Source organism: Typopeltis vanoorti, chromosome 21 (genome assembly GCF_054136105.1).
Source record: "Typopeltis vanoorti isolate ZY-2024b chromosome 21, IOZ_Tvanoo_1.0, whole genome shotgun sequence".
Taxonomy (NCBI): Eukaryota; Metazoa; Arthropoda; class Arachnida; order Uropygi; family Thelyphonidae; genus Typopeltis; species Typopeltis vanoorti.
In genome coordinates this window covers 41983176-42127354 of record NC_143569.1, presented here as the reverse complement: position 1 = coordinate 42127354, position 144179 = coordinate 41983176, and the positions used below count along the sequence as shown (strand labels likewise).

Here is a 144179-nt window from a genome sequence, read left to right as displayed (position 1 = left end):
AGGAGAGAGATTCCTGACACAGGTGTGGAAGTGACGGTTTCGGGTAATTTCGTTCTACACCCTTACAGATGTTTTTTGACTAGGGAACTGCCCTTTTGTGGGGACTTTCGATGCAAATATTACCAGAGAACATCTTCATCTCTCTCAATGGATATTTGTCAACGATAGATAGAAGAGATTAGCATTAACTTCCTACATCGCTTGTTAAAGTGTTCCGACACTTCTAGTAGAGTTTGTGAATGTTTTTTTTTAACACCTGGATGTACCAATTCTCGCACTTAACATGATAATAGGAGCAAAAAACTTGGAACTTCCGTGTTCGTTGAGATTCAACTATGAAAAACATTACGAACGACCACATGACCTACAAAGTGGGGGGGGGGAGGGTTCAAACTGTTCCTTATCTCTTGATGTTTACGGTAGGACAGTCGTTTTTTTTTTTTTTTTAATTCGAAAACCACCGAGAATTTTGAATCCTCTAACACAGTGTTTCTCAAACTTCAGATATCGCGGACCCCTTCTTAAATTTTCATTATTATCAAATACCCCCTAATTAATTAATTAAAAAATAAATAAATTAATTAAAAATAATTGAATTTAAACGAATAAATTAATTTAAAATATTAAAAAATTAAATATCTATTTTATTTGAATTTATATGTTCATGTAAACAAAAAATATGATTTATTTTTAATAGAACAAACTTCATAAAGATACGCAAAGTTTTACTTGAAATAATTTATCATCAATGAGAGGAGTGAAATTGCTTATGGTGAGATAAAATTTCAGCAAAATTTGGCTCTATAGTTGTTAACTTCAATCTCAGATGCGGTGCGACATCTATAATGCGATTCCTCTTCTTCGTCTTAATATCTACAAAGGCCGAAAATCCAACTTCGCACAGATATGAACTTGGAAATAGAAAAATGAACCTTAGAGCTTTATCTGTTAATTCAGGAAATCCATTCTGTATTTGTAGCCAAAATGATGATAATGTATTCTCGCTGTATTTATTTTTTAGGAAACCCTCAGAAGCTAGTTCTAAAAGTTGTTCTTCTTCTATTGACGATAGACCCTTTGACATAAATTTGTTTTTATTCAAAGGGTGTCTTATCCACTCAATATTAATGTCCAATTCTGGTAAATACTTTTCTAGATTCATCTGTAAGCTTTTTAAATGCTGCATGATAGTAATTTTCACATCATCATCAAAATTGTTCATTTGAACTTGCGAGCAATTCATGAAGCGATGGAAACGGTCAAATTCTCCATTACCAACCTGCTTTTGCCATAACTTCATTTTTGCCAACGTGGCGTTCACTTTATCTTGGACATGAAATATAGAAATTTCCTTGCCTTGTAAAGATAAATTAAGACTATTTAATACAGTCAGTTAGCATATCTGCCAGGTATGCTAATTGACTGAGCCATTTCCAATTATGTAAATGCTTTTTCAATTCAAACTTTTCATCAAGAAAAACTTGTAGTTCATTCCGAAGTTCAAATAAAAGTTAGGACTTTTCCACGAGAAAACCAACGAACATCGGTATGGAAAAGAAGTTGTTTATAGTTGCTTCCCATTTCTTTGCAAAGTTGAAAGAAAAGTCTGGCGTTTAGAGAACGGCCTTTAATATAATTTATGATTTTTACAGCTTCATCAAGAACTTTTCTTAGGTCTGTAGACATCATATGTGTAGCCAAAGCCTCCCTGTGTATGCAGCAGTGTATCGACTTTGCATTTGGTGCGACAGCTTGAATCCTTGAAACAAGCCATTTTTTAGATCCGACCATGGATTTCGCTCTGTCCGTGCTTATTCCAACACAACTTTTCCAATCAAGCTTGTTTTGATGCATAAAGGTATTTATACTGTTGAATATTTCTTCTCCTGTTGTATGTTCTGGCAAGGGTTGGCAATATAAAAGGTCGTCATGAATTTTTGATTTTTTTCGTACCTAACGAACACTAGAAGATTTGCAAAATTTTAATGTCGGTGGATTCATCTACCCGCAACGCATAATAGGGACTCTTACGTATACCGGATAACAATGTTTGTTTTATATTTTCAGCCATTTCAGTGATTCTTCTATGAACGGTACTATTTGAAAGGCAAATCCGATCAAAAGATCTTTTTGCATTATCTCCGATCATAATTTCTGCTAGTATTTTTGCTGCAGGCTTAACCAAAGTTTCACCAATTGTTTCCGCTGCACCACTTTTTGCTATTAATAGCGACACACGATATGAAGCTTCTAAAGCCTTCATGTTTTCACCTCCTGACACGATCGACATCACTCTTTGAGATTCTTTTAAATTTTTTAGTTTATTTTGAAAAAATTCGACAGGTTTGTCCTTGCATTCATTATGTTTCAATTCAAAATGGCGATTGAAATTCATGGTTTCATGCTTTCATTTTTTAAAGTTTCACCGCAAATTACACATAATGGAATAGGTTCCTCTTCATTTCCCTTCCATGAAAATCCACATTTCAAGTAATTTATATCGTACTTACGAAGTTTTCTCATCTTCTTCCTAGTTGGTTCTTTAGAGATGTCAGACGACACACACTTATCAATTTTACTTGATCCAGATACAATATCAACATTTTCTTGTTGCTGACAGCTACTTGTATCTACTATGTTCCTCTTTTGCGCATTTTAAAAATCCAGTCTTTAACCAGTGATCCATACTTAAGAATTTGAAAGCTAAAAAAATTACCGTATTTAACGAACAGTCCTTCAACAAATGGCTAGTGAAAGCAGAACTGGAAACAGACAGCAATGATAGGCCAGTAGAAATAAAGCAGCTACGAAGACGTTCATATGATTGGTGCGGTATTAAGAAAAGATCGCACTACTAATTGACAAAGGCAAGCCGACAGTTCAGTTGAAATGCTAATTCTCTTCAATCGAATTCCTTATATAGTATAATATCTGAAACACATTCACTATATATTTCTTAGTTTTAACACGTTCACTCAAACAAAACCATATGCTGCCGGTGCACCATATGGTTTTGATTATCTACTATACAGCATTTTATGTGGGAGGGGTCATGCATTCATTAGTTAGTGCCGTTTTTACGCAGTTGTCTCTAATTGCACTATTTGTTGAGTGGCCTAGAGATCGTCCGAATTTTTTTGAGTTCACCTTTACTTAAACAGTCGGTGATTAATACCCTTGGAGGGTAATGGATGGCAATACTGTAGCCACAGCATTGCCTGCAGATGTCTCTGTACCTTATTCAGTGATACAATAGGAACGTTTTACGATCTCAAACTTAAATTTTATTCCATGCGTTAATGATGCATAGCCGAAAATTGCCACGGACCCCATAAAGACCTTTCGCGGACCTCCAGGGGGTCCGCGTACCACACTTTGAGAAACACTGCTCTAACAGAACGTTTTTGTTAACTTAAAGCTATCTGGATTGCATCAACCTGACAGAGCAGGCTCCATTCTTTCCAACGCGGTCCATTTCAAATCCTCATTTAAAATCACTTGTGGAATATTTTTAACAACCCTTATTAATAACAGTAATACCAGCATAGTGACGATATATACTTACATTGAAAAAGAGTATATTGTTTAGATAATTGGAGGTAATGTAATGTCATAAGTACTCTCATTAAGTGGTTGGCCTGTGAGATTTAACTAACTACGATATATATTTACCAGTTTAAAAATTGTTTAAAAATTATTCAAAAACATGTTTAAAAATTTTAATTAATAAAATTTTTAAACAATATTTGAAACAATATAAAATATTTTCAAAAATTCTAAAAATACGAAGTACACCTTTATATTGTTCACATCATAATACTACAATCATTTCATGCAGAGTGTTTCAATTTGCAGTTGATGATGGAAAGAAGGAGAATCGACCGTGAGATGCGGTGATTAATACCTTTGGAGGGTAATAATGAATGGCAATGCTGTATACCAATGAAGTTCAACTGAGTTTCGGCTGTTACCCCCCTTGGGCGCTGAGATTCGAGAGTTTTGAGTTTTCTTTCTTAAGGTTTTTGCCTTAAGAAAGAGAAATTTGAGTCTCCGGGGAAAGTGTTCTCCGGCACGGCCTGCTGAGGGGCTTTGTCGGTGAATGATTTTCTTCCGAATTTGAGCGGTTCTGCTCGGTGGTGGGGGAGCCCGTCACTGAGTGGAACCAACGCTGAGATAGGGACGGTCCTTCGCCCACTATGGAGTGGCCTAGAGATCGTCCGAATTTTTTTGAGTTCACCTTTACTTAAACAGTCGGTGATTAATACCCTTGGAGAGTAATAGATGGCAATGCTGTAGCCAATGAAGTTCTAACTGAGGCTCGGCTATTGCTGTTACCCTCCTGCCATGATCAGAACTTTAATAGCTCAATAACACTTTATCCCTACACTGTCCCCTACAGATAATGGGGAAGATGAAAAGCATTCTTGCTTCGCCCCTTTAAGCCAGCCCTTATAAGAAATTTCATTTGCGGTCGAGGGCGATTAGACTTTGACCGATTGACTTGTATGCGGACTTGCTTATTTTCTACTGCTAGTCACTGCACTTTTTTAGGCTGTAGTTCAGACTTACGGAGATATTCCGTGAATTTTGCATTGCACTGGCTCTAGCCTTGCCCGAATTCCTACTATCTCCTCCCCCCCTTGCACGAAACGTGCATGAGGTCTACGGCCACGTAGGCCCCACCCGATATGAGGACCAGTGGTGGATGTATGGTTCTTAGGGAAGCCAAGCAACTTCACGGCATCTTCCCACAACACTACAGCAACCATTAACTTTTTCTCACAATAGTTCTGTATCTCAGTCTACAGAACTATTGCTAGCAGGTCCCTAGACTTGCAGGATTTTTACTTGCGTTTATACGCAACTAAATCAGGATGAACGTCAATGTCGGATATTGATGCCATCATAGATTCGCTCGATGAAGAGAAGACACTTATCGTCATAAATAAGCTTCAAAAAAAAGTTCAAGCTTAAATGGCCTGCAAGTATGATCGATCCTGACATCATCATTGATTCGCTCGATAAAGGGCGCATTCAGCTGCATAAAAAAAATTCGAGATTGAATGGCCCGGTTTCCTAAATTTCTATTCCTTACCCGGGACTGACGAAGATGAAAATGAAGACACTCCTCAAATGGAGGAAAAACTTTATCTAATGATCTCTGCCACTTCTCCCTCTGATCAAGAAGAGACGCACGCGCGCAAGAAGGGCAAAACTCGCCTCGGAGCCAACAAATGATATTGGCATGGATGAAGATGCTCCCAATACAGACTCGTCTGCCTCCCCCAATGAAAAGGTGCCCTCAGTCATTCTAAGGGAAAAGCAGAGATGGACAGTCTTAAGATCCATTATGGACAACCTGCGGATGAACTATTCCACTTCCAGAAACATAGACGAGGGCATCAAAATTCAACCCGCTACGGTGACAGACTACAGAAATTTAACTAAAGAGATGGACGTCAAAGGTATTCAGTATCATACCTTCTTACTTACCTCGGGAAAAAAAATTTGAAAGTGGTGCTCCGAGGTGTATCCGAAGACACGAAGACATTGACCCAGATGAAATAGCTGCTGATCTCAAATTGCAGGATCTGCCACCTATAAAGGTCAGCAGAATGTATAGATCAAATAAGACCATATGCCTCTTGTTCTTGTGGAGATCTATAATATTTATAAAAACATATACAACTTGAAGTTAATCTGTGTGCTTAAAATCTCGTCGGAACCACTGAGGAAAAGAGCTTCTTCTGGGCAGTGCCACAGATGCCAAAAATTTGGCATTGCCCAGAAGTTGTGCAAAGCTCAGTATAGATGCTTAAAATGTGGTGCGACACACCCCCACACATACCTGTGCCAAGCCAAAAACCACCCTGGCTAAGTGCGCTAATTGCGGCGGCCCTCACCCTGCTAAGTATAGAGGTGTATTCACCACCCCCAAAAACAGGCAGACTGAGTCAATCTATCTCACTATCTAAAACGAGAACTACAGAAACTCAAGCTCATCATTCTCCCACCAGTTCGAGCAGGGCGACAGGTGTTCACCCACCATTAACTGAGTCCAAGAAGATGAACCTTCAACAACAAACAAGGACATATGCAGACGTGGCCTGCTCCAAAAAGACAATCCATGACCAGAATCTGCCAAATCCACATTCAAAAATAATGGCTGTCATCATCTCCTCTCTTGCAAATATGCTGCAGGATTTCATTAACTCAAATCCATCACTAAGCACAACAAAAAGGTTTTTACTGCAAACCAAGTCCATCTTATCAGTACTCGCTGATGTATAAGAAAACACTCACCCTTGATTCTCTAAAGATTATTGCTTGGGACTCAAATGGTCTCAAAAATAAAATACTAGAAATACAAGAATTTACTGACAGATACAATCCGGATATATTATTAATTAATGAAACTCACCTGAGACCTGCTGACAACCCCAAAATCAAAGGATTCCAGCTTTATAGGAATGACACACTCGAATATAGAGGTAGTGGTACAGTCATCCTCATCAAAAATTACAGCAACCATCATTCTGTAGCCAACCCTACAACCACTAATCTCGAAATCACAGGTTAATGTCATCACTAACTTCGTCGGAAACCTAAAATCTACGCTGCTTATTCGACTGCATCCCACCATCAAAAACATTGCTGACCTCAGATCTAGATGCCATCCTCGGAGTTCAAGTGCCGGTCATTATCGCCGGAGACAAACGCAAAATATCATGCCTGGAGCAGTAAGTCTATAAATAGGAATGGCCGCATCCTATTTAACTACTCAAGTTCTTGCACAGCTGTGGCTGGCCCCTCAGTACCAACTCACCGGGTGACACACAGTCCGATTGGTTCCTCCGACGTCTTGGATATAGTTGTCCTCCAGAATATTAAATTACAGTACAACCTGGAATCACTGAACGAATTATCCTCAGACCACAACCCTATCCTGCTCCAACTGGGTAATCAGAAGGGACTTCCCCCCTTCAGGAAAAAATTATCCAAAATGTCCCAAACTATATTGGCCCTGTTCCTCATATTAATTCCAAGGAAGAAGTCGAATCTGCAGTCAATAAACTTACTCATCAAATCAAAGCAGCGTTATCATCTATCACCTCAAATTTAACTGCTTCTAAGCCTAAACGACTACCAGAAGATATCATGAACTTAATCAGGGAAAAAAATAAGGCAAGAAAGAGATACCATAACACCAGGCACCCCAAGACAAAACGTTTCTCAACAAACTGAATAGTGCAATTAAAGAGATGCACTTAAAGCCCACAGAAACAAATTATGGGAAAACAAATTAGCCTCCATATCACCAGGTGATCAAACCATCTGGAAGCTGCTGAGACATATCAAAAACAAAAATAAATCTCTTCCCCCCCCCTCTCAAATGTGATCTAGGCATTATTCACATAGATGCAGAAAAAGCCGAAACTATAGTTAAAAATTTAGAAAAACAGTGCAGCCCTTCATACGATAACCTAAACTTCAATCATATTTTTAAAATTCACCGCCACGTCAGATACGTGCTAAAACGGTTGGATACCTGTACCAAACAACTCACACCTACTTCTCCAGCTGAAATTTATGACATTATATAGAATTTAAAGAATAAAAAAGCTCCTGGGCCTGACGGCATTCCTAATAAAGTTATTAAACTGCTGCCCCGAAAGGCCATTGCACATCGTACAACAATAATAAATGCCATGTTCAGCTTCAAATACTTTCCCTCAGCATGGAAGCTGGCAGACGTGGTCCCTATTTATAAGCCTGGCAAGGATTCACAGCTGCCTCAAAGTTATCGTCCTATCAGTCTGATTTCTAATTTGAGCAAAATTGCAGAAAAAGTTATCCTTTCCAGAATTCAAGTCTTTGTAAACAGGTCAAATATCCTTCCCAAAGAATAGTTTGGCTTCCTTCAGCTTCACAGTACCACTCAACAAATTCACAGACTAATTGAGTTCATTACCACAAGCTACAATTGGCGCCAATACACCGGAGCAGTTTTTCTTGATTTAGAAAAGGCATTCGACAAATTATGGCACTTTGGACTATTATAAAAGCTAATTTTAGCCGGCATTCCATTGGATCTGATCCACCTTATAAAGTCATTTTTTAAGGCCGACGAATGCAAGTCAAATTAAACGGTGCATTATCTACCCAGCGACGTATCTTGGCAGAAGTGCCTCAAGGGTCCCTCTTGGCACCGATACTTTTCTCGATTTACATGGCGGACATACCGCACAATCCAATGTCATCCATCATTGCCCTATACGCAGACGACACAGCAATACTAGCCAGATCTCTTAAACCGCATCTGGTCACCAAGAAACTGCAAGAAAACCTGCTGAAACTAGAGCACTGGTTCTCCAATTGGAGATTGCAAGTAAACTCTCAAAAGAGCATCGCCACTTTTCACTAAAAGCTCAATATCTCCTAAAGAAGACATCTTCCTATTTAATATCAAAATTCCCTGGAAAGCAGAAGCCAAATATCTCGGTGTACTGCTGGACAGAAAACTAACCTTCCGTCCACATACAAAAGCCTCATGGACAAAGGCATCAAAAACCATAGCACAGCTCTACCCTCTTATCAATAGGAATAGTAAGCTAGATACCAAAATCAAATTGCTCCTCTATCAGTTCATGACTCGTCCCATTATTACTTATGCGTCCCCCGCCGGGAGCCACACTTCAAGCACAAATATCCTTAAACTGCAGAGAGTACGAAACAAATGCTTATGCATGATTTTAAATGCGCCATGGTATATCAGAAATGTTCAACTTCATCTGCTCACAAATATCCCAAATTATTCTTTCCTGCAATCTTTAGCAGTAAAGTTCTTCTCAACATCGTCTTCACATCCAAATGAACTAGTACAACAAGCAGCAAACTATGATGAATCGGACTTCTCCAAATATAGGAGCCCTAAGGCCATCTTAATTCCTAATGAAGATTTTTAACTCGCACCCACTCGGGCAGAGCACTTAAGCTCATAAACTTTTCCCTACACAGCAACCTTATCAGATAGCAGGGATTATTAAAGCATTTTGCTTCACACTTAGACAGTAACGTTTTGCATTTTTGCATTCATTTGTGGTGGCCGGGATAAAACTAACCCCACTGTAACCCATGCACGTCGTAAGAGGCGACTAAAACGGGACGCAGAGTTTCGGGAGTTTCGCTCTCTTTGATTTCTTCCGAAACTTTGCTCCCAGTGAGGGAGAGGGTTTAGATTTCGGGAGGTTTGTCCTGAGAGAGCATATTGAGTCTCTGGGGAGGGTGTTCTCCGGCGTAGCCCATGAGGGGCCTTATCAGTTGATGCTTTATCCTGGAATATGAGCGGCCCGTCACTGAGTGGAACCATCGCTGAGTTGGACGGTCTTTCGACAACTTGTAAGGAGTGGTCCAGGGGATCGTCTTAATTTTTAGAAAGGGCTTTACTTACATACCAGCCCATGCATGTCGTACGAGGCGACTAAAATGGGTACCCCTGGAGGATAATGGATGGCAATGCTGTAGCCAATGAAGTTTTAACGGAGGCTCGGCTATTGCTGTTACCCTCCTGCCATGATCAGAGCTTATAGCCCTATATTACTCCATTCGTACATTTTCTTTTACGGGGGAATATGAAAAGCATTCTTGTTTCACCCATCTAGCCAATAAAAAACAAAACAAAACGAATTCATTTAATGATACATTAGCAACACTGTTTGACAGTGTAGTTATTTCTTGTTGGATATTGGATACAAATCGTAAAACTGATTTTCTGGAGAGAGAGAGAGAGAGAGAGAGAGAGAAACGGCGCTATAACAAAGGTCGTTATAACGATCGTATCCTAGAACGGAGTTATATTTCACGTCGGCCAATCCCTTATCATACGTCATCAGACAAGAGATCTCTGAACCCATCGCGAGATGCTCGCCCGTGCTGTTACCATTGTTGCAATGCCATAAGCCCGTTGTTGTGGCAACGGGGTAGAAAAGACAGGTGAAATGACGTGGGGTGTGTCCCGCTGCAGGTGTGGACGTTGATGGAATCGAGTCGCTCTAACCCCGAGATTATGTGAGCATCTGTCGATCGTTCCGAGCAAGCTCGAGCGGGAATGGAGGCCTCGCGCGTGAGTGTCCGACTCGCGGGGCAGTGATTGATGATCGAGCCACAGTAAAACCTCGCAGGCTGTCCATAACGAAAGAACTTGTTGCCTACAACATGGATAGATAGCCTCATAAATCTTAGCCTCTATCAGCTGCGCAAAGTTCGGCCGTGGATCGTTTAACGCTATAGACAAGTAAAGATATAGGTATGGTCGCCCTGACAACCAGTTGCATTCTTTTCGAGCACTTAAAATGGGCCTATTATTGAATATATTCGAGGCCTTGACAACTTACAATTAAACATCAGTATATGCACTCATTAGTCACTAGATGGCGTCCCTAAACGATTATTAGAAAATGTGTATTTACTTCGATAAACAGCGCTATATTACTCTGATTGACTGAGTGATACACTAGGTGGCACTGCAGTTGGCTTCACACTAGTTTCTGTATTCTTTCTCATTTAATTAAAAAAAATTGATTGAATTGCGCACCTCTGTCATTCTTTCTTCAAAGAGCTGTTGCTGTCTTTGAAATAGCGTTTCTTTCCCAGTAGGGTGCTTATCGCTCCCCTCCCCCAACCCCAAAGGGGCCCGATTCTCATACTTTATGCTTACATAATAGCACTAAATAAAAACATACCTCTACTAATGTAAAAAGTCGTCATAAAATTTTCTAATATAGAACTGAACACCAGAACCTGTATACTCACACACATCAACATACTGCAGAAAAGGAATATAAAAAAATCTATTAACAACAGCGAAAAGCAACAAAGAAAAAAAAAAGAGGGTGAGGAGAGACGAACTATTATCTTTAGCAGATATTAAGTGGTAATCCTTACTTCCAAGGTCGCTGTATCAGCATGGAGCCACTGAAATCAGTGGTAGCATGGTTCCACATAATGTGATGTCATAGAACATTGTGACGTAAGTATAAAAAAAGGAAATCAACCACCCGCCTGCATGTGCTGTCGCGAGACAGTGATAACGCATTGTTATATCACCTAATAATGTTATACATGGAAGGCTTTTCAGTTTCACTGTTAGGCTTAATAGCATGTCGAAATTAGGGTTGCCGGTACATAAAAAAAAAAAAAAGAAAAATGAGGAGAAGCAAAAAAAAGCGTAGCTGATCGCTCACAAGGTGTAGGAAATAATAAAACAACACACACGTTAGCAAAAAAAATTTAAACAGCTTTTGGGAACGCATTTGTCAACGTCAGTAGAAGTGGGAGCTTCTTTTGGTTTTTTTTTTAAATACAAGTTTTGCGATGTCACCCATTTTTTTTTTTTTTTTTTTTAGCTAAAGATTTCGAATATTCCTTTGCATTTACCTAAAACAAAACATTTTTTTTTAGGGAGCTTCCCGTGTCGTACCAAGATGATAAAGCAGTTGCAGCTGTCTGGTTGGGTCATTACTAGCATAAATCAACACGGTTCTTTGAACTCTGGATGCCGAGATGTGTTGGCTAAATATAAAATGTGGGTTTACCTTATCGTAAATCACACATCGACAAGTAGGCTTCTGCTGTGTGTATATAGTACCGTAATGGATCTACCTTTTTTTTTGTATCTCTATCTCTTTTTTGTATACAGTGCGTTGCCACAATAAAAGCAGCCTCCTCAAGACAACAGAGATTTGATTATTATACCAAAACTACGGGATCATTTGTCTGTTAGTAAGAATGATTTCAATATGAGTTCCACCCTACGAAAATTCATCCTCTCTCTCTCTCTCTCTCTCTCTCTCTCTCTGAATTTCTCTGCTCTGTCCTGTTCGTTCATTTAAATGAAAAAAAAAAAAGAAAAAAGTTCCTGAGTCAGCCTATGCTGCGCTATTAAACTGTGCTGCATAGTCCTTATAAGGACTGGCTTAAAGGGGCGAAGCAAGAATGCTTTTCATCTTCCCCGTTATCTGTAGAGGACAATGTAGGGATAAGGTGTTATTGAGCTATTAAAGCTCTGATCATGGCAGGAGGGTAACAGCAATAGCCGAGCCTCAGTTAGAACTTCATTGGCTACAGCACTGCCATCCATTACCCTCCAAGGGTTTTACTCACCGCATCTCACGGTCGATTAATTCATAAATAAAAATATTTATGTATATTTATTTTATATAGATTTATATTCTATAAAAATAGTGGTGAATAGGATCAATACATATTCTGTATTGTTATTATTATTTTAGTTAGTTGTGCAAAGTTGCTAACTACAAATAAATTAACTTTATTGTTTTACTATATTTCCATGAAATATTTAAACAAACTGCGTCATAAAAAAACAAAATAAGTTATTTATAATCACATTTTCGGAATTGTCATGTTTATTCTTGATGAAGCAATTGCTTAAAAGTCTACTTTTATTTCTCTTCAGTTCTTGTTCAAATTTTGTTTCTTCATATAATTAACTATTGAAACAATACATTTTTGTCTTATTTACTATCATAATTATTATATCGTCGTCATTATAATAACTTTTTTTATCATTATTAATAAAGGTTTCGCCGTCTTTATAATAACATCGCTATAAATTAATAAGTTAATTTGGTAACTATTTATTTTACCACAAAAACAACGACAAATTTCATTATTTGCTTGTTCTTCATTAGCGATCAGTTCCCATACGTTCTAAACGCCAAACATAAAAAAAAAAAAAAATCGATTTCCCTATTACTAACTCCAACACTACATCGGAATAGCTCTAAAGATGAGTCGTCTTGTCCATTGTAGATAAATGAACAATTTCGTTATTAACTTATTCCAAGAGATTTCACCGGTCCTTCCATGTGATTAACTCATGACTTGATTCCTACAGACTACCCAATCTCAGATCAGTAATTGTATTTTTTTCCCCTTTCTCCTCCTCTTTTGCTAATCACGAAGCCGGGCTTTCATAATCCAATAACAACCCATGTCATGAAGATCGCTTGCGTTACGTACCATAGGGATATTGGTGGTCGCGTGCCCCGATCCATCGCCCATCGTTATTTAAAGGATAATATATTTTCCTTAGCGGTTTTTTTCTTTATTTAATTATCCGTCCATTTTTCCCCCCTTAATCTAGAATACCACGGGGGTGTAGATTTACAGATGAACCGCTGTCAATATTACGGAGATAAAAGACGCGTAATTATATCGGTTCCCCTTGGCCACCAGGAGCGTACACGTTTTCGGGAGGGTAGCGAAGACATTTTGTTCACCAAAGTGTAAGCATGGATTTAATACTACGACCGTAAAAAGGTCCTCAGGGAATTGGGAGCGCTTTTAATTTCAGCGGATTCACGTACGGGATAGGTGGAGCCACTGTTCCCATGTCAGGGAAGCCATACGTTACTTTGCCTACAAAAAGTAACAGACAGTGAGCGGATAATTTAAAACAAATAATTAGATGTTCCTTCTTTTTTTCTACCCCCCCCCCCTCATAAATATATAAAAATGTTATCTATGTATTGAGGGGAGATTAATGTCGTCCGTCGGTACATCCTCTAACTAGGGTCGGATTTAAGTTTTGTACATCATACATATCATTTTTGATTCCATTTTCTACTTAGTTCAATTTATTATAAACTTATAATCTTAAAATTATAATTTTTTTATTATATAAAAAATATAAAACTTATAAGAAAATAAAGCAAATATATTAGGGTCCTTGTCCTGCAATATATGCATTTTATGTGTGTAGACATGCATCTTCGGCTTGCCGTTTTGTCAGATGAAAGACACGAGTTTTGGGGAGAAAACCCTTCCAACTCTCAAGAATCAAACGAAATTTACTAACAATACCTTTTCCTCACATTACAAGACTTTTGACTACCCCAAATGCATCTTGATTTAAAATTTTTTGTTACGTTAGGATTTCTCGGAATTTTCTTATGAAAACCTAAAAGGTCCGATAAGCCCTGATAATAATATAACATGCCTTAGTAATTTATTAACTTTTTTTTTTTATAATAGAGTAACAGCTGAATTGGATAAAGGAAATGGCTACACAATGATTTTGCTGGATTTTGCAAAGGCATTTGGCAGAATGCCACATGGAGCTCTGTTCCACAAATTAGGGATGGATACGACACTGGTTAAGTGGATAAGAGGTTGGCTGCTGGACAGATATCAAAAACCGATGATATGTGGAAGGGCAGAAGCGAGGCGAAAACAGGTGACCAGTGGTGTGCCACAAGGTTCAGTGCTGGGACCATTGCTGTTTAATTTATACAAATATAGGAAATGACTTGAAAGGAATTATTCAGTTGTTTGCTGATGATGCGAAATTAGGTAGAGTAATAGTTAATCAAGGCGATGTGGAGAGCTTGAATAGACTCTCATTATGGACAAAGTTTAATGGGCGTCAGTTGTATCAAGGAATGTAAAGTTATGCACTTTTGGATAAATAGATTACAAGCTATGTATCACCTTGATGGCACTGCTCCAGGAAATAGATGAAGCTAGAGATTTAGGGGAGGTGGTAGACAGAAAGTTAAAGTTTTGAGGACATATTGCTAAGGTTGCTTGGCTATTGAAAAACACATTAACAAATAGAGATAGGGAAGTTATTCCTCTTTGTAAGGCCTTGATATGCCCACATGTGAATTACTGCTCAAGCTGGTTCCCTAGGTTTCTTGGAGATGTGGAAGGAGTGGAGAGGATTCAGATGCGAGTGACCAAGATGGTGAATGGCCTGCGGAATGTGCCCTCTGAGGATAGATTGAAGGTGTGTGGATTGCAGAAGTTGGTTGATAGGAGAAAAAGGGAAGATATGATTAAAACTCTTTAAGCAACTATCCCGTGCATCTATCCTATAAATAGGATAGATGCACGGGAAATATTTCAGCACTTCGCTAGAGGAACCAGAACGAGGGATCATCATGGAAGTTGAATAAAGGTGTGGTTATTTGGGGTCGTGCGTGAGGACTAGATTTTTTGCTTGGAGAGTTGTGAATGAGTGGAATGGGTTGCCAGGGTCAATTTTGAGTGGTTGGTCTGTAAATGAATAGATTGAGTATCCCGCGATGAGTTCTCGGACTCCATGGAGGTGTGTCCATATAATAATAATAGAACTAATTCAATGAAAATATTGGCTAACGTATGTATGTGTGTGTGTGTGTTTATTTGTGCATTTTGGTTTGTTTGTTTTATTAGGCAATTTGTTGAATTTTATTAATTTTTGTTGATAACAATACGAATGAAAAGCTGTAATAGCAAAGTACTGTCAATATTTTATTTCAATTAAATAAAATACTATTTCAATCTCAAATAATTTATGGACTTCATCTATCATTTCTGTTATTTTATTGTCATATAGTTTGATAAATTATATCAAGACGAATTTGAATGTATGCCATCTTAGCAAAAAAGTGGTCATCATAATTATGAATAGATGAAATAAAGCTTTTATATACATTTCATGCAGGATAATGTTGTACCTATATTACATTAGTAAATGGGTGAGCAAATTAATTTTTTATGCAATATTTTTGAATTTTATATATATATATATATATATATATATATATATATATATATATATATATATATATATATATATTTTATATATATATATATATATATATATAATTATATTTTATATATATATATATATATATATATATATAATTTTATTTTATATATATATATATATATATATATTAAATTATATATACTGTATTTGTATTATATTATTTTTTGCATTATTCGCAAACCATCCGAATTATATATATATATATATATATATATACGTAAATTCATCTATATATATTCGCAAACCATCCGAATTATATATATATATATACAGTATATATATATATATATATATATATATACGTAAATTCGTCTAAGGCCTACCTAATGACTTCGACAAATCCATCGCTTACAGCGAATTTCAAACTGGGAGAGTAGGAAAAAAGATATTGTAATCCCAAGATATGAGTATAACCATGAATTATTACCGTTTGTCAAAATTATAAATATGATGATATTTAAAATTAAAAGGTGTACTTAGTATTTAAAGAATTTTCGAAAGATCTTTAGGATTATTTTTTAATATTAATGAAATTCAGGAGGAAATATAAGTTACATTATTATTTCCAAGAAAAATAAAATAAATTTTATAATATTTTAAATGAATACCACTTTTATACAACAAACTGAGTGCTACTACAACATATTACTTTGTATGTAAGACTACTTTTTGTCATAAACAACATAGAAAAAATTTTGTATATGAAAAGAAAGAAAGAGCGAGACAGAGAGAAAAAATACATTTCAAAAAAAAAAAAAAATATATATATATATATATATATATATATATGAATTCGTGTTTTTCATATTGCTTACGCTGTCACCTGGTGTCAATCTAATGAAACAGTGTGGGATTTCATTATTATTTTATTTATTTATTTATCATTTTTAACTTTATCGATACTATTTCTATAAAACTATTTCTTTTGCCGCATCTTCTACAAGAAATAACGAACTCTCCCCCACAAAAGAATGGCGCTGGAAATGGGTGGTGTGGGACGTTTTTGCTTGTGGTGCTAAATATATTTAATGCTTGCCTACCTGCCTACAAAAAGGGATTCCAACGTATCAAATAAAAGGTGTTTTTGTTTCCACCTTCCCCTTCAACTTCACGCACGTGTTTTCCCTCACCAGCGGGTGTCCACAGCGTTCACGACCTTTGAGACAAAGGACCCGAATACCGGACACCCCTAGCCATGTTAGAAAACACAAAAGCAAGCGATTGGAAAAAGCCTCGTAGGCAAAGTCTGTCACTACAACCACACTTAATAGTTCTTCGTTCTCTTATGACCGCCATTTTTAGGAGTCCAAAGCCTGCAGACATAGTAACCGCATGCTTTGCATGATTCTCACACCGCTCGAGGCTGGTGTGAAGGGCAGAGAAAGGGGGGGAGGAGGATGTTTCATTAAGATTCTCGGTGGGGACGCTTGAGTTCCCCTTCAAGACATCAGAAACGCCACGCTGTCTGCCGTTCCCGCCAAGAGCGCTAACTGTGAAAAGGAAGGACGGAATTAAAAAGAGAAAAATAAAATAAAATAAAAAATAACAGTGAAGGGTTGCTCTCTTGTGACAGCACAAAGAACTTCGTGGTCACTCAATTAACACATAATTTGCACCTTTTTTTTTTCTAGTTAGTATTGCGTGGTTTGTTGGTATGTAGACATTCCTATGACCTGCTTTAAAGAGAATTTTAGATAGCTGTTTAAATTACTTAAATATAAAGAGCCAATAGGCTTCGTTTCCGCGATATAAACATTATTTAAATTAAGGGGATATTAAATCCCACATTGTTTTAAAACCGAAAAAGAAACTGTTTAAATGGTTGCGAAAATATACTAGCATGATACCCAATAACACAGTAGAATAATAGACATAATAATAGATGGTTCCATTGTTTACGTCATAATGCTATAACACGCATGCTCAAATGAACGAATGTGTTTTTCTGCTCTTGCTTTAGCACTCAACAATGCATTTTGTTTTGATTTAACTGATCGGTATTAGAAGTTTTACATAAAGGGACCAGAAATGATTAACTATTGAAAAAAAAAAAAAAGAAGCGGAGACTAGGACACAAAAGACCTTAACAATGCATCATTGGGCAGTCTGTTTTAATCTCTGCTATTTCTATTCAACCATTCATTTAAACATCCTTATATATTTAAGCTACTTGTCAATTCATTTTCAATATAGATATTTCTTTGGCTCTACTCAGATCACTATTTTAATTCAAATGAGGTTTTTCTAACTTTATAATAACGTTCTATGTCTGTCAACAATTATTCAACAATACTGAATGCTAGTTGTCTATCAATGCATTCTTTTAACCTGGTTAGTGAATTGTTATCGAATATTAATTCTCAATTATACAATAATTAGTGTTTCTAACAAACAATGTTTGGCAAATCTCTAAATTGTAATGTGTTATTTTTATTCATCTTTGATACCAATTGGCGTCATAATTATTATTCATAATTTTATTCATCTTGACGCCAATTGGCGTCAAGATGGATAGTGAATAAAATGACTAATGGATGATGATGAATAAAATGACGTTAAGATAGATGCCTATTTTATTGACATCCATCTTGACGCCAATACGCTTATATGCGTGTATTCTCTTAAAAGAAAAATGGAAATTTCAACAGATAAATTCTGTACTCAACCATAACGAGACCTAGAAAAGGCAATTAAAATTAATTCGGGTTGTTTAGAATAAGTTTTTATTCTCCAACCATCAATTTCTTGACAAGCGATGCTCAAGTCTTGACAGCTTTAGACCACAATGACAGACAGACCCATTACACTAAACCCAGCCAAGGTCAACTATCTAATTACATCCTGTGTACCTTGAATCCGCTACGGAAAGGATGGTCAAGGCGTGAGAATGTGGGGGTTCCGTTTGACCTGTGCTGACCGCAGGCCAGCCCTTTGGGTGGTTCAGGTTGCTCTGTACACACAAGTGGATTGAGAAAGCGTGCTAGGAAAAACTTTTAATATCCTTTATCCCCAGTATGCCCCCCCCTAGTTCTTCCAAGCTAGTCTGTTGATCCAAGCTCCGCCTTAATTATACACTAGCTCCTCGTTGTGGTTTAAAACAGCTATTTCCTGCTGGACCCAACTGTTAAGCGTCTGGGTGAAGGTGGAATGGGGGCGTCTTTCAATTCTATAGGAAAGGCTATTTTACGGTATAATTTCTGAAACGAAATTGTGAGATTTCCCCTTTTTTATTCTCCTGTTACAAAGTCACTGTTTTTATCCCCCAAGCGCCCTCATTGGCTGAGAAAAGCTGGAAGAGTCAGGGTGGTCTTACAAGCATTTGATTAGGAAGACCAGGATGTAATGTTTCCCTAGAGAGAGATTATTTCAGAGTTGGGGACATTGTAGCATGGTATTAAGGGAGTGGATGGCCCCTTTCGTTCTTTCTGTCTTACGCCTTTTTCTCAATAGGCTTCCGTTTTTGAGTGGTATTAGCGTGACGAAGTTCTTTTACACTCAAGTGGTGGTGGGGTTGATTTCTTGATGGGTTAACCTGAAATTGCACAAACCGTGGTGAACAAGAGTCGAGATATTTACATATTTACAGCAATCAAACGAAAAAGTCTTTTTACCCTCCTCAAACAGAAGTCGGGTGTTATTAATGTGTAATTTGAATACTGTATAGTTGATCTTATTCTGCTTTCTCTTTTTCTGTCTCATTTAAATAATGTGGTGCTGTTTTTAGACCTTCAAAAAGCACCCGAACAGATGTTTGCTATGAGTGGTACATGCGTTACATGGTTTCGTTTTCCTTAGCAGCTATTATGCTGTTTATCCATACAGCTTGTGCATAACACTATTTAAAAAAAAAAAAAACTGAGTAATAATTATAATTATCCCATACAATATGGGGAGAAAAAAAAAACGAATCTGGTTAGCCTACTATGCAGCTGGAATCACAGAAAATAATAAAATGATTTTAATATTTATTATTTTATTATGTATATTCTGGCCATAATCAAGTGGATCGACTGCTTCAGGTACTGCATTTTTGCACGTTATTATTTTTTTTAAATATTTTTTTAAACTTAGTTTATGTCATAAAACGAGTTTTCACTAATGTTGTATCTGCATTATTACATTCGCTCTCCCAATAACTGGATTGAAGTAATAAGAATTACTCTAATTGAAAAAATATATAAAAAAAAAACATTCCATTCAAGATCATGTGGAGTTGCACTGATCGTTATGGATGTTTTAGTTATTTTAATTAAGGTATTTATTTGTGCATACGGGTGAGCCTCAATTTTACTCACGAGCCATCGTAGCCTAGTCGGTAATCACGATGCCCTTAGAAAGATCTAAGAAAGATCTGAGTTTGAATCCCATTTAGGAGGCAAAGAATTTGGATAAAAGGTCTTTTCAACTGAAGATGAGTTAGCCGGTCTCATACGGGGATCAAGAGGTGTTTCTCTCTGTCTCTCTCGGAAACTACGGTTTTTCATCCCGCAAACCAGGAACGGACCAGAAGAACACACGCAATTTACAGACATAATACACTGGCCTCATAGCCTTAGTTGCTTCGGCTGTAAATCCAAAACAACCAACAAATTCACTCAGAGATATTTACGCCGAAATAAAAATTCCTTTTTAGAAAGAAAAAAATAGAAAAAACATTACACCACCCTACAGTAAGTAAGCCATGTTGCGAAAAAACAGACTAGGCGGAATGCTTCAAAAACATTATTTCTTTGTTTTATGGTAATCCAACCCACGAAAGGCACATAAACTTTATAACATATTTAGTACGGGAAAGTGGTCTCGAGGAGCCTGGCAGTTGGCGATGAAATTCATGCATCAACAAAAAATGATATCCATGCTTAAAGCAGGATTCGAACCCACAGCTTTGGTAAGAGTGTGACTACATATCTACTCAGCCTGCACATTAAAGATATCCGTTTGGCAACGATTGTACTCTTTTGAGTAGTTCTTTCTTTTAAGGTTACACGGTGATCAGCACTCATATTTGTAAATTTAGGGACACAAAAACACACGTGTTGAACAGATTATTTTATTAATTACTAATAAAATAAAACTTGACGTTTTGACCCCTGTATCGAGGTCATCATCGGAAGAATACAAGTGTATACGGAACCAAGCTACATGCTCATGCCCTGTATACCGGTAAACTAAATCTACGTAGTTAGTTAATCCTTTTCTCCAGCCTGACCTCTAGTGATTTAAATAAATAAATAAATAAAATAAAATAATAAATCTTTAGAGTAGAATTTCTACTGAATGACGATAACTGGATGCAAATATGGTATTTTGCTTCACTCCGTAACTAAATTGGCGATCACTTTCCAAAGCGAAGTTTCATGTGTTGGTTCACCTTCACATTCTCTTTGCGAAGATGCTATCCAGCGAGTGTCAAGAACTGTTTTTCGTATCGGTCCTTGTTAGGATGGGGGAAGGAAATATATATATATATATAGTAGGCTAAACAGATTCGTTTTTTTTTTTTTTTTCCATGTTGTATGGGATAGTTATAATTATTACTCGTTTTTTTTAATAGTGTTATGCACAAGCTATATATATATATATATATATATATAACTGGATGGAATATATATGTATATTTGCTTTAAGTGTTACCACACCTGAAGAAGAAGTCGTTTTGACGAAACATGTTGCGTGTTCCATTAAATTAATTTATCTATTTTCTTGGATTTCAGACAATCAAAAAAAGATGAAATTATTAGACACCTCCAGGGAATCCAAAGATTCATCGAGGGAGGGCACCTAATCTACAACTCTGTCTCCACCACTCAACCAACGCCATTACTAGTATTTCCATAGACAATCACAAACATCCATGCCCACGGCGGGATTCGAACTCGTAGCCTTTCGGCTGGAAGGAGTTTCAGCCTTTTACAGCCTTCTTCAGGTATCCACTAAAGGTAGAACACAGTAATAAAAATTGAAGATACAAAAGAACTGAGAATTACAGGCAAAAAATGCAATACATAATTGACACAAAAACACAAGCTGCAGAAATTTTCAAGACTAAAATAATTATTTTATATATAAATAAAATAATTTTTTGTGTCAATTTTGTATTGCATTTTTTGCCTGCAATTCTCCGTTTTTTGTATCTTCAATTTTTATTACTGTGTTCCCTTTAGTGGATACCTGAAGAAGGCTGTAAAAGGCTGAAACTAGTTGTATCATTAGCATTAAATTTATCTCGGTTTAAAGTCATTTAAAATTTATTCTTTAAAAAAAATATATATATATATATTTTTTTTTCATCTTTTTTCGACTGCTATATTTATATATTTATTCTTCATATATTTAGTTTTATATTTATATTTATTTACTGTTATATATTTACTTTTATATTTATTCTTCAACAAATTTCGAAGATATGTATCGGCTAAAATCAACATTTTTTTTTTTTGTTTGTTTGTTTGTTAAGGACTCACATTATTCATGACTGGATCATTCTTCGATTGGCTTATATACGACCAAAATTTTAAAATATCATTCATCAAAAGCTGCAGAAATTTTCAAGACTAAAATAATTATTTTATATATAAATACCACATTGCCAGAACCCTTGTATTGTGACGTAGTGCGTCATCATATTCGTACTCAACTGTTATTTCCATAGAATCGATGCAGCGTATGCTACATAGAAATGTAAAGAATTTAAAAATTATATTTTGGTTTATAGGAAAAATTTCCAATGAACAGTACTTCTCTGGACATCGTTTTTAAGACTTTAGAATGTCCATCGGAAACTTTGGCTTGCTGATAATGAGATCGCCATTATTTGATTTGATATTTGATGGCCATTACGCTGCTAAATATACTGGTACCACCAAGAAGAGTTTTGTCAAAATATTCGGTACATTCTTGGCCAATAATTTTAAATGATTGGCTTTGCTATTCTAATTAATGTGCTTCTTGTTCGTTATCTTCCTATGCAAAGAACAACTTTCAATGCGCAATCATACTAATTGTTTTCTTGATTGTTTTAATCATCTTGATCAGGTTTTTAAATAAATCTAATAAGGAAGAATGATTTCCTTTATAACAATAGCATTTCACTGTAAATAAACAATACAAGTTAAACTTACAACTTTTATGAGAACAATTAACAGATAACAATGAAAAGCTTTTTGTTTATTACAAGAACAACAATTACATCTTTTGCTACATGCCAACAATATAAATATAACATTTCATTTCTCTTTAATTCATTTACTTCTGCTTTATATATAGTTTGGTGTCATAATTTGTGTATTTCTCCTACTGTTAAGTCGATTAACATATTTTAATTTTCATTTATATCAAAAATGATCTCTCTGGACACATGCAACAAGACACCCACGTGAATCCTTACCCTAACAATTTTTCAGTGTCACTTGTGATGGTTTCTACAAACCGCCACGCCACTCCCCTGTCTAAACCATCACCGCTTGTCAAGGATCCTTTTGACGGCTAATTACGCAGGGTATTACCGTGATCTTTCAAGGTCAGGTCACTGGTAGGTGTTAAAGGATTGAATGTTCTCGGGTATAACTGCCGAAGATAGCTGAAGATTTCGAAGCAATGTTTATGGATTGATAGATAGAATAATTTTCATAATATGGTGTTATCGATCTTGCATTGCACTTTCTAGGGAAAGAAAAAAAAAAAAAAAAAAGACAACTTCCTGGAAAAAATAACCGATCGCTGCTATTCTTCTAAGCGATGAGCCAGACCTCAAAGCGTGTGGTTCTTGTCATCGGCTCACTTGAGCATGTTGACACTCGAACAAAATACATCCAGTTGCCCGTCGAAGCCTGTCCGTTGTCAAGCCCAGCGAGACGATAATGTCAACCTTCCCCCTTCCCGTTATTGGTTGCTTCGTCGATAGCTGTGTGTTCTCCAGGAAGACTCCCCTGTTAGGAGTCATTAGTGACGGGAACAGGTGACACTTTTCGCTAATTGGCGGAGGACAAAGTAGGGAGTTGCGAGCGGTATGACGATCCCACTGCTATGGAAAGCGCACCGATAACTAAGTTGTAATGACGCAAAAATCACTGCTCACGAATTGATGCAATAATTAGAAATATTTTTTATTATTGTTAGTATCACAATTCCAATTAAATAAGGGAATTAAAAAAAATTTTTTTTTCTAAGTTTCAATTCTATTTTCAACGAAGAATTAATCGTCTTCTTTTGGTTCTTGCGAACTTCAAAGAAATTGTTCTATTGCAGCACCCCCATGGCTGTTTGATATACGGGGGTGGTTGGCGAATAGTGGGGGATCTATGAGTAATTTGTGGCGAACTAATTTGTCTTCCTCGCGCTCCATGAGGTCGGTTAAGATGACAGGGGACCTAATTAATGATTTATTGACATTCCGCTCACATCCCTCTACGGTCCAGCTGGATCTGCGAGAGTGTGCCACTTGAAGCTGAGGTGTGTGTGTGTGTGTGTGTGTGTGTGTGTGTGTGTGTTGCATTCGCCTGGACACTTCTTTTCGGTAGTTTGTCGGTGCCTTGTACATCCCCATGTTGGGCAGAATATCCAATAATGCGTATCTGTAGGGGTGCTTAATCTCGTGAGTTCAGATGGGGTCGCTTGTTATTTGAATTAGGGATGATGACGTCATGCAGAAGTTGACAAACGTAGTCCAACAGTTTTACTGGACCTTAATTCGATTATCGGGATGGTATAACAGATTATGCTATGGATAGTTTCTGCCATCAGCTCTGTCATCCCAGCATCTGCAAATGAAAAAAAAAAAAATTCTAAAATAATAACTGACAAAAATATATAAAATGAGAGAGAAAATGAATGATTGTGCTAATAATATTTTGATAGAAATTATTTTAATTAAATATTTATAACTGTTTCATACTACATTTCGAAACAAATTTTCAAATTCGTAGTTTAAATCAACGTACATGTTGAAACCATTATCTTTGAATTATAATAAAAAAAAAAAGTATTTAAATAGTTGAAGTTGACAAATTTTGCTTTGTCGCTAGTTACACGAACTTCATAACAATGGTCATGGGTTTGCCGACGCAAACACCACATCAGTTTTCATTGTTACCACTAACAGCATTTTGCCATCTCCTACAACAATAGTCGCGTATTTTAGCATATATGACATGCATATTATGTAAAAGAATGACTTTCCAGGTGCTTATTTCATCAACAACAATCGCGAATACATATTTCATCAAAAATATTCTGAAGAGTGTATATTTCTTTCAAAATATTTGAGAATGTATATTTCATCAAAAATATTCTGGAAAGTGTATATTTCATCAAAAATATTCTGGAGAATGTCTATTTCATCAAAAATATTCTGGAAAGTGTATATTTCATCAAAAATATTCTGGAGAATGTCTATTTCATCAAAAATATTCTGGAAAGTGTATATTTCATCAAAAATATTCTGGAGAATGTCTATTTCATCAAAAATATTCTGGAAAGTGTATATTTCATCAAAAATATTCTGGAGAATGTCTATTTCATCAAAAATATTCTGGAGAATGTTTATTTCACCAACATAATATTTCATGAAATATACATTCTCGAGAATTAGTTAAATTAAACAAATATTTATGACCAGATTAGTTTCTTTGCCAGCTTTTAGGAGGAAGAAGGTTAAAAAAGATTGGAACTATCGAGAATACTACATGTCAACTAGCCAGCATATTTATCTCCTTTGCCTAACAAAATGGCTACCACTGCAACTGCCAAAACAACCTGCTCTCCTGATTTAAAAGGGCAGTACACATAGGGAAGACGCGTGGCCCGAGTCACAATGATCGACCTTTTGTCCACATATCTGAGGTCCGGAAATAGAGTTCTTTTCTCTTGTGCGTTCCACTTTTATTCGTTGAATTGCTTCTCTCTACGCGCTTGTATACCTAAGCCCTTCTGCCTATTGAAATAGCATCTCCCCCACGGAGTGTTTTTATAGGGCGCGTGGTAGAGAACCATCACAGATCGAGTTTCTATAGGTTAGACAATTCTTTTTGGGCTTAGAATGCTTGCGTAAATACGAAAAAGCATTTTTACTGTTTTCTTGTGCTTGTGGTACGTGTATTTGTATGTAGAGATATATTATCGGAGAGTAATAGGGGAAAAAAAAAAGGAGATATAGAACTCGAGAAGCGGACAAGCCCGTATAGTCATCTGACGAATTTCCTACAGTCTGTTGTCATGTAAATGCTGACCTATAACTGCGGTCTGCTTCTGCACATAAATCTAATTTATCGTCGACCAATAAGGAATCCACTCGACTATTTCACTAACCTCTTAATATCGTCAACATGCATATGTTGTTAAATAAATCTATTTATATTTGTTTTATGAGGAATTTCTTAGCCGTACAGGTTTATTCGACACATACAAGAGAGCTGAACGATTTATTGAACGTTTTTGTGGTCGTGTAATGAGAACACAAATATAATAGATTCGCTGTTACTATGTGGATGGAGATCATATTTTATGATGCAAAATATCAAGCCATGCTAGTCACGTGGAATATGAAATCATGCATAGTAAACACGATCATACCAAGTAGTATACAATGTCGTAGAAGAAAAAAATCATGCAAAATAGAAATCATGCAAAGGAACGAATCTTATAAAATAGAAAATTATTGAAGAAACGGATCTTATAAAATATTGAATCATGCAAGAAACGGATTCTATAACATATTAAATCATGCCGAAGAAATGGATCTAATAAAATATTAAACCGTGCACAAGGAAAAAAAAACAATCACGCAAAATAGTAAATCATGCACAAGAAAAAAACAATCGTGTAAAATTAGTCGCTCATGCGCAAGAAACAGTTATACAAAACAGCAAATCATGCACAACAAGAAACTTGTGAAGAAAACGAAACAGTTATGCAAAGTAGTAAATCATGCACATGAAACAATCATGAAAATATCACATCATGCAGAGAAAGAAACATCATGTAAATTAGTAAATATTTTTCAAAATCTGCATGTTTAGAAATTATTGTTCCCATTTCATTTGATTTTCTTTTTTTTTTTTTTTTTTTAGTGGTCCTGTTTTACAATGTTTTTAGTTTTTTTCACCTATATATTTTAATCATATTTTTTATTATTTGATATTTAATGAATATTAAGAAATTTGGTGCCTATTACAAACCGTAAATGCACATACAAAAACTACACGCTCTCGAATTAATGTTTCTATTTGTTTTGGTGTTCCTTCCTCTTTTAATTCTCTTTTACATCCATGAATAGAAAATTTCTTCCAGTTTCCTGCAGGCAGAAGAAAAAGCTAACACCATTAATAATTTATTTTTTACCAAGGATGTACTAAAAGGGAAAAAACCGTAAAAATCTGTTTGTGGGATCCCTTAAAATTCAATATTATTGAAAATATATTTGGTGTCCTATTGGTGAAGACGATTCCTAATTTCCTCGAGTCTTTCTCTTACACAAGTCATTAAAACTTCTATGAAATTTTTTAATTTTTTTTTAATTTTAAAAATTAAAGTTTTAAAAAAAGTTTTAAAAGTTTTAAAGTTTTCATTTATTTGATTTCATTTGTTTATTTTTTCTGTTTCCTTACTTTTCTAAATTAATAATTAATTAAAAACAAGTTAAATATTTTAAGCATTTTCCATTTCGGTTTATGAATCTGATTTAATCTTTTAATGCATTTCGGTATTTTTCCTTCCATCTCTCTCTCTCTCTCTCTCTCTCTTATAATCTCAAAATCGAACAGACGATTTTCCTTATCGGTTGTTTTCCTAACACTTTCCTACTTTGTTTCCAATCACTAATGTTAAAAATATGAAGTTCTTCCAAACCTTTATTTATAATTTTTTATCATATTAAGAAATTTGCATAACCCTGTAATTTTGTTATAATTTTTGACCTTCAGCTTTTTTGTATCTAATTTTGTCCTTCAGTTTTTCATATTGCCAATTTTGTTATGATTTCCTCGCATTCCTATTTTTGCCTCTGATTCCTAACATTTCGAGTTTTTTCTTCCAGTTTCCCCACATTCGTAATTTTGTCCTTCAGTTTTTATCATTTGTGTTTCACCATCAGTTTTCCCAAATTGTCTTATAGTTTTCCTCACATTTCTAATTTTGTCCTCTAGTTTCCTCTACATTCATAATTTTTGCACTTTAATTTTTACCTTACTAATGTTGTCTTATAGTTTCCCCACATTCCTATTTTACTCCTCCAACTCTCCCTCACACATTGAATTTTAGTCCTCCAGTTTCCCCACGTTCGTAATTTTGTCCTTCAGTTCTTATCATTTGTGTTTCACCATCAGTTTTCCCAAATTGTCTTATAGTTTTCCTCACATTTCTAATTTTTTCCTCTAGTTTCCTCTACATTCATAATTTTTGCACTTTAATTTTTTCCTTACTAATGATGTCTTATAGTTTCCCCACATTCCTATTTTACCCCTCCAATTCTCCCTCACACACATTGAATTTTAGTCCTCCAGTTTCCCCACATTCGTAATTTTCTCCATCAGTTTTTCCCCTTACTCATTTTGTCTTCACTTTCCCCATCTTCCTAATTTTGGCCTTTAGTTTGTAGTATGAAGTGTGACACCTCCCGATTTCTGTACTGTCACCCTGACCCTTGTAAATAGCAGACACACAGAGAGACTGGTGTCTCAGGGTTAGTTGCAACTCTGCTGTAGTGTCTACTCCCTTGACATTTTCCCCCATCACTTCACGCTTGGGATAATTATTGGCTCAGACACTCATGTCTTCTAATCTGCTATCACCAACGTTCTCTTAGCAGTACACGTGTTCTTTAACGACCACTCAACAGGTCATTAATGGCTTGGATTTATGTTTATTCTGCTTTATGAAACACCGACATCCTGGCATATACGTTTTTACAGCAAACTAAATATAGCGATCACCGAGAATTTCGAGAATCGCGTCACTTCAACACGAAACTTTACTAACTTAAATGCAATATAAACGCATTTAACAGCCGAGAGCTGTTGGTCAGATATTTATCCAGTGTTTTGCGTGGACAAACACGAAGTCTTAAGACAAAATCCGTTGAAACGACTTTAAATAACGGAACTGGAAAGTGTGAATAAGCCACTTACCTCTTCACAAATTCTTGTGATTTTGGTCCTTCACCAAAAATGGGAAAATCCCACTAGGATCACTTTGCAGAAATGGAACCCAAGGATACTGTGAGGTTTTATGCAAGCCTTGCAGAAATTCACATAAAATGTATATATCTCAGTTACTGAATACATAGGAAATGGTTATCCAGATCTGATGATTATAGGGAAAAATACTAGCCCAAACAATATGAAAATGAAAACAAAATCTTATTAACAAAAATAGTGTTTTTTTTTTTTTTTTTTTTTTTTTGTTAACATTCTTGTTTCAGTTTTGTTTACGTTCTACTGGTTGTTTTGTGTGTAAGATACCATGCGTTATCTCAAATCTTACCTAATTTTTGTCTAAGATTTAATTTCTGTCCAGCGGACAAAATTTTTCTGTATAAATAAGATTAAATTTTTGTTCCACGAAACAAAATACAAAATTTTCTGTTGAACTAAGATTTATTTTTTGTTCGAACGGAACAATTTTTTTTTGAACAAAAATCATTGTTTTGACCCACGTTACAGTTTGTTTTCTCTAACATAACATCCTTATTTTCATTTCTTCCACGTTAACTTAGAATTAATTTCAATCTGTTGGATACGAAAATTAAGTTGGACAAAAATTAATTCTAATTTCATAGCATTTCTTAAGTGTCGCATCTTTTCTTTTAATTATACAATTTTTACAGTCTTATCTGAATAAATGTTTTTAACATGCAACTCGCATTCCTAATCAACCTTCCCCACCCCACCCTCGCTCAATTTCTTGTTGGTTTCGGTCTTCCTTATTTATCAACCTCTCTCACCCCTTCTTTTTCACGGTAACAGATGTCAATGTAAATATTTACCTTGTGTGAACCCAGTGGGGTGGATTTCTTCGTCCTACCAAACTAGTGTTGCTAATGCAAGTATCCCCCTTCAAGCAGATGTTGTCTTTCACATTTTCCTGACTCGCTCATATTGTCATATACGTCAAACAGATGACGGAGACACGATACGCTCTCGTCGCTTCTGTCATCGCCAGACAAGAGGGAGCACTTTGTAGGGCCAAAAGGGGAGACCGAGCGAGTTACTGAATTTATCGCAGCTTCTCTTTTTAGCAACGTCACCCTTGGGAAAGCTTAAATAGTCGCAGATGCAAATGGATGTGGAGCCGTTTACGAATTTAGAACAAGAACTGTCATGCGGTATGTCAACTCTTTTAATACACTTGATTCTTGGAAGAGAGAGAGAGAGAGAGAGAGAGAGAGAGAGAGAAAGAGAGAGAGAGAGAGAGATGTCTAGTAGGAGAATGCACGTCCTTGAAAAAAGAATCTAAAGTTATTAATGCATGAAATAAGTATTTTCTCTCTCTCTCTCTCTCTCTTTCGAGCGCGCGCTATCTATCTATCTATCTCTGTTTTCTCACAAGAAATAACACACAGGAAACCAGCAGCCATCCATCACTGAATCGGCACAAACCCTCATGTATAGCCTCCGTCGGAAACTACAAAGCAGGCTTTCATTGGAACTTGATTACTACAAAGAAACAAGAACTGTCGCGAAATTCATAGAGGAGTGGAATCCAACGGGTACCCTGTTCTGGATTGTCGACGACAATACACTTCATCTGAACGATAACTCAGACTGAAACTGAACTGTAATGTTGATTCATTTATTGCATTCTCTATTGTATATCCGAAAGGAAAATCTTTCTTTCTATGTAATATATATACTTATAATATGTAAATAGTCATTTTGTTACCTATCTCCTAATGTATATTTTAACAAGTTAAATTTTAAAAAAATCTTTGTTTTCTCTCTCTCTCTTTATCTCTATCTATCTATCTATCTGGAAAAAATGTATTACCCACTCCAACTATTACAAAAATTTCACTCAGATGTCTCAGATAACTGCCTGTTCTGCTAACCAATCAGGAACAGTCCGGCATATCCGATTGGAATGCTCAGTCAACACTAAATTAATCAGTTTGTCTCGGGAAACGGCAGCTCTTACCTGTGGTAGTCTCCATACAGAAGAGGAGTATTTCAATCTCGTCCATGCAGAGTCAAATAATCATTCATTCTGCAATTACCTCTACATCACTGCTAAAGGAGTAGTATACAGCATCTGCCTCAAACATACAAGACCAGACAGCTCAGTAACTTCACAGAGAGAGGCAGCTGACCAACTCCTTGCAGCCTTCAAACAAAAGGTGAGAATTCGAATCCTACACGAGCATCACCACCATAGGCAAAATAACACCTGAGAGCTTTTCCACCAAGACTGGAATCCACATAATAAACTCCTGGCTGAGCAGGGCGACTGCATCATAGTCCACTTTCCAGCATAGAAGTGACACCATCCCCCCCAAAAGAAAGGGGGAAGAAATGTTTTTTGTGCTTAACAGTGCGAATATTAATCAGCTGTCACTCTCATGTAAATAGATAATATTTTCCTATAGTAACTATTATCTTCTTCCAGGTGCATGTCAGATCTTATGTTCTTATAGAGTATCATGTCAAAATAACTGTTAATGGCTCTTATTTAAAAAAAAAAAAAAAAAAAAACGTAATTCACCTTATAACTGATATTTCGATGTAACATCCCTCAACAAGAGTATGAGCATGTAACCGCTCTGCCTGACTGCAGAGAACCAAAAACCGGTTAATCCTGTATATAAGATTGTTATGTTTACAATAAAAAAATAAAATAAAATAAAAAATATATCTATCTGGAAAAACACAGGACTTCATCACAACACACTTACAGGATCAACAGAGTCAGCTGTACTTACAGAACCACTATTTTCGAACAGAAACATCACAAGTCTCATAATTGGCCAGCCTTTTCTTTTCCCTACATGGAACTGGGCAGGAATAAGAGTCATAGGAGACCTCCTAACCTACACTCTAAAGTGGAAAGCATTCGCAAGTCTACCAATGAAGAATCCAAAAACTGAAAAGCAATATCAATAGCTGCAAGCCTCCATTATTAAAGCCTATCCAGATATCGCTACACCTCAGGAAATCCGTATTCCTTCTAGAAACTGCTCGGGGCCGATATTTCATCTTGTACAATCTGAAGCCTCACTTCCAATTCTTCCCTCCAACTACAAGAAAATATACCACTTCCTCATGTCAGTGTCTCCATCCTCGCCCTTCTTATATTCATCCTTAACACTCGCATCTACAAGGCTGCACATGCCACTCAGTTTTCAGTGGGATCTGCCATATAAATCGAAGTGTGCCAAACCAGATTCCGACATACAGTGGAGACTATGGCATAACATCTTGCCAACTCCTTCTAAGCTCTACAAATTTCAGCTAAGAGAAACGGATCTGTGTCTATTCTGTGATGTTTCAGGTACCTTGGAACACACATATCTAACCTGTCCCGCAAACAAAGTGATGATCACCTATGCCCTGAATACTGCCTCTAGCACCTGTAACTACGCACACAGCTAAGAAGACTACTGGAATTTAGTCCACACAGAAGAAAACAGACACAGAACATGCAATTTCCTCTTCATCTGCGCTAAGGCCGTCATCTACAGCTTCTACCTAAAACAGACAGGAAATAACCAGCACCCATCCATCACTGAAACTGCACAAACCCTCATGTATATCCTCCGTCGGAAACTACAAAGCAGGCTTTTTATTGGAACTTGAGTACTTCAAAGAAACAGGAACTGTCGCGAAATTCATAGAGGAGTGGAATCCAACTGGTACCCTCTTCTGGATTGACGACGACAATACGCTTCATCTGAACGATAACTCAGACTGAAACTGAACTGTAAATTTTGAATTCATTTATTGCATTCTCCATTGTATACCCGAAAGGAAAATGTTTTCTTTCTCTGAAATATATATACTTATATACTTATAATATGTAAATAGTCCTTGTTACCTATGTCTAATGTATATTTTAACAAGCTAAATAAAAAAAAATATATATATATATATACATCTATCTGTTTTCTTCATTTTCTCTCTCTCTCTCTCTCTCTCTCTCGCGCGCGCGCGCGCAATCTACCTATCTATCTCTGTTTTGTTCATCTCTCTCTCTCTCTCTCTCTCTCTCTCTATTTTGATCTCTTATTCTCTTTCTCTGACTATTTTCTCTTTCGCTCTCTGTCTCTTCCCCACCTCTCTAATATTATTCTTTCCGTAGTTGTTCTCTGGCCGTCAATTATTACTCTCTCTCTCTCTCTCTCACACACACACACACACGTTTTTAAACGTCTACAGTTGCAATGACGTAGCGTCATTTTTATTTTGCTTAGAAAGACCAGGGTTCGAATACCGTCTAGGATGCAAAGAACCTTTCTGTGCACTTTTCAACTGAAGGTGAGTAGTCGGTCCTTATATTCTAAGTTGCTTCGATAGTAATTCCTACCAGCAACATCTTTCTTTCTTACACATTATCTGGAATCTCTCATTCTTCCTCTTTCCCCATTTCCCACTTGCGACACAAACACACACACACACGTAAATACGCGCGCGTGTGTGTGTGTGTGTGTGTGTGTGTGTGTGTGTGTGTGTGTGTGTGTGTGTGTGTGTGTGTGTGTGTGTGTGTGTGTGTGTGTGTGTGTGTTTCCTCATCAGTATTTCTTAACAGCAGGCAACCTGCTAAACTGTCAACATCATCATCATTCTATGTGTTCAATATGAAACTAAAAGAATTATAAAAACAGCTGCCAACTGTCACCAGCTAACAAAACTCATCTTGGATAGGGAGATATTTACTTCCGTATATCTCGAGCTATGCTATACACCCCCCGGTTTAAAAAAAAGGGGAGGGTGTATATTCAATAGTTACAGTACTGCTGCTAAGCAGTGCCCTGTAAACTTGAATTTAGAACCAGTAACAGATATATCAAAGAATTATCAATACATTGGACAATGAAATTCACCAGAATGTTGAATATTAACAGGGAAATGTGCAGATTTCAATTTGAGTTGAATCTTCTTATTCGCTACTCAAACATATCGTCCAGAAAAAAAGGAAGAAGAAGAAAACATGATGACAGATGGAATACTTCATGATCTCTTAGATCAGCATGATGTCTCCAACACTTTTGCTTCTTTTCTTTTCCCTCTCCTCCCACCTCCGAAATGATCGGTGCGGTCGTAATGCGTTTGGAAACAAAAATATAAAAACAACAGATTTTCGAGATGTCTTTGGTAATCCGGTCCGTCAAAGCGGGCGCCCCTTTTTCCCGGACACATGACGAACTTAAAGGGGGAAGACCAATGAAGGGCATTTGGGCATTTATAGTCACACCGCGGAGTTACTTACGACAAGTGCAAGACAGAAACGCGGATAAGATGAACCTTCATTTCGTGTAATCTGCCTCCTAAAGACGACTTCTACAAACAGGGTTGCCAAGAACGTGGGAGGGAAAAACCCCTAAAGCTGTCCAAATGGTCAATAAAGCGAGCTCTAAAGGTGCTGCATCAAGCCGACGGGCACACTGAAATCTGGTCCCAGATAGGATATCGGTGATAAAAACGGACGGCTACGAGTTTATGGACGCACTTCAGACGCTAAAGAAAAAAAAAAGAGGAGAACGCAGACTTGTCCGCAGTCATTTCCGGTTCGTCACGTTCTTTCCTTGTGGACAAAGATTTTCTTAGGTTTCTCTCTCTTAGCATCTTTATGAAAACGAATGTCGAATGCCTCATTTGAAATGAAAAATTCACAAACGTTTGCAGGATTTGATGTATAGTCGATAGATGGCGCTACTAACCTTGTTACTGTGAAGTCAGCGTTGTCAGAGTTAAGATGCTGGCCTTTTTGATCAAAGCTATTATGGACTTCGATTCTTTCAGATGAATTTTCAATAAATGAAATTCCTCTCTCTCTCTCTCTCTCATCTACTTTGCCGATCTTTATTGAACTAATACCACAATTCACTCACCACAAGAAATTTCAAACTATTAATGCAACTTGTATTTTTTTGTTTGTTTGTTTTTGTTTTTTGATGTTTTTAACTATTCTATATATTCAGAGTTTCTTAAACTGTGGATCGCGACACCAAATGGGGTCGCGTCGAGAAAAATTTGGCAACTAAAAGATTTCTGAACGCGCACGACCAAAAATTAATTCAGATTCGAGGCTATTGTTTGTAATTCTTTATGTAAATAGTAAACTTATATGTATACCAAAGAATTCTTTTAAGATATGATTTATTATTCTATGTAGTTTATTCTATGTATTATCGAGCTATTAAAGCTCTGATCATGGCAGGAGGGTAACAGTAATAGCGGAGCCTCAGTTAGACCTTCATTGGCTACAACATTGCCATCTATTACCCTCCAAGGATATTAATCACCGCCTTCTGTGTGTTAAGAGTAGTTTCTGATCCTATTAGGAATCACATACAATAACATAAAGGGTGTTTTCGATTACTTTCAAAATTCTAGTTTTCTATGCAATTATAAACCAGTTTTTTTTCTTATATTTAGTTACTGTTAAAGTCTAATATTAATTTTTAAGTAATTTATTTGTGCAAGATCTGACAATTAGAAATATTCTTTCACTTCGATATATTCTTTCACTCACCAGTTACATACCTCTCAATTTTATATATATACTGTATATAGATTGTTACCCGATAAAGTTAACATGCTTTCTTCTCAATCGCTTCAGTTTTTGGAATTATTCACCTACAAATGTTCAACTGAATGTATGATATGTCTACGTTCTGTGTCTATTTGCACCAACTCTATAGTTACAAACATCATTTTTATATAAGTGTACCATCCTTTTTTTTTTTCTTTCATTTAGGAATCATATTCGAACTCTAAAATGTTTTAAATTTAACGACCAGTCCTTAAAAACTATTAAATTAATAACCAATTTTCATTATTGCTTGTGCCTCTTTTTAGACTATTTAAAAAAAAAAAGATTCTGTAAAGAGTTAATAAATATATAGGTTGTTTAAAAGAAAAGCACTTTTTATGTGGATAATAAATTAAAAGTCTTAGGAAGTTTGATAGAAGTCAACTATTGTTATTAGCAGTATGATATTGTAGAGCTCAATCAAAGAATGGAGGAAAAAATTGTAAAGAAATACGATGATTTTTATATAAGGTTGATATTATTTAAGAATTTTATTTAAAAAATAGTATATTTATTTATTATCAATAAGAATACAGAATATATTTTATTATACTTTTATTAAAAATAAGAGAAACTTTGAGTAATAGAAAGACACCATTAAAATATATTTAGAAGATTAATATATTTTATTTCTGGATACATAACAACGAATATTACAAACGGATAAAATTTAATTTCCCAGTCAGACTAATAAAGGTAATACATTCTTATCTGAAACACAGATACATACAGGTCAGGGTAGGCGAAACAGTTTCGACCAGACGCAGGATCTCGGCAGGCGTACCTCAAGGATCTCTTCTGGCACCTCTACTGTTTTCAATCTATGTAGCAGACATCCCTCTGAACCCAAGAACAACATTCACTGCATTATATGCTGATGATACTGCACTGATGTCAAGTTCACTGAGCCCAAAACTGGCAACTAAAAGACTACAAAATAGCATACACACTTTAGAAAAGTGGATGGCAGACTGGAGGATCCAAGTTAACCCCCAGAAAAGCTCAGCCATACTGTTTACTAGAAAGAAAATCCGTACCATGGAGGATATTTATTTATTGAGAGTAAAGATTCCATGGCAGACTGAAGTTAAATATCTTGGAGTGATTCTTGATAGTAAACTCCTATTCAGCAAACATATTAGTTACATTTCCTCAAAGACATCCAACGTCTTAGCACAGCTCTACCCTATGATCAACAGACAAAGTAAACTGGACACGCAAACAAAATTAACAATTTACAAGATGGTAATTCTACCGGTTATCACTTACGCATCCCCAGCTTGGAGCCACACCGCAAATTCTAACATTCTAAAACTTCAGAGATTACAGAATAAGTGCCTGAGGATGATTCTGGATGTTCCCTGGTTCATAAGAAACACCCAGACCCATAGAGAAGTTAATATCCCTCATATCTCTTCCTTTCTCATAAATCTAGCTGAAAAGTTCTTTACCAAGACAAGTAACCATCCAAACCCGTTAATCAAGGAAGGCTCGGAATATAATGAAGAAGAAATCTACAAATTTAAAAGACCAAAATCTATTTTAAGTTCAGCTGAACGCAACTAACTTCACTGCCCTCAATGGGCGAGCATATAGCTCACAAACACTCCATTCAAAGTTCTTCCATTACAAGACAAAGGGGAATATGAAAAGCAATTTTGCTTCACCCATCTAGCCAGAAATGTTAATGTAATGTAATGTTAAAAATGAATATTAATAAATAAACATTAACAATAAATCAGTTGTATCTGTGGGAATTTAAAAATCTTTTACTATATGATTAACTTAAAATGAAAAAAAAAAGTTTCGTGTCGGTTAAAACTAATTGCTTCTATTTTTATGTATATCGTCTACTCACACCCTTCAAATGAGGCAGATGCACCTCATATATTTCGGAAACCGGGTTAGAGCGTGATTAGCGAGAAGAGAGAGAGAGAGAGAAAAAGATAAGATCAAAAGTAATACACCTGCTACTGTAGGGTCATTGGGTATGGACTGGCCTGACAGGGTGTCAAACGCAGACAGTGATACTCAAGAGGGATGACAACGCGATTAAAGTTAAATACAGTCCACCTGGGACATCTAACAAGACTACATGCTGGGGCTGTCGTCTTATTGATTTTAAAAAGTGAGTTGAATTAGGAAGATTCCGACACCAGGGGCGACAGCCTACTACGATATACAAACACAAGGTAGCCTTGATTGGAACACGCACAACCCCCCCACGAAGATACGTCTTCCATGAATGTTCTGAGCAACTCGCCGCAGTTATAATGCGAATCCGGCTTCGCGTTTATCGTAAAATAAATTGGCAGACACTAATAAATCCTGAGACTTGTTTCATCGTTTTCGGGTCAAAGGTCAAAAGCAAGTTGACATAGAATTGCGTGCTTTCTATGGAACAGCATCCATCCCCTATTCGTTAACCTTCATAAAAGAGTTTGGGATTGGCGAAAGTCCACAGAAAACTTGCGAAAATTATCTTTACAGGTATATCAATATAAATGTTGATATGATCCCGATTAAATGATTACATAGGCGTAATCCTTGTAAATCATTACTAAAGTAATAGCTGTAGATCATTCCATGTTAGGCCTAATGTTATCTTTCGAGAGCAGTACTCAAGGAATGAATAAAATAGTTACGGATAAAAGAATAAAAACAATAGTTAATAGATAAATACGTTTTATTCTAATTTAAGGAAACACACAAATTGAATTAATTTTAAACTGAATGAAAGTAATGGTAGCTTTCTTTTTAAAAAATCACAAATCCAGGAGAAATTTTGTTTATGCTTTAAAAATATACTTACTAAATTACTAGATAATAGACGATTTTCGGGGTTCCTTGAGGGATCATTATCTAACTTATTGGAGGTCTGAGGTAACTTGAAAATGTTCCGTAGTTGGACTCCAGAGCAGACCATTTTATTTTAACGTAAGATTTATTTTGTTATTCGTTCAATCTATACATGTGATTACTTTGGTTAATTCATTATTGTTACGATGCTGTACTAATTGATTATGTTTCTTAATATATTATAAAAAAAATAGAAGGAAATTAGTACAGTTCTGCGGTTAAAGTAGTAAACTTCATCAACATTAGTTTTGGTAAAGTAGAAATAAAAAAAAAAGTCCAAAGAGCAGGTGGCATAGATTTTTTATTTTATAGTTGTTGCCTGAGATGAATTATAAATTAATATAAAAAAGCTATTTAATAATAATAATATTTAGAAAAATATTAAATTTGTTTGAAATTATTAAGCCAAAAACTAAAATGAAAGAAACTCAGACACCTTCCATGCTAGACTTTAATATCTCTACAAGAAAAATGGCAACAAAAGCAGATTGTAGTCTAGGTCTCTTCGTATATTTTTCTGTTGGATAGACAGATAGATATCGTAGTCTAGATATAAGGGTCTCTTCGTATTTTCTGTTTGATATGATATATATATACATATACATTCGTACGTATTGCTATGACATAAGCCATACATCGTTTTAATAAGTCTACATTATACTGAAATTAAAATCCTTCAACCATAATGAATATCAACTGTAGTTTCATTTTTTAAATTATTATATTATTCAAAATGTAAAATGACATTTTAACTTAATTTTTTTAAGTATTTAGTAGGATCTAACATATTTCAATATTAAAATTCCCAAATGGGGTAGAATAAAAAAGTTCAATTTTTTCCGCAATGTCAAAGGTCATATTTGTCGATCGTGACAGTGTAAAATTACGTTGTATTTTTTTAAAAATTTATGACATTTTGAAGGTTTCGCTATTAATACCAGGTACAGTACACCAGAATGTATATTTATTAAACATTCGTGGCAGGTTTGGAACGGAGTGATTTTGAAATAATTTGACTTCAAACAAGGTTGTTTCATCCATCACGTAAATGTCCTTGGTGACAAGTACATTGATGTTGCAAGTGACTATTGTTATTTCCGGTTATGTTTCTGACATCGTTATTGATTGTCGTACATGATAACCAACCCAGGTTCAACTCATCTTTTTTTATTTGTTTGTTTTTGCTCATCACTATTTCTTCTCCATCGCTTTTACCAAAAACACAGAACGTTGTTGTAACTAAGCAACAGTATCAACACAATAAACATGTCAATTGCAGTGGACGTTTTCTTGTCATCAGTTTTTTCCTATGCAAGAGTACGTGCACAACACAGGAATTGCAAAAATAGAACGTCATTCGCTTGGAATAAGTAACTCGATGCGACATTCCATTAGGAACTCCTGTTTGTAAGTTCAGGGAACTATAGTACACTTACACTGCATTCCTATGCATTAAGTTCAATGCGAAGTAGAAGGCTTTACTGTTTCGTTGTTGATATGGAGATTAAGAAGTATTTCTGTCAGATAGATTTTGCCACATGTGAAAAGCATGTAAGGCTATGAGGCCAATGCATTATGCCTGTATCTGCTCTTCAACCGACAGAGTGTCAGTTCAAATTATACTTCATCTAAGTGAATAGCTAAAATAAAATAAAAATTATTCATTTGCGAAGAAATTACAGGAAAGTTGTTGCCTACGAGCAGCTAGCATCATAAATAGGCTTAGCTTTGACTGAAGCTATTAGCTTCTGAATGGCTTCAATTGTTACCCTATTGAAATTTCGTTTCGGCTTCATCTTAAGTGTCATTTTTCTTATTGCTAAGTCCTTAAGTAGGCTAACGAAGACAATGAAAAAAAAAAAATCTTTGTTTACAGTGTTCGGTGTCAAACCGCTGTCGCATTTTACTCATCATTACACGAGGTCTGGCTAAATTTAGCGTCTCCAAATTCTCCGCCTAGCGGTCCGTAGAGGGCGGCAATCGCTCACTCAACGGTACCAATAGAGCACAACAACATAACAGTGACTCCTCCCCCTAGTGCCGCTGTACCACTTTGGGGTTATGTTTGCGGGACGCTGAGTACGGGTCTTGATCTGCACGTTGGTCAACTGAAGGTCGAGCCATTCATATGCTTATGAATAACTAAATCGTGGCAGTGCGCGAAGTCTACGCTATAGTTGAATCACAGCAGGCTTCAGCATGCCTTTCGGTTGATTGTTCAGTTTCAAACGTGCTGGTAGCAGAGTCATATATCAGGCTAAGATGCTCAAGTTTATATAACAGTGTGTTTATAGTGTTTATAATTAGGGGTGTAATGTCAGCTTCGGTACATATTATGTGCTCATTACTCATCATTATTTATACCCTCACCCCCCATCATAACTTGGAATATTCCAAATTATAATCAGTCAACCTAACGTTTGAATTTTGAATCGATCGCGTTTGCTTATGCGTTTTGTATATTACCTGGTTATGATAAACAGAAATTATCATAACTAAATATTATAATTAATATAATTACGAAAATCATAACCAAACATAATTACGTATCTGTTATGACTTTTATAATCATATTAATTATGTTTTGTTTGTTTTTTTTCTGTTATGTGAGTCCCACCCATGAAAGTTTTTAAACCTATAGTAGTACATTGACAACGTGAAACTAAGGTTTTGTGTTTTTATTTTATTTAATTTATTTACATACTCCTTTTTACTTTTCCATACTTTTTACTTACATATTTTTACCCTTCTCTAGAGACCAAACATGGAGCATTTTCAAAGCCATTTCAGGCCTTCAAGCAGGGCAATGGTCTCTGATACACCGGACGGTAAAATTCATCTCCTATAAAAAGACAATCACAAACGCCCATAGTGGGATTTAGGATTCGAACCCATGACCAATTGATTGTAGAGCAGATACGCCATGTACTGGCCAAGAAGGTCAGTAGTTAGTTATGAACATTAGTGATTTTAATGTTTAAAAATCTGTGGATAGATTTTTAAACATTAAAAAAGTGCATAGACAGTCAACAGAGTGGTGGATCCGAAGTAAATAGCTTGGAAAAAGGTCCACGAAGTAGCTTGAAAAATTTGGTCTATATTATAGGATTTAATTATGTAATCCTTAGCGTAGTTACGGTCCTAATATTAATATACGATAGGTTTACAGCCTTTTGTGAGTGGAGTTCACATAAAAAAAAAGCACTCAAGAACTGTTATATTTCTTTATACTGTGTCATCATGCTTATAATTATGTCTATGAAAGGTATTTGTTAATAATTATTGTTGTATTTTATAGGACAGATGCAATCTGCATTGACAGGAATGGTTATGAAAGAACACTCACTAACTTCAAAGAGTTGTCGGATCTGCAGTTTCTTTTTTAATATGTTTACCTGTCCCTAAATAGATTCCCAAGACTAGACAATCAGATTTTTAAATAATTTACCGCCTTAAGATATATACTTTAGGAAAGTTGGATACCAGTAGCTGTATGAGATTTAAGGCTGTTGAATTTACTTGTGAAACATAAATATGAAAGGTTGTGTGTGTGTGGGGGGGGGGTTACGTAGAAACGAACAAGGCGATGTCAAATCATTTCGCGTAAGACTCTACCCACTTTTACGATCCACTACGATGCTCTGAGAATTCCTCCAACCCCTCGTGAATTCTCAGCGTGGTGCACACATAAGCGTGCAAATTCGGTGAGTACGCAGGTGTTTTCTGTGACCCTCTACTGGGTACAGCAAGGGGCAGACATACCTCCTACCTACCTATGACCCAGGGAAAGGGTTGTTACAAGGCACGTTCCACTAGGTACGTAAAGATATCAGCAGGAGACTTCGAAATAGTCTACAGGAAGTAACAAAGTTGTATGTGTTTGAACTTCTCCTATTGGCTCCCGCTAGACACCCATGGCTGAGATTTCAATTGTACTCATTGCCTGAGTTGCAAAAATCTAATTTAAATACCCCACGGCAAACCAGGGCACGTAACTCCCAGACTCCGCCAACTATGTGGCCAGATAAAGAAGGCATAAACACATAAAGTCAATCTTCCAAAATCACATCCCCAGCAGGACAGCTTGATTTCCAATTCCGTCGGCTCCTCTACTTAATTATTTATCCCCATATGGACGTCCTTACAGACGCCAATTACAGACTTCATCTCCATACGACTTCTATTTATCCAATGCGTTTCCCCGCTCATTTTTTTGCTTTCCCTCCATGCCATCATTAATTGGAATGTTTAAAGCGGCAAATAGTTTGGAAAGCTGATTAATAATTAGAGAGACAACAATTTCAATATTGTTGCGTGTTAATTAAACATCAGCCCATTGTTATATGTAACTTTCAGCCAAAGAAAATTTTGATATTGTTGCGTATTAATCAAATCTCAGTCGAAGACAATTTTCATATTGTTGCATGTTAATGAAACATGAGCTCACTGTTGCATATTAATCAACTTCAGCCAAAGATAATTTTGATATTGTTACTTGTTAATCAAATCTCAGCCAAAGACAATTTTGATATTGTTGCATGATAATCAAATTGGCCAAAGATAATTTACTCGATAGTGTTGCATATTATGGAACCTCAACCAAAATCCTTAACGTTCATTGTACTCGAACGGTTCGTAAACACAAAAGAAACAAAGGAGTATAAATCATAAAGGAATAAATAACGAAACACTTCGTTATCACAAATTAATCATGACACAATGAGAGTATCCATAATAAATAAAGCAAATTCAAAGCTCAAAGAAATAATAGAAATATGCATTTTGAGTTGGCAGCACGTGTATAAGAAAAGCGATGACTACTGCAGAAGTGATTGCAAAAGAGGCATATGTTTAATATATTCCATATCCATTTCAATGTAACTGATCTGAGTGTTTGTCCCGTGTTATCCCATAAATATTGATTAATTCTGATCATGCCACTAAGGAACACATTAAGAAGTTAAAAGCCATTTCTGTTATGACTCGTGGCTTATCATCTTGGTTAAAATAACTCTACTAAGAACGAATAAACTTGCAGCATGAATATAAATCATCCATTTTGCAATAATAGCATTTAAATGAACGGATCTCATTGAAATAAAATAACAATCACAGAAAAAACACTGAACAAGTTAATACAGTTCATTGTTATTAACAGTCATTTTAAAAGTTTTGCAATAATAGCATTTAAATGAACGGATCTCATTGAAATAAAATAACAATCACAGAAAAAACACTGAACAAGTTAATACAGTTCATTGTTATTAACAGTCATTTTAAAAGTTCTGCACGATGTGCTTCCATTGTTAAATCAAATGTTTATTTAGCAAAATACATGTACAGGACTTCAATAAAATTTTCATTCTGCTGCTGACTTAACTTGTATTCCTATTTTAGCAAATTAGCAAACCGTTTTTGCTAAGAATTACCTAATCCAGGAATCATACTGTTGGGGGAGACCATGGTAGTCCGAGCCTTTTCGAGCCTTTCTCATAATTACTATAAAAGTTATACGAATAAAAAATAGGTGTATCTATAAATCTCTCTCTAGCGATTTATAAATTATTTAAATTATATAAACATTTTATACAACGATTTTTTTTTATATGAGCAACTTTTTTTAATAATTTATATATGTGCTTCTCAATCTCATATACCAGATGTTTCTGAGTTTTAACTGAGGCTCGGCTATTGCTGTTACCCTCCTGCCATGATCAGAGCTTTAATAGCTCAATAACACCTTATCCCTACACTGTCTTCTACAGATAACGGGGAAGATGAAAAGCATTCTTGCTTCGCACCTTTAAGTCAGTCCTTATAAGGATAAGATAAATGCAAATGCTAGTAAAAGGGATTGTCTTAGCTTGTCACGGTCTTTCTTTTCTTCTTTAATAAGCATACTTTTGGAAATTTTTATTGGGGATGGAAAAAAAATCCTGTTTGTTTGACTATTTGAAAAGGTTATTAGCGCCTGTTCTTAGCCACCTTCGGTACTAATGTAGTACATGTATATGTTTTCAATTCTTCGTGGGCGTCGTTATTATTAAGAGAAAAAAAAAAAGACTGCTCTATATCTAGTTGGCTTCTTACTAAGGTATAGCTATCTTTTGATTATCATCCTTATAATTTTTTTTTCTCTATTTGACAACTCAAATAACACTTCTCCGCCAAAACCTAGCCGATCTTGTCTTTTTGCCAAGCACGCGTCACTCTAATAGTATTAAGTTAACAACAGGATATGATGAACTGCATACAGGACATAATATATAAATGGACAGTTGACCCCCACTGGTACTGTAGGCTACACCCACAGCAAAAATCTCAACTAGCTGAGCGTGAAGACCGATTTAAATATCCTAGCAATAAACCAAAGCACGTACCTTCAGACCACCCTAGCTATCTCCATCTGTGTTATAAATGCGGAGAAAAAAAACGGGGGATAAACACATATAGTCGATCTTCCGAAATCAGAACTCAGCATGGCCTCCTTATTTTTTATTCCGCCCACTTCTCTCTTGAATCATTCATCCCGAATGTGGAAATGTGACAATTAGGGATTCCTCACCCAACGAACATTAACTCATTTCGTTGAACGTAGAATTGAAATAATTTCCGTACCAATTCTTGTAATTATTTTCTTAAAAAATTGATGACTTTTTTGCCTGCTGAGCCAACAATCAAAGAATGCACCTCTGTCAATTATAAAAAGCCTATTTATCATATAATATACACTACCTATGAAAAAAATACAGACGTTGTTTTTTGATTTACCTGTTAGCTCACAGAATTGTGATTCATTTAGAAACCAACCAGTCGATCACAGCGCCATTCGGTGGCCATAACAAACAACGATTTGCTTACGAAGATAAACACAATAATCCACAGACTTTTTTTTTTTTTTTCTGCACAATAGTTACAAACAGGTCAAATTGGGGAGATGAAAAACATGTCAAAAGAATTACGGCTATCATCACCGCCATATCTCAGGAGGTCAAGGTATATCTTGAAGGTCATGACCGCAATGGGGGAGGTCTCTAGTATGGACTTTTCTTCTGCATTCTGACAGGAGGGTAGTCGGATGTCTGTGACAAGCAGTGGCCCATGCAATCCCACAGGAAAGTTCTGTTGTTACCATCAAACCGTAGTGTCAGTTCAATGACGGTCCGTCTTTCAGGGGGGGGGGGGATGAGGGACGCTAGGGTTGTCAGTTGAGAGAAACCAGGAATCGGGTTGTATGTTTTTTTTTTTTTTTTTTTTTTTTTTTTTTTTGACGTGGTCAGCGATTAAATGGCAACAATAGTTGACCTTTGAAATAAGAGAAAAACTTATCAGTTCGCAGTTTATGAAAAAGAAGAAAAACAGCCTTTTTTCCATCACTAGCTCCATCTTGCGTTGAATTCCATTATAGTTCAAGGCCTGAAGATAACTTTGATGGTATTTCCCACTGTATTCAAAGGTGAAGCTTGGGGGAAGGAAAGTCTAGTTTGTCGTGTGAAATTCTCCATTGGAACTACGAAATATCCCAGAAGATGAGACTGAACCAGCTCTGAGGTCTAAACGAAACCGTACTCGCTACTGATCAGATTCTCCTCTTTTCTATCCGATGAGTGCATATTATTGACCACTGAGGTTTGGACATCACAATTTAGAACTCCCTCATCAGATATTCTACGATAAAATTTGATTTTATGTGTGGGGAATAATTATAGTTATATTTGCAATCAACAGATAGACACATCTCTACACCAGGTGTCGCCATGAATCACCATCAAATGAACTAACGCTTTGAAACAAATACATACGAAGAAAGACATTTGTAAAATAATGGAAGTCAAAATTTTCTTAATAGAAACAAAAAGTATGAACTTCTGGTAATTCATTAAGAAATTATTCCTGTTTCTCTAAATATACATAAATATGATTAACGTTCTCTCAATCAAATCATCTTAAAAGAAATGTAGATTTGTTTATACAAGTACCTGTAATAAAATCTATGTTCTTATACCTGCATAAAATCAGTATTGCAATTAAATTTACGTTGGCCACTTGCCATTAAAATATCATGCATTTGTTTTCTATGTGATATATGTTACATCATGTAACATATATCACATAGAAACACACAGATTATAAAGCAGGTTTTATACCTCCATTAAAATGTGCGTGGGATTATGTCTTTATAATATTATAAAGTCAGTTTTTAATTAAGCATGTATGACAACTCTTTACACACCTGTACTGTATATATTGTTGTACAGAACAATTTAGTTGGAAAAGTTCACCTCCAGGGAATTCACCTCTTTTTTTTTTTTTTTTTTTTACGCTCAGGCTAAACATTTTTTTAGGTGTATTCAATTTTTAAGCTCAGGTTAAACTTTTTTTTTTTTTAGGTGTACCAATTTCGAAAAAAGTACCTACATATATAAGAATAATTTTTTTCTTAAAAGAACTGGGAGATGGACTGAGTCCTTGACTCTTTATCCCGTCATCTGAAGTAAATCCGTGTGGATGGAGTGTTGTTGAGCTAAAAAGCTCTAGTCATGGCTGGGTAACGACAAGCCGAGCCTCAGTTAAAACTTCATTGGCTACAGCATTGCCATTCGTTACCCTGGAAAGTCCTGAAAAGGACTCTTAGACCTGATCTCTGGCCAAAATTATAAGAATAATTCCTTATAAGGACTGGCTTAAAGGGGCGAAGCAAGAATGCTTTTCATCTTCCCCGCTATCTGTAGAGGACAGTGTATGGTAAGGTATTATTGAGCAATTAAAGCTCTGATCATGGCAGGAGGGTAACAGCAATAGCCGTGCCTCAGTAAGAACCTCATTGGCTACAGCATTGCCATCCATTACTCTCCAAGGGTATTGGATTGAATGAATCAATCACCGTATCTCACGATCGATTGATTCCCATAAGAAAACTATGGAAATATTATAAATCATTTTATTATTAATAAAATTAGGTGTATAAGAAATCCGATTAATAAATCTTAAAAACTCTTTAGATTTCATATATTCAATTAAAAATAGAGTATATATTAAGAATAATAATTTATTATAGATTGAAATGTTTTTAACCAGAGATATCTTCAATATAGTGTTAGTTGTTACAAAATACAGTATTTGTTGCATATTCATATAATGTATAATTTTGACTATAACCAACCTATTTGATTGAGTGGACTGGTTCGAATCTCACTTTTAGCATGATACTTTTCCATGTTAGCTGATCTTATACGAAAGGGGCAGGGTTTTTTCCACCTAAAAACTCTGGGTTACCGTTTCGCTAAATAATCAAATCTTTCGCTGGGATTTTTAAGCCACTTTTTCACTTTAGGCCTTCAATAAGTGAGATGTTGATCTCACATTAGGAGCTAGAAATCATCTACCACTTAAAAGCTTTCATAAACATTCATGGTTTGAGAGCGAAGACACTACCCACCCGGCCAAACCTCAACAAAAGTGCCCGATGGACTGGAGCCGACTCCGAGGCATTGAGTGGATTTCAGGTGGAGCGGAATCTGAAGTTCAAAAACATTCTAAAAGTGATAAATATAAATAAATCTGATTGGTTTCTCATTTCTATTTTTTTTTTAATATAAATTTCGCGTATTTTCTTCTTTAGAGTAAGTTACTAAGTCACATGGGTCCTTAAACATTTTTTTCAGTCTTGATTCATGTTAAGAAATACGAGAATCGTATATGTAAATCCTAGAAAAGTCTTCTTAATTTAGGTGAGTCGTAAAAATTGTTATTATTATTATTACTGTATTATTTATTTGTTTTTGTGATTTAGACGTGCATATTCATGGAAGATTCTATCAACTCCTTTTTCAAGAAACCTGAGTAAAATCATATGATGGATTTTGAATTAAACGACACAAGAAAAATCTTTGTTTTTCTTTAATAAAAATAAATGTTAAGTGAAAGAATGAAGTAAATGATATAAATCAAACAAAAAAGAAAATCTATTCAAGATTTTTCATTCACTCTTAGAACTGAAATCTAGATCCGTATGTCAGTATAAAAAGTTAGAGATAATATCTAAGCCTGCTTCGATCTACTGTATAATTTTGCATATAATTACAACGAAGTGAATGATGATGCTAAACATTGTATTAATAACAGCATATTTCCCCAACCATCGGTCATGTCAGATAAATTAACATGAGTGGAGCTGCTAGTGCTACAACGATCTTATGGGTTTGAAGAATCAACGAAATATAATTGATCGTGATTTAATATTCATGCATTCATTCTCACCTACTGTTGTGAGTTCTATAGCAAGAAAGACTATCGTATTTCTCAGTTTTACACACCTTTTATTACTATCTTACTTTATTGATGCATCTAACTTTCACGATTGGGTCAACTGTCGACTTATGATTCATCCAAACACGCTGGCACTTTTTTTTTTTTTTTTTTTTAAAGTCATCTAACTTAAATTTAAGCTACTAAAACATCAAATGAGCAGCTTTTCAGACTTGTTAGATTCTTGTCCCGACCTTGCATCGAACCATCTGCGGCACCTGGTGAGCAGATGAGCTTTTTAGTTGGTGGCTCATACGGCAGCAAGTGAAACGTGATTTCACGCTACCTCCTTGTAACTGAAGGACAACTAACTGACTGGAGATTTACTGTCGGTCTCCACTTGGTAAAAGTTTTTGTCGGATTCGATACGCCATCTTGACCCTAGCTTTGCACGAGCGTCCTCTTTTTCCCCCTCCTCACTCTCTCTCTGAACCAAAAAAAAAAAAAAAAAGCAAGGGGACACTTAGTCTCTGAAGCGCGCACGCACGCACACACACACACATATACAAAAGGCAAAAGAATCTCGCGTCACCTTGGGGCGACTTTATCCCCCAAAGCTTGTCGACTCCCCAAGCGTTCTTGTTTTCCTACCCCCTTTTTCTTCTTCGTCTTCTGTTCCCTCCCTCTATAGACACTCCACTGCTATACACAAAGAAGGATTTCATATTTCTCGACTTACTTGCGACAACTCACATTCATCATTCTGATCTCTAAGTATAAACAGACGGATTGGGGACGAAACACCACGCCCTTATTGTCGACCCCCACCTTCTCAAGTTTTTAAATCCCTAGACGTGAAATGTAAAAATTTTAAAGAGAGGAGGAGGAAGACAAAGATCAAACCCAAAATGACTTATGGTGTTTGGTGAACAGTGACATACAAGTGTCCATATTGTGTCATAAAAGTTCCTTCGGTCGCTTTACAAAAACATTAGAAATCCCGCTTGGCATACATCTATATTCAAATTTCCAAGAAGATACTCGGAAGCGCCATCTACCGGCGAGTATGAGTCGATGCTTGAGTTTAGTAGTTGAAGCAGATTTTCACATCTCTCTCTCTCTCTCTCTCTCTCTTTTGTGTTTCATTCTGTTTCTTCCTGAAGAGAAGCCAGAGGGCTTCTAAACATCAGCGGAGAGCCTATTATGCAGGGCACACTGCTTTCCATTGGCGCATTCTTCAGGGTCGACGGAGCCTGAAAAATCGCCCTAAATTTAAATGGAGTGGAAATGGTGGTCCCATTGGAAACTTTTCCCTCACCCCCCCCCGTACTTCTATTTTGGTGAGGCGATTGTTTACACACGTACACCAAGAGTCTGTTTCTACTCTTGGCTGGAACACTACAACAGGTTGCAACACGTCTTTGGTCAAAACTTCCAAAAATTTCTTGAATCGTATAGTTCGTAGCGTAGAAAACTTAATGTATCTTCCTTTGCATCTCCCCCCCTCCCCCAAGTTACTTTCGCTTAGTATACCACCCCTAAATGAACCGAACCTCTCCGTTCATCCTGCCTATTGCTTCCAACGACTGGGTTGTGACCCGCGACTTTCAGCTTTCACTGGAGTCTCCCCCATCCACTTTTTTCCCCTACCCCCCCAATTCCTATCCCCTCCCTACTTTCAATGTTTGTCCACCTCCATTGGCAGAGTGAGGCAACTGTTGATTTAGCCTTCGATTCAATGAACTGGGGGCTTTTCATACTCACGGACGCGGCAAGCTGCGACGAACAAGGCGTTGCCGTTCCGGGGTCTCGATGGTCGAAACCTTTGGCGACAGGTCGTGCTTTGACGACACTAGAGGTTTGCTTTTGACGATGCTAAAGCTTATATGCACACATGAAAGTGTTTAGCTGTTGGAGTCAATTACTATTGAAATACGAGAGTTTGTCTTCTCTTCCCTCCAAATAAATCCCTACTTGTATCTGGGGGAAAAGACCAAAGGGGGAATTTTAAGACATCAAGACAAACATGTGAATCAAAATCTGTGAGTTGATCCCGATGGAATGGCTACCTTCATGTCATCATTGATGTATTTATTTAAATTGCTCTCATTCATTTGATATTTATCATAAATAATATATAAATAATGTAATGTTTTTCCATTTAAAGAATAATCGTTTTCTAAATTTCCTAAAAATAACATATACCTATTAATATTCCATATCATAATATTACAATTATTAGCACACTGTAATTGATGTTACTGTGATAAGTAACTGACTGAAAAGCACACATAATTTTTTGAAAAGATGACCAATGTGTTTCAAGTCATTTTAAGAACGGATTAGTCTTCAGAGCATTTTTTCAAATAAATTTTTAGAATGACCATAGTATTTTTCAACAACTGAATGAAAAAAAAAATATAAAAATATAAATATTTAATTTGGATGTTTAAATAAATGCGTCAAAGACAAATATGGTGGAAGACACCGAGATACGGATCAAACTGTCGCATTTTAAGAGTAATGATTCCATTAGCTATATGTGCATACTTAGTATCGTGAAGAAAGATGATTCCTAATCTACGTGTTAATCTTATCCACACACACATGTATGACATCACATAGTAAGAAGGGAAAAAATGCGATGTGATTAACACGAGCTTTCAAAATAATTTATTAATTTTTCTTAGAAATAAATAATATACCTTATGTATTACTTAAATTATCCTATTTTTTATAAATAAATAAAAAAAAAGAATTTTTTTTTCTACAATTCTCAAAAATAGTGTACCCCTATTGTTATTTCACATAATAAAATTATATGTACCGTTTAGTTATCAGTGAGAAGATACTGATAATACAGCATGATACTAAACACTACTGCAAACCAATTTAATGCTGTCATTTTGAATAGCCAGGATTTCGTCCCAGATGTTATTAAATGTTCGGCTGGGTCTTCAAAATCATCAGTATAGTCAAAGAGACCATAACCATATGTAAAATGGACATTAGTTAGGGGTTTATGCATCTGATACAATCTACAATCATTTCAACATGTTGGATTTCATGTCTGCCGACACCTAGTTAGAATGCCTAAAGATGAGACAGTTCCTCACGTTAAAATAAACAACAATCTTAACATTAAGATTACTTAAATCTCAAGAATACAAACGGGAATTTTCTTCTTTTTCTTTCTTTCTTTTAATACCTGCAATTTTATGCTTAACTGACTACAGCTATCTTGCTTTTCATTGTCAACTGAATCGGCAAGAAGACAATCTCCCCCTAACGAACAATTCGTGCAAGTCGGTGTTCCTGCTTGCTATCAGTCGATAAATCTCTCGTTATATGTGGTCTGCGTTTCGCCGAAAGAAACAAACAAAAACACGGCGCTCGAAAGACATTGTCGCTGACACTTCGACGTACCGAACCAGCTGTGTGCCCGTGCTTCGTCATTGTCGGAACGGGGGAAGAGGATGAAAAGGGGAGGAGGGGGGGAAGAAAAAAGAGAGGCCAAGGTGTGGGGGGGGAGAAGATTCTAAAGGATCCTTGCTCTGACGTTCCCACTACTGTCCGACATAACGGAGAGAGAGAGCCCAGCGTCCGTCCCTGTAAGGGTGGCTTCGGGGATGACAATAAACCACAGTTGCCATACCTCCAAAACGCGCCACATCGAAAGCAACTGTCTCGGCCGGTTAAGTACCGCACTGTACGGACCCCCTTATCCCCCCCCCCCCATCACTCCTGAACGTTCTCTTCAGGATTTATCAGATTGGCTTTCTCTTCTTCCCCCGGTCTCTCCATCCCAGTACGGTTCGTCCGTCGTCTCCGGAGGGTAGTTGTCGTTTATCGACTGGCGTATCAGAGGAATAATTGAAAGAAGGGAAGAATCCATTTAGTGCCTTTGTAATCGCCCGTTAACTAGCTCGGTCATAAATATTACTGTACAAGAACTTGACCGATACCCATCACCCCTAAATAGTACAGTAACGGAAAGTATTGTTTTCCTCCCCAATCTCGGTATGATGTGCGTAAGCCACACTCGTAATGTAGCCCCAAAACAGATACGCACGATGAGACCGTTTTTTTTTTCATTTTGCACTAAATCATGAAAATTAGGCCTAACAGGTTTCCTGTTTCATTTGGTTGTAAGCAGATGCGCGTTTTGATGTTTTAGATGGCGGTTGCTGTTGACAGGCGTACGTACAAATGCGAATTCGTAGCTTTATTGAATTTGCTCCGCATTTGTGTGCAAAGAGACCTACTACTCCTTTGGGAGATTATAATCATGACTGTTATTGGATGAGGGTTAAGTCCGCTGTATACCAAGAAAAGCTTAAGTTTCGGAATAGATAGATAATCAGAGAACATGCGTCGCTCTCTCGCATCATTCTGCCTATCTTTCCGTTGCATTGCTTTTTTTTTTTTAATGCAAGTGGATATCTCTTCTCTTTCTCACTGTTTCTTTCTTTTATTCTATTTCTTTATTCTTTCTTTCAGAGCCTCCGTGAACTCAGTCGGTATAGACGAAGCCTTTGGTCCGAAAGACCTGGATTCGATTCCCGTCAGTGAGGTGAGGAACCTTTATCTGGTCTCTTTCGACTAAAGGTGAGTTAGTCTGTCTCATACGGAGGTAGGGGATTTTTTCCACCCCTAAACTCGGGTTTTTCTTACCCCAGAACAGGCAAACCAGCCCCATGAACACAGGAATACTTAAGACCCAGCCATAGGCCTGATTTGTCAGCTATGCCGTTCCCGAATAAAATAGAATGGGGATGGAGATGGTACCGTACCTCTTCGTAAAAGGTGCTCGAGGCCGTTGTATCATCGTAAGAAATATAAATAAATAAATTGTTTCTTTCTAGCAACTCCGTAGACAATCGCGAGAATGACTGGTCCTTATGCAATTTCTCGCAATGGATGAGAGGAATTTCATGACTGAAGGTGAGTTAGCCAATATCACGAGGACCGTGCAAGGCCATTCTTCAGAAAAATGTCGAGTTTTTAGTTCCACAAAACAGGCAAAATGTTTCCGAAGAACGTACGCAAATAATAAACAGAATACTTCATAATCATAGCTGCTCCGGCTATAATTCCGCATAGCGAAGGTTAAGGGAATGAAATAACAAAAGCTGTCCTAGAAACGATTCGTTACAGAGACAGAAAACAAGGAAAACGAACCCAGTGTGGTGAAGATAGCGTAAGGGGTAGGATGAGGAAAGACAATTCAGCAAACTTCTAATCCAGCTCACTCTGAATTTTCATTGATAGTTGTCAAGCCGCTGACACTGTGATGGAAACCGAGTTGGATTTTAGGATGCGGAGTCTCCACCAGGTGGAGTAACATTCGAACTTCAGGATGTGGGAGTGTGGTTTGAATACTGATAATCGAACACACTGAAATAACAGACCTAATGAAGGCGGCAAAGTTTGTTCCTCACCATCATCACAGCACGATTTGTGGGTGTTACATGACTCGCAATAACCTAAAACGCGTTTACAAGGCACGCGAGCGCCCCAGCATAGACACCCGTATGTGGAATAAAAAGTTCTCAATAGCATTAACAATTAACGAAAGTCTGGACAAGGAGTTTTGGACACTCTGCTACGGGCATGGCTGTATTACGTTACCAACCCTTTCCTCCGCACTACGGGGATATTAAATAGACCCGTTCGAGGTTCATTACATAAACAGCATCCGCTCACCACTTAACCGGATAAACAGAAGCTGAAAGATGAGAGCATTTCTCTACTTTATGCATTCAATCGATGTTGCTGTTGTTGTTTTTTTCCGTTCCCATGGAGACGTGGTTTTAAACCGAGATTTCTTTGGCTGAGCGTATTTCAAAGAACGACTCGAAGTCATAAATTGATGGAAAGATTACAAAACGTAATCCACTTTCTGACGGACGATCTTCTATCAATTTCGATGGGCATCAACGAAAACCAACATCAAGAAACTTTGCGATATCCAAATAAACGTGTCTGGGGTGGAGCTATCGGAGCCTCTAATTTACGGGTAGGCTGCATATTCCTATATGAACGTATCGGGAGAGATGACTGCCGACTCTCTTCCGCTATACCCCCGTGGATCGTTATCCATAAGCATCACCAGAGAGACGGCGTTGAAGGGGCTTATTAAATTTGAATCTCGACCGCATTATTCTGGTCCGTTAATCGGCGGATGAACTGCGTCCGCTTTGCCGTAACAACATTGGCTCTCCGTGATTTGTGGCACGATTAACCACACACACGCATTCTCCGGCTGCCCTCGTTTACGTGCCGTCAGCCTCTTTTATAAGCTCTATCCCTTCGCTTACGGGTTACCAAGCTCGCGAAACGTTCGCTCGCTTTCTCCTCTCTCTCTCTCTCTCGCGCGCGCACGTAAGCGAACACACACACACACACACACACACACACACACACACACACACACACACACACTCACCGCGATTTGATCACCCAGCGTCCGCCCGATATGTCGGTCTACGTTCGTCCCAAGACTCGGTTGTTGGGTAGGATTTTCATGGATTACTTGCCAGGCATAATATGGAGTCCACCCGAACTCGCTAACGGCGACAGCCGCCGACGATATTGTTGCGGTCGTATGCAAATGACGATCTCCGCTTTTATGCTTGGCGACGCCTAAATGGACGACATGTCACTTTCGGTGAGTTGTGGATGAACTCTGGCACACGGTAGGTTTGGTAAGATGCGAACAATAAGGGACGCTCAGGGGAAATTGAGGGGTGGGAATCTTATTAGGGATACCGCCTACATGCACTTCAATAGATGTACGTTAGACTAGAATATAACGTATTACTTGGGGATCTCAGTTCCAAACTCCTTTCCCATCCCCCATCGTTTGTCCTCCCCCTTACGACAGAGGGGGAAGCAGGCATACATCCGCTTGATGGATTGTCCGTCCTCATAACGAATTCATTATAGAAATATGCGTGGCTAAGTTCGGAACCTCGAAAGTTGGGAGGAGGACGGTTGATATCCATGGGACATCGCGTATTGCACTCATTAGAAACTTCAGTTCCGCCGGAGATTACATCAGAGCATTTGAAGATATATATATATATATATATATATATATATATGAAAAAAAAAAAAAAACTACCAGAAGAGAGAGAATGCTACAGTAGTAATTGAAAAGATTGATCATTCGTATTAAATAGAATTAAAGGACATGAAAATCCAAGGCGGTGACTACTACGATCCGACCTGTATTGTAAAGAACACAACAGAGCTCGCAGTCTTTGAATAGCTTCGTAGGAAAATGGAGCAAAGTATGCAGAACTTGCTCATTGAAAGGCAGGACGCTAATTATCACGAACATAAGAGAAAGTTAATTATCACAAACATAAGAGAAAGTGTGTTACGCCACACTTTTCTAAGTGTTGACTCCACCTCCAGAAATCTCTTGCCAAATCAACGCACGTATCCTTTATAAGAAAACCAGTTGGACATTCTTGTCAACAATCTTTCAGCCACTCAACCACGGAGGACATTTGTTTTCCCAGCAGAAACAAAATAAGATTTCCTTCTTGAAACATTGCAACACACACACACACACACACACACACACACACACACACACACACACACACACATACACACACCAGGAAGACAATTTATATCCATTTTCCCTCTTTATAACTGCGATGGCCAGTCTATATTACTAATACTTCACACGCTAGTTATATGAACAGCATTGGGTGGAGCCGATTCGAGAAAATGCACCGCCTTGCTCAAGCTCCATCATCATAAAGAAAGAGGAAGTCTCTCACTTGCTTTTAATAAAGAGTGGAACCCAACAGGACGTCTATTCATAATTAATAAAGAGTGTAAGATGAACTATTAAAGAAACTACGTGACATCATCTGTCACGTAGTTTAATATGATAATTTTGAATTCTTTTTCTTAAACTTACGCGAGATCAGGTGCATCGCTACAAATGTACTCCTATATGAATCGCATGAATAATAATAAAGACAAGCAGAATGCGATAAATTATGTCTGGGAAAAAAAAGAAGGGAAATTGAGGGGTGGGAATCTTATTAGGGATACTACATACATGCGTTTCAATAGATGTACGTTGGACTAGAATATAATCTATTACGAGGGTGGTCTGAAAAGTTCTCGGCCCAATAATGAAAAAAACGAATTCATAATTTCAAAATTATTTTTAATTTTCAACATAATCTCCCTTACGACTAATGCATTTCTTCCAGCGATGCTCCAGCGCCATTATCCCATCCCTGGTTCTCAGTAAGATCTGCAAAATACCAATCTACAGCTGCAATCACCTCTTGATTCGAAGAAAAACGTTCACCAGGAAGAGTTTTAGTTTTGGGAAGAGAGAGAAGCCAGAGGGAGCCAAATCTGGGGAATAGGGTGGATGTTCCAACAATTCATATTGCAGACACCTTAATTTTCCATTGCCAAAACTTTTTGTGGGCAGGTGCATTGTCCTGATGAAAGATGGTTTTTTACTTCTGCAAACCAGATCTTTTCTCACGAATTTGTTCGCCTAGTCTGGTTAAAAGATCTGAATAATATTCTCCGGTTATTGTTTTATCCTTTTCAAGATAATTAATAAACAAAATGCCTTTAGCATCCCAAAACACCGATGGCATGACCTTTCCTGCTGATGGAACCGACTTGGTCTTCTTTGGCGCTGAACAACCGGCTTCTGTCCACTGTTTTGACTGCTGTTTGGATTCTGGTGTGTAATGGTGAATCCAAGTCTCATCCAGTAATAAATCGACGTACAAAATCAGTTTTATTCTTGTTAAAATGCTCCGAGCACTGTTCAGAGATTTTCAAGCGAGTGCGTTTTTGATCTGCTGTGAGCAAGCGCGGCACCCATCTTGAGCAAAGCTTTTTCATTTGCAATTATTCATGCCAAATATATCCTACCGGTTCTTTTGAAATGCCTATAGTCTCAGAAATTTCACGCACTTTGACTTGCCGGCCATCCAATACCATATCGTGCACTTGATCAATGATGATTTCTGGTGTTGTTACACTGTTTGGACATCCTTCATGTGGATCATCTTCAAGACTGGTACGGCCACGTTTAAACTCGGCAGTCCATTTCTTAATTGTCGAAAACAAAGGAGAAGAGTGCCCATAAACTTTTATGAACTTCGAATGAATTTCTTTTGGCGTTATACCTTCTTTTACAAAGAATTTTATAACCGCACGATACTCAATTTTATCTATTTCAAGGGATACAGACAACACTTTTGCTTCAGACAATTTCAAATGGATGCTTATGACAGATGTACCAAAAAAAAAAAAAATAGTGCCGATAGTATTGCCATCTATGGTCGAAGCCGAGAACTTTTCAGATCACCCTCGTATTTGGGGATGTCAGTTCCAAACTCCTTTCGCAATATAAATATACAGGTACTGTACATAGGTTTTAAGAAATAACTGTGCTGTAGGCCTAACTCTTTTTAGTTTTAACTCAGATAACTTAACCGAAATATTGTAAAACCTAGAAGAAAGAAACCAATTGCAAAGGCAAAGAATTGTGTCTAAACTGTACAGTCCTCGTTTCCCATTGGCGTGTTTTTATTACAGTTAGATTTATTACAGTTAGATTTTTATTTTAATTAGCTTTTAATCCGACCTACTTAATTGAAAGAATCTGTATTGGAAATGGACCGTTCGATCCGCTTTTAATATAGAAACGTTTGCCTTTAACGGATGCATTATTCCTTCTTTCTATTTCGCATAAATCACCACCTTGAATCAAATTCGTTTTCAAAACAGAAGGGGGAAAAAAAAAGTGTTGAAAATTTCAAACCAAGAGCACACTGACAAGTTAATATACATCGTCTGACACTTTTTGGTTAGAATGTATAATCTGGCGCACCTGTTACTATAACAACCAGAAGGTATTGTTGCCCGTCCTATTGTTAGCAAGGAGACGAATGACTAAGTGTAAATGTAGCTGACAGGTGAACCTCATAAACCTTCCACTTAATGAACATCCTTCAAGGGTCGAACGTCGAATTCAGGTGGAACTATCGCACGTACTTTCAAGCACGTGCGTAGGTGGATCTTTTGCTCGCGACGTTCTAAGACCTACTAGGGTGAATGCTGGGTCAGCAGAAACTTGTAGCGCAGCTGCAGTTATAGGGAGCCTATCATAATTATTGGCAGGTCGTCTTCTGATTGGTCGATAATAACACGGGGGGGAGAGTAGCGCACAACAAGAATTTCCCAGGAGGTCGCAGTCGAATGCCTTTCCGAGAAGGGGAGGTATATTGAGCGGAGGAATAAGACAGCAGCTACACTCCGCTAATAAATTATATCCATCCCCTGTACGGATTTTTCCCATACTTCAGATCAATTGGTGGCTATCAAATGCAGTTCACCTCATGTCCGATAGGAGCTCGATGAGATCTCGGATTTAAAATAAAAAAAATTGGAAGAACATCAGATAAACCTGATGAATAAAAATAAATACATCGAGTCTTAAGAAAAATATCCAGACATCCTATTTAAGATCTACTGGATTATCCATGAAAAGACATCTAATTCATCACTTTAGGCTTTATCCATCGAGGGTTAATTTTATTTATTTATTATTATGCCTTTTTTATTATTTGATATACTATATACATATCTGATATTCAATGGAAAGATGCGTTTCAATTTTAATCTCATCTCATCTTCCTTATCCTCCTTTTACCTTGCGGTGTCGAGGGTTTTTATTAATCGGACCTCAAACCGTTCGCAGGATAAGGTAGTCAGCCGCGGTGTATCCTATGTCCGCAGTGTTGAGTTCTCATGGCCGGTTTGCCTGCTTTACGGGAGGAAAACCCCAGGATAAACTGGGGAAAAACCCTGCTGTCCACGCCCAAGACAGGCTAACTTGGCTATGGCTGAGGAAGATCCTTCAGCTCCTCACATCGTCGACTGGAATCGAACCTAGGACACTCCTTCCCCAGGCATATGGTTGCGAAGCGCATAGCCACTAGGTTAACCCTCGCGGACTCGATTTTTAATTGCAACAGTTATTCAGTCAAGCGCCAATTTCTCTCTCAAATGCATTTTGTATGCTAACATTACCTTTTATAGGGATTTAAGGTAATAAAGAATATGAAATCCTTTATCTTATCCTTAGTTACCTATAGATAAGGATTAGGATTAGATAATCTCATAATAATGTGCTACAGATTTATGACTTTTCATGGGTGGGATTGCTATTAAAATATTTCGGGGTGCGGGGGTTATTACCTGAATTTGACCTTTCAACTTTAATCAATACATAAAATAGCAATTAAATACTGGAGTACAGTGTGCACTAGTATTTTACTGCTGTTTCAATCTTTTATTACACTTTAAAAAAATGTCTAAAATTACATATTTTTAACGACAAAATTCTATTTGGCTACGTTTTATTTATACGAGACTGAAAAGTAGCATTCTTGCCGATTTAATTTTTCGATAAAAGTCGAATGCCTAACATCTTTTATCCCAAACAGTCCAATGTTGTCAACTCTGAATATCCTATCCTGTGAGTACGTTTCGTTCAAACCAGACTGTTATCCTTTCCTAGACTTTATTCATCAAGTAGGTATTTTTTTTTTATCGCTGAAAACAAACGGATTATTTTTCCGTTAAGCATTTATAGTATTTGTAATGCGATTCGATCAAAAAATGGACTGTTTTCCCATCGTCTTTGTTTCGATACAAAAGAAACAACACAAAAGCGAGAGCTCTTATGATACAGATCGCTTCTAGAATCGAGTCAATCTCACACTAATCCTCCTAAGAACGGAAACACACAAAGTAGTGATGACGACAAGTTGGACTACAAAAGTGAAGAAAAAGAAGGAACTGCTAAACAACAGACAAGACATGAGAATGAGGAGCTCCTTACCAGAGGACACGCAGTGCCAGAGCACGAAAGAAAAACGAAATCACACACACACATACTACTCTCCTCTCCCTAACTTATATAATTACGTCCGTCTTATAAAATAACAGAATTTTTTTTTATATATATATATATCATCGCAGATGAAACGCAGCTGCTGGTCGGAATCCTGCTGTTACCAGCCACAGCAGACGACAGCCTTGTCGCGCGTGACATTGTCTATCGGTCGTTAAGTGACACAAGAACAGCACTTGTATTGTCTGCTAGTGCTGAGACAGTCTCGCGAAAACTGTGCTGGGACAGGGAGAAAATTCGTCCCTTCCCCCCTTCTTTTCATCGTGTATGTGTGTGTGTATGTGTGTAAGAGAGCGGTATAAGAGTTTACAACCAATTGGCGAACCGTTCAGTTGCAGAACTTCGCCATAAAGATGAAGACAAACAAGGCTTAACACGTACTGATTTGCGATACGATCTAACATCCTCTAAAACAGTGGACCATGAATTAATGATGGGCGGAATTGGTGTGTTAATAAGTCTCAGTAACTACTTTAATATTGCGTGAGGGATTGCAATAAAAGATAATCCCCGAAACTTAGTATGCTCCGTAATCATGGATTAGTAGAATATCTAAGGTTGAGTTTAATCAAATATGTAATTAACACTTAATTTATTTCATTTAGTGGTGCGCAATCGCACCACTAAATGAAACAATCCGACACGACCCAAGAATTGTAATGTTCATGAAACTGTCTTCGATATTATTATTGTTTCTAACAATACGAAAATGAAGCCAAGGAAAATCATTTAACATTCAAAAAAATATTCATTATCATCGAATCCAGTTTTTTACTAATGCTTTAGGATTTACGCTTAACATATACATTGATAGCTTGCGTTAATATTAAGATAAACAAAACAAAAATACGTGTAGAAATATAGCACATGGTTTACACAATTATAATTCACACAAAAAAGTTGTTAGAAACGTGATAATAAACTATGTTAAACTATACTTTTAATCAATGAATTGGAACTTCTTTGGGAGATGGACCAAGTTCTTGACTCTGTATCCCTTCATCTGAATTTAACTTGAGTGTGAGGGAATTATTGTGGGTGATTTACCCGCTCATTGTGAGCCTTGTAAGCTGTATTAGCTTTCTCTAGCGATGGCGGATTTCGGTTTTTTATATTTGAAAAGATCTGAGGGTTTGTAGTCCGCTGCTTGTCTAATTAGTTGATTATCTGTGATTGTGAGGACTTTTTCTGCAATGCCTGTAGGTCTTGATATCTGGAAGGTTGGCTTCTTGGTTGAATTGCAGGGTTCTAATGAACCAAGGGGCATTAAATGCCATTTGTTCTGTATTGTTTGCAATCTGAGAATATTCTGTTTAGATGCGTGTCCCCAAGTTGGTGAGGCGTAAGTTATCTGAGATCTTATCACTGATTTGTAGAGGAGAATTTTGTTGTTTATGTTTAGGAAGCTGTTCCTATTCAAAAGTGGATATAGCTGTGCAATAGTCTGACTTGCTATTTATGTGTGTTTGTGTGTTGAAATTTAGGCGTTTATGCAGATGAACTCTTAGATACTTGGTAGAGTTGTGCCAAGGGATGACTTTTCCAAACATTTGTATGCTTGTGTTCGGTTGGTTAAAATAATTAATAGAAATTAAATATAATTTAATTTTGCAGTTTTATAATAAAGAAATCAGTTTTTTTTTACTATATACAGTTTATGTCGTGAAGTTTTGTTGTATTAAAATAATTTTAGAACATTTACAATTCAACCGTATTTAAATTATTGAAGAAACTGTTGCTAATCCAGCTATTTATTGAAAATTATCGTTAAATAACAGCTTTCATAGGCATTGCATACAAATGGGGAAGGAGAAATTAGATTAGCTTGTGATGCCATACAACTGTTTCAGTCAAACTTCATTCCTTTACACTCAAGCGCGCTGTGATTATCCCTCAAAATTTGTAATAACGTTAAATTATTAATATGCAACACTCAGCTGTATATCATAAAAACCGTTAAGTATATTATATATAACAGAAGTGACAGCAGAAATCTTCCCTCAAGTGGTAAGTTGGAATTTCCTTCAAATAAAGATGGAGTCGAAGGAGATGGATAATTTTTACGTTAACTAATTCGACTGTGAACTTTTTTTTTAAATTTATGTTGATAACTAATGATGCATTATACTTATAAATATATTTCTACATTATGTCTAAATAATACGCATCATAATGATCACATAAATAAACCAGGAATTTTTAAGCATAATTTAATTTTATTTGTTTATTTTTTGAGGGGTGAGAAATAGTAGCTATGGATGTTTTAGGTAATAACCACTCATCTTTGACTGGTTATAGGCTGATATACTAATAATAAATGGAGTTATAATATTAATAACATTATTATGACTGCGTTATTTTCTTATATCAAGAAGCATTCTTGTTAATCACAATTTGTCATGACAACTTAGATTATCGCTTAAATACTGTTATGGCCAACGCTAAATTTTGAAGCAAATATTAGTTCGAATGCTTTGGAGTAAAATTCCACGCCTGGAGTAAAATTCCTACTTGCCAATCCCTCATATCGGCCTTGGAAATCGTCAAGACTTTAGAAATACTTTGGATGCATGAACGAGTTTGTCATAAATATACTTCTATTGTTTACAGTTGTCATTCTTAAGAATAAGATAATAAATTGGTTTCCGTAATCATGATTTTAGGATAAGATGGTTAAAGTCTTATGTCTAAATATATACGATATCTTTGTGTGTGTAGATTGCGTGTGTTTTCCTGGTCGGTTTGCTTCGTTACAGGTTTCTGAAGAAAATACCCTCCACCTTCGTATGACACAGGACAACAAAGCCCTGCTAAAGATCCTTCTTTGTTTCCTAGACAGGATTCGAACCTAGATCTTTCCGACCAAAAGATTTCGTCAAAACTGACTGCGGTACGGAGGCTCGGATTGGTTACTCTTATGGTCCATATATAGGCCAGTTTGCCTCTTTTGGAGTGTTAAAAACAACTTGAGTCCTGGAGTTAGCCAGTCTCCAAATCCTTAGGAGACTGGCTAACTCATTCTGCTAAAAAAATCAACTAAATGAAAAACAGACTCTTCATGATAATACAATATTAGTTTAAGTATTCTAAAAACATTATATTGCAGTACTTGAAGTGTTCTAAAACTCGAATCGTTCAGGAAAATCGCGAATTTTCGTGATTATATATATATATATATATATATATATATATATAATTAATTTTTTTATATATATATGTAATTAATTTTTTATATATATATACAGGGTGTTCGGGATAAATTTGACAGTTTCGTAAGGAAAAAGAAAATCTTCTTTGTATCTATTAAATTTAATGAATTGACAAAAAAACATTACAGGCAGAGTTAATTACAATACTATCAACAAGATTTACTCAAAATAACCACCATTAGCATCGATCACAGCTTCAATTCTGCTTCGGAACCTCGAACAAGCTGATGCTACAGTCTCCCTGGGAAGGGCCGCAAAAACTGTTTTAATTTTATCCATTAACTGGGCTTTTGTATTACTGGAAGTGCGATTGGTGTCTTTTTCAACTGCGCCCCATACAAAATAATCCATGGGGTTAAGGTCTGGGGAGTTTGGAGGCCAAACATTTGGACTGGTGAAGTCGTAGAAATTTTCAGACAACCATTTTTGACTTTTCCCAGAGGTGTGGCAAGGGGCCGAATCCTGCTGCCATACATACGGCCTACCATTGGCTACCCTTGTTATCCAGGGCTTGACTACAGTTAGCAACTCCACGAACAAAGCCCGAATTCCAATGCCAGGGTTCTTCAACACCTGTTCCTGCAGATTTGCGAGGAATTCTGCTGTACGAACGCAATCAGATCGTCTGCTAGGGATCTTTCTTCTTGCTACATCCTCGTAGTCACCATTGCAAGTCTCTAGTTCAAGCCTGATTGTTTTTACTGTATTCAGGGAGCATTGGGCAGCAGTCGTAATATCCTTATTTTGATGGCGGGCACGAATCATCATGATACAAGTTATTCTCTTCCATGATTCAGGTGGGTTCCAGCTATCCATCCTTTCTGATATCTTGTATGTGAATGAAGAAGGGTCCAAACTTTTAAATGAAGAGAAGTGTGTGTTAATACATGTAACTTACGGAAAAATATAATTAATTATAAATATGTCAAATTTATCCCGAACACCCTGTATATGTAATTAATTTTTTATATATATATATATGTAATTAATTTTTTAACTTGGGGATACTGTATATTAGGGTTACCAAGTAATTATATAAGCTTGTTTATTTAACTCCTAATCCCAAGTATGCAAACAATTAAGTTTGCGCCTGAAACATAGTTCAAGTCTAAAGATGGTACAACACCAGGGCAACTCATTGTAAAGGTGGGTAAAGCTCTGATCACTATTCTTAGTATTTTCCTTGGTATTTAGGGTCTAGCTACTCACTAAGGAGACCTCAAAAAACGTTGAAACCGGTCTGGGTAGTGACCCCACCCATAATGCATTGCAGTATACATCTTTTAGTGAGATGTGCTTTATATTATGGGAAAATACTAAGAATAGTGATCAGAGCTTTTATCACCTTTACAATGAGTTGCCCTGGTGTTGTACTATCTTTAGTCTTGAACTATGTTTCAGGCGCAAACTTAATTGTTTGCATACTTGGGATTAGGAGTTAAATAACCAAGCTTATATAATTACTTGGTAACCCTAATATATATATATATATATATATATATAAAATGAAGAAAAAGTGTAGAAGTAATTATTTACATACATCTTTTAATATATATATATATATATTTATTTATTTATGTACATACTATTTTATTTAATAGCATATGTATACATGCACGTCTATTATCAAAATAACTCCAGGTACCCCGTATGTTGGTAGGGATAAGAATAGCCCCAATGTAGTCCATGCATGTCGTACGAGGCGATTAAAATGGGTATCCGGGGTGGGTAATGAATGGCAATGCTGTAGCCAATGAAGTTTTAACTGAGGCTCGACTATTGCTGTCACCCTCCTGCCATGATCAGAGCTTATAGCTCTATATTACCCTATCCATACATTTTCTTTACAGATAAAGGGGAATATGAAAAGCATTTTTGCTTCACGCATCTAGCCAAAAAAAATAATAAACAAAATAAATAAATAAATAAATAATAACTCCAAGTAACTCCCCTTTAATAAAATGTAAACAAATATGTACTAATCTATAATTAAATGGCCTCTTCTATATATGAGTTATTTAGTAAAGAAAAAAAAAAGGTGTTTTAAAATTTATAAGAAATTTTATGTAACGTTCTTCTCTATTTTTAAGAAACTTTAAAAATATTATATTCAATATTTTTATTTATTTTGTATTTTTAATTTGTAAAGAAATAATCTATTTAATAAATAGTTTTTTGAAGCAATAGTCAAACACAAACACTAAATTCGATTTTTTTTAAAATTTCATTGAAATGCAAACTATTTAAAAAAAAAAATGATGATGATCACATTCGTGGAAATAAGTAATGTTAAATTATTATTATTATTTCAAAGTCTATAAAATCCATTTTAGCACTATTCTGTAACACCACGCGAAAATACTTAAAACAAAAAAAAGTTAAGTTTTTTAATATTTCACAAATATTTCTATGTTTGTTTAAATTAATTTCCTTTTTTTTTTTTAAATATTGACATTCAAATTTTCGTTCAAGTATTTCTAGGCTAATTCCCTGATCCTGTTAATGACTTTAGAGTCTGTCTTCTTCTTTAAAATATACAAGTTTCACGCTGATATCCTTAGATTATTTTTGATAATTTATACCCTCACACCCCTTTGAATACAACTTTTAGAGATGGCAATCACTGGTGAGTTTCAGTTTACCAGAGCGGTTATGTGGAAAAATGGAAAAAGTTTTACATCGACCAATAGTCATTTGTTAATATGTGCGTAATGAACTCAGCAGATGTTAGTTTTCAATATACTCGTATTGTGAATAAAATGTCTAAGAGAAATAGAATTTCAATATTATAAAATGACTTACCCCCCCCCCTTCAAATATAGAAGATCACAACGACAATTGATTACCATAGCTCACTATTCGATACTTCATGCAATAATTTCTTATGTGATAAAAAGTGAAACTTAGGTAATGTCTTCCTGGTATGCATGTTTGTGAAGCATATTAGGTAGAAGATGAACTTCATCCTCAGGTGTGAGACACCATCCTTGAAAAAGTACCAATGGCGGATTAGTTCTCGGATTATTTAATTTTAGCCTACGCTCCGTATTAAACATGTTATAAATGTAAATCCTTTCTTGATGGGATTCACATAAAAAAATATTAAAATAAAATCATAAATAAGGACAACTGAAATCAGCATGTTTAAACTTTAGTACACTAGAGTGTACTAATGATTAAAGTACACTACTTTAATCATTAGTACACTAATAAGAATTGAAATTTCTGGCCCAGAGAAAATTCATCTGAGAGCTGGGTATTGATCACAGACAGCTAACCTCAGGGTAGCATAGTCACTTAAACAGAATGGGAGAGGAAAGATTAGCAAAACTGGAACTCTTTGCCACGTTGATAGGAAAAGACACCCAGAGGAAGACCAAGATGTAGGTGAACTGATACAGTAAAAAACGCCTTAAAAGACAGAAATATAAGATGTGATAATATTGGTGTCCTGACAGATTGATTCAGAGTAAAATTGTTGATAGGAAGTTGGTAGTGATGTAACCTTTTCACAGAGTAGGATTATAATATCCATCATAATAGCAAATAAGAAAAAATGGTTTACGAACTATAAATGTTCCCGTAAGTGGCCAGCCTGGCTGGTCGAGTGGTTAGCGTATCCGTTCTCCAGCCAAAAGGCTGCGGGTTCGAATCCTGCCGTGGGCATGGATGTTTGTGATTGTCCTTGGGAATACTAGTGGTGGTGAGCGGCGGTAGATGGCGTTGGTGTGGTTGCGGTCAAGTTGGTGGATTGAATGCCGGAGAGAGAGTGGGTGCCCTCCCTCGATGTATTTTTGGACTTCCGGGAAAGTCCATTAACTATTTATAATAATAATAAATAGCTAATGGTGTTTATTGCTTTTTAGGAGTTTTTGAAAAGCGTTAAGTTAGGATACCGATCAGCAGCTATTTATTTATTTATTTTGCTTGAATCCTACCCATTAAAATATTGTAGACTTATAGTACATCAGAATTAGTATGGCTGCTGGACTCAGGATTAGAACAGGAAACCCTACTCCGGAGAAAACCAAAGATTGAACTTTTTTTTCAATCCCCTTCAAGTTTTCATTAAGCAGATGATGGCCACGCATTGAACTATGAAATTCATTTAACACTTAAAATCTTTCACAAACTTATATAACCACGGTGGGATTTGAATCCACGACTTGTTGGAAAGCGGCACACTGGTCAATCAGGCTAACAACTCTTGTGTGAATTTTACGTGTGTGTGTGTGTGTGTGTGTGTGTGTGAGTGAGAGAGAGAGAGAGAGAGAGAGAGAGAGACAGGCGGCGTAATTTAACAGATACTTGTAAGTTGCGTTACTCTTGGAGGTTCAATGCGTCACTGAGTTTAATTTAGCTAATACGAGACTTCATTACGAAATTTTAGCTATAAAAATATATGATGGAAAACTTCAGATTTTTACTATTTATTCATTTTCATCATCTGTTTGGATGTCATCCCTGTAATCATCAACCGTAGGTAGCCGACTTCGCAAAACCTTCAGTGTCGATAAGTAAGTAATCTGTCTTGTTCATTTTGTACTAGTTTATTATTATAAACTTAAAAGTTGTCGTTTTTTTATTTTACATTTATTAATATTTATACTGTGTATGTGTTTTTCCTCAACCCAATGGTGGAAGAAACTTTACTAGGGAATTATTACGGAATAATGTGGTTTATTTATCGTTGCTTTCCGTATCCATAGTATTCTATGTCTGTAGATGTGTGTTCAGAGCCGGTTTGCCTCTTTTGAGGGACTAAATACCAGAGTTTCTGACAGAAAAAAGTGCTACCACCACCACCATATGAAACCGGATAACTCAGCTTTGATTGCAAACCATGATAACAGTTCTTTGCATCGCAAAAGGGATTCGAACCCAGGTCTTTCCAATGGAAGCGCTCATTCTAAATCAACTGAGCTACAGAGGCTCTATTAATAATAGAGCCACAGTATATATTATAACTTAAAACAGGATTTTAATTTTAACTTATTATTATTATTGTTATTTAAAAAAATACAAAAAAAAAAAAAAACACGATATTCCAAGAACTAACTTGACTTAAAAATGTGTGAACTAGGGTATACATCCTGTCCGATATAATTCGCACATTAATCTTCAATTAATTTGTGTTGTTGTGAGCTACTAAGATTACGAGACCAGCCGATTTTGTCGTAACTGTGTATGTATGCTCTTCTGACCGATTTGCTTGTTTTGTGGGTTGAAAAGTACCGCCATCCCCGGATTCGAACCCACTTCTTTTCAACTTAAGGCCATCGTCATTGCCGACTGAGCTGCGGCGACTCCTACTTTATTTGCAAGTGATACATCCAAATGGATCTTGGAAATCAACAGTTTGTTGATTATTGGCTGTACTTGAATGGTTTCTTTCAGAACAAAATCAATTAATTTATGAAAAAGGGAGGGAAGGAAAGTATTTCACGTAATAAACATTTTGTTACATCCCATATTTGATTCGGTTTTAACTTCCGTAGAGACTTTCAAACACACTTGAACAAAAAGGTTTGGATCTCAAGGCATGATTGCATATATATATATATATAAGCCGAAATTTGAAACGTTTTTATGTCAAGTCTTTTGTCTTACCAGCCCGGAACTCGGGGGGATTGGGCGCCGTAGGCACTAAGGGGGTCCCCCCAGTGTATATATATATATATATATATATAATAATGCTGAACATTATTTGCATCGAAAGGACATTCACTTTCCGAACTTGGATAATAAAACAAAGAACTACAGCACTATTGATTACATGTATCAAAACTCCTTTATTCTTTCATAGATGAAACGAATCTCATTAGTAGTAATAACAACAACTTTTTATGCAAAAACATGAAGCTTTGTTATTGAAGGATGTTACTTTGTACCGTGGTATAGCAGGCTCTAATTCCTGGTAGGAAAGGATCACTATATCCGTGGTACTGAGAAAGATAAAAAAAGAGTTAGAATGTTTTTTTTTTTTCACTTGTTTACCAACTAAATTATAGTTTTCAAAAAATTATATTATTGTTTTAAGCTTTTAACCAAGTGGATGCAAAGAAAGGGTTGCACTTGAAGCATCTTCACGACTGGGCTACTTGTATAATAGAGGCTGATGAGTTCTTCACATTAATTGTCTTAATATCGCATAATGCAAAACACACATTATTTCGGATGTACATAATGCTATGCATTATGGGAAGGGCACTGCCCAGACTCGTTTCGACCTTTATTGACGTGTCATCAGTGGAAACTACATTCAAGAAGATACCAAGGTTGAATTTCTGTATAAGTCATATATTTCACAACTATACCATAATACATCTGTTTACTACTTGTATATGGAAAATATATGACTTCTGCAATACTTCAACCTTGATGAGACTTCAATAAAGGTCGAAACCTATCTGGCGAGTGATCCTCCCCATAATACACGGCATTATACATACACAGTCCAAAAGGATGTATGTGTACTTTGCATTATGGATACTAAGGTAATTGATGTGAAGTCAATAGCCTTGTGTATAAACACAAGTGGCCTAGTCGTTCACGCACAAACTTTGTTTGCCTTGGATAAAGGATTAAACAAGTTTAATTGATAAAGAAGAGGTCATGATAGACCTGATGAAATGCTTTACTTTAATATTAATCTAGACCATTGGTTCACAAACTTTTTCTGGCCACCGCCCACTTTGCAAGACATAAATTTTGTAACGCCCCCATTATATAAAATTGGGTTTATTTTTGTACAAATCAATTAGAGAAGTGGTTTTATATATTTTCTATATATTTTGAAATGAAATATAACGCATATATTTGCTACTGTAAACATAACCTATTATACACACATATATACATGCTCTATTTTCTCATTGACATCGAAAATTGACATCTATTTCTATCTGACATGGTAAATAATTGAAATAGAAAATTGATAAAAAAATTGATCGTGTAAGATGGGCATAAGACGAATTAAAATGCAATATTTAAATTTTAAATGATTATCTAATCGTAAAATCACGAAAATAATTAATTTTTAAATATATATTATTAATTTCTTCTATAAAGAGCCACCTTACCCCTAGACCACCTGAACGTCCCCAAATGCTTCTGATCCCACTATAGTCCCCCTAGAAGGCTTCAGCGCCCACTTTGGGGATCTATGATCTAGACCTAAAACTAAATCTTTCTGTAGTTTATACAATGATTAATTGTATTATGTTTCAAGAGTAGTGAAAAATATGTTTAGGTTAATTTAAAAAAATAATAATAACATCTAAAAATACACATTTATTTCACAAGAAAGTATATAACTAAGTTTTTAAAAGAACTGGGCGATCCAGAAAAGGACTTTAGGTTGTGAAGAGTCTTCTCATTCCGAACCTTAAAGTTCTTAAAAGAACTGGGCGATGGACTGAGTCCTTGACTCTTTATCCCGTCATCTGAATGAAGAAAATCTGTGTGGATGGAGTGTTACTGAGCTAAAAAAGCTCTAGTCATGGCTGGGTAACGGCAATAGCCGAGCCTCAGTTAAAACTTCATTGGCTACAGCATTGCCATTTGTTACCCTGAAAGTCCTAAAAAGGACTTTTGTCTAATACCTACTGCCACTCTCCTTTAAGCTCTCCGAACCTTAAAGTATATATATATATATATATATATATAACTAAACCTTAGAACTTAAATACCTAACAGTACAATATGAGAAACAAAAAGAGGTGTTTGAGGAATTCTAATTAAATTTTTTTGTTTTTCTTTAAAAATAATAAATATTTATTAAAATAATTAGATTATATAAAGTTTAAAATTAAATTTAATAATTATTATGAAAAACTTAAAATTTGATATCTACTTTAAGTAGTTTATGGCTCTTGAGAATGTGTATATGTTGTTTAGTCCAGGATCAAGGTAGCAATTTCATACCAATCCAGGATTCTCTGAATATACTGTCAAGTTATTCTCAACCTGCAAGGCATGTTCTAGTGGTCATCGTCTTACAGAAGAATGCATTTTAATTTGAGATTATCTTAAACACACACATAGCCATTTTCAGTATTTAGGTATATAAAATATATACCTAAATAATATTTTATATTATATAAAAATATGCAAAAAAAAAAAAAAGTTTAAGTAAGATTTATGAGAGGATAAACATTGCAATAATGACTTGCAAGCAGCTCCACCGTTGTCACTAAGATTGTTTCAAGGATACGAACTCGAATTCTTTAAATCAATGCTTTTTTCTGCACCTTTTTTATTACTTTTTATGTTTCTCTCTCTCTCTCTCTCTCTTTCGATCATAAATCCAAGCTAGCAATTTCTATCTGTTGTTGTACAATAGCTTTTGTTTGTCATATTTAAATCCTTAAAATAATTAGGATTAAAAAAAAACGATATAACGGGCAATTTTATTGACTTTAAAAGGACTTTGTGTCAGTTTCTATATATCATCTGACGGAATGGACTCTCCCCCCCCCTCCATTGTTGAGGAATATTATATTATATTATATTATAGTGGCGTTTAGAATACTGCTCTAAGATAAATGCCTTTCTATAGGATTACGAGCAAACACAATTAAGACAAATGAGTTATGTCTCTTAATCGCATGAATTCTTGCGGCTGTCTGCATAACGCAAAACCCTTATTTTCAGTAGGAAAAACCTTGCTAATCCAGTAAAGAATATTTTGTTTCTCTTTCTCTCTCTTGAAATAAATAATAACGCAACATAAATCTTAAATCTTAAATCAAAATCAAACATAAAAGCATTCCAATACTTCTCAGCACAACTTAAAATTTTCTTAAAAGAAATGGGCGATGGACTCCTTGACTCTTTATCCCGTCATCTGAATGAAGAAAATCTGTGTGGATGGTGTGTTATTGAGCTAAACGCTCTTGTCTTGGCTGGGTAACGGCAATAGCCGAGCCTCAGTTAAAACTTTATTGGCTACAGCAATGCCATTCGTTACCCTGGAAGTCCTAAAAAGGACTAATCATGATCGTCCTATTCAAAAAAATCGCTGAGCACGCGTATATCTCAAAAACTTTTAAACAAAATAAGTTAAAATAAAAATTAAAAGGTGTCTTAATATTTCTATCTATATTGCAAATTTGTTTTTGATAAAAAAAGTAATTTTAATTTAATATTAATTATAATTTAAATTACAAATTAGTTGTATAGTTATTATTTTATAATAATAGGATAAATTATAATTAATTTAAGTTCCCTTATGTTGTTGGTTATCTAGATGTTTTTTGTGCGTGCCATAATATGTGTATTTCATGGCAGAAACACACAAACAGTTGCAATAAATGTAATTATAAAATTCTTTAAAGAATTGGATTTCTTTTTTTTTTTTTGTTCGTTTGTTTTTGAGGTGAAATCTGGTTAATTTAAAATCCAGCCATAATGACATGCACGTGTGATAAAAATTGAATTATCCAATAGAAATGCTTCAGCCTTATCTGTAGATAGATAGAGAGAGAGCAATACAAAAAGTGGAGTGTCACTTTTTGCATTGAATTCAGAAAATATAAAACTAAAAAATGATCCAATCACTATTTTGAACAATACCGATTCAGAAACTCTCATCAGAAAATCCAATAGTATTGGATTGAATGAATCCAATTATGAAGAACGATATTACAGAAGTTTTTAATATTATTATTTATATAATAAACAAAAAGGTATATTACATATTCCAAGAATTTAATCATTTTTATTATTATTTTAAAATTCTGAATTAAGTTTTAAAAGAAATATTAAAGTTAAAAGTAAGTTTTTATAATTTTTCTTGTTTTAATTAATAATTATTAAAAAAGACAAGAATCTTATCGATGGAAAAAATAAAATTTTTATCGATATCTCTTCCTCTCTGTAAAAATCATTTAGTAAAGAACTAAATGATAATCTCAAGAACTTTTTAGGATATATCGGAAATTAAATTCTTCTAATTAAATTTCTGAAAGTCGCAATTCAAAGAGTGAATAGAAAGAGATCATTGTGAAATAAAAACGAATCGAAAACCTTAACTTTCAGCTAATCTTAAGCAATATACACTATTTATTGCTTTTGTATTCGTAAATTCTATTTCTACACTTTTATCTAGTATTAATTATAGTAATACATCGGCAAATAAACAAACAGCGAGGGGTAAAAAGGGACACTGCTCGTGGCGTTGGATGTTGCAAAATGTTTGACAGATAACCTATTTATTGATAGTCCGTCACAGAACTCGAAATTTCCATTTAAGTCAGCACGTTTTGCAATTCTTTTACTTTCACATTTTTGCTTACATTTCCCTATTTCGAAAACGTAAACACAAATTTAAATTAATAGTAATAATAAATATATACAAACCTAACATTCTTTAATACTCTCTCTCTCTCTCTCCATCAAGAGTTATTTGAACATCACTTTACAGGATTTATGTGGTAATAATAATAATTAAAAAAAAAAAAAAAAAAAAACACACACACACAGGAAGCAAATATAAGGAATATCTAACTACGTCATGTCATACTTAATAATGTAAATTTTATCGTATTGTGCTGCATTTATTACACCCTTTTGTCATTTTATTAGACAACAGGTAAACGTGCAGGATATTCCCCAACAGAGTGCGAAAGGGTACAACTTTCTTTAAATTCTCACCCAGACATAACAAATGCGGGTCCCCTAATTTAAGATAATTGGGTATCAAGGATATATGCCATTAAATAATATTAAAAATCAATAATATATTTACTGATTATACTTTTACAAAAAAAAATGGACTAATTATGAAGAAATTTTTTCTTGCTTTTTGTTCCGTAAAATTTTCAAAAATTTGATCAGATCTTAAATTTCTTCCTTCGGAAAACTCGGACTGAACCCGATCGACTTAAAGTCAGTACTGTTTACATTTTTTATTCATTTAGTTTAATTTTATGGTCTGTATGCGATTATCTATTGACACAGATTCATTCACCATAATGTCGAAATTCGCAGATACGGAAGCAATAAATGACATTTTGGTGTACTAATTTCCTACACGGAGACATTTCCTTATGATAAAGGAGCGATTCAAACTCCTCTGCATAAATCATAACTCCTCTGCATAAATCTGCACACATATATATATATATATATATATATATATATATATATATTTATTCATTTATTTAACACGCGCGCGCGGGCACACACACAACATAGTTTCCGCAGAAGAGCTACTGTACATAAGTAAACATCACACAATCTTGAGTTTGACTTCAGTGGTGTAAAAATAATTGTGATTGAACTATAGATTATTGGAATCACGCTCTTCAAATAGGATGGACGTATGATTTATTAGAGTGCGTTGAATGCAGAGACATAGCGATGTCTTATGGTGTAGGGGGCATGTTTTCGCAGTTTGAAATAGATTCCCCTAGTTGTAATGCACGGAAAAGTGAATATGAAATATTTTCACTTTCTGAACAACTCTGTGTTGATTACCCTATGGAAACAACACAGTTTATTATTATTATCGTATTTTTATTGATTGACCACGCATATGAACGGTCACGAGACCTATAGCACAACGGTGCTATGCATGGGTAAGTGATTAATGGAAAAGTAATCTGTTGACAAGTTTCTTGAAAAGCTAAGGTTTTACTCAATGAGAAAAACAGTACGGATAAGGCCGAAATTTCTGAATATAAGCTACTCAACCGATTGGGAAAATATCGTTTCTAATCAAAACTATACTAGATGGACGTATGATTGACTAATGCGAATCATATGAATGGTAGCGATATTTCTATATACAAAAAGAAAAATGGTGTTTTATCATATTAGTATAATACTCTGAAAAAATGAAATATATAGCAAATTTTTTTATCTCAGTTATACTATTTTAATACTTTAACTATTATTATAATATTAATTATTTCTATTATCAAGAAAACAGAAAGAAATGTTTCGAAGTGTAAAAGTGAGTTCTTACAAAAGATATTAATATGATATAATAATAATAGCAAATTGTATCGTATCTAAAACATAGCTTTTGTAAGAAACTGTGAGTAGAATTAAACGAATTTTATATTAAAAATACGTACTTCTTACCATATTATTGTTATATTTAAAATTATAAGCTGCAGAACTACTTGGAGTCGGATTGCTTCGGTATTAACAGTATCCAAAGAAGTCAGAACTACGATCTCGTATTAATGGGTTAGTATTGCCGATTGTGTCTAGCGAAGTAGGAGGGAAGTCATTAATTTTTGTAATGATTTTTTTTTGTCCTAATACTAATGTATTATAGGCTAACAGATTTTCGTGGAGTGGGTGAGATTCACATAAATAATAATAATAACAATAAACAGGCTTAAATACATTGCTCTTTTGATCCTTCCTGTCGCATTTGAAGCGTATTTAGTACATTCAAGCTCAAGACAGAAGTTACGCCTATGGAAATATTTGCATTTCCATCATTACCATAAATCACAACTACCATGATTAAAAAAAATTGCCAATTTTTCGTTTTTCAGCGATATGAATAGTGAAAAACAAAGTAACAGTGGCGCACCCAGAGGGGGGGGGTGGAAATAAAAAAAAACGCTAGAAAAATTTCCAAAAATCTTTTCCTAATTTTTTTTATTTATGTTGTGTCGTGTCTTTTATTTCTATACTACTTATGAATGAGCGATCGTTGCAGTTGCTCAGTCATAGGTCGTATGCGATGCGTAGTATGTATTCTCAAATCGCCTACTCAACTCTTCCCCCCCCCCCCCAAGATTAAATCCTGAGTTCGCTTCTGGAAGGTAATATAGTTTTCTATCAGCAAATAAAATGACAACTTTAATTGAGTGTGCCAACATAGAAGACACGTACGCATGCAAAAGTTGTGAAGGAATTGAGGTAGAACCATGTTCTGGGTGTTTATCAGAACTTTTCAGCCCATCCCTCTTCATATGAGTGAGCAACGAGCACGAAAATCTTGGCGATAGTAAGATTCTTATCTTTGTATAAAATAGTTTTGTTTCACTGACAGATTGACGTCATATTTTCATGTTTCCATGGTTACAGCCTGTTCTGTTTGCGTCTAGCAAGTGTCACGTAGCAAAGTGATTAGTGTATGCTTCCGTTGCTCAGTGATAAGATGCTCGTCATTACTTCCAAACTATCTGCCTTCCAATATTCTGACATGTTGCGACTTGGTTTAGAAATGGTCGCGTATTAACTGGATGTCTAGCCATAGAAAAGAGGGTGCGTGGCAAGGGATCGATTTATATCCAATTTATATCAGTCATCAAGAGCAAAAAAAAAAAAAAAAAAAAAAATGCTCAGGTTCCTGTCCCAACCCATAGCCACGAACCTATTGGAATTGTTCACCCGTATATGCATTCTCATCGTCCAACTGTTTCTTTGCATTTCAATGATAATTTTTATTTCATTGTTATCTCCCATTTATGAGCAAACTTTTTCAAGCCACTTCAGGCCTCCAATAAGCAGGGGTGTGTGGTTTCATAACGAGTGACGAAAATCTACCACCTAAAGATATGAACATCACAAAATCAACGATCAACCATAGCTGTATCGCTATTCTTCCCATAATCAAATCAAAAATCAAATAAAAAAAATCTTGTTTATTTGTAAGCTTCCTATAATAGACAATCATATGTGTAACCTAAGAGCAACAACTCATCCAGGTTACGATATGCATAAAGTTACAAAAATTTTGTAATGCATTTTCATTATATACACATATGTACATTCATATAATATACATATTACACATTATTATAATATAATTACATAATAAAATCGCAGATAAAATAAAAGTTCATCATACAGAGAAAGTTGCATAACAATTAATTAGGAACAAAATAAAACAAAGCAGTTAAATAGCATTTAAATTTTACGTTTTACACATAAGACTAGATCTTTGAATACAAATATACTAAAACCCAATAATTTATACAATTATTTTGAACAGAGCTTCCTCATTTCTGTGGGAAAATAAATACTCTTTGATTAGAGGTTTGTATTTGTTTGGGTTAGTTTCATTTCTTATTGCTAAAGGTAGTGTGTTGAATACTTTTGGCGCTAAATAAGTATAATGTTTGTGTATTGCTTCTTTATTTGCTTTTGGAATTAAATATTTTAGGCCCTTATGTCTACTAAGGAAAGCATCTTGTTTGATATTTACGTATTCGTTGTCGTATTTTATGAATAATAGTATCCTATAGACGTATAAATATCTAAGGGGCAGTATGTTTAGTATGGTGTATTTATTACACATTACAGTATCCTTATATTTGTTTCTAGTTAAGATTTTAATTAGTTTATTCTGAATCGAGACTAAAGGTTTCGGAGTAGTGCGATAGATTTCTCCCCAACTTAATATACCATATTGTAGTGCGCTTTGAATCCAGGCAGAATATAATATTTTTAGCATATTTAAATTTAAGAATCTGTTTAGGTAGTAAATTCTGTTTAACATAATCCTTACTATATTTAAGACATTATGTGCGGTGATATGCGGTTTCCAGCTTAAATTACTATCAATTTTTAATCCCAAGTTATTACACTGACTCTTTCTATTTTCTCGCAGTTGCAATTTGAATTTGTCCTGCAATTCCAATCATTACACATTACATTGTAATTATACACATTAATGTGTGCTTTTAATGCAAAATTAATTGTGCAGTGAAGTTCATTTTGCCAGTTGTATTTCGCAAGATAAAATTTACATATTTAGTTTTTGAAACATTCAGACTGAGTTTGTTTGACTGGAACCAATTTGTTACTTTCAAAAGATCAGCATTCACGATGGTTTTCCTTTGTTCGGCTGTGTCTGTAGAGAAAATTAGTACTATATCATATGCAAAAGTATTTATTTTACTGTTTAGTTTAAGATTGCAGAAGTCATTGATATAAATATTAAATAAAATTGGTCCCAAGACAGATTCTTGTGGTACACCGCAGTCTACTGTTTTGGAAGTGCTATAGCTGTTATTTTTACAATTTGTGATCTGGCATTTAAGTAATTTTTGAACCAGTTTAGGAGTGTACCTCGTATTCCTATGTCTTCTATTTTTTTTATTAAAATTTCATGTGTTACAGAGTCAAAAGCTTTGTGTATATCTAGAAATACTGCTAATGTTAGTTTATGTTCGTCAAGGGAGGTATAAACTGTGTTTGTGAAGTTCAGTAAAGCATGTTCTGTGCTAAACTTTTGCCTGAACCCAAATTAATTTCATGTTCTAAAACCAAATCTCTTGCATTGTTTGTGATAAAAAATATGCACTGTTGGATCTATCATTCCTATTTGGTTATGAGAAGAAAACAGACTGTTTGTACTCGAACTTTAAAAAATATTGTGAGAAAAAAAGAGTTAAAAAAAGTTAAAGACTAGATAAATATTAGAGAATATTTTATATATATATATATATTATCTGGTCTCTTTCGACTAAAGGTGAGTTAGCCGGTCTCCTATGAAGGTAGGGATTTTCTTTTCACCCGGAAACTCGGGTTTTTCGTCCCCCAGAACAGGCAAACCGACCCATGAACACACAGGCACCTATAGACATAGGACACACCGGCAAGCATAGGGCTAACCACCTTATCCTCGATACGGTAGCGGAAATCCTCGACACCGCAAGGTAAAAGAGGGAAGGAATAAGAAGAAAACATACATAATATATATAAAATAATATTTAAAATATTAGATAATAATTAAATATTAGATCTTACTAGTATTTTAGATGTATCCATGAATATCAGGATTTGTGTTTTAGATATATTTGTGTGCTTTTAATTGCCAGATTTCTTATTTATTTATTTTTTTTTTTCATCAGATAACTTCGCCCTGTCATTTTGTATATGGACAACACGATTCCACATCACTACCCGCTTGAAAGACATTCTCTATCACGTGCAGGTTAAACATCACTAGTGTATAGTAGTAGCTAACATTCAGGGGCCGCTAATTTTGCTCATGGAAATAATCAAAGGTATACGGAAATACGATTATAAAATTTCTAAACGGAAAAGAGAGAGAGAGATTGTGATTGGAAAGAGAAATCAAATCACGCATCAGTTGTCATACGTGTTCTTGAACACATTCACAGTATCTTCACTCACCAAATCCAATGGCGACCCATTCCAATCGCGCACCACTCTAGGAGAGGAAAAATTTAGATCTCACTCCTTTCTTGACGGCATTTATTCACAGCTTCCAATGATATCCTTTCCTCATTCTCCATAAAATTCAAATATTTATCGCAAAAACTTTTCTTTCTATGAAAGGAATAAAAATTAATGACTGACAAAGAACAGTAAAATGCACCTCGATTTCAATGTGGGTGGGAGTCACGTGACTTCTGACTGAAAGGCATCCTTTTATGAAGGAGAAATCCCTCGTGATATTAAGGATATTAAACAGTCTGTGGAGAGGAGAGATTTCAATCTTCCTTGAGATTTGATACAGTCGTATTCAAAACAATTCTTTCTTTTTTTTTTTCTTTCCCTCTAATGCAAACTGGTAAATGTGGATGTGAAATTGCTGCCGAACTTCCGAATGTGTCTGAAAAGAGAAAACAAATTGGAATTTCGGGTGATGTGGGACGAAGCGGGGAAGCAAAGGAAATACCATGCAGTTGTACTTGATAAATGGTAAGAAAAATAAGCGTCTCTTGTCAGTAAGTCCGATTGTTCTCAGACATTCCGCTAGGTTTAACAAGTGCAAAACAGACCAAATATACACATAAAAAAGGCACTCCATAAACCAATGGCCATCCACTTATCATAATTTACACTCCTCTTGATCAAGTTCTGGGAAAATAAAATTTGACAGAATTACGGGTCCACTGACAACTCTCGGGTGAACATGTGGAGCAGTACTGGGCGTCAACGCGTATAGAGACGATGGTTGTTTACCGGCTAAGGCGAGAAATTACCGCCCGTAACCTGGGGACCCTACGATTTAAAAAATAAATAAGTGTCGGCCCTCTCCTAGTTATATATCACAGTCAAGAGTGGGGTCTGCAGCCACCTATGAAAATAAACATCGCACCTCTCCATGGTGGGTTAAAAAGTTCAGACACCTGCAAGAGCTGCTTGCTGGTTACCAGGACGCCTTCTTCATCTCAACAATACTGCTTGCAGAAAGCAAAATAATCTGCTAAAAACTATTACAAACAGATGATCGAAGTATATTTCATATTTTATTGGCATATTGCCAATAATGATGGAATTATTATTATTATTACGTTTCATTCTTGTCAAGTATCAGGATGCAACTGACTTGTTTTGGTCTAACAATTGATTGTGTTTGACTCCAATTTGCAGATTAATATATTTTAGCAAGTGCCAAATAGCTAATGCAAATCCTCTGCTGTTTTCAAAGCTAAGCCCGATCCATTTGTTTTATCTAGTAGGGTGAGGGGCAAAGAGGGAATCGTAACTAGATTTTTTTCTTTCGGTAGGCACATGACATCGGTCTCAGTCTCACAAGCCTATAATCACACTAAAAAAAAAAAAAAAAAAAAAATGTAGAGGTGTTTTTTTAAAGCACCACAGTCAGCAGAATGCTAATATGAGCGCAGTTTTTCTTTCAAACACCGAACGCGTGTATTAAACTAATGGAAGGTACAGCACCTGTGAAAAATCAAGCATCAGTCACCATGAACTAGAAACAGTATACCTTTTCCAATTAACAAATTTCAAAAAAAGTATTTTATTATTATTATTTATTTATTTATTTGCTAGATGGGTGAAGCAAGAATGCTTTTCATATTCCCGGTTATCTCTAGAAGAAAATGTACGGATGGGGTAATATAGAGCTATAAGCTCTGTAGCTCGGCTCAATAGCCGAGCCTCAGTCAAAACTTCATTGGCTACAGCATTGCCATCCATTACCCTCCCTGGGTACCCATTTTAGTCGCCTCGTATGACATGCATGACTACAGTGGGGCTATTCTCATCCCGGCCACCATACGGGGTCCTTAAAAAAGGTTTTTTTTTTTTTTTTTTGGCTAGATGGGTGAAGCAAGAAAGCTTTTCATATTCCAAGTTATCTGTAGAAGAGATGGATGAGGAAATATAGCGCTGTAAGCTCTGACCATGGCAGGAGAGTAACAGCAAATCGAGCCTCAGTTAAAATTTCATTGGCTACAGTATTGCCATCTGTTAACGTCCCTGGATACCCATTTTATTCACCTCGTACGACATGCATGGGCTGATATGTAAGTAAAGCCCTCTCTAAAAATTAAGACGATTCCCCCAAACCACTCCCTAAGAGTGGCCGAAAGATCCAACTCAGCGTTGGTTTCACTCAGTGACGGGCCCTCCCACCACTGAGCAGAACCGCTCATATTCCAGGGAAAAGCATCCACCGACAAAGCCCCGTCACGGGACACGCCGGAGAACATCCTCCCCAGAGACTCAAAATGCTCTCTCAGGGAAACCTCCCGGAAATCTAAGACCCCCCCCTCAACGAGAGCAAAATTCCGGAAAAGACCTAAGAGAGCGAAACTCTGTGTCCCATTTTAGTCGCCTCTTACGACATGCATGGGATGATATGTAAGTAAAGCCCGTTCTAAAAATTAAGACGATCCCCAGGACCACTCCCTACGAGTGGCCGAAAGACCGTCCAACTCAGCGTTGGTTCTACTCAGTGATGCCCCCCTCCCCGAGCAGAACCGTTCACATTTCAGGGAAAAGCATGGGGAGAACATCCTCCCCAGAGACTCAAAATGCTCTCTCAGGGAAAATCCTCCGAAATCTAAGCCCCCCCCCTCACCGGGAGCAAAATTCCGGAAGAAATCCTAGAGAGCAAAACTCTCGAAACTCTGCGTCCATTTTAGTCGCCTCTTACGACATGCATGGGTTACTTATATAAGTTAAGCGCTCTCTAAAAATTAGGACGATCTCTAGACTACTCCATAGTAGCCGAAAGACTGTTCAACTCAGTGTTGGTTCCGCTCAGTGACGGGCACCCTCCACCACCGAGCAGAACCGCTCATATTCTAGGGAGAAGCATCCACCGACAAGGCCCCTCATGGGCCATGCCGAAGAACACCCTCCCCAGAGACTCAAAATGCTCTCCCAGGTTAAACCCACCGAAACCTAAGCCCCCCCCCCTTCACCGAGAGCAAAATTCCGGAAGAAACCTAAGAGAGCGAAACTCTCGAAACTCTGCGTGCCATTTTAGTCGCCTCTTACGATATGCATGGGTTACAGCAGCGCTAATCTTGTTCCGGCCAACACACGGGATCAAAAAAAAAAAAAAATAATACAATCTTGGTCATAACAAATTGTAGTATTATGATGTTAAAAACTGAAAGGTGTATTATATATTTTCAGAATTTAAACAAGCATTTAAAAGAATTAAAATAATATTTTAAATTTCAATAAAATATAAGTTGTGTTACTATTTTTAGAGAAATAAAATAAAGTTTATTGATAAATTGTACACTATATGTATAACTTTATGCAGAACTGAAAATTTCCTTCTGAAACTACCTAACACACGTACAAAATTATATCACGTATATCTTATATACGTGATATAAGATCTGTTGGTTGTTTGTTCGTTACGGAGATGCCGAAGCTGACTTTATTCAATTGATTATCCGAAACTAGCACTGTCGATATTTGGTAATCCGATTTTACTTTTAGAAAGTCGAATTATTAAGCATCTTTTCATATTCTTTTTGTATATTGTTGTGTTGTAAAAAATGTTGGGATAATTTCTACGGAATTTAGTGTTCATGTATCAAAGCTTAAAACTTATTCATTTACGCATCTTCTGATGAAAAGCCCTCATAAGATTTTCCACATTCTAGATATTCGAACCTAGGTCTCTTCAAAACAAAGGAATGTAAAACAGTTTTAAAAAAAATTCTCCAACACGCCCCCATTTATTTTTAATGAAATTATGCAACCAACCAGTAGCAGCTGTTGTTATCCTAAACGAGTCGATCTATATTTTATAGCTATCACGAATAACAAAAGCAGTAATTAGTGCTTAAAAATATATATTATTTATTCCACGTAGCCCATGGAAAATCCATCATCTTTTATGGCATTTTATTGTTACTTAATTGTCAAACCTGCTTTCCACAGAGAAGGGTTTCAAGACAGGTAGTTCCAATATTAATGAATGAATGAATATTTAATAACTATTGCCGGGCTGTATACGATAAACTTAGATAACGATCTATCCGTAATTCGCGTAACGTCTTATGTTGTAAGCCAGAGATGTCTCCTTTCCCCCCCCCCTCACGGAGACGCGAGTTTAAAGAGTCCATACTCCTTTGTTTTTGTTTTTACGATTGAAGCGTGTAGTGGTTTTTAATCGTTTATCTATTTTAGAATTGTTGATGTTTTCAACAATACTTTGGCCAACAATTCCTAGGTAAGTGACGTCAAACTTTAAAGAAACAATACAATACTAGCGCTAAGTATGTAATAAGTAATAACATGTTTGGCTGTGGACCGATGTGCTTGTTGAATACTCCTCTGTGTATGTGTGTGTGTGTGCTCTAAACAATTACATAAGGTTTTGAGATATGGCTGTTCGAAGTGCCCACGCTTGTCTATGTTGGTTTGATCTTGATATATATTCTAACAAGGCGCTTAAAACCATAATTATTTTATTTATTTTTATTTTATTTTTTTTCATTTCTTTGAAATTTTGTTGCGAGGTATATAGACTGGTTACTCCACCGGGCCCATATTTCAATAAAAAATAAATAAAAATAAAACAAAAACAGATAAGATTCATTTACTAAGACAATAAATAAATAAAAACTCCTAGCTTCGAAATAGATCCTTCAATATTGTGTCGAGAAAGGTCTAAATATCTAAGACATAAGTTATATCGATTGTTTATTTACAAAGAAATATTTTATTCCTACAGGACTTTTCGACTTCGTTTGCAACTTAATATGCAAGGACGAAATTCAAACAATAAAAATGCATCAGATATTATGCATCATTTACTTTGGTCGATTTCAATTGTTTTAAATTCATTACTAAGCAACAATGCAAATAGTTGTGAGTAGTTTTGGATGGTATAAAATCAATCGTTGAGTTGTCCTTCATCGACAGACGTTAGCTTGAACAATTAATTTTATTGGTAGCATTAAATAATCTCTACAAAAAATTAAGAACTTATTGTTCTGCAGATATCTCTAAAAACTAACGTAAACTCTAGAAATAATTAAAATATCAAGTTAATAAAATAAAATAATGTACAACAGAATGGTAATCGATTAATATTGAGTATATCGGTTGTTTCCTATTGGTTAATTCTCATTACAACGGTCAACTTCAAAATCCCTTCTTTTTTTTTTTAATATTCTGCGCCACTTTGAATTTGGATGGAGTTAGTGGAAGACGGTTGTCAATAAAAGGGGAATACTCGGGAGGGAGGGAGGAGTTGAGAGGAATGATGAGAGTAGAACTACTTTACGGATAGTATGGCCGTTGTAGTTTGGGTGTTAAGGTTGTAACAATCCCTAAGAGCTTTGCTATTGCCTGTTTGCTTAGTTGGAGAGCTAGAAAAACAGGGGATGTTCACAAAAGCCTTTCTGCCTCTCTCTCTCCTGTGTGTTTCGCGTGGGTCAAAGCTGCTACGGCTATGAGCGGCTCAAGAACAATTTACATGTTTCTCGAAAAAGCACTAAGAACCCGGGTCACAGAGAAACTATGGACTCGAGAATGGAGTGTGAGGATTAAGCAGCTTCAATGCGAGTCGCTCCGCTGTTAGGGGGATAGAAGGGGGAGGAGCTATAATTGAGCCCATTGAGTGCGTTTGACACGCGGCTCTGGGGAACGGTCTACTTCTTTTAGCCCTCCTGTTCCCACCCATCCCTGGTACTGTAGGCGCGCCATTGTAACCAAAAGTACATGTCCCATTAGTGGGTGGGACGAAGGCTGTACGAGAGTACACAAACGAACCCCTACTTCCACACCTTTCTGCGCACCTGTCAGGGGCCATGGAATCTGCTAATTGATGGAGATTCGCAGTGTGTCCACTGTCCGGTACGCAGTACACAGCCAAAGGTCACCTGCGAAAGCTTGACTTAACACAAGTAGTTGCCCGTTCCCCCCTCCGCACCATCCCACTTTCAAACTACGAACCCCGGTGGTTCTCCAAAAATATGTCTTCTTGTTATTCAACATTCTTTCCTACAACTGCGCACTCTCACATCACTTCGAGATATTTAAAGAAAAAAATTTCAAATATTTCAGAAATGAATGTATTTACGCAAATTCAGACTTCATTTGAATATATTTTACATTACATCAATTTACATCAATAGGAAATACTGTGTACAGTATTACAAAATCAAATCAAAGGTGCTTATTCTTGATTGCTAATTTAGATATATTCTATTTATAAAGAAAAAAGGTGTATAAGTTTAATTTCAAATATTCGGGTTAAAAGGGGAATTTTAAAAGTTTTTATTTATTTAAAACATATATTTTATACTCTGCAAATATATATATTTTTTATTTTGATCTATATTTAAATATAAGTATACGCGAAGTAAATTCACGAGTAGTGAAAAGATGTATGACTCAAATTTGCTTATATGATTCTGTACTTTTTTTTTTTGACTTTTTATGTTATCAACAAAACAGAATATAACGTTTTATCTTTGTCTTCAAACTTCCCGGCTGCCAAAAGCCGGCATAAAAAAAGGGGGAAGGGGAATGAAAAGAAGAAGAAAAAAAAAACAAAATTTAATTTGATTAAATCTGAAAGAAAAACTGTTAAGGCATTGCCGGTACAAGCGACAGCCAAAGACATCTCCAGATGGTTTGTCGTTTATTACGTCCTAAAACAACCCTTCCTCCCTTTAATGTATTTTTTTTTTCTTCATAGCGCACACTTGCATCATTTGGTACGCATGAAGCGTTCATAAGAGACGCTGCACCACTAAAGGAACATAAATATGGCTAAGTAGTTACTTATAGTTCTCTGTCATAATTAGACTCTTGGTTACATTAAAAAAAAACGAAAAAAAAAAGTAGAAAGAAAAAGCCAAGAAAAAGGAGTGAACCCAAGCATTCTGCTATAATTAAGAAATGCAGATTGTGTGTCTGTTTTTTGGCAATTAAAGCTCGTATTTAAATGATCGAAGTACGAAGGGGTTTTTAAAATGTGCTTGGTTCATGAAGCGTTATGGAACACAAGGCAAAAAGTGCGAATTAACGTCAGTAAAACAAGAACAGAAACTATGCTTATTCTTCTTCATCTCCCCCTCACCGTCCCCCGTCTTAAATTAGAATAAAAAAATTCTTCAAACTTTGCGAAAGTTAAGTTTTCTTGGTCTAAATTCAATTAAAAGGAATCGGCACCACATGCTGATAGCGTACTTTTTTAAAGTACTTTTACATGCACTGATTATGTTCTTTGGCAAACTAAAGATTTTTCTCGAAATTTTGATAGTTTTATAGAAGAAAAACTTTAGTAACAAGAATGGCATACACAGTTTCTTTGAGAATAAGCCATGCTTCACTAAACGCATAAGCTGCAACTTCTCCCTCCACAATTAAAGGCATCTTCAATGGCAATTTGAATGAAATAAACTCGACATTATTTCACAATTAAATCATCGCATCAGGTTACTTCCGAGAACATCCTTTAAAATATAGAATATCTTCCTCTAAAAGGACATTTAAGGACGATTACACTAATACCTTTGTCTGCATTCTGATGGCTCTGAAGGTTATCATATATGTCGAGATTACGCAATTTCCCTCTTTTCCGTGTCTCTTCTGCGATTCACCTTTAACCTCGTGCAGAAGCAGAATGCGTTGGTAACCCTCCCACGCACTTCTTTACTGCTATCTCATCGCCAACTCTGACGACATCGCGCTGTAAGCCATCAAATGTTCTCAGCCTTGTCGGCCAGGTGTTAGCCACTGTTAGAGAGTGAGTTTGAAAATCATAAAGTCTAAAACACCAAGACGACACCCTGCTAAAGCCTTTTTTTTTTTTTCCCCTCACAGCTCCACACCCTCCCGATCACAACCTCCCTCCCTCTTTTCCCTATCCCCCCCTCCTTGTCCTCCCTTCTCGGTTTGTTTGTAGGACTGACAGGAATGCAGTAAAGCGACTTGCTTGTATATTTACATCGGACCAGGAGATATATGTACTTTTCCAACCGGTCCGCCATATTTCTGTTAGCGCGTGCCGGCCAACCGGTAAACGAACGCGCACGTGTGCAGCAGGCCTCAGGGTGTGAGACACGGCTAGTACATCGCGAAATACGCTGTGTAGACTACCGGAATAGAGAGATTTTTTTTTTTTTTTTTGCAGTGTTAGATCGATCATGGTTGTGAATATCCCCAGAGTTTAACTTAGCATGAGATTATTATTATTACTTGCTAGACGATAGAGGTAGTACTGTGGGCTAATAAGTGTTTACCCCCCCCCCATTCCCCGTCTGCAAGTTTGGAATAATGTATTAACCAAAGCTTAGTGGAGTATAGACGAAGCCCTTTGTTCGGAAAGACCTGGGTTCAATTCTCGTCCATGAGGTGGTCTTTTTCGACTAAAGGTGAGTTAATCGGTCTCATACGGAGTTGGAAAGTTTTTATCCCGATAACTTGGGTTTTTTTATCCCTCAAAATAGGCAAACCGGTCCTGTACACACACTGCTACAGTCATAAAACATACTACGGCAAGGGAGGCAACGAGGAGACCACCTTGCTCATAATCATCTCCCTAGTATAGTAGCTATCCTCACCCCTACCTCACCAGCCATATGGCTGAGGGAACAGGATAGGATAGAAGCTTATATACGCACGCGCGCCTGCGCATGTATATGTGTTTATATATATACACACTAGGGAAATCTTCTCCCCCACTGGCGCCTACTGAGGCCCCCCCCCCCTCCCCCGAGTTCCCGGCTGGTAAGCTGGTTCTCCATTGTTTTGAAATGTCCAACAAATTGTTGTCTCATGAAGGCAAACATATTGTTGGACGTTTCAAAACAATGAAGAGGCAAAAAACGTGACACAAAAACGTTTCAAATTTCGGCTTATCTTTTTATATACTCCCATCCGCTTAAAGACTTTCCCAAACATCTATGCCACAGTGGGATTCTAACCCGCGGTCTCCAAGCTAAAAACCAAAGATGATATCCCCTATTAGCTATATACATCCGCAGTAAAATTTTAATAGTTTAATATCTTAATTTTCAGAATATCATTTAAATTCAAAACGGAAACTGGGAACTAATAGAGAGGATCCGGACATATAAAAAGCGAACCTCCTTTCTCCGAAATAATTAGACTATAGTCTAGTTGTTTTTTTTTAAATAAATAATTTATTTATTATAAATAAAATAAAAATTTAACGTCCTCGGGAGCATTGGTAATGGAACCGCTGTATATAAAACCGTCCTTCCATCTCTGCCAAAGGGACAAAAAAACAAACAAACAAAAAAAAAAAAACCCTTCGCGTTTGGTCCTATTCTATCTTCATTTATGGAATCTGTTTTCACATGGGACTTGAGGTCCATACCCCAAATTTAAAGAGACCCAAGAGATTCCTAGGGAGAGAATAAAATGCCCCTCACAATAATGAACAAGTGAGTATTTAATGTTAAATATGAGTTGATCTCTCTCTCTCTCTTTTCTATGTTCAAGTATTTTCTATTTCAAGTTCTATAATGAGCCCACCGAGGAAAAAAAAAATTGTTTTTCTTTTTGAAGTCCTCTTATAAATCTTTTTCAAGATTAAGATACTACAAGATTCTTCGTCTAGTAGACGCCTTTAGATGAAGATATTTTCTCTAATTCCAGACAGATACGTCGTCCAAATGAACCATAAGAAACATAAACTCTTATCATAAATCGCTCTTTAGTACTTAAGCAACAATGAACGTATTGTGTGAGAAGTAAAACTAGAAAAACCAGTTTTTTCTACGAAAATCGAAAGGGTCTGACCTTCGGAACAATAAAGTGTCCAACGGGAGACAATATATCAGTCAAATGTACGTGGCGTATTTTATTGATGTCACTTGTTAACCCTAATTTCGAGTGACCGTGTACTCCGCTAGCCTCGGAGCATCTTTTCGGAAAAAGATGCGAGCGGAGATAAATAGCCGGTAAAGTAGCAATAAATAATCACGATTGTAACTTACAAATCTTACGACCGTATTAAAGAGTAGAAAATGTTGAAAACAGATAAATTCGGTGGCAATTAATAGAAAATTAATATTACCAAAAAAAAATTAGAATGAGTTGAGTATGACGTCATCAGACATCCTTCTTTTTTTTTTTTTTTTTTTTTTTTTTTTGAGAAATCCTTTAATTTGGGATTTCTTTCAGCCAATTGAGAATTCAAGGTGTCACCTCTTACCGATGCATGATGGGAAATGTCTGCTTCATGTGTGGGTTGAAGTGATAGATAATAGTATGTAGCGCATAGATAACCAGAGTTGGGTGGATGAAAGAGTGATAGAAAAATTCGCACACATCACACGTACTACACAGATTGGTCAAGTGAAACTGAAGAAAAGGAAAAAACGGAGAACTTGATTTACGACAGGTTTGTTTTCTTATCTTTCTGTGTGGGGCGAATACGTAATTTTAGTCTTAGAGCAAGATAGTCCCGTAGAAGGTCATCTTATGCTGTTTCATAACTATTTTATAAGAATGAAAGCGAGTTTCTAATACATCCGACACACTTAGCCTCCTCTATTGTCTAAAAATAGAACTGTTTGAGTTTCAAATACCGTAAAAATACTACACACATATTTAACTTGGCCATTAGCCCACTTGCCAGATGGTTGGCGTGCGTTGTTTTAAAATGTCATAACCTTCCAAGTCAAAATATACAAATCAAGTTAAACTCAAAGTCCGGAAAGGAGCATCTAATTCCATTCTCTGCATCCACCATTTGCCCTTCATACGAACTCGAGTTGTCACTTGCTGAGAAGGATACCCAATCCCAATAATGACTTCGTTTTCGCCATCATACGAAAGCTATTTAAGAGGTGAAATATCAGTCGTGAATCTAGTATTCGATTTCATAAGGCAGAGTCAAATTATCCTTCTGTTAAGAAAATTGTGAGAAATAAGAAGAGAATAATGTAATTGCATCCTATTGAATCCCGCCCCTTCTTCTCAAAGTTCACGATTACTATGGTCATATCGTACTTGTCATGTTCTTAGAAACTGATGCCATTTGTTCTGTAACTGGATATTCTTAAATGATATTTGATGAGCTTAGGTCAAAGACTAATCACTTAAAGGTAATTTGGTAAGTTAACTGAAAAAGGACGTGCGAATTTATCTCGATTCGCACGCCCTAATATGAACCAATGAGAAGTAAGACTTAATTAAAAGATGACAAAGAGTTTAAAACGTTAGGTGCCCGGATGAAATCAATATTAACTCTTTTGTTAATGATCTAATGGTACGGAAACACCACTTTTGTAGCACGGGTTGTCCTTTGGTTAAAAACACCAGGGTTCGATTCCCATCTAGGATGCGAAGCACCTTAAGATCTTTTCAATAAAGGCAAGTTGGCCAATTTCATACGAAGATGGAGTTTTTGCCTATCCCTGAAGCTCAGGTTTTTCATTAAAAAAAAAAAAGATAATAATACAGCCAAACCATCCAAAAGAACACACTCAGTATACTAGTCAAATAGCCTTAGTCTTTGGGCGGCCGTAAATTCAACTAGGGTGCCGAATAAACAAATGATATATTTACCTTTAACAATACGATCAGAAATCTAAATCAGGCTAAACACATGATTTTTACAAACAAAAACAAATTCCTAATTCATGAAAATAAATATACAACCCATTGATATGTGCATTCCAAATTTATAAGATTATGGATCGCCAATAAGCTAACATAGACTGATCTACCACGGCGGTCTCTTTAGAATTTAGAATAATGAAAACCATCGAATGCATTGGAAGAAGTAACTCTTTCTTAGATGAGGCTAATTCTGCTAACCTAAACGATATCAGAGTAATGTAAAAAGATTATTTCTAAATCTATCTTAAAAAAAGTAAAATAAATGAAATAAAGTGGAAAAAAAATAAAAAATAAGGACTTTTTTTTTCAATGTTTGGTAGATAACAGCATATTATTTAGAACACCAATATCTTTTCTTTATGTTTTATTTACAAGTAAAAATATGAAGGAAACCACCAAAATTTTGAAAATTTTGAAAATACAAGAGAAGGAATAGAGTCGGATGAGGGTAACGGATAGTAATGCTGTAAGCGAGGTTTCCAAACTGTGTTCCGCGAGAAGTTCTCCTGGAATTTGTCATTTTAGTTTTCTAAGCGTTTATCACGAATAAATATTTTATAGTGGAAATATTCTGACTGAGGAGAATAATATTCGTGAATATGTCGAAAAGCTCAGACCCAGAACGCCTAATAACATCTGTGTAGCAAATGTTAGTGACCAATCAGCAAGGAGTTATAAAGAAAAATTTTTCTCTAAAATTGAAGATCAAGGTAGCCTGTATCTGGTTCTCAAATCTAGTAATACTGAATACTTTCTTCGCAAGTTCGTATCGTAGTGTGAAAGTTTCGAAACCGTAGTGCCGTGATTTTTTAAAAGTAATAGGCCTGCAGATTTAAATTTTAATATGAATAAGAGACAAGGGACTTTGTTTAATTTTAGTATTAAGAAATCTCTTAGTAAAGGTATTTGTGACGCAACAGATTCATCCACCACCAGCCTACAAAGCGATCTCCAGGATGTACAAAAGGAGGGGAAAAATACAAGCACACAGGAAAAAAAAAAAGTCTGCTTTCAGTCATAAGTACTTATAATATTATTATAAATTTTTGGTGATCAGAATGTGATATGTCAATGAAAATCAGCACAAAATAATTTAATGATGTTTAATTAATTTTTAATTAATAATTAATGATCAATTATTAATTAATAATAAAAAATCGGGTAAATGCGCAATTAATTATTAATGAATACATTACAAATTAACCAAGGTGTTCCGTGAAAATTTCAGGATTTGTGAAGTGTTCCATCATAGGAAAAGTTTCGGAAACGCTGCTGTAGCCAATGAAGTTTTAATTGACGCTCGGCTATTGCCGTTACCCAGCCATGAGTACTGTAGAGCTTTTAGCTAAATAGCACCCCATTCACACATTTCCTTCAATCAGATGAAGGGATAAAGAGTCAAGGACTCAGTCCATCTTCCACCCCCCCACCAAAAAAAAAAAAAAATTAATGACGCTCATTCAGCACCAAAGTGGATATCCTATACCTGTATCATGGCAAATGGGGACACTGCTGAATAAGCATTTGCTTCTAATATTTCTTCTTTTCACTAATCTTCACCATTAAGACTGCTATGCGCATGTAAATAAGAAATAAATTAAATAAAGTTTGATTCAATTCTTAGTTTACTATTGTTTCTTATGTGCTTTGCATAATTTTCGAATCACTCAGAGGGCAATGTAGCTCTCCGACAAGCGGTAAATTCTTTTTCTATATAAAACTATTTGATACGTAGGAATAGACGTATATTTATGAATAATTTACACAATTTATTGCTAAAAGTTTTAATTCTTTTAGAAATAATGACGCAACTTATATTTAACTAAAAAATTTTGAAAAATATTTAAAGTATTTGAAATATTTTCTTAATTTACAAAAGTATAAAAAACACCTTTAATATTTTTATATCATAATATTACAAATTATTTTAATATGATTGATCGTTCAATTGGATAGGATTGATTCATTCAATCGAATATCCTTGGAGGGTAATGGATGGCAATGCCGTAGCTAATGAAGTTCTAACTGAGGCTCGGCTATTGCTGTTACCCTCCTGCCATGATCAGAGCTTTAATTTAATAGCTCAATAACACATTATCCCTACACTACCCGCTACAGAGATACAGATAACGGGGAAGATGAAAAGCATTCTTGCTTCGCCCCTTTAAGCCAGTCCTTATAAGGACTATAAGGATCGTTCAATTGAGTTTTAATAGCTCAATACCACCTTATCTTTACACTGTCGTCTACAGATAACGGGGAAGATGAAAAGCATTCTTGCTTTGCCCTTTTAAGCCAGTCCTTATATATAAAGATTATAAGGATCCATACACATTTACGGGATTCATATCACCCGTATTATTAAAATTAAAAGTATCACAACCCAGAATTAAAAATGTCAATGAAGCAGCTAAAAGAAATGACAGATAGATTTTTTTTTATTATTATTATAAATATTAACACTCCTATGTTCTTGAAATTCTCAATTCTTAAAAGATTTTTTTTTAATAATCCCAGCCCATAAAAACATGATATTTAGATCACTTTAATTAACGGAAGTAGTGGCATCACACAAGCGATGACGTAAACATATATGACTCTCAAAACAATCACAAACATCTATACCACAGTGCAATATTATAACGCAGTGTTTCTGAAAATTCAAAATTTTCTCTGAAAAGGTTTCGACATCTGCATGATGTTACATCATTCTAAATATACCTTCCCTCCCACAGAAAATGTGAAGTCTGCTCGACTCATTCCTTCTTTCCATCATCTCCTGCCAGTAAAGAGTGTGTAACATCATTTGAGGATTACCCATAAGAATACAGAACTATTAAAGCACTACTTCATACTTCAAAGAAATAAAAATAAGTAAAATAAATAAAATCGAGGTCATTCTTGATGTATTTACACAGTCAGTCGAAATGAACCACAGATATTGCATTCGAAGTAGGGGGGTTAGAGAGAAACTAAAAATATGCTCGGTTAGATGAGATTTGAGAAACATCCAATGGCTAGCAACCAACACTGAAAGGAAGGGATGGGATGTCAAACAACGTAATGACTCAAAAATCTCCACTATGTAGATTTTTGAGCCAATACAACTTACAGAAGTGATTTTTGAGACGAAGTATTACGTCTGTTGATTACATGTGTTTATCTGGCCGGTTTTGCGAGAAATAAAAACTCTAACACCTCCGTATAAAACCCGCTAATCGTGTACAATTGAAATACCGCAAAAATCTGCGCTCTGATGAATGATGAATTAATTCATACTACGATTTTTTTTTTTTTTTTTTTTTTTTTTTGTGGAGGGGGAGAAGAGTGGATGTTATTATTACAAACAAACAAACAAAAAACTTTTTTGGAGGAAGGGAGTATGTTTCTTTTAATTAAATTCCAATCCCCTAGGCCTATACAATGCACAATTTGCAGTATTTCGAATTTCAATCTTTATCTTCATTACACAGATTTTTAAAATGTCTCTGTTAAGTGTTGAAGGTAGCAATTTGATTCAAATGTTGCTTTAGCTTAATCACGTTAAAAATTAAAAAATTAAAAAAAAAACGAACGTTATATACGCGATGAAATCTGTATTTTTTATAATGTCTGTTACGACAAGAAAAAAATTATTCTTTACTTTCCGCTTTGGTCGTTCGCTCTCTCTGTGTGTGTGTATGAAAAGCTACATACGATATACCCACCACCAATAGCCACTAGCCAATCAAAATGCTGCAAGGTGGTGGCCCCGATCACAAGTCACATCCGGTATGGAAGAAGTTTAAAACAAAAAAATGAAAACGACCAGGCAGTATTGGTAGATAAAAGCCAACTATAGTGTAGCATTGATCGACACGGGACTTTGAATAAAAAATATAGAGAAAATGAACAGATAGTAAAATAAACACACATACCTTTGTAAGGCTTGGTAGACGAGATAGAGAACAGGGAAAGGTTAGCATCTTCTTCCTCAAGCGGAGAATCTAGGTCTGTCGTTTGATCGCTGCATGCATAATGAAGTCCAGACGCCATCTTAATTTTTCGATGTACGAACTGTCTTTAACAAACCTAAGAAAAATACTGCGATTTCTTCTTATAAGTCCAATCACTGGTTTATAAGAAAGATCCCAACTTGCAGACAAACCAAAAACGTTCTTTTTTTTTTCTTTTATTCTTCCTTAATGTCAACCATTCGGAAAAACAGACGAGAAAAAAAAACGTGATTTAGCCGTTGCCGACTATTAAACCATCCTCGGGAGTTTTGTGGTGGATTGAAGGCAGCTTTTAAGGCTCGCGCAAAAGATACGGGACGCAGAAACAACTGCTTGTTTCTCGTTTCCAAGGCAAAAGACAGCGAACGACGCTACGTTCCTTAAGTTATCCCCTGCGTCCCCGCGTGAGCTGTGGACCCTTGCTGTTCGCCCTTCCGGCCGACCCAGCATGTGCGTGCCGCAAAACAAGCGGGGAAAGGCGGGAAAAGGAACGCTCTGCGGGACGCAACGATATACGTAGAGACAAGAGAGAGAGAGAGAGAGGCGACGCTTGCCTCCGCCGTACGGGTCCTGGGACGACCCCCTGCCTACCTGGCCCGGACGCTCCACAATGTTCTTGGAAGGTGGCCAGACGTGTGTGTGTGTGTGTGTGTGTGCGTGCGTGTCTTTGTTAACATGCAGAATATGTCTCAAGTATTGGTGACAATTTTCTTCCCTCTTCTTTTTTTTCTTTTTTCTACATTCTTCCGAGTGTCGATATATTGGCGCGTGTAGAGTCAAGGTGTGGATGGTATGAAAGGTGAAGGACCTGCATAATTGTGATAGAGATGACGCATGTACGGTGGAACACAATGAGGCCTTGTCAGATGGCTTTCGATAGGTAACATACCACATTCGCTAAGAACACTCCATTTCCTTTTTTACGTCATTTCCTGCTTCCCCCCCCCCCCAAGGATTTAACCTTATTTAAATAAAGTCTTGAATAGGGAATGAAGAGATCTCTTGAAGCCACTTACGTATATGAATTTAAGTTTTGATCTTCAATACGAAATCAGATTTTTTTTTTTTTTTTCCTGTTTTTCATGCCAGCAGTTCCCCTTCCCTATCCCATAAAAGATGTTTTCTAATTAGGGGAGGAGGAGGAATATGGAGCGACTGTTGTTAACAAAAGTTATCCTATCACTTCTTGAATTTGGGCTCATACAAAATGTTAGTCTTAACCAACAGCTCGACAAAAAAGCCACCATCGAGTTAACTTCATAAACGTGCTCGGTTGAGGGGAAATAGAATTTTACGTTGAGAAGGGAAATGCCGTTACATGGACTATGAAAATAGTAGTCCAATGAATATACTGAAACTCTTCAATGGGGAAACAACCCAACAATTTCGCACACAGATGACACACAGAACGCCATGTCATTGGGAATGGATACAAAGGAAGCTAGTAGTGGAAGGAAGGGAGTTAAAATAGTAATTAAGTCATGTTTAAAAACTACTGTTGTATATGGCCTTCATCTTTGCTTTTATCATGTGGTCGTATCTCTGGAATATTTTTTATTAATCTTTCCCTTAAGGTCTTGCCATCATTCCCCCCCCCCTTGACTAATACTTCAAATATTTTCTAGCAATCTGCTTTCAACAAAATCAATTTTTCATTGTATTAAATTATATTATAAGCGCGCGCGCGCACACACACACACACACAAACTGTATATTTAAAACATCTTGGTTTTTCTTCTCCGAATCATAATGTCTAAACGGCTTTCTTAATCCAAGATCATACAAATTTCATAGTTTTTGTCCACAAATTGAAGTGCCCTATCGCAAAAAACGCGTCCGTCAGTTTCATAATACTGTTTTTAAAGCTTCCTCTGTTTTCGTGTGCGGGATTATAGTATGATGAACTCCTGTCATTAGATCCAGACTATGAGTGAACGAACTGTTATCATGATGCACAAAAAAAATTCTTTAATCAAATTTTGAACTCTTGTTAATACTACTAAATGACTGATTTCAATTATGATTTCTTTTGAATAGGATAACTGGTGTTTTTTTGTTTGATACTTCTATAATATATCATAATCAGATTTAGTGTTTGAATGTACTAAGGGAAAGAACCTTCAGAGTTAATGAAGTGATTTAAACTTATGCTTACAATAATAAAAATAACCTTTTTTTTATGTCCAAATACACAGGAGCGCGTGCTGCAAGGGTCATTGTTATCAAGAAAGAGACAGGCGTGTAACATTATACCTGGTTGTATTAACAATGGGCTCATTACGTCATATAGCAGTCCATTGTTAATTGGCAACATATTCTCTCCAATACATAACATAAAATAAAAAGGATTGTTCGCCGGAGTGTTCTGCTAAAGATGCATCGCAAACTGACGTATAGATTCCATCCCGTACGTTTTAGTTATTAATAGATTATTCTCTAATCTATTAACAACAACAAGTCCCTTAAATCGGATCTCATACTATCTATGCTTTTCATTATGTTATTTTTAAAAAATATTAAACAGGTAGATGACTTCTACAGCGTAGTGATATAACCCTCCTCCTAGGCCTAGGGGCCTTTTACATCGTAGTAGGCATTGCCTTACGATTCGAAACCGAGACCCCCTCGAGGATAAGGTGGTTGGCCCTATGCCTCCCACGTGTGTCCTATGTCGTGTGTTCACGGGAACGATATGCTTGTTCTGGGGGGACGAAAAACTGAAGTTGCCGGATGAAAAAACCCCAGCTTCCGTATGAGACCAGATAAAAGTTCCTCACGTCACTGACGGGAATCGAACCCAGGTCTTTACGACTAAAGGGCTTCGTCTGTACCGATTGAGCTACGGATGCTCTTAGGACAATGATATAGATCACTGATTTTTCAAGGGAAATGCAGTTAACTTAACCAGCGTTGGACGGCGGAGACGATCTTCTCCTGAAAAATATTCACGATAGATTACCAATCTAATCTTATCCTAATAAATTAATTTGATATGAAGACCAATTACCTTGCTGCGAACCTAATATGAGAAAGTAGTGTCAAAAATAGTAAAAAAAAAAAAAAAAAAAAAGGTGGATTATTTCGAGGCTTATTGGCTTCTATTTACCCCCCCCCCCCACGCAATGTTTATCTGAGTTTTTTTTTTTTTTTTCGTAAGTTTCAAGATTTAGCAGTTCGTTCTTCGCCAGCTGCATGTTTTCCCTATTCAACTCAGTTAATTTTTCTTCACTCTTTCTTTCCACTACTCGTTATCGTTCACTCCATTCCGAAAATGACATTTTCCATTTTCTCTCTCTGTCTCATCATTTCGACACCCTTCTGCCGAGGTGGAAGAGAAATATAGCGCGCAACCCAGAAACGTCCCAGTACTCCACACAGCACGTGGTAGGGGGTAGTCGTCTGCTCGCTGCCACTGTCGGTCCGTCCCAAACCATTAAACTAATTAATCACAGGGAGTATGCGGTTGAGTTCTAGCTCAAGGAGATTTAGCAGCAGATGGGGGGAGAAAAGTGGGGTACTTTTGTTTCCATTAACGCACCCTATTGTCTCGAGCCCTAATGACTTTATGACGGGGGTGGGACGTGCACCTTGTTAGCGGTCAGCGTCCTCTAACACCCCGCCGCGAGTATCCGAAACATCTTAGCATCAAACTCATGCAGATGTCCTCTTCTGTGAGGTTTGTTGTCATGAAATATGTCTATGATTTGGTGTACTCCGCTAATGGCCAAACCCACAGGGGAGGTAACTATCTCTGGACCGTATAATGATTCGTTTTTGTGACCCTTCTGAAATTGAGATACTCGACTGTCTTGGCGTTACCGTAGCTTCACATTATTACAAACACGTTGTCGCTACAGCGTCATCTACTGGCAAAAGTAGTGTGACGTCATCAATAATATTCGGAATGAATGAATCACTTTCTTGATTAGTCCCATTCGCATTATCAGTTCTTTCCCTCTTTTTTTCTAAATGTGATTGTGAGTTATATTTGATATATTTGGAACGAGTTTTGGTTAGCGGTTCATTGTGAACACATATTAGCAATAATTATACTGTTTTGCATTTTGATTGTTGCAGTTATCGTCTGCCTTAGAAAAATCACATGTCTATTTCTATATAATTACTGTTTTGTATTTTGATTGTTAGAGTTGTCGTCTGTTAGCAAAATCAAAATATTCCATTTCTTTTTTGATTTGATTACTCACTAGTGTTGTTCTTTAAACAATGTATAAATATTATATTTAGAAATGTAATTTATAAGAAAAAAAAAAACATCGAAATGCCTACACACATGAAGAACTTAAAATCCTGCCCCTACTACTCAGTTTTATATTTTTCATTGTTGCAATTGTCATCGTACTTTGGCAAGTAATTGAAATGTTAATTTTTATAGAATTCATGTGCTGTTGGGTGTTTTAATTGATGCAATTGTCATTTGTCTAAAGAAAGATATTAAGGTTCGCTGGAGTTCGTCTGCTTAGAATGTATATATATCAAACCTACTGTTAGGCTTATTTTATAAATTGTTGCAAACTGGTAATATTTATTGAACTGACGTGCTTTTTTTGTAACATCCTAATTGTGACGTCATTTCTCCTAATAGACAATGATTTAAGTGAGATTTGAACTCATTGTCGATTGTTGGCACGTCTTTGTCAGCTATAATTTAGGCAAGGCAACAATGAAATCGTTTGTTATCAGGAACAATAAAACGTGAGAATAATGTACATCAGAATCGAGACAAAGAATGAAATTGGGATTTAATGTCGTATGCGTGCATCACTTTGCTAATTGTTAACACGTCTTGATGAGAAATGATCTCACCAAACGCTAATGGGATTTGAAACGAAAATGACACCAGTAATTATATTTCATCATTGCTGCTAATTGTATCGTTTGGTTTATACATAAATCATGATTAACGATCTAAATGTATAAGTCCAATAGCATTTTGACTCATAAATTTCGATCAAAGGGAATTTATGATTAGAGTTATTTAATTATTTAAAAGGCATTTAACCGAAAACGGATGAGTATATCTTGTCGTAAAATCTTACGGTTATAGCTCGAATTATTTAAATATATCAAGATAGCGAAAGCCCTATTTGGCAAGTGCATTGTCTGTGTTTCCCCGAAAGTTTTTTTTTTTTTGCGGGGGGGGGGGGGGGTTGGAGAGTCGTCACCACTGTACAAGGCGTACGAGTTTGATTAGCTTCCTACCCACATTTTCCTAACCCCCAACTCAAAACTGAATATTAAATTAAAGGGATATATCATTCGTATTGAGGTGACTTAGTCTACGAGGATAATGTTGTTTGGAATTACAGCCTAACTAAAGCCATGAGACAAGTATGCGTTCTTCTGGCCAATTTCTCTATTTGTGAGACCTTATATTCTTTGCGAGATAAACGGGATTCGAACTCATCCAGATCTTTCCAACCAAACATCGTCATTGATACCGACTGAAGTACAGAGACTCGAGGGTAATGTCTATTTTACTGTACTGGCGATCTTTGTGTTAAAGGAAACCCTTGTTTTAAACCAGTTAACTCGTTTCGTTTCAAAAGATCGTGAAACGTTCCTCGCATCTTTTGGGATTCGAATTCGGGGACTTTGTTAGCTGGAATTCCGGGTAAGTCCTTTCAGCTACATCTAGGGTATCCACATCGTTTAACCAGTTGCTATAAAGGAAGTTACAACAGAGAGAGACCTGCAATAAACATATCAACATGCATGTCGGTATTACTCATAACTATGCTGTCTGGCTTGCCAGTAATGAAAGATCCCCAATACTACTACAGTATTCGGTCTGCACGTAGCCTCCATAGTTTGTCTATCGACGATGCCCTAGGTTAGTGAGACTTGTGCTCGAATCTTTCTCTAAAGATGGGTTAGTCAGTCTCATATCATATGGAGATGTCCCCCCCCCCCGCAAAAAAAAAAGTCACAAGACCACAATTTACATAAGTATTACATTACACTGTGTTGCTTTGGCAGTAAATCTAAAACACCCAACCAGTAATTTGTCAGGTAACTTATACCTAGCATATTTCTATATTCATTGTAATTTCTATTAGTACAATAGTGACAGATTCAGATTTTAATCTGGGAAGAGGAATTGTTATATAGTTTATTTTTTAAAAATATATTTCCCCTTCAGTTTTCACCAATAACATTGAAATTTGTGTTTATAATTCAAGAAAGAATATAGACAAGTTTCATTTTTGTCATTTAACTAAAAATTCATATTCTTTTCCTGATTTCTTTAAGAGAGGAACAGTAGCACCCCCTATCGGATTCATCACCAATCAGTAATGTAAATTTAAAAGATTCTACGTAATTGGCCAACATATTTATGTGTTAATTACCTTTAAGTCAATCTCCAATAATAGAAATTCATCGAAACTGTACCATTGGGCATACTTCTCAAAAATGTTTAGTGATCCCTATCTTATTGCAGTATAGTTTAAGATCAATATACAACTAATTAATCATTTTAGTTTTAATTAATATATTCTATTGTTTTGGAATGACATTTGATTGGTACGTCTTGAGTACACTGATTCTTCTTTGTGTCGGCAGATGGCGCTAGAAAGTATCAATTATAAAAATTGATATGCTAAGGAAAAATTTAAAAAGATTTAAAACAAAAGGATATATTTATTTAGAACAGCTATTTTTTAAAAAACAGTGGTTCTAGACTATTTATTCTAGAACCAATAATACGGCGGTTAGGAAGTCAACACATAACTCTAGTGAGGGAATTAAGTTAGTCCTAGCAATAGATAGAAAAAAAAAAAAAATTAGTGAGCTATATAAAAGGTTCCGGGTGTTGAATTCCCGGTCATTCATAAATGTATTAGTGCTCCGTGAGCATCTGCTGTGGCATTGACGGAACGTATAAAAGTGGCTGGGCTATTAGGGCACATCATCATCAAGAAGTGGAAGAACAGAGGAAAAGGGGGACGAGGGTTATCTATTGATTCACTAGAGCTGAAAAAGACCCCTCGAGGCAAAAGCGCGCTCGTCAGAGAGATATAATCGATCTGCCGGATCCTCTTAATTGGTAATGATCTAAGTTTTATGTGTCGACTGTAGCTGATGAAGATGGACGTAGATGGCGCGCCAGTCGTCACAAAGAATCAAAATGGTTATAGTTTTTTTTTTTTTTTTGAAATGTATGTGAGTGGCAATGTTTAAGTGCTCTACGGGCCTTTTGTTGAGTTTTTTTTGTGTGTGATGTTTATTGTACTATAATTAAAAGAAATTCTCACTGTTGGCAACCATAATTTTTATTCAAATTTACACATTCAATGTACACCATCTTTAAATAGCCCACGTAAGGGTTGAGAAACATTTAAGACAGCAGGTAGAACAGTCGGTAACCACAAAAAAGGAGAAAAAAAAATATTAACAAACACCTGATCAATAATGGCTTAGATTAGGCAATTAACCACTTCTCTTGGCATTTTTGAAATGGATAAGAATGATTTTTTTTTTATTATAGTTTTTGCACTTATTCAGCGAAAAATAAATACTAACATTAAGCTCTAGTGTGCAATTTACACAGAGCGTAGAAAAAGAAAACCCAATAGCTTTCAAACGTGTTTTTACGTTTGCTCAGTGCAAAAATGTAGATTTCACTTTCGAAGTATTGTTGCGTCATTTCGTGGAACTTGCTTCATCATTATTGTTTATTGTCAGTAAAACGAAACATCTGTATTTATTGAAACTATAAGGAAAGTTGTAATTACCATACTTCCGTTTTTACCTATAAAAAATTGAACGATCTATGTAACCGCACTTCGTTCCTTTTATTAATTTTTTTTGGACTTGTTACTTTTCTAAATTCCTTACAATGATCATGTTCGGAGGATCGATTTTTGTTCTGCTTCAAGTAAGAACCGATTCTTTTTCACACTTTCATGCCTTCGTGAATTGTTGGTAGAAGTTGAGACAAGACTTGGGTGTGGTCGCCACCAATGTGATTGGTCGCAGAAGACGCGATTTGGGCGTGAAACTCTCAACAGAAAAGCTGCCAGACAACAACTAAAACTTATGTTCATCGGTTGTATTTTAGGGGGGAAAAAATTTCTGTTAAATTAACGCTTAATGGTCAAGAAGTTTTTGAAACCGTTTTAACAGTCGCTATTTGAGATAGATGGAACAATATTTCCAAAGAAAATCAACTGAAGTTGATAATGGTTAAAGAATAATAGAAAGAAATTACAATTTAATAGGTTAAGGCACAGTTATATAAACAGAGACTTCGTAGAGTCACTAGAAGTAGATTGATAGTTACAAGTTATCAGTGGAATACGAACCGAAATATTCCCATTCATTTAATAAAATAGTGGATTAGGCTTAGCGATACGTATTACAGTTAAACTGTATTGGTACTGAAGATAATACCTGCGCATGCTTATAAATGGAACCAAAACAAAGCGATCGGTGCCTTATTTTTTTGCCAGAGAAGTGGTACGCCTATTGAGGAACAACACAGATGTTATTAAAAACATTTCAGACTTAGGTTTAAAGGCTATGTTTACATATTCACTGTTTGTGAACAAACACTGTAATGTGACAACTCCTGTTGAGAAGGGGAAAAAAAAAAAAAAAAAAAAAAAAAACAACCTCCGTGCAAATGTACAAATCCTTCCTTGATAGGTGCAGTCAGTCCCACGGTAACAATGTTGACGATGAAAAAAGGTGTCATTTGTTTTTACAACAGCTTTTTTTTCGGCATGCTGCCGAGCGACGAAATGAGGGAAAAAGAGAGGGGAGTGGGTATTAAGGTGGGGGGGGGGAAGCGGCAACGCCTCTCCTCTAGCGTTCCTGGAGGGTTGGGCAAGTCCTGGACGTTGTTTCCATGGTAACAAGAGAGAGAGAGAGAAGCCCGTTCAAGTATACACATCTGTCTGTACATAAAGATTACAAGTACCCGTCTCTTAATAGTGACGAGACCGGTTTTCTGTAGTTTAACAGAGCTGAGTTCAGTCCGATAGCCTGTCAGAAGGATGATGGGGTGTGCAGGTGGTGTCCGACTCCTCCGACGGGGGAATGTTCATTGCTCGGAGGGGTCGGCATACCAGCGGCTGATTGGCACACGTACCACTCGCTCAGATTGGTAGGATGCGGGGCCCCTCCGCCTAATCCCGCGTGCGGGGCTAGGGAGAGCGCCGTGTGTCCGGCCACAGAGTTACTCGTGCCGCCTACCGACGGTGCGGTGTGGGAGCCGGCGATCGATCCGCTGCTCGGGGTGTCGCTGTCGTAACCAGATCCCGAACAGCTGCCCGGTGTGGCTCCGGGAGGCGGCGGCGATTTGCCGTGCACTTTCATGTGCTTCCGTAGGGAACTCGGGTGGGTGTAGCTCTTGTCACAGCCTCGGATCTTGCAGTTGTATGGTTTGTCACTCGTATGCACGTGGGAATGCTTTTTGCGGTCGGAACTGTTGGCGAACCGTCGGTCACACCCTTCAAATTCACACTTGAACGGCTTTTCACCTGAAAATACACAATAAAGAATATACTATTAGTTCTCAGTTACGTAAAAGCAGTAATGTATACAATAGATGGCGCTATTTTCATTAAATCTACATTCCGCTAGTTGGCGTTAAAATCAGTTTCATTGCATGTCTGTATCAGAGTACGTAACATGCATAACCAAACATGTACGAATACACGGAGTGATTCACAGATGCTTCTAGTACGCTTCGAATTCCCAATATTGATCACAGGAATGGAGAAAGACCTTGTTATTATAAAAAATAAAATAAAAAAAATCCGCGCGCTAAATTGTATTGATTCAAATTTCCCGTTATCTGTTGCAACAACTATTGCCAACATTTTTCCTATTCACGAGCCGAACACGTGCAATAAAATCACAATTGTAAATTTCATTACGTCACTCTTGACTCATGCATATTAAGTTTGTAGCTTTTATCGCGTCATCTGCGCACAATTTCCTTTACATTTCAAGGATAATTTAAAAACCAGGAAGTTTAGAATGTATTCGTCTTGTTTTAAATCTCTCTCTCTCTCTGAGTCGTCGCTAGCTAATAAAAGGTTGAATTTGAACCACTAAGAACCAAATAGTTCTGTGATAAGATTTGGCAACTCAATTTTCTTCCCGATTATCGCCTTTTCGCTAAAAGGCAACTCGGACACAGATTACAACTAGCAATTTTCTCTCTGGAGTTTCTCCACTCAGAGCAATATTTCTTATTGCAGTTAACTTCCCTCCCACTGTCATTTCACCATTTGTGCGTATCCTACTTGGAAGAGCGCGCACACACACACACACACACACACACACATCGGACCAATTAGGGGCTATATAACAATTGACTATTGTCCTTAGCAGCACCGTTAGGGGAATGCTTTACGGGAAACGGTAATTGCAATCATTCTCAGATGGTACTAAGGTGACAGAGAACCCCCCTCCCTCCCTCGATATATACGCCCAGTCGTTCCCTTTTTGCAATAAATGGAAGCCATTATAGAAACAGCAGTCTGAAAGGTATCAATTGTACAATTCAAACACCCCCCCCCCAAGCTATGGAACCACACTGGGAAACGTTGAGATCTGATAAAAGTTACAAGGAATTGTAGTTAGTACTATTGCTACAAGGGGGCGCCAGCTGACACTGAACGTGTTTTGAAATTGCGATAAATTGCATTTCCTGTCATTTATTTATCATGGTTCTGAAATAGCTTTATAATTAGTTGTTTCGATTCATTTGACCTTATTTTTATGAGGAGATATGATTTAGATTTCCACATAGCTTTTCATTTTTTGAAAACTTGTAACATTTTTTTTTTTCATGTATAAATAAATGCACCACTTTTCTAAAAGTTAGGAGACGGTAAAGATAGATTTATGGAATTTATTCGAGAAGCTAAGAAGTTAATTATTGGTATCTGATGGAAACCAAACGACTCAAGATTGTCTTGTTAGGTCAATGAAATTCTTAAAAAAAAAAATAAATAAATAAATAAAAAACATACCAATAAAAGGGGAATGTGATTCCTGGGTAGAATTCATGTATTTTAGTAGTGCAATGCTAGGTCAGCTCATGTCGAATGCTGTTCTTTTTGTATACTGTCGATAATTACCAATGATAAAAACGTATTTATTTATTTATTTATTTAAATAAACATTGACGCAACACACACGCAAAATAAGGGCTTTATCTTTACATAGAGCTTGAGCATTAATATAAGGATGAGATCTAATTCGATTCCTTCGTTTAAATCGTATAGCGAAACTTTAATTCATTCATCAGTGATTCTAGCAGGCACATAAGCGCCCACGACCTTTCAACTATTCTTGGATTTCTTAACCATAATTCAAGGATAAGGTGGTTAGCCCTATGCCTCCCAGAGTGTTCTACGTCTGTAGATGCGTGTTTACGGGGTCGGTTTGCCTGTTCTGAGAAGCTATAGTTCAGTCGGTCTAAATCTGAGGCACGCACCAGCGCCTACTTGAAGGATACCTATCCTTCCGACAGTCGAATCCTGCTGTGACATCTATGTCACTGTTTTCCGGATCTTGTTATCCCTTTCTATAAACAATAAAAGATCGGGCATTTATAATTCAGTTCATGAGATCTTCACTTGATCTTGTGGGATCAAATTACAACAGTTCAAGGGTCCTGTTTATTACCTCCAACTCCGAGTGAGGACAGGGCCACTTTGGGATTCTTATTAACGACCCGTTAGCTTTTGCAAGTTTCTTCAAATGGCTTAGAAGACGATTCTGGTTTTATTTTCAATTTCGTTTCTTCTCTACGTGTATAAAATTCGGCTTCAAGTAATATTTGAAGCATACAAAACGAAGAAATTAATAGGAAAAAGTTCCTAATTTCTAAGTTTGCTTTAATTGTAATTTTGCAAATATTTTGAAAACAAATTTGGTATTTTCAGTCTGCAAGTAGCGAACGTTAAACATGTCCAACTTCACTGATATATCCTAAACACGTTGGAAGATATAACAACTAGGATAGTGTCAATGTGTATCAAAGTTTTTAACGCATACATCAAATACTGCCTTGTTGGTTTCATTTGCAAAACCAATTAGATTGTATTGTTTAATAACATGTCGAGTTGTTCTTGCGCCTGCGCTTTGGAGGTGCCCGAATTGTAGAGTACTGAACAAGATCTCAAAAGGAAGCTCCATTAGCGACAGAAATGGATACTTATTGAATTCGATCATTTTAATTTTAATATCCACTACTCATTCTAAGCTCTACCCCCCCCACTTTTTATCTGGGTTAGAAGACAGGAAGAACTGTTTTCTTTTCCCTAGTCAGGTGATACAATTCTCATAAGTGATTAGCCTCATACGTGTAAATGTTAGTTGGTTCATTGCTATGCTGGCCACGATTTGCTACACTGTTGCAAGAAATTTTGACTCACGTATTTTTCAAGCGATCCAACACAAATGGCAAAAAGTACTAATGATCAAAATGACGCACTTACACTAACAGAAAAGTGCTTAGCATATTTCAAGCATACGGACTATCTAAAATGCTAAGTCAAGAAAAACAAGAGGATAAAGGTTGGCGAACTTGCTAATTTCCCTACAAATAATACATAAACGGGTTGGCAGCTAGTTTTATTTATTTATTCTTATTTTATTATTCTCTCAATAACAAACAAGTACTGTCGCCATCGCCCCAAAGCCTAACTTCAACAGGTAAGTCTATCGTCTCCCATCGGACGTGCTCAGCATCCGTTTTTCGCTTTATCTTTCAAGACAAGCTGAGCAGCCTCCTTCTTCTATTTCATCCGTTGTTTCTTATCTCCAAAACTGCCCATTTACAATCTCCCTGCAGTGTATACTCAAACTCCTGACCCCCGGTAACCGCACGACAAACGTGGACCTCTTTCCGAGAGGCTTTCGTACGAAGATCACGCTCGGAAAGACAAGCCTGTCCACGATAACAGCCCGATGAGTCGTTCGTTGGCTTTCTCCCGTCAAATATTTGTTGGGTTGTGTCGAGCAAACTCTTCCCCTTAATTTAAGAACACCATCCACGTCGTTACAAAAGATACGGAAAACATATGTTCACTTGCTGTAGATGGCAGTTTAATTTGGATAAAGAACGCTGTAGCGGACGGTTTTCTCTACTTGATGACCCTTTCAATTGTGTATCCCATCCATCAGCATTTTTTTTTTTTCCTCCCCGAGAAGATTTCCATTACAGTAATGTCCACATCAGCTCAAATATACGTAACCATTGTAGGTGGCGCCACTGCTGCAAAAATGTGTTGACTGGTTACTATGGCAATGAGGTGTCACGTAATAAAAAGCAATTTTAATCATTCGTTGCCAGTTCTGTAATTGTTTAACTAAACCAGACTAAAGCAATATTATATACACCCACCCACCCAAAGATAAAAAAAGGTACCTGGTCAACCTGGAAAGCGCCAGGAGGATTCTGACAAACATCACTAAACATAAGTCTCTCTAAAAACAGTTTTAGAGAGACTTATGTTGTCAAACTTAATTTCATGCATGAAATATACGAAAATACATCACGATTTACTGGAGAAATGAACATGTAAGAAAGAGTTCTGGGCATGCCCGACATAAATCTGATAACGTTTAAAATAAAAGTCCATTTTATTGTTAATTGCAACATCAGACACAGAGAATAATAAAATGCCCTTTGTTTGCTTGCATTAGAGGCGAATTTTCCTATAGAAGTAAACATAACATCAAAATTTTACTGATTTAATCTCTGGCATTTGCCGAATTTTTCTACACATCTCCGTACCAATATTAATTTCGCTCGTACTAGCCCGTGTAGAGTTCATGTCAACATCACCTCAAGTCTCATTGTTATTCAGCAGTAATACTACAAGCACTCATTCAGTATAGAAAAAGATTTCGATCTAAATGAAGCCATAATTGGAGATCAAGTTATTTAGAGGCTTATTTCACACTTTAGCACTAAAGTGTTGAATATTTCAAAGTGGATTTTAGAAGAAGTTTTCCCGGTATTGCTGTCTAAGATAAACCTATCCTTTTCCTGTACTTAGTATGGCAAACTAGAGCTCCGACCCACTATCAGGTCATGAGAAACTTCAGTAGGTCACGAACTAGAGTTAAAAAATGAACAATAATAAATTATTATACACTACAAGTAACTCGGTGCGTAATTATAAACTAGTAGGCACTTGTTGAGTATTTTTATACAAACTAGATGGCAATTTCTTTTTTTTTCTTCGAGTCAAAGAAGTTTATAAAAATACTGCTCCGTTCTATGACTCGCAACAAAGTAGGACTAGAAAAAAAAAAAAAAAAAATCGAGTGCTTAAGCAGTTTCTCTTTTTAATAAAAATAAATTGTCTCACGTACATATAAGCAAATGTAGTTAGTCACACAAGTTTTTATTTTTCTTTGTTTAAATTTCTCCAAACGCCAACAGAGCTCCAAAACCGATTAATTCTGATAAGGAGCTTGCACGTGTGATTGATGTAGAGATTTTCCAACTGTACAGAACTTTGCTTCTTTGGGTCGCTTCCAGCAGTTGGGAGGAAAGCAAACGTTTATTGAGAGAGAGAGAGACCTTCTCAAATTGTATATTTCTCAAAATAAAACAAGTTTTAGTACAAAATGTCATTGCCAACTTTTGCTGTTTCAGTATTTTTTCCTTACATCGACTATACTAGGGTTGAATCCCAGTTTAAAACATTACATTACACTGTAATGTTCAGCATCCGAGAGAGCTGACATACGAAGTTTGAAAATCATAGTTTAATGGATGGAATGTAGTTGAAAATCAAAAGAAAAGAGACATGGTCGAAGCAATTGTTCACAGGTTTTTATTAATTTTTCGCGTTGTGCGCATTCCCACCATTATTTTTTTTTCTTTTCCATTTCTTTTAACTGATTTCTAGGAAATGTTATGTGCAATAATAAGATACTTTTGCTGCCATTACAAAACTAAATAATAAAGATGGTAAACATTGATTCCACCTTCGTTCTCACTCGAGTACGTCTTTACTTCTAAGAAATTTAACGGGGTTGCCTTTCAGCCTGAAAGTATTTAAGAATGACGGTAACAAAAAATACTAAGAAATTGAAGGCATGTGCTGCGTCATTTATGTATATTTAATTTCGCTGACATGTTTAAAATCAAAAGTTCCACAAGGTACTGAAACCGGGATTATATCGGAAACGGTATTAAGATGCCTGCGCTATCATCTTGTTTCCATTGCAGTTTGCCACAACGATGGGAGATTAGATTATACTATAATTATAAATTGTAATAAATTTTAATATTTGTAATAAATATTAAAATTTATTGTGAATCTTAAACAGAAATCTAATATCCTATTTAAAAGTTTAATTTTTTAAAATTTTATTAAAAAAAATCGTAACTACTAAGTACACCTTATTTAATATCTAAGAAAAATTATATTTAATTCTCGAAGAGATGAATGTTTATGACCTGGTTTTGTTGCGGTGATTAATAATATCCTTGGAGGGTAATATATGGCAATGAAGTTCCAACTGAGGCTCGGCTATTGCTGTTACCCTCTTGCCATGATCAGAGCTTTAATAGCTCAAAACACCTTATCCCCCACACTGTTCCTCTACAGATAACGGGGGATAAAAAGCGTTCTTGCTTCGCCCCTTTAATTATAAGAACTATGTTTACGACCTTGTTATTTGAGATTTTCTGTTATATTTTTTTTTTTATTCTATGCTTAAGTGTTGCAATACCTTTTATTCCCAAAAGAAGTAATCGAGACCGTTTTACTCTCTACTTTCAAAGACAGAGCAACAGCCGATCTCATCTATAACTGGCTCAAACCCATCAATGATTTCATAGCATAGACATTCAGGTCAGCAAACCAATTGCCGCGATCTTATGGTCCCTAATAATAATATTGTTTGAAAGTGAATTCTATGGTCGTTTTTCCTCGAGCTGTAGGGTTTGCATCCAACTTGCCCATTCCAAAGATTAACTGACTCAGGAAGTGGCTATAAAATGCGTAGAAAACGTTCCTCTAGTCGAGGACTGGAATGAAAAACTATCAAAGTTAAACTCTAGTCCTCGACTAGAGGAACTTTTGCTTCCATAGCGCTGGTGCCATGGAAGCAAACGCCATTTCCACAGGACTGAACAGGCATCTGTTGTGGATTATATGGAATTTATGCCAGACATACGGTCAAAGGGACGAAGAAATTTCAAATACATACTCAGTAAGCAAAGTTATCAACATAGACAGCTTTCTTTATTTGGTGGTCAGGACTAGGAATACCTGTTAGCAACTGGTTAGGCAGATCTCTACCAGTTTATTTTTCAATATCACTTATTCTTTGGTCATTCTAATTATCAGTAGTTTCAACACAATCTTATTTATACATTAATGCAATTGCTGATAATTTAGAATTTAAATATAGTCTACAATAGTATACATAAATACAATTCTAATAAATAGATTTTTTTGTATCTTTAAAATCATGTGCCCGCGGTTTTTGAGACTTCTTTGTAACAGAATTTCAGAATCCCCCCCTCCAATTACGATAGTACTACATGAAAAAGTTACACCATTACTAACTTCCTATCAATAATTTTCTTCCAAATCAATCTCTTTTCTGTCAAGACTCCAACCTTATCGGATCTTATATTTCTGTCTTTTAAAGCGGTTTATTTTTAATCAATTAACCTACATTTTGGTTTTCCTCTGGGTCTTTTTCCTGCCATCCTGGCAAAGAACACATATTTTTTTTTTTGCTAATCTTTCCTCTCTCATTCTGTTTAAGTGACTATATCATCTGAGATTAGCTCTGCTAACAATGGAGAGTTCCTTCCTAATATCCCTATTTTTGATGTGATACTACCATCGATGTTCACTCCACTAATCTTTCTCCAGAGTGCTTAAAGGTCAAAGATGTATAACTGGGAGGAGACTTCCACATAGTCTTTTAAGGAATGCGGAGAACCGATCAGGGCTTCTGACCTAATGTCCAATCCTCACCTTCTCATGGTGCACCTTGATACTGAAATACTGAGGATGGGCTGGCAATTTGGGATTTAGCCAACCAAGTTGTATTCTTATTGGAAACCAAAATGAAAAATGACGGTACATCCCTTTCAATACTACAAGTAACAAATGGATAGAGCAAGCTCCGACTTCCTCTTTCAGTATTCTCCTAAATCATCAGCTCCCACAACGCATAGAATAAATTAACTATGAGGCACGTGCAATGTCTGCTTAACCGGCCAGTTTGCGAATAAAAATACTCTTCCATACGAGAAGACTGAACTCATTCAGTTATTATTATTATTATTTTTTAATTTTTTTTTTTTTTTTTTTTTTTTTTTTTATCTAGACAGGATTCGACCCATGGGGTTTCTAACGAAAGATTGTTGCCATTAACGACCGAGCTAGAATCAGCGAGTTATGCCTAAGAATAATAAGCTACCTTCTACTAATTTAAACGAGATTTTAAGTACTGAAATATAATAAACTAAGAATGCTTTTCATTGCCAATTGCAGTTTTTTTTTTTTTTTTTTTTTGTTGTTGTCGGTAGGTTGATAGGAGTTAATGCACATTGCTTTATTCAAGTAATTCGTGAAAGTACCACCTGCCACTTTCAAATAACTTTTACTTTTAATCTCCAGACGACTCGCTGGTCCTACGCAGTTCGCACAAAATTTCTGTGTACAATAAGATGGCTTACTAAGTCTCATCTAGTTCCTACAGTGAATATAAAATACATCCTACCATATGTACTGTATTGACAGGCCTATCTTACTCTGTACATTTCAGTCTAATTCATAATGAAAATTACATACGATATTCCTCACTTTAGAGGAAACCATTCTGTCCATAGCCTTATTATTAAGACTACCAATGAAAAGGTTGTCAATATATTCTATAGGGCCTTGAGTGGGCTGAGTTAGAAAAATTCCTACAGACCGATGGAAAATTTTCAAACGACTTTCAGGTTTCCAGTAAGCAGTGTGGTGTTTAACACTGGTTCAATAAAATAAAAAATACTATCACCTAAAGATGCTCAAAAACATGCAGACAGTGGAATTCTGTTGACTAGAGAGAGCGTAGAACGAAACCCACTCATCAGTTGCGCATTTGGGGAAGATTTATTCTAAGATGGGAGATCTGAACGGAGAGAAAAACTCTTTCAGCGGCATCATCGAGTAGTTTAGCGGTTTTTTTTTTTTTTTTTTTTTTTTTTTTCAAATATGTGAAGAAAATTTCCTTCATTCAAAGACGGGATTTGGAACCACACTCTTGTTCACAGGCAAGAACACTCATACTCCACCCGTTAGCGTGAAAACGTAAAAGAAACAGAATGCTAAGAAAACTGGATTCCCATAAAGATGAAGTTTCTTTGAGTGGAGGGAATTGAAATTTCGCATCGCTGGTTAAAAGGTCCGAGTGCCATTCCCATCAAGGACGCGAGGAAGTTTTCGATTAGTCTCGTAAGGAGACTGAGAAAACATGCCAACAGTTTAGCCATTCCAGTAAATTTAACTGTGCCAACTGCTTAGAGTACTTCACTATACACACAGTGCGTTCAACTATTGGCTAATACTAACGTATTTTCTTGTGATAACCTTTAATGGATCTTTAGTTTGCATCATATAGTAAATAATATAGGGATAACAGATGTCGCCTAGCAGGAAAAAAGCTATGGAAAAAAGTATACAGCGATGGAGGGGAGTTATCACCGAACAGACCATAGAATATTCACAGTATTTATTATTTTCATCATTTTTTTTATATAAAAAAAGATAGGATTTCGAAGCCAAAAACGCTTTTGGCTTCGAAATTGGAACCAAATTGCTAAAGATAGGCTAACTCGGTTCTATCTAAAGCGGTCTTTAACATTTCTCCACATAGAACTTGATAAGCCCCACGTGCCAAAACAAAACCAATCAACCACAGCCAAGAGCCATCGTATCGTGTATGAGTAGATTGTTTAGCTCCTTCAGCATTTGGGAAAGACTTTTCTGAAGTCCTTAACATATTTTTATTAAATTCATTAAACATGTATAGTAAGCAATTCGATACGTTGCCTAACAGAGCGAAGATTGAGTTCATCTATCCATTATTCGCATTAAATGCATTTTGGTTCAGCTTTCTTTCGCTTTTAGTAGCCTACTGATCCAGATGAAAGTAATTCATTTAACGTTATTACAGCTACTTTAACAATGTCGAAATTTGAATTGCATATTTGTTTCCTTGAAAACTGAAAGAATCTTTTCCTTATGGGAGTTAAAACTTATTGTGCCATACTATACGTAGAATTCCTTGAGCTTCGCAATCGTAAATTATTGCTTTTCGCATTCAATTCCTGTTAAAATTTCAATACATTTCTAACGAAAGGGCCAATTATGGTTCTCAAAGGTGAAATGGCAACGTTGAACAAACTAAAGTTTAATAGTGCGTGTCTGCATTTAAGAAAATTAATTGGTTAAGTCCCCCAAAAAAACTAAGTAATATTTCAAGACCAAGAATAAAGAAAACTGAACACATTAGTTTCGCAATTCGATCCTCTTAGTTCTAAGCAGATTAAGGAACCACCCGAGCAATCACGTGTCATTGGTAGTGACTGTTACAGCTCAACTTCTTAAGTTTTCTGTTTAATAAATTAAAGATATTTTAATTTCTTTAAATTAAAAAAAAAACTTCGTAAAAAGTTAGTATTTTCCTACACCATTTATTTTATAGTATCATGATACTACAAGAAATAAGATGAAAGTCAATGCTGAGTTGGGGGCATGATGTGGTGATTGATTTTCAATCCAATACCCTTGGAGGGTAATAGATATAGCAATGCTGTAGCCAATGAAGTTCTAACTGAGGCTCGGCTATTGCTGTTACCCTCTTGCCATGATCAGAGCTTTAATAATAGCTCAATAACACCTTATCCCTACACTGTCCTCTATAGATAACGGGGAAGATGAAAAGCATTCTTGCTTCGCCCCTTTATGCCAGTCCTTATAAGGACTATATAAAATACTGGGTTGGTAATAGTAAATATCGATGTAGTGTAGCATTTTTATGGGATTAAAGAAGTTATTGAATCCAGCTAATTCGCAAATTGTAATACAATTGTAATTTTTAAAAATACAAGTTAACTAATTCTGTTTATTACTAGGGGATTATTTTCATTTTATGTTCACTTATTCTGCTTGATGCGAGAAACTGGTTGTTTCTTTTCAACTTAAGACGTCTTTAGTTTCCAAATAATTCATCCTCTTGGTTTAATTGACCAAGAATGTCAGTGGGGTCCTCTCAATGAGTAAATAGAAAAGATCGACTTTTTTAAGGAAGGAAAGTCACGTAATTTGGCCTTTCGTTTATCTATGTATTACAAGTATTCAGCATCAATACGATCTGTCTTATTACCCATAAGAATTGGGTCATATCTGTTACTTCCTTAACCCGATTTTATTAATTCATTTGTTTATTGATATTTAAGCATTTACTCCTTTCATAGTGTGCAGCACTTCTAAGTTTTCAACATGCTTAGCATGTTTACGAACCCAGAGAACCAATAGCCTAAATTCGTGCTTTACATATATGGTATGTAAAATGTTTCTGTCATTCCAGAAGATAGATCTATCTTTCTTCGGATTCTGGTCACAGAAATGTTAAAAAAACTGAAAAGAATAGCTGCTAATATGAACTTCCTCGAATTTATTTGAGACCAGTATACTCTATTTTATACAGTGCATTGTACATTTCAAAATTACGAAAAATTATTCGGGAGGGTCGAGTGCAAAACTTCATATAGAGGGGCGTCTCTCTTAGTAAGCTGCGGCTTGGAACTAAAAAAAAGCTTTTTATTCCCTCTTTCCTCCTCTCCAAATATAAACGGCATGTCATCTAAAATGTCCCTCCGCGCACACATATTTTAAAGTAATTTGGAAAGTTTTTTTCTAGAATATAATGTCTAAATTTAAGGTTTTAAAATATAAATAAAGATACCTTGAAAACTTACACATCACCGATTAAAAATAATAATATTCCTGGCTTAAAGGGGCGAAGCAAGAATGCTTTTCATCTTCCCCGTTATCTGTAGAGGACAGTGTAGGGATAAGGTGGTATTGAGCTATTAAAGCTCTGATCATGGCAGGAGGGTAACAGCAATGGCAGAGCCTCAGTTAGAACTTCATTAGCTACAGCATTGCCATCCATTACCCTCCAAGGGTATTGGATTGAATGAATCAATCACCACCGTAAACCTCCACCGATAATAATAATACTATTAAACCTTAAGAATAATGACTATATTTTTCGCATAGTGGTTTACTAAATTTGATTGTAATATTAGAGGATTATCTCCAAATTATTTTATTTTCGAGTTTTAAGCGATAGTAAATTAAAGCTGTCAACTTTCTACTAATTGAAATTTTGCTTGTTTGAAAATCAGAGCGACTTTTTTAAAAGGAAAAATAACAAAACTTTTAAACATAAATTACTATAAGAGATTGGCATTTTCCCAAACTCCCTTACAAAATTATGTATTAGACCAGTGTTTTCCAACGTTTTTGGAACATTCCCCACTTCAACGCGTCAAAAATTTTGATGCCCCCCCCTAGCATAATAGTCAGCCAAGTTCTGAAAAAGTATAATATAAATATGTACTTCATATAAAAAAAGGAACATAGGTAAAGTAAAACTGTTTTTAATTTGACTTTCTTCAATGAATATAAATTTTATATTAACTTTGTATATTATAAAACATAAATCGAACTGAACTCGGGAAAATAAAATCCAAGTTAATGCGATCCTTGAGCTTGATGTCTGCTGCAAAGAGTTTTTATTTGAGGTACTAATTTAGTTATTTTCAATCTCAAATCCCCATGGCTTGTGATATCCATGTGATTTTTTTTTTTTTTTTTTCAGTAGCAAAGTCATTTACAGCACTAAAGCCACATTCAACAAAATATGACGACGGGAAGGGCAACAGTATTTTTTTTTTTTTTTTTTTTTTTTTTTTTTTTTTTTTTTTTGCAAAAGTAGTTGAATTTCAGTATTTCGTTTCTGTCTCGTCAGAAAGCCATGCCATTCTTCCTTTTATGTTAAATAAATTTCTAATAGACTCATCATTTTGCTTCTATGAGAGTTCTTGATACTGTATTTATGTTGACTGCTGTACGAGTGGTGTCAGCTTTTTTTTCCACGGAAAGTCAGGGTTGCAACATCGACAGTGGTGAGTCTTTTTGAGTATACTGGTGGTCAGGTGACGAATGCAACATTATCTAATTGCCCCCAAAATATTCAAATTTTTTCCGTGTGAGAAACTGCACTAGACCAACTAGTATAAACTCCTAACAAAAGTTTTGGATTTTCGACTCTCCTATAAACGTTTCTCTTTAAAGTTTGCTTTCTAAAATTATGAATTAAAAGTTTCTATTTACATGATGTCTTAAATGATTTATAAACGTCGTAAAATATTAGGATCACCATTTATATTGTCCTACACCATTTATTATTTAATATCATATTGATACAAGAAACAAGATGTTTAGTGCGTTCAACCAGATTTAATCAGTGAAACTCATTTAAGACCCTCAGACAATCCTACAATAAGGGGCTATCACATATACAGAAATGACAGACTACTCTACAGAGGCGACGGCACTGCCATCTTCATTAAAAACTACATTAAGCACCACTCTGTGAGCAATCCTTCAACCACTAACCTTGAGATCACAGGAGTGGAAGTAGTCACCAGCTCCACTGGCAAACTGAAAATCTACTCAGCTTACAACCCTCCTTCAAATCTCTACTTCACTCTGATCTAAATGCCATCTTATGCACCAGAGAGCCCACCATTATTGCCGGGGATCTGAATTCCAAGCATCCTGCGTGGAATTGTACAACCACAAAACAAGAATGGTTGCATCCTTTCCAATTACTTAGGATCAAGCAACGCTGTTGTGGTAGGTCCCACCGAACCAACTCATCTCAGTACGTTCGGCACTTCTGACATCCTGGATATAGCTATCCTGCAGGATATTAAACTTCAATACAGCATCATATCTATGGATGAACTATCATCCGATCACAATCCAATTCTACTACAGCTGGGAAATCAAGAATACCTGTGTCCTCCTCCTCACTCCTACATTGCATGGGAAAGACTGTCAGCAGCACTCAAGGATTATATTGGACCTGTTCCTCACATACACACAAAAGAAGAAGTAGAAACTGCAGTTACAAATCTCACACAACAAATTAATTCTGCTATAAAGGTAGCTTCCTCCTACAAATCTGCCCGCAAGCCAGATCGTTTGCCTGAAGACATCATGAACTTGATCAGAGACAAAAACAGAGCTAGGAAAAGATTCCGTAACACGTGTGCACCACAAGATAAAATAAATCTAAACAGATTAAATGGGGCATTAAGAGATGCACTCAAAGCTCATCGAAACCAAGTATGGGATGAAAAGTTATTCTCCATTTCACCTACTGATCACTCCATCTGGGGACTACTGAAAAATATCAAAAACAAAGACAGATCCCTACCCCCAATATTCTCTGACCAGGGCCTTGCTCACACAGATGTAGACAAAGCAGAAGTTATAGCATACAACTTAAAGGAGCAATGCAGGCCTTCGTATGGAAACCATGACTTTGACCACATATATAAGATTCACAGCAAGGTCAGACACTCACTCAAACTTCCTATCACCAGCACTGACCATATTGCACCAACATCACCTGCTGAGATATATGACATTATTAAAAAATTAAAGAACAAAAAAGCTCCTAGGCCAGACTGCATTACTAATCGGGTGATTAAACTTCTGCCCCGAAAAGCAGTAGTGCACCTGACCAGTATAATAAATGCAATTTTAAGATTTCACTATTTTCCTTCCACCTGGAAATTGGCTGACGTAATTCCTATACATAAGCTAGGCAAAGACCCACACCTACCGCAAAATTATCGTCCAATCAGTCTCATCTTAAATCTGGGTAAGGTTGCAGAGAAAGTCATCCTCTCACGACTCCAAACCTCAGTAAATGACCTAAACATCCTCCCAAAAGAACTGTTTGGTTTTAGGCAACACCATAGTACTACCCAGCAAATCCACAGAATTGTCGAATACATCACCACCAGTTACAACTGGCGCCAGTGCACAGGAACTGTTTTCCTCGACTTATCCAAAGCATTTGACAAAATCTGGCATTTTGGACTCCTGCACAAACTTATCTCAGCCGGTACCTCACTACAAATGGTTCATTTAATCCATTCATATCTTCAGAATAGATCAATGCAAGTAAAAATCAACGGTTCTACATCCACCCAGCGCCACATCTTTGCTGGAGTGCCGCAGGAATCTCTACTGGCTCCATTGCTGTTCTCTATATACTTGTCAGACATTCCGCACAATCCGATGACTTCCATTTTGGCCCTATATGCGGACGATACGGCAATACTAACCAGATCTCTCAGACCCCATTTCATTACCAGAAAGCTTCAAGAAAACATTCTAAAGCTGGAGGGTTGGTTCTCTAAGTGGAGATTGGAAGTCAACCCCCAGAAAAGCTCAGCCGTTCTTTTCTCAAAAAGGCCAATGTCTCCTGTAGGAGATGTGTTACTATTCAATACTAAAATTCCCTGGCAGACAGAAACAAATTACCTGGGTGTAATTCTCGACAAAAAGCTATCTTTCAATCAGCACACCAAGTCTGCGTGCGCAAAGGCATAGCTCAGATCTATCCGCTAATTAATAGAAATAGCGAACTCAGCAACAGAATCAAATTGCAACTATAGCAGATGACGATTCGTCCGATAATCACCTATGCCTCTCCGGCCTGCAGCCACACCTCTAATGCTAACATTATCAAAATACAGCGAGTGCAGAACAAGTGCTTGAGAATGATTCTGAACGCCCCGTGGTATGTTAGAAACAATCAATCCACAGAGATACAAATATTCCTTATATTTTCTCTTTTCTACAACCCTTAGCAACCAAGTTTTTCCTAAAGACGTCCACACATCCAACGATTTGGTTCAGTAAGCTGCAGCCTACGATCCAACGGACATATTCAAATATAGACGACCAAAAGCTATATTAGCCTCCTATAACGATGCATAATCTCCATGCCCATTCAGGTCGAGCAAACTTCTCATAAATTTTACCCTCACTGTAACCACAACAGATAGCGGGGAATATGAAAAGCATCTTGCTTCATCCCTAAAGACATAAATGTCAATTGTCTGGTGTGTTCGATGTTAATGAATGTCAATATTGAAATAATATAATAAAGGCTGATTTGCATAGTTTAATACAAATCAATGTGAAAACTTGCATGTTACTACTTTTATATTAAACGCTGATACAATTAGTAATATCCTGAAAAGCCAGTTATTAAATTTAGATAAATTATATTATAAACGATTACGTTAATTTGTGAAAATTATTTAAGCGTAGATGGAAAATATATCTGAGTTAGGAAGGTTGAAATAAAGTCTAGAAATTACTTATCGATGCCACAATAAGTTTTTTGTTATTTGTTTTCGGAATTACGGATTACAGTTAGTATAGGATATTATAATATGTCAAAAAAAAGACGAAAAAAATGAAGTTACCATTAACATTGTTTTCTTTCTCTCTTAACACGTTCATTGCCGATCACGCGATGCGAGTTCTCACCAAACGGCCGATCACGCGTTATCGCGTGGACGTCGCTAACTAAATAAAAAAATAAAAAAAAAATTTGGCCACCACACGAAATTCCAATTTTCAGTTTGGCAATGAAAGTGTTAACACGTAATATATTTTTGTTTTTAGCATATACAAATGTGCCGTGTTATTAATTTTTCAAATAAGTGTGATAGGCAATTTAATACGATCTGTGTAAAACGAGAACATAATCACTATAACAAACTATACAAATGAACAAAACTTCCAAAATATCTATTTCTACAGTTCCATATTCTGATTTCAAAACAATTTCTCGGTGTAATTCGGATAATATTTTTGACACTGCGGACATCTCGACACAAGATAAAATCTCTCTAATTTTGAATCTCTCTCTTGGCCTAAATATATTAGACAATATTGCCTTCTCGGTATCCAAGAAATTTGAGTGTTTTACCTCTCAAGGCCCCTGAATAGCTATTAACTTGAAACAAATCCATCCATAATTACCGTTCTTCCCTCTGAAACGGCATCAAATTTTCCCGCTCTTTTCCAAATCCTACGTCAGGTATTCCACACTCCTTCACAGTTGAAATTTTACTTCCTCTTCATTGGAATAGCCTTCCAGTTCTTATTGTATTTCCGAAAGAATACAATATACAAATCCGATGTTAAATTGTTTTCTTCCCCCCGCCCATCAAATGGTACCAAGCGAAACAACCCCTCGTACGCGGAATTATCGCAAAAAACAAGATTTTGAAAGGGAAAATTATAAAATTCACAGTGGATATTAAGCCTACTGCACTAATATACACTTCTTAGAGGAATTTATAGAGCCTTCTTAGCTCAGTCGGTATACACGAAGCCTTTTGGTCGGAAAGACCTGGATTCCATTCCCGTCTGTGACGGGAGGAACCTTTATCTGGTCTCATACGGAGGTAGGATTTTTTTTTCTCCAGGAAACTCTGGTTGTTCGTCCCTCAAAACAGACAAAAGCCAGTAGAACACACGCAATTTACAGACAAGAGGAGGATGACTTAGAGGCACAGGGCTAACCATCTTATCCTCGTATTATGGTTAGGAAATCTAAGGATATTCGGACTGCTATGGGTGCTTAAGTGCTTGTTAAAGCCACTGATGGATGGATAGGAATTCATAGCTTTTGATTTGTTTGTTTTCATTAGGAAACAAACTTTTGTTAACTTCTGTTTCATCATAGCTTATCCACCCGACATTTGAACTACTTACAATTCATTTCACAGAAAAAAATGAGAAAATAAAATGGAGCTTGCACACTTGTTTGGGTTCTACCAAACAACGAATAAAAAAATTAGTAATTTATATAATAAAGGCTACGAGCAGACAAGAATTCTACTATCGTGGGCACAGACGTCTATGAATGTCTTTAAATGGGTAAACGGACTTCATCCCTCAGCTTGCTAGAAACCTGAAGTAGCTTTAATAGTTCCATATTTTCAGAGAAGGGTTTCTAGATTCTAACCCACACCACTGATATTCTGTAGGTTTAACTCTTCGTTTTAAATTCTTAAAATCAAAAACTTTAGCGCTACAATGCCGGCTACGTTACACCTTACAAAGTTTAATAAAAATTTTCGCCATTGCAATAGTAAATCACCCTTAAATCGGTTCAGCCGAAACATCACCATACATACACGTGTGGTGACGTTCGGACAAATGAAAAAACCTTGTTAATAGGAGCTACCCGCTGTTGCGAGAAGTTTCTAAAAAGTACTGATGCGGAGTGCTAATTGGAGTGACTCGCCAAGTTTACTGCTATTGTTCTGTCTACCTTATTTCCACTTTGGGCAGTACTTAGACACAAAATAGAAGATTTCGTAGAAACCACCTATCACTGCCAATTCAGTGTGCCGTAACTAGATAATTTACATATCCTAACATAACTCCAGGTTTAGTAAAAGTACTGTACAAATCCAGCGTACTACGATCTACCCAGTTCAATAACTTTCGGAGTGTTTTTTTTAAAATTAATTTAAATAATAGTATATCGTACAGAAAACGGTCTATGACTCATGAAAAATGCAATAGAACCAGATACATCACCCACCCGAACTGGCTGTTCCTGTCCTTATATATAAGGACTGGCTTAAAGGGGCGAAGCAAGAATGCTTTTCATCTTTCCCGTTATCTGTAGAGGACAGTGTGGGGATAAGGTGTTATTGAGCTATTAAAGCTCTGATCATGGCAGGAGGGTAACAGCGATAGCCGAGCCTCGGAACTTCATTGGCTACAGCATTGCCATCCATTACCCTCCAAGGGTATTAATTACCGCATCTCACGGTCGATTATACCTTAATCTCGTCCCAGTGTTTTTTAAATATAATTTCTATGATAAAAACTTTTTACTGTCAGAAATAAATTAAAAAAAAACAACTTTTTTTATGTAATATATATAAATTGAAATGGTATTTAAATATCATAATTTATTATACGTTCGACTATTTAAATATCTCATTTGCTAACAAAGAATTCCGTAATACGGTCTATTGGAAACGGTACTTAATTGGATATATCGATACATTTTTGGAAATAACGCTTTTTCGTAACTCTACCTAATAAGTGTTTCGGTCAAGAGATAATTATTTCCATTTGCTTGTAAACCGATTTGGCAATTGTTTCGATGCTGATCAGATACAGTCGGGTGATATGAAAACACAAGCAAAATGTCATAAGCGGCAAGAATTATTTCCAAGGCCAGCGATGCATATGGTCATTGCAAGTTCATATTCTTAAACGAGTATTTGAAGACAGTTTTTCTATTTCTAATACCCTGACTTGAGAAACTTAATTCAACAGGTTCTATTTAATCAACAAGATATTTTTGTGCCATTTTCGATTTACTTACGGTTACCTAATAAATAACTCGCATCTTTAATATCATCACCCACTCCAACCACGTGTATTCGTGCGTGCGTCTTTTTATTAATAATAATAAAAAAACTGCAATCATCGTTCGGTGCAAGTTACCTCTCTGCTTATTAGAAGCCTGTAGAGGTTTGAAAAGTTTCCATGTTTGTTCTGTAAAGAATGATTCTGAATTATGTATTACTCTACACACGTGCTGAAATATCAATTTTAGGTGGGCGGGATTTACACACACACACACACACACACACACACACACACACACTATAAAAGCAAGATTAAGTGAACGTTGCTTGCCAAAATTTCTTCATAATAATCCTTAGAAATACTGGAAAAAAAATTGCAATAAGTCCGCATCTTTAACATATCTAAGATAGGGACTTTAGCATGTGTGTCACTGAAAAAAAACACTATTCGAGTATTCCTCGCCTTGGAACGATGGAGAAGACCGAAATTTCCATGCGAATAGCACTTCTACAATTCCATAAATTCCCTGAATATTTGTAGTTGAACGCCAGTTTAGTCTCTGTTGTTAAGCCGGCTTCCGAGCTTTTCAATGTATACTGAAGTACCAGTTGATGGTAGTGTAATCTCAGCGATTTCTGACTCCTGCGATGGCAACGCTCCCCTCCCCCCCCCCTCCCTCAACCCCATCATTTGCCAGAAAGACAATACAGTACAGCTGTCCATCGAGAACTAATGATTCTTCTTGAGATCCGCTGCTTTAAAATACGACAGAGATTGAAACCACGAGACGACCAGTATTGCGTGTCTTATTATTCGATCTCACATGTTCTTCTGGTCGGTTTGGCTTTTTTGATGGATCAAAAACCTATTTCCATACGAGACCAGTTAACTCACCGTTATCTTTAAACCGAGATCTTTCCAACGAAATGACATAGTCGTTATCGACCAGGCTGCTACGGAGGTTCTTATTCGGAGGGCAGCCTATCTCAAGGCAGTTTTAACCCTCACAACTCCAACCACGCGAAGCTCGAGCATCCGAAATGAAAGTGAAGATGTCCATTTCAGATTGGCATCCAAACTGCCGGGTTATTCTGAAATACGGAAAAGCAACTAAAGCTATAAAAGTGTATTATATCGATTAATTGTGTGTGCGCACGGTATTCTGGTTGTCATATTAAGCAAAAAAAAGCCTAGATAAAGTATCTATTTGCTATGATGCATTTCGAGTTGAATTTCTCCCCTCAAGGATAGCAGACGCCTGCTATACTTAAGGAGGGGGGGGATAACTACATAAGCGTAACATAGAATTATATAATGCTTGAGTGATTCAAAAGTTAGTTGGCAAATAGAAAACAAGCTGTAAAATTAGGTGGAACAATTAATTGTAAAAACAGGGATCTTTAATATTTATAAATGACTTAAAAGTTATGGCTCTTGCAGATTTCAAAGTAGTATTTGAATACAATGCTGATCGCTCCATCATTCTCATGGCATAACTGAATGTGACTAACTGATAATCAGATCATGGTTTACAATAGACAAATCATTACACCCAAATGTCCTGCTCTGATTCTCTAAGTGTGTTTTGGGACAAACTTAAAGACTCATGGAAAAGTCCTAGAATAAAATGAGATGGCTTGTACAGATTGTTATTTGAAACAAATCATTTTGTTGCATTACTTGTCGTTCTATTCGATACTACAGTACGAAGTTAGGTTGAGGGTTGCAAAATAAAGCAATCTATGAATGGGGTCTATTAAAAAAAGTGCAGGGCTAATATTCAATATTGAAAGCTTTTCATGAATAAACTGACTTCACATTGACTATTTCTACAATTTCAGTCAGGCCTACTTATGCTAAATACTGGATATTAAAAAAAAAAAACATTAAATAGTTGCAAGAAATTTTGTAAATTTGCAAACTAAAATATAACATTTTTGATTCAAAAATACAATAATAGATTTTAACTTAAAATTCTATTAATAATGCGTAGTTTAAGAATAATTAGTTAAAATTTACTCACACTATGTATTAAATATAATAAAAGGACTATATATAGATTTGTCACTAAATGAACATGTTACTGTCGCTGTGACCCACAGTGCAGATCCTTAATTTTCACATTGCCAAACCACATTTGTAGACAGGTGCATTGTCCCGATGAAAGATGATTTTTTTCTTATGCAAACCGAGTCTTTTCTCACGAATTTTTTCATTTAGTCTGGTTAAAAGATCGGAATAATATTCCACGGTTATTATTTTACCCTTTTCAAGATAATTAATAAACAAAATATCTTTAGCATCCCAAAACACCGCTGCCATGACCTTTCCTGCTGATGGAACAGACTTTCTTCTTTGGCACTGAACAACCAGCCTCTGTCCACTGTTTTGACTGCTGTGTGGATTCTGGTGTGTAATGATGAATCCAAGTCTCATCTATAGTAATAAATCGACTCGCAAAATCAATTTTATTCTTGTTAAAACGCTCGAAGCACTGGTCAGGGATTTTTTGATCTGCTGTGAGTAAGCGAGGCACCCATCACGCGCAAAGCTTTTTCATTCGCAATTCTTCATGCAAAATATATCCTACACGTTCTTTTGAAATGCCTATAGTCTCAGCAATTTCACGCACTTTGACTCGTCAGTCATCCAATACCATATCGTGCACTTGATCAATGATTTCTGGTGTTTTCACACTTTTTGGACATCCTTCACGTGGATCATCTTCAAGGCGGGTACGGCCACGTTTAAACTCGGCAGTCCATTTCTTAATTGTCGAAAACGAAGGAGAAGAGTGCCCGTAAACGTTTATCAACTTCAAATGAATTTCTTTTGGCGTTAAACCTTCTTTTACAAAGAATTTTATAACCGCACGATTCTCAATTTTATCCATTTCTAGGGATGCAGACAACACTTTTGCTTCAGACAGCTGTATAAAAGAATGACTTGCAATTTCATACGGATGCTTATGACAGATGTACCAACTTAGAAAAAGAAAAAAAAAATCTTGCCGATAGTGTTGCTATCTATGGTCGAGGACTTTTCAGATCACCCTCACTTTATTTTCGATTTTAGGTGTACAGGGTATGGTAATATGTTGATTCTATTTTGACTTATAGTATTGCAGCCACATTTTTGGTTCATCGTTCTCTACACAGAATACCTGTTGTATTATTGTTAGTAAAAATATATTTAAAATCGACTAAGTTTTAGGTGTATTTCGCAAAATGTGCAAACACCTATTGAATTAGTATCGGTTTCTTAGTCCGCCCTACGTCTACTCTCTGGACAGAGCCGGATGAAAATTTGGTATTTGTATTTCGAATCGTTAAATTTGTGATCAATTTTAAATTCAACGGATAATTCCAGTCACAAAAACTGACGACATGATACAAAATATGTTTCAACTACATAAATTAAATTCTATATAGTATTGCTATACGGAGGAGCCATAATTGCGAAATTTATTTTTAATGATCGTTGCCGATTATTTTCATATTTCGATATTGTTATTGGCCTTCCACCAAGAGAATAATTCATCAACGTCCCACTACCGACTGATATTTCACGAACAACAGGTGGTTGAACCTACCGCAATAATTGGTTCATTAATTTTAGTTCTGAAAGTGCCCTTATATTTTAAATTCATTTAAAACTATTATGAATCCGTTCTATTTTGTCTACTGACGTCTTTATAAGGACTTGCTTAAAGGGGAAAAGCAAGGACGCTTTTCATCTTCCCCGTTATTATCTGTAGAGGACAGTGTAGGGATAAGGTGTTATTGAGCTATTAAAGCTCTGATCATGGCAGGAGGGTAACAGCAATAGCCGAACCTCAGTTAGAACTTCATTGGCTACAGCACTGCCATCCATTACCCCTCCGAGGGTATTATTCACCGCACAGTCGATTATTCACCCCATCCCCCTCTCTACTGACGTTCTTAAAAGAACTGAGCGATGGACTGAGTCCTTGACTCTTTATCCCGTCATCTGAATGAAGAAAATCTGTGTGGATGGAATGTTATTGAGCTAAAAAGTTCTGGTCATGGCTGGGTAACGGCAATAGCCGAGCCTCAGTTAAAACTTCATTGGCTACAGCATTGCCATTTGTTACCCTGGAAGTCCTAAAAAGGACTCACATCGTCACTAAACTCGACGTCCTTATAATCCTTATAAGGACTGGCTTAAAGGGGCGAAGCAAGAATGCTTTTCATCTTCCCCGTTATCTGTAGAGGACAGTGTAAGGATAAGGTGGTATTGAGCAATTAAAGCTCTGATCATTGGCAGGAGGGTAACAGCAATAACCGAGCCTCAGTTAGAACTTCATTGGCTACAGCATTGCCATCCGTTACCCTCCAAGGGTATTGGATTGAATGAATCAATCACCGCATAAAACAAACTCGACGTTCTTAAAGTTCTTAAAAGAACTGGGCGATGGACTGAGTCCTTGACTCTTTATCCCGTCATCTGAATGAAGATAATCTGTGTGGATGGAGTGTTATTGAGCTAAAAAGCTCTAGTCATGGCTGGGTAACGGCAATAGCAGAGCCTCAGTTAAAACTTCATTGTCTACAGCATTGCCATTTGTTACCCTGGAAGTCCTAAAAAGGACTCTCTCACAAACTCGACGTAGTTTCTTGTCTCTTATTTAATCCTAAAGATATGAAATTTAATATTGTGTCTAGGGATAAAGATTAATTGCTAGCAGATAATAAGAATAATGGTAAGAAAATCTATTAATATAAGGAATATTATAATTCCTACATATTTTTATAACAAATATTAAACAAAATTAAGTTTGAGCTAAGTAGGAGCAAAAATACGTCTAAATATGAGTATTTATTCTCTCTAAACAGCGGTGGATTCTGGTTTTGTAATTTCCTACTAAGAGAAGAGATTGAAATACGACTTTTTTTTTTTTGGCCTCGATTTCTTGCGAAGGACATCCCTCCCTTCTCTTTCAGATCATATACATTTTAACCGCTCTTTATCGTATAGCCAAATTCATATTTTATATATCAATTGTGACCCAAGCAATTATGTCTAATCACTTGAGTAGTAATTCCTTATAACTCCCGCATAACACTACGATGACTACTTGTGTATTTAGTGGCTAATTTTACTGGATGTGCGATAGTATTCGGTTCCAGGTGTTCGTTTTGAATATAACTCAACGGAAAGGGGAAAAAAAAAAAAAATGAGGATAGCTGCAGTATTTTATTGAAGGGGCAGCGACCTCTTTTTCACTTTCTTTCCTATGCCTGTGTCATATATCTCATGTCGCGGTGATACATGGGGCCGAAAACGACGTTTACACATTCTCTTAGCCGCAAGTTCGCTTCCATTGCTCCGGGCAGCGTTGGGTAACGTTCCAACCCACCGATCGCTACGAGTAGGACCGATTAGCCGTCAACTGGAGGGTCAGATTTCCCACTTCCCATCTATGCTATTCCTCGGCTTAAAATGGGTAAAGAACAGTGATTACGGGGGTGGGATGGGGGGTTCCCTCGACAGTTATGGGTAAGGCAACAATGGTGGACACTCACCTCTTCCTATAGATCACTGGGGTAATTGTTTTATTGCAATGGCCACTCCGCCGTAGTAACAGTATGCTAGCTAAGCCTAATTCGCTTTACTTTAACATGAAAATTCGCTAATGTTTTTATTCGGTCTAAATAAATATTTTACTTAAATGAATCTGCCGCTTATAAAAACTCATTCGAAAATATATTTCTTGATATATCTACCCCCCCCCCCCACATGCCGGATCACCTATGAGGGGGAAAGGGATTGCTTTGACATGAGCTTAAACGCGTGTCAAAGCTTGGCAGGCTCTCTCTATTTATAAAACGTACAAACCAGACGATTTGTTGACCTGATAAAGACAGATTCTTCGAGTTAATCATTCTCCCTATTGTGTCATACATAACCGTGTGATCACGTGTCTACTCACATCATTCGATAAGGAAATACGTTTTTTTTTTAAACGCACGTGAGTGCAATTTCGTAACATTCAGTTGTCTCCCAGACGACACGCTTTGACCTTTGAAGACAGTTCCGACAATTCATGTACCCATCGTATATTTTAGCCTCCCCCCCCCCCCCCAAGGGATCGCCTCGAGTTTTTTTTTTCTCCCTTCTTACATGGGACTCGTTTTACGATACACAAGAATGCGAGTTCAGTTCTTAAGAATGGCAAAAATAAAAAGATAAGAAATTAGGATAAGGTTGGATCGTTTTCTCACCTGAAAGAACGTAAGTAATAGTTGATAAAGAGATGTTTGTTCTCGTGGGTCTGTCATAACGCACGCGGGCTGGTGATGTTTTCTCGGAGATAAGAATCGGTATTTCTTTAGACTGGATGTTTGAGTGGGTTATATCCCTCATACGTCTGGTCTCACTTCACAATACATTTTCTTTTGTCCACCCTAAAGGTATTTTGGGTGGTTTTTAGTCGTCAATTGGGGTCTCTGTTGGATAATATATGAACATGGGCCATTACGAGATTGAAAAGATTCAACAGAAAGTTAAAAAAAAAAAAGTTATGGCATATTGATGTGTTTAACGACTTTAGTTTAATTAAAACATCCGGTAAAATAGGGTGGCGCTGACGTAGCACTTAAAATATTGCCAGTGCGCGCTAAAAATACAAAAGAGACTGATTAGATCGACTGAGAAATCAAATATGATAATTTGTTGTTTTTGATCTTCAGCTGGCTGAACATCCTCCCATTCAACCAAATGGTATCATTGATAATTCTACCTATTTTCATTATTACTTACTTCAAGGATTTAGAGCCATTAACAGCATGTTCCTACTTCAGAAGCCATTGATAAGGCCCTTCCATTCATTTTCAAATTTCCATTATTAAATCTATAATGACAACTGTCGGTCTCCAGCCGCAGAACGTAGAATTCTTTCCCCCAAAACCAAATTTGGGGTAATCCCGACAATGGACCTTAACTAATCTTGTCAGATAACTTCTTTGCTAAGTATTATCCCAATTCATCACATCAATAAATATTATTAAAAAAAATTATAACCACAAAAGATTTTTTTATCATCAAGAATGCATTTTTTTTTTTTTTTTTGAAAAACAAAGTTTCGTAACTGATCGAAAGCTTACGACAATGCAATCTTCGACAAGAACTACCTCGTACTGCCTTTCACTAACACAGGATCAATCAACAGTGCGTAGATTATCTTTCATTGGCGTTTTTAATTAGGGACTTTCACAAGACTGGAAGTGTTTCGAGCTGTTAGCTCTCATCAGACACACACAAACCCTTAACAAGGCCTGCTAACTAAACGACTCACACACAATAAAAACATTCATTTGAAAACTAGGAGCAAATAACCGAATATTTTGTGAAACTTCTGGTAACCCTCATTATGATATAACTAAAATATCAGAGTTAGCTAAAACTTATCTTATTCGTTCGCTGACGTCAGACGCTTTATAGCAACGCATCCTTTGCTCGTCACACCTTACCGCCTATCGGTACACAACGAATATTGACATTTGCAACCGTTACTCAATGGAAGAAAATTAAAGGGCTGAAGTTTCCGTTAGCACCCAAACATTTTAACACCCACTCTACCCCTCGTGTGAAGGGAAACGAGCTACCCAGTAATTCGTCTCCCTTCATCCTCCCACTTGTAATACGTAATTATCTTGACACCCTATTGTCCTCCCCCTTTTTTCTTTTCCCCCAAATAACCGGTCCTGCTAAATCCATTGCTAAGTCCGCTATATTGGACCCGGTTGACTGACATTCATGCTGGACCTCATGACCCGTTGTTGTAGCTTACGGGCCACGCTTCTCGCTGGCGGGAGGGCGTTCATGCACAACGTAAAGTTTACAGGTGTGAAACTTTACGGTTTCTTCTTCCATATCCGTCATAATGACATCGAGCAATTTATTAAAAGGTCATCTGCCCAAAACAATAGTAAGGTGTTGTCGACCGTGAATCGGCTAGAAAGGGAAAAATATTAAGTTGAGAGAGTCTGAGTGGATGGCAAAAGATGGTGACGATAGGATTTTAATAAAAAAAAACAAAAAAAAAACGTCTAAGTTGAAAGACAATACAATGGTACTGACGTCACACGACGTAATAGATACGTCACAGGCTGCATCATTAGTTTGTAACAAATGTTGAAATCGACAATTTTTTTTTTATGCTACTATAAAATCGTACATGAATCACAGTTCTAACAGCGAACTATTATGTCGAACACAAACCTCTAGATTAAAATTACTACTAACACTGGAGTGTTTGCCAATAACCAAACATAATTCCCCTTGCCCTCCTTATCCTCTAAGAGGGGAGGGGGGGTTGAATTTATTCACAAATGCACTTAGAGCCGTGCAACGCTAGGCAAAAGAATAACACAACTGACAAACCAAAGGCCAAGTTGAATGAGCAGGCCGTCAACAGATTACGAACAACCCCTGACCGGCCTCAACGGCTGACGGACGGCACATGTTGCATACCAATTAAGACAGGCAGATGGTTCAAAGAACGGTCGTCAAAGAAACGAACCGACTACCAGGACTAAATACAAGATGGGAGAGACAGAAAAAAAAAAAAAAAGCCGTTTCGAGTTGCGTATTAAAAAGAAAAAAAGGGGGTGGGGTATGGGGGGGAGTCGGATTAAGAATATGGGGAGAGATCCTGATGGATTCCTCTTGACAAAAAGTCAACGAAGGTATAATCCAAACTCGGTCCATATGTAGTGCATTTAAGATGGTAAGCGGCAAGGGGAGTTTCTATTCCCTCTCCCTTCCAATAACAGTGAAGACCCGGAAATGAAATATTTCTAAGCACCCCCTCTGTCATTTTTTTTTAACTCTGCTGTCCCTTAAGGGGCGGTTACCAGTAAAAGGCTCTCGTAAGAAAAACCTTTAGATTATGTACATTTTACTATGGGTGATGCTCTTGAATCAAGGCTCAAACCGTAGCGAAATTGAGGTCACAAGTGTCAGACAGGGGTGGGGATAAAGCCAGAAAGGTGTCTTTGATGCGCTCGGAGAGAGGGAAAGAAAGGAGAGGGGTTGAAGATTACGAAAAAAAACCTACTTTACAAGAATCGGAATATTCAATACAGATAGGCAGTTCTTATGAATATCCTCTTTCAGATGCGTAAAGCTTAAGGGATTAGCTCATCTTCGTTCTAAGCTAGGAAGGATTATAAAAAAAAAATAAAAAAATATTAGTCCATTGAGACTACTTTGACCGCAATTTTCGTTACAAGTTTACAACAAAAGCTATTTGCGATATTTTTCCAGCGAAAACTGCACTAATTATAGTTGCCATCAGGCACACAGTTAAGGTTCACTTACTCTAGGGATCCAACACTAACAACACAATGCATTTTCGCTAATAGCTGACTTCGACCTAGCTTAACAACACTAGCGGGTTCTAGGCCAGCAACACTACAATAGCTTACAGATATACTCTCGCTCAGGGGAATAAACTAAAGGACAGCAGTACGCAGATCTTTTGTAATCACTGAATGCTGTATTCGTTAGGGTATTAAGGATTGTACGCGTCCTACAAACAAAAGAAGATAACGCCATTTATTTAAGTTAACTAGATTCTAAAATTCAGAAACATGAATTATAAAGTTGACGGGTTTAAACACTGATTTAAAAAAAAATCAGGAAACGATACACTTGTATTTGGATGTATAACGTAAAAAAAAAAAAAAAACATGTTTAATTATAGAAATATTAGTCATTTAAAATAAGTAATCAAAACCCATAGATTACTATGGGATTGTTAAGCCTAACTTGAACCTCTGATTAAAAAAAAAAAAGAGTCGGCAATTCATTTATTTCACTCGTATCGTTTACAGAACACCCAAGCTCTATTAAATGCACGCGAAATACTGCCATCAAACTTTCAAGAGCTCCGGAAGTGGTTAAAAAGGCGAGTAATTACCTCCCAAAAGATAGATAAAAAGCTACCCAGTATCCAAGCCCTGTGTTTTATCAGTAGCCAATCATCTCCCCAATACTGTTCAGGGCAAGTAAAGCCTTTCACACCACCGTCACCCGGCCTCTCTCTCCGTCACGATAAACGCATTAGAAAACGCTCAAGTCACCGCAATCCAGAGAAGGGCAGATCGATCGAAATAAGCCTCATCGTGTATCAGCGAACAACCCCTCGCTTAAACGACCGAGATAACATCGACAAGTCACTCTACGCCAAAGACCTGATAACAGTTCTTCAAGGCTACAGGGCTAAATAGCTCGCAGCTTTTCTGATTGGTTTAAATAGCTTCCTTTGGCTTCTTATTTACCTTTTAATTTATTTATTTTCTTTGAGGATTCAAATGGAGATAATTTATCATTCAAGTATTAGGAAGAGGTTTCGACTTCTGATGTGTAACCTTCCACAGAAATTTTTTTTTTTTTTAAATGGAGTTTTAGGAATATTTCGCGATAGTCTGTTCCCTTCTTTCTCTTAAAAAAAAATGCCCTTCACTTCAACTGAATACATAATTACTTATTCACCTTAACGGTGTGTGGATATGCTAATAGCTTTGTTTTGTAGTAAAAAGGATAAGTGCTCTGGTATCGTTGCTTTGCATGCTTGGAAGATGGCATTTGCCGCTTGCATTGAAAAATATTGTTAGTAGTCCATAGCAAATTGTTTCCTCTACATTTAAGTGTTTAAAAACGTTTCTGAGTACAAATTTAGTTACGGTAAATTTTTGATGACCTGTGTATAATCAAATAAGATTACCAGAGGACGCGAATATTATAAAGGAGCATTTAACGTTGTGTTTTATTTTACAGAAATATAAACACGAGTTCAAATGAATGATTAAGTCGTAGCATGACAGACATCACCTATTTGTTATCTTATTACAAACCTACAATGTGTATATTGTTATAATTTCCTTCAAGAATGTAACGGGAAGGTCAAGATAGTTAAGGATGATTGAGTAGGCTGGTTAACAAGTGACGAGGTAGTTGGGCAAGAGCTATAAAAAAATAATAATAAAAGAAAACAAAATACATATTTCCTGAACAACAAAATCAAAGTGCTTTAACAATACCTGTAGGGTATGCTTGGCACGTTGCCAAATGAAGGATTGTTGATTTCAGATCTGCGCATAGTTCATAAAACCAGCGATGTTTAGCATTAAGAACAAACCAAAATCTATTTAATATAGATCTAAAAACAATCGAATTCTTTCCATTGGTATTTTAATTTTTCCGTACATTCTGCTATATTTGACAACAGATGTTATCCAGGTGTCGATAGTGGGTGAGCACTTTAACCAATCATAAAACAGTCAAGAATTTGTCCGTTTTCTACCCTTACAGTTAAGGGTAAGCACCCTTCCCCCCCCCCACCCCTCTTTTCTCCCTAAGCAATTAACGTCATCTCTGATGATTGACGTACAAATGTATGTCGCGTGTTCCTCTGCCACACAGCTCAATATTTATAATTTAAAAAGAGTGAGGGGTTCTGATACACGAAGAAATTGTATGGGGCCTTTTGACGCTGAGTGATTGACGTTGAAATATGGGAGGGAAGCACCCAAATAGTCAGGGTTCCAAGTTCTTATATTGGAAGGTCATTGTAAAAGTCCATTATTCCTGATGAGAGGGCAAAATGTCTTTCGAAAAAGAATGCATTCCTGTTGAAGCACTTCTAAGATTACTTCACCTTTAAAAGATGAACCCACAGGGTTTATAGGTCACAATCTCTTGTCGTATAAACGACGAAAGCTTGCTTCGGCACCGCATTACACTAGGCAGTAAGGGTGGGATAAAAACCACTTTAGTCAAGGATTCGACACACTTCTGTCCTTGTTGCAGTTCACGGTCTCCGTCCTCCTTATGGGCGGGCCGTCTTGTTCTTATGTCAACAAGACACCACTTCCAAGAGCAAACAATCGCGCTTAAAAAGTCAGCGTAACCCTACTAGTCAACGATACACGCTTTTGATGAAAGCAAACAATGTTCCATATGTATAGACTTGTGGTTTACCAACAATTGAAAATCGACTTCGATGTAACTATGGCAACAATGAACTCGATATTGATGGAATGTCTAAAAATGCTATACTTGCATGACCGAGTAGTAGAATCTGGAATTGCGAATGCTAGAAATTGTATTAGCAACCTTGTACAAATTTTTAAATATAAAATGCTCTAAAATTCAAAATTTTATGGGAAAAGGAGGAAACACGAGTCGTGGAGATTATAAAATCAAAAAAGCAGGGCTAGGTGGAAAAGAATGAGCAAGATTATGTTCAACAGACGTAATCCAATATAGGCAGCCACTTCAAACCTCCTTTGTTTGATAAGATTAAGAGTTATGCGTAACTATGGTGTAACGAAGTCTTGAGATTTTAAAAACATGTTACAGTGCAGCTTACTGTTCATATTAAGGGCCGAATTTCTTAAAAGAACTTCAGAGCTATACGACCAACTTCCATCCGGTTTAAGTACCGGACACGTGATCATTGAAACGAATCAAAAATTCCTTGTGGGAAATTTTCAGGCATAATACAACAGGAATCCTATTAAGTGTAATGCTGTATATAAATAAAAATAAAACCACGGTGATTATTCGCTGGTCTGTGTTTATAAACATGCCTTTAGACATTATACAATCTTAAAGATGGTCTTAATCAAATCTCCCAATTCATAAAAAGATTCGAATTGTGGGATGAGTTACTTTATAAGAACCAGTCTGAAAGCTTGAAAATGAACAGTGTGATATATATCACACTATATATATATTCAATTATATAGTGTCGAACTTTGGTAGTCCAGCACATTACCCCGTGGATGATTATTCTAATCTCGTAATCTCAGTGATTTTTTCCGTTTAGGCCAGAAAGCTCGTAAGTTGTAGATACGTAATACGGTTGCCTTATTAATTCATTACCAGATTAAGATTTCAATCCCCCCCCCCCTATTTAATTTCATTTGTGACTAATATTAGTTACAATGAAAGAGGTAAACCTACGGTACATTTAGGTGAATCGTGAGTTCGATCATCCAGTTTCTATTGTCCAAAAACGAACGGTGGAACTTTTACAAGCGACTTCAGGCCTCCGGTATAATCAGACGGCAGTAGTTTTCCCATGGGCGATGCAATTCATCTACCACCTAATTATGAACAAAATACTTAAATTTCATTAAGTGCGTACATAAAGATAAAACTGATTCGTAGGCATATTTTATTTTGTTTATTCAGCGACAATATACCCTTCATTTCCTTTTTCACGTTAAGATATTTTTTGCTTTTATACACAGAAATGAAGAAGATGTGTAATTTCACTCTTTGCTAGCCACGGTAAAAATCAGTTGGTGGGTTCGTCTTTGATGACAGATCGTAGATGGGAGATCACTAACATTACCAAAAATAGTATTTAAGTACCACCGACTGAACTTAAAGAATAACAATAGTGCAGACCAAAATATCCTGCTAAAAATGCATGCCTTTCTTTTTCAATCAAATAAATACGCATTGAAAAAATGGCGGGTCGTCTCAGCAGTCGAATACACAGACTGTGTGTTCGAATCTCAGTGTAGTATAGATATTTCTTAATGTCTTTATTTTTTTTTTTTAATATTAAAACCCATAAATGATAGGTTGCAAGACCCTATAATACACTACTATCGTCTGTAGGCAGTAAAGTAGGAAGAAACCTGTTGTGTTTCTTGAACAGATAAGATAAACAAATGGAAAAGAAGCTGGTTCTGAACTGTATATGGATGTTAAACTAGCAGTCATCCATGTTTTCACAGGCTTAAAAGAAACTTGGAAGTAGCCAATTCGGCAGAACTGTGCCTATGAAATGCATACAGAGGGATATAAGGCGAAAAAAATGCCAAATTGTCTATAGTGAATTTATGAGAGGGGTGGAGTTCCTGAATCATAGGTTTTAGGTACACTACACTAAGTATGAGCGGCAAAGGTTGGCAAAATTTACATTGTAGTAGTAGTACAGGTGAGAAGTAGCATTTTGAACAGGAAAGTCCACTTTTGTGTGTATGCTAAAGAAGCTGGTGCTAAGATGTGTTTATGCCAGGAAGGTATAGCTCACTCCAGAAGAGAAATCTGATCATGTTTGCTACTTTCTCTCTTGCAATAAATAACGAAGTAATTATAGGTATTATTTCTGGAAAATTCCCATGTTACTCCTCTTAAAAAATATTATTTTTATGGCTATGTCTGCCTGTTTTCGTTTAGGAGTGTCCCTTATTTTAAATACATTGACTCTTTACTCAAGAATTCTTAGGCAGTTATAAGTGTATTTTAAAGGTAAATATATGCATATTAATAAAGGAAGAAATTTTGCACATACCTTGTTTGGAAGTTAGGATGTCTTCTTTCTCGATACTTTTGCTGTTGAAAAAAAAAGGGGGGGGTGTTTGATAACGCTCCCCCGGCCCAGTTTCTCATATAACCCTTCCCCAAAAAGCGCCCTTAAATATAATAATGCATATATATTATTTTTAAAAAAAATGGGTTTTTTAATTTATCAAACGCCCCTCCTATTTTTTTAACAGCAAAAGTATGGAAAAAGAAGACATCCTAACTTCCAAACAAGGTATGTACAAAATTAATCTGCATATATTTACCTTTGAAATACACTTATAATACCCTAAGAGTTCTTGAGTAAAGAGCCAATGTATTTAAAATAAGGGACACTCCTAAACGAAGACACCCAAAAATAACGAAGTAAATGTTTTTTTTGGTAGGTGGTAGATGATTTTGACTATCCTTTCGACTAAAGGACCTGAATTGGCTAAAAAAAGTTCAATGTTTAGTTTCTAAGCAGGATTTGTGGACTGTAACCCCTTAATCTACCTAGTCGGGGGATAATGCCTACCTTTTGTGGGTCGGTTGTTTGTCTCGCTTTCAAACAAAATGCGCAAGTTACGTGACGCACAAAAGGTTCTAAGAAAATAGGCAAATCTTTCGATAAAAATGAACACAAAATTTTAGTGGACTGATCTAAAAGCTACTATTAAAGGAGTGGTTTATCCTTCCTGAATATGGATGTCAATAAATGTTATGTTATCCCCCCCCCCCAATTATTATGACTGAAGTGTTTACACATACAATATTTCTGACAGTTTGACTAGGATTGATTTACTTGCATAATCTCTCTCGTATAATATTTTTAATACGTTGTTTGATAGCTTGAGATGCTACGTCATATACACATGTTTACGCAATTAAGCAATGTAATTCTCTTTGGAAATAATAATGTAGCTTCCAATTTTACTTAAATCTGTTATAAACTTTCATCAGCATGTTAGGACCTAGAAGTGTATTTTTTTTTTTTTTTTGACTCAATATTCATCACGTGTTAGTTGATTTTAGATGCATTAATAAGTATGATGAAGGGGTGTTGCTTTTGTACGTGAAGTTTTAGTAAGTAATTTATGTTAAGGTAAGAAGCCGGGACTTCTACCAATAGTGTTTAAAATACTAAGCAAACGTTTGAAGTTTGGTGTCCTTTAGTCAAATTGGATGTCTAACAACTATCCCTGCCTAATATAAATCGCTCAGACCTCCACAAAACAGGGATTTGTATTTACAGACTTCCCCACCACTACCAAAAAACACGCAATCCACTCCATGGCAAAAAAAAAAAAAAAAAAGGAAAAGCAACTATTTTTAAATCCAACGCTTAATAAATCCAGAAACTCTACATCCCTCCACCCCGAAAAAATAAACACAATTCCTTTGTGGTTTCAAACCACCAAAAAATCGTAACATTTTTGTTATCAATAAAGTTTCGTTGTGTGGCATGTAAAAAATGTTCCATGACAGTGATTCATTTTACTTTTCTGAATGATAATAATAAAGATAAAATATGGGATTAAGAAGCAAGAATTATCTGAGAGAGAAAATGTTAAAAAAACACACCTTATCCTATTCAAAATGAGATCGAAGGAGCCGGTACAAAATGTAGTGTCCAGGTCTTCGCCAGGAATATCATAACTTACTGAACTAGCAGACTGTCAGGAATGGCTTGTTTATTTTTCGTTAGGAAATGAAGTAGAAATCAAAGAGAGAAACATTTTTGAAATTACGTACATTCGTGTAAGTGAATCACTCGAATTTTCAGCCTGCATTCACATTTTAGTACGTTGGTTGTATTGGATTTATGGTGGGTGTAACAAAGGGTAGGAGACCAGTATTGTCTGTAAATTAACATCTGTTCTGTGGGATGTTATTTTAAGTGTACGATGGTTTTAGATCGTTAGGATCATTTGTTTTAAAATAGAGGGGTGAACGTATTTCCCTGAGCTCCTTCGACATCAGTATTCTTAAGGCATAACCCTTAACAATCCACGCAATAGAGCCAACAGCTAGTACACTCGAGTATTTTTTTTGGAAAACTGTTGAAGCCAATAATTATCAAGCCGTTCTTGTTTTAGGGTTTTATTATTACGTGATGTCTCACATAATCAACTATATTTATTTATTAGTTCTTGGTATTAAAAGATTTATATAAAAGAGCCACTCTGAGTGAAAGATAATACATAAATTGATTGATTATTATGATAAACATGTTTTGCCAGAGTAATAGACTGTTAGGCTTAAAGAACACAACCTATCTTTCTCTAAAGGTCTGTTATGAATGTTATGTCCATACGAAGTGTTGTACACGGTATATTTGTAACGCAGGCATGACTATATGAACAAACTCACTATCCCAAAATGAAGAGTATTGCATTAATCCTTACGGCTGTAAGCCGTCCATACTTAAATCCAATTGTACTGACTCCTAGTTTTGTCTTTTTGCTATTTCTCTAACCTGTTTGTAAAGAAGCCATTTATAAATGAAGTCACCTGCCTAACATATGCTTAGGTAGCTTACTTTTTCTTATAAAATATATTTATAGTTAATAAAAACGTTGTATATGCTTACTGTCGACTCATTTTTGTAATATTTTTTGTAATAATTAATTTTATCTAGCACACCTTAAAATACCATTAATATGAAAGATATAATTTTAAGCGAATAGTTTAGAAACAACTCAGACCTTTCCTTCCTAGGATAGAAGAGCTTTGCGTTTTCTGCAGATGGAATTAAAAATATACTTCTCCCACAGCGATATGCTACTTTAAGTTATAACCACGTATAAAACAGCTAGAAGGTATGACTGGGTGTTTCGTAATGCAGTTTAGGAATAACGCGTGAATTGCAATACAACAAAATCAGCTGTAGTTGTAAAACATACATATTCATATACGTACAGATAATAGAATGTTTATCATCGTAGCAATGTTAATTTATCGCATTACCAGAATAACAATCAGATTTGCTCGGTAGCACAACTGTATAGTGCGAAAAACTAACAGGGATGTTAGGCCTAAAGTAGGGAAGCACATTGAATATTGCTAATAATATGTCGAGCACTGGAATAACGACAACTAAAAGAAACAGAAGGTTTATCCTTACCTGTGTGTGTCCTTTTGTGAATCTTGAGGTTTTCACTCCTGGCGAACACTTTGCCACAAGCAGGGAACGGGCAAGGGAAAGGTTTTTCTCCGGTGTGTACCCGTATATGGTTGACCAGCTTATATTTGGCCTTGAATGGCCTTCCGTTCCTGCCGCAATCCTGCCAAAAACACGCGTGGTTCGAACACTCTGGCCCGCCGACATGCTCAACAGTTATGTGGGTGACTATCTCGTGCATGGAGGTGAACGTCTTGTTGCACGATTTCTTGGGCGTGGGTTGGTCCTGGTCGATCCACAGACAGGTCATTTCTTGTTTTATGGGTCGCACGTAACGGAAGAACGCACCAGGTCCGTGAGGGCCCATATTCATGTGTCCCATATTCATGGCACCGTAGGTCCCGGCCAGCGGGTCCGTCCTCGCTCCGGCCATTTGGTTGAAGGTGTCAGGACGACCATACATGTCCGTTCCAGGTAGCGATAACCGCACTTGACCGTTCATGTGACCCGCGTGGTGGGCGGCGTGGTGCTCCAGACCAGGGAAGATCACGTGGGTGGTGGTAGGGTCGGCAGTGTGGTGGGTTCCGTGCAGGGTCGCCGTCGAGGGAACGAACATCCCGTGGTGTGCGTTGTTGCCCGTCAGGGCGTCGTGGGTGGCTAGGGTGCTGGCTAACGAGGGCATGTGTTCCCTTTTGATGAGAAAGTCGCGAGCCGCGTAGCTGCTCACATGTCCGTGGTGATGGTGCGCGTGCGAATGGGGCACACCGTAACCGTTGGCTTGCGCTGCCCCGAACTGGTAGTTGGCTTGGGAGTGGGCAGCGGCGGCCGCCGCCGCAGCTGCGGCCGCCGCTTCGCCCGCCATCGAATGCGGCGGGCTGAGCTTGATGGCCCCCGCCATGTGGGCCGCGGTGTCCATAAAAGGGTTCAACATGTCGGACGCTTGCTCCTGGCTGCTACGGTGGTGGGCTGCCGCCACGGCGAACGGAAAACCAGGCGCGCCTACACCATTCAAACTCTGGGTGTGGGGAAGTCCCGGGTGACCGGGAACATGCGAATGGGCTCCTGTGACGTCCACCAGACGCAGACCAGGGTTCCGTTTGCCCAGTCCGTGCTCCATTATGGCCGTGCTAAGAGCCTGTGTCATGATCTCGGTAGTTGGCCCGAGACCCAAATAATAGGTGCGCCCTGCTCAACGTGCTCCGACTACGGCCGATTCGTTTGCTCTGTGAGAACTTGTTAATCTCCTGGCGAGCGTGCCGAGCAGCAGGAAGCGTATCCTGCATCCCTATTGGGCAGCATGAGGTCGCTGTTAGAGCTGATGGCCTGCCGACCAATCGCCGGGAGACTCAGCTGCGCGCAAGGTGGAGCCAGCGGCGTGCAGTCTGTCAGTCACTCGTCCTCCGTAGGCCATTACTGAATGGATCTGCCCTTGTGGGGAGGTTTGTGGGCATGTATTGGACAACTGGAGGGTCCGCCCCGCCAGTTGTCATCGTGGACCCCCACCCCCCGTGAGCAACATTAAATCCTCCAGAGCCTGTGTTTAGTTGTGGGGTTTACAGGTCTTGTGTGTGGTGTATTACACTTTGTACCTCGCTACAATACAGCTTTCACGCGCCAAACGAGGAAATAACGCTAAATTATGGCATTTCTTAGAGTATGCAGTGACTTACTGGTTTCTGTGGTTTAATATCTAGTAATGGAGCAAATTAGAAACTCTATAGCGCCGATTTGAAATAAAATATTTAAAAAATCCTTTGATTTCACGCTGATTTTAGAATAAAAAAATACGAAGATAAAATTAATGTTAAAAAATTCCGTTGATTTTGTGTCAAATCTGCATTTCTTACGTACAGGGTGATTGTTTAACTTCAATAATGATTTTGAATCGTGTATAATTCATGATTGACAGAAAGTTGCAATAATTACTTTTATTATGACTGATCAGTTCTTTATATTGTTTTCAACAATTGAATATTTGTCGCTGATATTCCTAAAAAAATATTTCATGGAGAAATCAACTAGCAATCTAAACAGAAAAGAAACAAACCATTAATTAAATTATACCGAAGAAAGAAATTGACGTTGAAACAAATATGCCTCAACTAATAGTAGTCACTACTTTCATGTAGTTTTCACTTAACGGCTAACAATGGAGCGCGCGCCCAGCGTGAAAAAGAGATCACGCTTTTCACATAAAGGAAAATTAACATAATGAGGCACTTCAAATCGGGTAGAATAAATGGACTTTTTTTCTTTTTTTTTTATAATCACAATAAAAGAGTTAAAAGCAACTAATTTTTCACACGTGAATGTGAAAAGAATTTGTAAACGAAAACACTAATTAACAAAGAAATGTAAATTATAAATAAGAAAGTGGTATTTAAGGAATTTGTAATCGTGCTCCGAGTTACTTCCCTGTCAATCCCATTTAAGTTATTTAAAGAATTGAAAGTGTTTCTCTTAATCTGATTTAGCGATGCAGATTATCATTCATGCACAGATGGTGTGTTTCCCGTTACTCCAGGTGTTGGCTTAAACACGTTAATTATCCCCCTCCGCAAGGATATCCTTTGCATTATTTAAGAACAGGATGTCTTGTTTAGAGGTCAGTGTAATTTAAGGCCAGATGGGGATTACAAAGTTAAAAGGATTAGCAAGCGCATTAAGGGTAATAATGATCTGTAATAAGTCAACAAGCTGGTAAACAACACGTGTGCTGTAAACAATCAGATTCATTGTGTAGAAGGGTTAAGATAGTTGGCTCAATCTTGACTGCTGTTTCCGATTTC

General features: G+C 36.4%; 1 protein-coding gene and 1 long non-coding RNA gene across 2 annotated transcripts; both read right to left on the bottom strand.

Moving 5' to 3' along the window:
* Nucleotides 1-22818: 22818 nt before the first annotated feature.
* LOC150094783 (uncharacterized) lies at nucleotides 22819-95791 on the bottom strand. Its single transcript, XR_016550164.1, has 2 exons — nucleotides 95335-95791; nucleotides 22819-24375 (listed from the first exon to the last, which is right to left on the bottom strand). It is a non-coding gene; the product is annotated as an uncharacterized LOC150094783 (long non-coding RNA).
* An 8630-nt stretch (nucleotides 95792-104421) lies between these two features.
* Nucleotides 104422-142321, bottom strand: LOC150094782 (uncharacterized). The gene is made up of 2 exons (XM_090411663.1): nucleotides 141394-142321; nucleotides 104422-104915 (listed from the first exon to the last, which is right to left on the bottom strand). Exons 1-2 carry the CDS (start codon nucleotides 142319-142321, stop codon nucleotides 104422-104424), a joined length of 1422 nt encoding a protein of 473 aa, XP_090267789.1.
* Nucleotides 142322-144179: the final 1858 nt, after the last annotated feature.

What these genes read in the sequence shown, in the direction of transcription:
- LOC150094782 (XM_090411663.1), bottom strand. Translation starts at nt 142,321, where the DNA reads ATGTTGAACCCTTTTATGGACACCGCGGCCCACATGGCGGGGGCCATC. An exon ending in TCACAAAAGGACACACACAG is followed by an intron (nt 104,916 to 141,393) that starts GTAAGGATAAAC and finishes GTGTATTTTCAG; the next exon opens with GTGAAAAGCCGTTCAAGTGT.